The sequence below is a fragment of the Lontra canadensis genome, unplaced genomic scaffold (genome assembly GCF_010015895.1).
Source record: "Lontra canadensis isolate GAN:19392208 unplaced genomic scaffold, GSC_riverotter_1.0 scaffold74, whole genome shotgun sequence".
In the NCBI taxonomy this organism is placed as follows: domain Eukaryota; kingdom Metazoa; phylum Chordata; class Mammalia; order Carnivora; family Mustelidae; genus Lontra; species Lontra canadensis.
Genome location: NW_022631068.1, coordinates 3,301,855 through 3,446,033, shown reverse-complemented (window position 1 = coordinate 3,446,033; position 144,179 = coordinate 3,301,855). Strand labels below are relative to the sequence as shown.

The following is a 144,179-nucleotide window of genomic DNA, read 5'->3' as shown; positions in this document are numbered from 1 at the left end:
GTTCTCTCTCCCTGCCAACTTGATGATAGCCGCACATTTCAACAGTGTACAATCCGGGCATTCGTTCATTCAATATACATTCACTGAGCACCCACTATTGCCTAGACACTGTAGCAGGAGCTGGGAGACACAAGGGGTCTATCTGACAAAGGGTGGCAGGCACCAGGGTAGTAATTGCAGTGCTGTGGCTGCTGGGGGCTCAGAGAGTGGGGCATTCCCAGTGCTACCAGTAGCAGTAGGAAGGTTTCCCAGTTTAGAAGATGTGGCAGTGGTCAGTGGCCATTCTTTTTTTTTTTTTTAAGATTTTACTTATTTATTTGAGAGAGAGCATGAGCAAAGGGGGCGAGATAGAGGGAAAGGGAGAAGCCGACTCCCTGCCGAGCAAGGAGCCCGATGAAAGACTCGATCGCAGTACCCTGGGATCACGACTTGAGCCCAAGGCAGACACCCAGCTGATGGAGCCACCCAGGCACCCTTTCTTCTTCTTTCTGAGCACACCCCTGGACTCTGCTTTCCAGCCCTGATAATTCTTGGTGCTCCCACAGGAATGACCAGATCTTTCTTCCTGGGCAGGTGAGGACAGGCAGTCCACTGTGATGAGTCCCTCATGATTTCCTCTACCTTCCCAGCAAAGAAACTGCAGGTAGCAATGGTCTCCTCTTCGCTTTCTAACCTCCCCACCCCATCCCCCGGCCAGTGCACACGCTCATTCTGCAAATATTGGCAGATTGCCCACTTTGGACCAGAACCGTGCTGGGTTCCATGGCGTTCTCTTAAATCCTCTCTGAGTTCAGAATCTCCACGATGGGGAGCAGAGTGACCCTTCTTCACAGGGAGAGCCTTTTCCGTAGCCCTTTCATCCCAGCTAAGAAGAAGATCTGAGTCTCTGCATCGCTAGCCCCCTGGCTTAGCGCTCCCAGGCAGTGTGTAAAGGTGCCAAGGGAGGGAGGTGTGAGGTGACACTGCACACCTTATCGTCTTGGTCCCTTCCTTAGCAGAGTGCTGTGATGAGAAAAACCTGAACTCTGAGTAAAGAGACACAGACTTGTGTCCCACACCTGCCACCAATCAATGCTGTGACTTTAGGTACAGCCCATAGAGCCAGCTTCGTAGACCAGACCTTTGGGTCCCCATTCATCTCAAGTATTTTGATGCTTTCTATGCTAATCCCTAATTCCTGGGTGGATCTTCCACTCTCTTCTTGTCTAGTTTATAGAGGAATAAAAAAGTCTTACAAAAAAGAGGCAGAAGGAAGGGAAAGGAGGTTAGCCAGCCTTCCTTACAATGAAACACGTGCTGCCAATAAAGCAGCCTAGGGGTGAAAAACAATCGCGAAAGGCTATAACCTCAGAATATCCCCAGAATCTTCCTTGCCAGAAACTTGATTTCTTTTAGGCCTGGCCTCATCTTGACCAGACTCATGTTCCATGCTAATTGTCAAGACAGGTTCAAATTATTCATGGAATTTCTCCACTGGAATGGTTTGGGGGGCTCTCCTTTGCAGATGCATTCCTCCTTCCTTGCCTTCAAGCCTTCCTAGGACTGAGCTAGCTGGACAAGAGTCCCTTCACTTTCTCGGGTCTTGTTTCCTCAACTGTAAGCCAGGAAGGTGGTTCCTCCCAGCTCTCGAAGGTCTTGGTGCTGTCATGACAGGTGCCTCAGCCGGCGAGTTCACATGCAGCTCCCCACCAGCAGCAAACCGTGGAGACACACACATACGTATGCAGAAGGGATGCCATCCGCCGATTAAATGCAAAAGGAATTATGCGATTAGCAAAGGACGTGGATCACACAGGTGAGTCTAACTGCAGCACCTGTGAACGTTCTCTAAATTAGATAAATATGGGCTTCCAGTCACTCTGGTACACAGACTGAACGGTAAAGTTGAGCAAAGTATAGAAGTTGATTATGAGATAGGGGTGATAAACACAGGAGATGTGCATGAGGCCAATCAAGATTATTAGCCAAGTCATCATCTCACGCCTAAGGTGGTGTGTTCTAGGAGCCCCGGGCCCCATAGCTGACGACCATGTAATGAAGTTACCATGTGTCCCAAAACACGAAACACATTCCTTCATTTTTACATCGCACCTGTCACCTGGGGAACTCCAGCACCTGGGGCTAGTGATATTGGCTCGTCAACTGGCCCGGTGCACGTTGCTGAAGTGGGCAAGACTTCGCATACTGACCTAGAAAAGGAAGCCTGGGTCCTACCATTCTCAGACTCTCCTGAACCTGACACCCATGATAAATCTTTAAGTCTGTGAGGTAGCTCCTGCATCAGGACCGTCCATGGAGAGTGACATGGTGAGAATCTAGGTTCTGGAGACAAACTCTGTGAATCTGAATCCTGTTCTATCATTAATTCTTTGACAAATCAGTTGAACTCATTGGGCCCTGGTTTCCTCATCTCTGTCACGGGGACGATAGTATCACCTATCTTTTGGGGTACATGCAAGGAATAAAGGAATTACTATCTGTAAAAGTACTAAGAACACTGTCTGGTACATAGTACACACCCCAAAAGTGGCTTATTTCTTCCCATTTAGTTTCCCCTCCTCATTAATTCATTTATTCAGCCAAGTAAGGGCCCACTATGTACAAGGCACCATGCTAATGACAATGTCCATGGTGGGGAATGCACGCACGCACACACACGCACGCACGCACACGTCCCACCATCACACTGGGATTAGAGAGGAAGTGTTACGTGTGATGTGTTCTACTTACGTGTTTACAAAATGCTCCAGGGTGCGTTACTCCTTCAAGGCAACCGGAGAAGTCTTCATTGAAGACAGGCCAGGATGAGATTTTAACAGAGGGGAAACAGAGTAGAAAGATGTGTAACAGGGATGCCTGGGCGGCTCAGTGGGTTAAGCCTCTGCCTTCGGCTCAGGTCATGATCTCAGGGTCCTGGGATCGAGCCCCACATGGGGCTCTCTGCTCAGCAGGGAGCTTGCTTCCCTCTCTCTCTCTCTGCCTGCCTCTCTGCCTACTTGTGATCTCTCTTTCTCTCTGTGTCAAATAAATAAATAAAATCTTAAAAAAAAAATATGTGTAACATTCTAGGCAGAAGGTGCAAAGATGCTTCGTCAGAGGATCCAAGGCACCTGGGTGGCACAGTCAATAGGGCCTCCGACTCTCGGTTTCAGCTCAGGTCATGATCTCAGGGTGGTGGGATGGAGCCTTGCCTCAGCTCCACACTCAGTGTGGAGTCTGCTTGGGATTTCCCTCTGCCTCTACCCTTCCTGCTCTTGCTGCCTGGGTGGGAGGGATGGGGTGGCTGAGTGATAGACATTGGGGAGGATGTGTGTTGTGGTGAACGCTGTATATTGTGTAAGACTGATGACTCACAGACCTCTATCCCAGAAACAAATAATACATGATATGTTAATTAAAAAAAAAAAAAGGAAAGCATGTTTATGGAGAGGATAAATGACAAGTAGGTATTAGATTATAAAAACCAAAATTTGAAAAAAAAACTGTGAATATGAATAGAAAAAACATTGGAAGAAAACATGTCATGACAGTCATAGGTGATATTTTATATCTGTATCAATATATCTATATTTGTGTTTTTATACAAAATACATAAATAAATCTTTTAAAAAAGATAACACTAAAAAAAAAAAAGATCCAAGGCAACATCAAGTTATTGCCGGAAGTGATGGGTGAAGTTGGAAATCAGCTTTGCAGTCATTTGTGGCTGGGGGTGAGAAGTAGAGGGGTGGGTCTCAATTTCAAGCCCTGAGTATTAATTTTATCCTGTAAGCCACAGAAATCCCTGGAACATTTCAAATGACACATTTTAGGACAAAGAGGGGTTAAAGGAAGATGACTGTGGCAGGTGAGCAAAAAGGATGGACAAGGAAAAGACTAGTAACAATGTGAGCTAGGATGCTACTGCAAGAGTCCAAGCATGCTGTAACTGGGGTGAGAATGAAAAGAAAGGCAAGGGACATTGGTAAAGACAAATGACAGGACTCAGTGACCTATGAGCTCACTCAGCGAGGATGTACAGAGCAAGGATAAAGAGGAGGAGGAGATGACATTATGGTTTTGAATGTGAGTAGCATGGACAGAATAGGAGGCTTGCTGGTCAGCAAAAGATTCTGATTCCCAGTTGCACAGAGCGGAAGTTCAGAACATGGGCTTAAGAGCAGAATAGTTAAGGATACCTGCTATGCTATTTGCTAGCTGCGTTATTCTCAGCCTGTTTTAACCTCCCAGAGCTTTTCTCATTTGCAAAATAGGGATAAAAACAACATACTTCTCATGGATGTGAAGATTAAGAAAGAGAATAATGTGATGAAAACGTCAAGCACCTGCAAAGTACCCGCCCGAAGAGAGCACAAAGTCAATGCCAAACAGAAGAATGCCAGGGTCCCCAGAGGATACAAAAGTATTTAATGATACTCTGCACTCGAATTCTCCTGAACAAATATTCACATTTTGATGATTTGGAAGCTCTTTCCAGATCTGGCAGAACCACCACCATCACAACGTACTGTCACTGGGTTAAAGCCCCGAAAGCACCAGTTGGCACATGCTTGGGTCGGGTTATAAACAAACCAGCTCAGTGTACGGCTTTGGAGCCGCAGGGAGAAAGAGGAAGGAGCAGAGAGGAAGAATCCTTGCTAATGGAACTGGACCATGAATTTGGGTAAATTCCTCCCATATTCTCATCAAGGACCCCATCGTTTTCCTTCTCACGCCTCTCAGGCAACACCAGCTTCCACAAACCTTTCCTGATTTCCTGTGACAGACGTGGTGGCAAAGATCCCAGGGGCTGCTGACCAGTCAGCTGTGGTGTGTGAACTTCAAAGGCCCTATTGACACAGCTGCAGGCCCCTGGGCCAGGGGCCGGCGGGGGAGGGGGCAGGCCTGTCTGAAATGCTTGGGCCATACCTCGAGAGCAGCAAAACGGCAAAAGGACCCATAAACCATCCCCAGTTCTCAGAGGGAGCGCTGTTATTTAGGCAACAAAAAGTCATCGTGCCAAAGCAACCTGGTTCTGTCCAACGGCCCCCTGGAGTTTGGAAATTACAGGCCTAAATCTAGGTCTAATCCATTTTCTCTCACTGCAGAGCTTTGCTCACAGCTAATGTCTTACTACAAGCAAAACTGCCCTTTAGCCAAAGCTGTGAAGTTTTCAAAAGTACCAGGACCCTCTGTTTAAAAAAATAACAAAACAAGGGGTACCTGGGTGGCTCAGTGGGTTAAAGCCTCTGCCTTCAGCTCAGGTCATGATCCCAGGGTCCTGGGATCAAGGCCCGCATCAGGCTCTCTGCTCGGTGGGGAGCCTGCTTCCCTTCCTCTCTCTCTCTGCCTGCCTCTCTGCCTACTTGTGATCTCTGTCTGTCAAATGAATAAATAAAATCTTTAAAAAAAAAACTTTAAAAAAATAACAAAACAAAAATAGAGCAAGCCGTGAAGCAGTCTGTTGGTCTACCTGTTGGATCTCAAAGCCTGTGCCTCTTCCAGTTTCCAAGGGGGACTCAGCATCAGCATCGAATCATACCATGTTGGAAGATTCAAGGAAGCAAGTCTGCCACCACCACCCCCCCACACCCCCAAATCACAGGGGAGATGCCTACAGCCCAGGAATTCTGTGGCATGTCTACGATCACACAGCACATGACAGTTCCTATGGTGGAAATCCATAAGCTAGCAAGATATTGGATCCTATTAAAAAGACGATTTCCTTATAATCAAATAAAAATTAATGTTTTCAAACATTTTTTTGTTTTACATTTGTTGACTCCATTGGTCCCACACCAGTCAATGAAGTCTTTATGTCACTGGCATTTCCAGCCCCTTTCACAGAAAAGGAGTCTGAGGTTCAGAGAGGTACATGGCTTGCCCTAGGTCACAGAGCTGGTAGGTACCACAGCCAGGGCTAGAACCAGAGTCCCCAGGTTCTAAGCCAGTCAGCCAGAATTAACCAAATCCAGTTCTATGCCCCAGGCCATGCTTAGAGAAATTAGGATGTATATGTGCTGGGAGAAGAGATACAGACAGCAGAAAACAGGAGAGGACATATGTACTAATAGAGCCAAAAAACTAGACAAGAAACCTTAAATTATGACACACTTACTAACTCTACTAAGATATAAGAGTATGTTATCTTAGAGGATTTTTTCTCGTTCAATATAATTTTCTCAAGCATTCTATAAATTAAGTCCAAAAAAGAGCTAAGGCAGACTGCAGGTTGCAGGTTTCCAAAGACCTGCCTCCACAGCTAAGCACTGAGCACAGCTGTCCTGTAGCAGGGGGTGGAGGGAGGCAGCAGAAGGGGACAGAGGATACAGACCCAGGCAGTCAGGAGGTATGATTTCCTGCCCCAGTGGTCTGCCTCCTGGGAATCTCTTTCCCCAGAGTGATTACAACCAGAAAAAATAAAAACAAAAATGAATATTGATTTGTCTGGGTTATAACAATGTATAGTAAATAGTACTTAGTACTTACCCTAATGTGCGAATGTCATGCTCAGTCCTTTACGTCCATTATCCCATCTCACCCCCACGGCAACCCTTCAAGCTGGGTATTTTGATCCTTATTTCAGTGAGGAGGAGAATGTAGGGCTCAGAGAGGTTAAGTAATTTACCTAAGGTCACACAGATATCATGATGAGGTGACTTTGAACCAAGGCCTATTTCCCTCCAAAGGCCTGACTTGTATCCACATCCTATCCTTGTTCCAAGAAGATAACGGACTAGAAGATGACTCTTCTTCTCCCTTCTCCAAACCCTGAGTTCCTGAGTTTCCCTCAGAGGCGACCATCTAGGATATGACACAGATAGGACATTCTCACAATGACATCAAGATAACGAATACCTAAAAATTTTGGTTAACCAGTATCTTTCCCTTCTTTAATTAAAAAAAAAAAAGGATCATTTTGCATTATTCAAACCAATTTAAAAACAATTCTCATTTCAGAGATTGAGTTAGGAATGAAGCTTAGTGCTGTTTAAAAAGCACATGTAAAACTATCCGTTTTGTGGGCAGATTCTAATGCAATTACTGCAACCGATTTCCACACTGAAAAACACTGTGAGTTTTTATTGAGCATTTGCAGTTAAAGCTGAGAAGGGAGCTATCTCTTTCTTTTCAGAAGATCCTAAGTATTTTGCCAGCAAAATGAATTACGTATGTCTTAAATAATCTCTGTACTGTGTGATAAAGCTGCACAGTGGGTAGCGGAATTCTACCACAGTATCATGGGCTACATTAGGTCAGACCAGATCCTGGAAACCAGGAGCTTACGGGGAACTCACAAGTGACAAGGAAGCAGAAGACACCTGCTAGGGGAAGAAGAGGGAAGAAGGAGGGCTCGGTGACTGCTTGTAACCCTGTTGGGGGTGCCCCCCACCCTGGCCTGCCTTGGCTGATCAGGAACCTTCTGTCTTCCGGGCTCCCTGCTCCTGGACACAACAGCGAGCCAGCCAAGGTTTAACTGACTTACTGAAGCGGACCTCAGTGATCATTCCGGGAGAAAGCAGGCCTCCTCCTGGGATTCTGCAGCAGCAGTTAGGACCAGAAAAGCAAGCCACTTCTCCAAATGAAGGCTATGTCCCTGGAAAAGAGAAAGGGAGAAAGAAGAGCGGTAAGTGAACCGCGGGCCTTGCTGCTGTGGTCTGAGGACAGCTACTGTACCCTGTGGCTGGTGCCCAGTGCTCCCTGGGCTCGGAGCAAGTGACCCATACATGTGGCTGAAAAGGAGGAAAGAAAAGAATGTGCGTTCTTAGGGAAGAAAGATACCTACAGAAAACTAACTAAATAAGTACAATAGAAGAACAAGAAAAAAGTAATGTTTGCTAAATTGAGGAGTAGCAGAGAGGTCTCATATATAGGAGAAAAATAAAATAGTAACAACAACAACAACAATGTAGTAGTAGTAGTCGCTAACACTTCGTGCCAGACACTGTCCTACTGCTTGACTGTAAATTCCAAAAGGGCAAGGACCTTGCCTCTTTCACTCACCTGTACACACAAAGCACCTCATTCAGGGCTTCAGAATATAGTAGACATTCAGGATACTGTTCTTTAGTAAATGAATAGAGCAGAGTCATGAGTATGGGAGGGGGGTGGAAATACTATTTAGCTAAAGTAAAAAAAAAAAAATTTATTTTATTTTATTTATTTATTTGACAGACATCACAAGTAGGCAGAGAGGCAGGCAGGGCTGGGTGAGGGGGAAGCAGGCTCCCCACTGAGCAGAGAGCCCGATGCAGGGCTCCATCCCAGGACCCTGAGATCATGACCTGAGCCGAAGGCAGAGGCTTTAACCCACTGAGCCACCCAGGTGCCCCTAAAGTAAAAAAAATGTTAAAGTGTGATAATTATGAGTTCATTTTTTCCAACACTAAGAACCAACTAGGTGTCAGGCATTGTACTTGGCCCTGATGATAAAGAGGTTATTAAAGGCAAGGTATCCTCTGGGCTTGGTGAGATGGCACTCAAAACTAGGGCCTTATTCAATGAACCAACATATATCAAGCCCCTGCTCTGTGCCAGGCACCCAGCTGGGCACCTGGGGGAGAGGGAGATAAGGAAGTCCCCTTCCCTGCCCTCCAGCAACTCACAGAGGTAGAGGAGGAGTGTCTGTAACAGGGATAGATGTACAGGGCTGCGATCAAGACAGGACTTGAGAAATCTGCCCTCTGAAGGGGAGCAGAACAGTTACCCTTGATTACCAGACTTCAAACAAAGGGTAATAATTGCTGATCAGGGAGGTTATGGGATTCCTCCACTGATTGGGACTTTTTCATGTAATAAATTCCTGCCCCCAACTCCCAGGAATCTGTAATATATACTTTGTTTTGGGGTGTGTGTGTGTGTGTGTGTGTGTGTGTGTGTATTTTTTTTAATGTTCTAGAACCTGGAGGAAGAGGGGTACTTCCAATCTACAAATAAGCACGGAGACTACATGATCCTTAGCTCTATGTCAACTTTAAGATCAGATGATACAGTAATAGAATGAGGACAGAACAATTCAGACTTGAATTCTATAAAAGGGTATTTGGTGTTCAGTTATCCCCAAAGCATTTAAAAAATTTAGATGCCGTAACTGCTCGATACATGGCACCAACTGTTGTTGCTGCAGCTGAGTCCAGGGCTGCAAATATCCATCCAGGGCTCGTTGAGTGAGGTTTCCCAAAGGAAGTCAAGGAGAGCTGAAGGGGACTTCTTACCCAGCCGTCTACCACTGCCAGCAGGCTCCGACCAAATCTAGCTCCACAGTGGGCACAAGCCAGCTCCAGGCTGTCCCACCTCCTGCATCCCTTCCACCCACCCGCCTTAAACCCTGCCCAGATTGGACCCAGCACAATTCATCTGGGGGCAGAGTAAATAACTAGTTAAAAGAACCTGGGAGGACTGAGATCTGGTAGTGAGCAGCTGTGACCTAAGTCAGCACATGGGGATTTGTGCCTTTTTAAGCTCTAGACAGCTGTTTTGCGGTGGCTATGCCAACTCACGTTGCCAAAAAAGCCCAACGCTTCATTGCCCCACCTGGTGGAACTTGGGAGGTGGGGCAGCAAAACAAAAAAAAAGGTCTAAGAGCCCGAGAGATAGAGCACCTCCCTTTCTAGCCCTGGGCCCGCCTGGTTGGGGGCGGAGAGCTGCTCTTTTCACACCCCTCCCCCCAACACCCCGTGGGAGGCTCTGGTGATGATGAAAAAACAGGATTCCCAAATCCTGAATGTGTCCTTTGAATCTAGACACCTTAGATGACACTCATCTCTCCCCCTTACTTCTTTTCTCCTTTTTTAGTGCTTGACATATTACACAACACTGCACCCTCCAAGTTGTGCAAACCATAAGCGTAGAGTTGAAAAACTGGTCTAACTTCAGTGAGACACAGATTATACTACATGGTGAACCTGAAAAAAAATTAATGAATGAACATAACTAGTAAATGGAAAACATGTTGGATGGGAAAGTAACAAAAAAGATTTCAAATCTGTCCCCTCCTCCTTCCTTCTGAGCTATGCAGTAAACATTAAAGTTTTCAGTAGTCTTATAGCTTCCCTTTATATTTGTGCCGAATTTCACATCAACATGAGACAGTGCCGAGTGGAAATGCCTTAGCTTGCTTTTTCATTACGTTTACATAAACGATCTGTTACAACTTTAAAAGTAGTTCATTTCACTCTTAGTAGAGCTACTTTTTTTTTTTTAGTAGAGCTACTTTTCATCAGTGACTTGGATTTTAATTTTACATGCTTCAATAAGATATGACAATTGTCATTCAAACAAGAATTACTATATCCCACTTTTCCTACTATTTGCTTATGCTGGGGTACCAGGAGGGGTGGAAGCTTACAGACCTGAAGAACATAGCTTTCAGTGGAAAGCCCTTAAGAGTAAACAGATTGGCTTCCAATCTGAGCCCTGCCACTTAGGGACCATTCTGTTAAAATGCTCTTCTTCACTTTCCTGATCCCTGGTGAACACCTTTGCTGAGTATTAATGAGATGCCCTCTGTGCAGGGTCACCAGAGGTGGCTGCTCCTTGCACTGTTTGCCTTACAGATCCTTGGCACTCAGACACCTGGGGCATCAGTGGCCATATAGAGATGTGAACTCCTGAGTCACCGCCTTTGAACACAGGAGAGCGGGAGCACTCCTATAAGCGCTGGGGATGGGGAGTGGTGAGAGGGGGCAATAATCTGAAACAGATAGTGGCAAAAGCAGAAACAACATCGGCCCCCTTCGGCTGATGCTTCTGTAAGCACACCTTTATCCAGAAAAGGTGTACCCGGGCTCAAGAAGAACCAGCTGCTTAGTGCTGTCGGTGGTGACTGCTGCCCAATGACCTTCGCTTTAGTTTAAATCTGAGACTTTCTGCACAGAACCCCAAAAGGCGGGCTTTCAGGTGCAAGTGCCCTCCTGAGCAACACCTGCCTGAAGTAGATGCGGCCCGTGCCCCCCCCCCCGGCTGGCGGCAAGGGGAGGACAGGGGCACCACAGCCCCTGCGCACCCCAGGATCGCAATCCACTGTTCACAACGCGGGCCCCCGGCCCTACGGTCGGTCGCTGCAGCACTGCGACCCCAGCCTCTGGATCACAACATCCCCGCCTTTAAACAACGTTCTCGGGACTATGGGAATGTCCCGCGCTGCAAGTCAGCCCTGGTGATTCACTGACACATGAGTGAGCCTGGGAGATCGTGGACAAGGGCCTTGCCGGAACTTAGAGACGCGAGAATACAAAAGAGGGGGGAAGAACTCACACCAAACCGTCCGGAGATGGGCGCCCTGATCTAGGCGCGGTTGGGCAATACACGCTGTACCGCAACTCCAGCGCAGGTCCCCAGAAAAGGGGAAACGCTTTAAGGCTGAGAACCGCGGTGCGAGCCAACACCCGCGCACACAATCCAGGCACAGGCAAGGCAGCTCTGCCGCCCTGGGCCTCGGTTTCCCTGTCTACAAAACGAGGGCTTTGGACTAGAGCGTCTCCCAATCCTGCTATTAATCTAGAACTCTACAATATTCCATGCTGAAGCTGTCCGAGGCTCGGAAACCGGAAAAAGAGGGGAAAGAGAGGGAACACGACAAGGGAGAGGAAAGGGAGGAGCGGGTGCGAGATCACGAGAAGGAAGACGACAGTCGCCCGGAGCACGCTTGGCGGGTTTTCAACCTTCCTACACCTCCTCCCACACCTGAGTTCTCACGTCTCGGCCGAGGCCCCACGCCCGTCGAGTTGGGCACCAGTTAGCCAAGCTTCTCCCTCTGCACACCAGTTTCTAGAAGCCACGGGGCAGGTGGTGGGCAGCACAATGACGCATGCCAGAAATGCAAGGGGGAATGGTCCCCGCTAGGGTCCGGAGGGCAGGTGAGCGGATCCAGAGCTGGGCAGGGAGTGGGACGGCCAGCCTGGGAATCGCAGAGCGCCCGCGTCTCAGCCCCCATGCTCCGGGAGGGCCAAACTTCATTCCCCAACTTTAGCAAGGGGAGTGGGTGTTCGGGGGAAAAAAAAAAAAAAAAGGAAAAAAAAAAGTTGCTGAACTTTTCCCCCAACTCTGTCGTGGAGGCGGGACCGGAGGGCGGTACCTACACCCTGATTCGCCGCCGCCTCCTGTCTGGAGGCTCCGATTGGCGCGCGGGGTCCGGGGCCGGGAAGAGCGGGCGTGGGGGAGGGGAGCGGCCCTCCCAGCCCGCGGGATCGGCTCGCGCCGGGAGCGGGTTAATTTCAAATCGGGGGCTTGGCTGCTCCTGGACGGTCACGCTCCCTCTGCCCGCCCGCCGGCCTGCCAGTCCCGGTCCCGGCGTTTCCCTCCGCGGCACCCACCTCGGCGCGGCGTGAGGACCGACTGACGGCCCGACACGCGGGCTCCCGGACCTGAGCGGGGAAGGGGCGCCGAAGAGTCCCCGCTCAGCCCCCGCCGGCTCCAACCGTGAGGTGAACTGACAGGTCAGCGGGACGCAGAGGGATGCGGCGCCCAGCCCGCCCGGCACCGGGAGAGGGCTCGGGAGGGCAGCGGCGGAGACGGCCGTTTCCCGCCTCTCGCTCCGCCGGGGGCCGTGGAGGGAGGAGCTGAGCTCCCGCGCAGAGGGGAGGGGGCGAGCGAGGGGGAGGGGCGGGGATACCGTGGTTCCGGGCGCGGGTTTGCCCGCGCTCAAGCCCCGCGCAGCTAAGGGGCGGTGCCGGCCACGGTCCGACTTTCCGCGCCAAATTTTTAAATCGAAGGCGGAAGGTCCGGACCCGCCCCTGGCGCCGCCAACCAATCGCAGGCCCGCACCCAGCTCTCTGATTGGTTAGGAATCGTTGCCCTGGGAACCGCGGAGATGCTCTCCGGGAACTGCAGGGCTGGTGGCGCGCGGACTGGGCCCTGGGGGAGGGGTAGTTAGCCGGGCGGAGGGGGAAGTGCGCGGGGCGCGGAGCGGGTGGCGGCAGGGGGACTCTACCTGGTTGCTTTACTGAACAAATGCAGACTCTTCGGTAAGATCCAACATCGTGGCGTGAACTGGCCACCCGAACTGAGAGTGCACAGGGCTCTGCATCTATAAGAATGTCTTAAAAGAAGAAAAAGTCTTAATCATAAGGCGCTCTTTAAATACTCAGAGTACTTTTGGAGCTTAAGGACTGAAATTGGGAGTTTTCTATCAAGCTATTTCCCGAGACTTTACTGCTGACCCCGTGCACGTGTGTGTCAGGGGGAAAATACAGGCATCTAGATGCAGACTTTTGTCGAGATGCTTGGGGTCGTGTCTGCTCTGCCGGAACCAGGGTTGGGGCGCTGAGTCCCGAGCCCTGACCTGTGAACAGGTGGGTGCTTGTGCTTACGACGGTCCATTTGGTGGGGTCCGGAGAATGGCGCGCCTTCTCTAAAGGTGGGAGAGGACTGTCACTGGAAGTTCTGTGGTTTGCTCTAAGTCTCCTGACAGCAGATCGGTTTGCTAAAGGAATTTATTGGTATTTGATGAAGTTCTCTGCCCAGTAGGGCTATCTCTGGTCGGGAATAAAATGTAAATGTAATTTGTCATTTTTCGTTAGTCTTTGTTTAAGTGGCCTGTGGTGTCCATGAGGGAATATTCAACGGATCTCCTGGTTTTATTTTTTTTTAACTTTTTCTATTTCCTTTTCTTTTTAAGGAAAATAAACTTTTAACTAGAATTGATTGGACTACTTAAACCATCAGGGTGTTGGGAGAAACTCCAGATTTTTCATTTTTAAAGAAACTCTAAATGTATGAAAAATTTACAGAATGGAGAATGAAAAGGTACCTTTTTAACTTTAGTATTCATCCTCGCAGTTTTAAATGCAATATCCTGATGTAACCCCATGATTTTCCATATCCAATATCTTATTAATGCCACCTCCCTTTTTAGTTAGCTTCTGTAAAAACCTAGAAGGAAGGCAAATTTAATTTTTAAAGAGGTGAAGAGTTTGGCCAGAGGTAAAGTAATCTAAAGTTTTTGATGGTTTGATTTCAAATGAAGTCTCAAAGAGATAAGCAGAGAGAAAGGCATTTTTGAGAATAATAAAATTTGTTAGCTCCCTTATGATATTTCTAAGAATTCTTGAAGGATTAGAATTCAGAGAAGGTATTTGACATGATTTGAGATCGGATTTCTTTTTAAGATAATTTCCTACCAAATCAGCAGCTTCTTAAACTTGGGGGCCACAACACTGGATTTGTGAGCTAGACATTTTGTAAAATAACCAAAGAATTGTCAGTAGGGGTGTCTTGACTGATGTCCAACAGTAATTGGTTAAAAAATGAAAAATGCAAAGTTCCTCAAAGACTTAGATATCAGTCAAGTAAGAGAACTGCTATCTTTTCTGATAATCTGAGGCAAAGGACAGCAGCCTTTAGAGAGATGGCATTCTTGGGTAGCCACCTCTCAGGGCATATACTTAAGAGGGTCCCCCTTGTATCCATCATACTGATTTCCATGTAAGAACACCATAGTTGGACTGAGGATATTTGGGGTCAAGTCCTATGCAACCTCTCTCAGCTGGGGTCTCCTCTTCTGCAGAGGAGGACTACAAGATTTGGTAAAAATTACAAATAATAAATCCCAAAGAGTCATAGACATGTTAAACAGTCCCATTAATCTTTGTTTAAAGCCACTGAGGAATTAGTAAGTCTCTGTGTTCTTTCACTTTATGGCCATTCCAAGCATCTTCTCTAAAATAGCCATAGGTGGTAAGAATGTGTGAAGTCCCCGGTGGCCAAAAGTAGAACAAACATAGTATCCATTCATCTTATTTGTGCTATTAACTTACCCTCATGTCTCAGTGGCAGTCCTGCCTCTGCCAGGAATTAGCTTTATGACTTTGAATAACTAATTTTCTTTTTCTGGGCCCCATTTTTCCTTCTATAAAGTGAAAGGGGTAGGGGCACCTGGGTGGCTCAGTCAGTTAGACATCTGCCTCCAGCTCAGGTCATCATCTAGGGGTCCTGGGATAGAGCCCTGTGTTGGGCTCCCTGCTCAGCAGGAAGCCTGCCTCTCCCTCTCCCTCAGCTCTTCCCCCTGCTTGTGCTTTCTCCCTCTCTCTCTCAAATGCATAAAATCTTAGAAAAAATAATAAAGCAGCAGAGGTAAATATTGAAAGAGCAGACTTTCCTTTGCTCTTAGGCACTCTGGATTTTGCTTCCTACTATGTTTTGCCTATAAGTATGACTGTAGGCTAGCTCTCACCCTTGTCTCCTTGGCTTTCTGACTTCTACGTCAATGGTGTTTTACTGAGCACTCAGTGCATGCTGCCATCGGGCCGGGTGGACACACACAGAGGAATGGGACGTGGTTTCTGACATTTAGGCTTTTACTTACTGCAGTGTCATGTGTAAAAGTCATTTCTAGGAGTTTTGGATCACTTAAATCATCAGTCCCATTAGGAGAAGATGAGTGAAAGGTATATGAAAACTCTCTGTACTGCCTCCAATACTTCTCTACATCAAAAATTATGTCAAGGGGCACCTGGGTGGCTCAGTGGGTTAAAGCCTCTGCCTTCGACTTGGGTCATGATCCCAGGGTCCTGGGATCGAGCCCCGCAGCGGGCTCTCTGCTCAGCAGGGAGCCTGCTTCCTCCTCTCTCTCTCCCTGCCTCTCTGCCTACTTGTAGATCTCTGTCTGTCAGATAAATAAATAAAATCTTAAAAAAAAAATTATGTCAAAAAGGTTTTAAAATTAGGTCTTCAAGGTCTTTGTTTTTTTTTTTAATTCTTGGAACATAAAAATAAAAATGTAAGTATGCTTTATTGCAAGATGTAAAATGGAAATTTAGCTAGTAAAAAGACAGTAAGTGTCATGCGATCATTAGAAGACAGTTACTAATTTAATCGACTCTCCAACCTCATTAGGCATGTTTTCCTTAGCAATATTCTATTTATTGTACAATTTCTGAAGTCTAAAGCTGTCTGATAAGTCCTGTTTTATAGTGGGTTTCATTGTTTACTTGTTTTAAACCAGGAAAATCTCTTTTTTGAGCCACATAAAAGAGGACTCATGAAAACACCTCTGAAGGAATCCACGGCAGCAAATACAGTGTTGACAGAGATCCAGCCTGACTTTGGCCCTTTGACCACACCCACCAAGCCCAAGGAAATCTCCCAGGGAGAACCGTGGACACCAACAGCAAACCTGAAAATGCTCATCAGTGCCGTGAGCCCCGAGATCCGAAACAGAGATCAGAAGAGGGGGTTGTTTGACAGCATGAATGGATTACCTGAGACCAAAGATTGTTTACATGTAGGTTTGCAGAAGACTGGGTGGACACTGGTGGGCGTGTGTGTGTGTGTGTGTGTGTGTGTGTGTGTGTGTGAAAGCACTGCCACCTACAGATTGTTATTCGCCTGCTTCCGAGCACGGGAAAGGTTGGACTCCATCAAATATAGCACTAGGAATTCTGAAGCCTTTGACTTATTTTCAGTTTAATCTTCCTTTTTAGATCTGCCAAGCAGTTTCATACTGGTTCCCACCTGTTCCCCCAAGTTCTGCCGCTTCGAAGCTAAGCGCGTTAGCCCTCGAGTGCAGAGGACCCTAATAAACCTGTCAACTTGATTTCTGGTTCAGACATTATTTACCTCTTCTTTTGCAGGAACACTTATCTGGAGACGAATATGAGAAATCCCAGCCGAGTCGAAAAGAGAAAAGTTTAGGATTGCTGTGTCATAAGTTCTTAGCACGATATCCTAACTATCCCAACCCCGCTGTGAATAACGACATCTGTCTTGATGAAGTTGCCGAGGAACTGAGTAAGTACACAGAGGGTTCAGGGAGACAGTAATTAAAGTGACTCCGTGGACTTGCTCCCTCGGACCCACGCTCATCTAGCCAGTGTGTGTAATGACACAGTCATGCCATGTGGAGATGATAAATCCCCGAAGCCCTATTAATTTAAGAAGGAACGCAGAGAGTTTCCAATTTCAGCTAGTCTTCAAACAGAAGGACAAAATGACAATGGAGATTTGCTTCTGATTGCATTTCAAAAGCTCAGAAGCTATAAAGGAAGGCAACATTGTTTTAGGAGTTGTTTCATAAACGGCTACAACTTTGAACTTCTGTGTCAGTTCTCTCCTCAAAGAGCTGGGCTGAGAAATGGGATCTTCATGGTTTCAGATGGGCACGCACTTCTGTGAGCAGAAGCCAGGCTTTAGCGCGCCCTGCCACTTAGCTACGTGTTCGTGTCTGGCAAAAGTTACTGTGCTTCTCCTGCCCCTGACTCCTTTCTTCAGATACTTGAATCTAGTGACAGCTACAAAGGTGTCTGGCCAATTGGGGATATCTCTGGAGTCATGAAAATATCATAATCTGAACCTGAAGAGAGGATGCAGGATATTTTAACATAGCACCATCACTTCCTCAAGGGAATTTTACTCTTCAGATACATGTTTATAAATATCAACTTGATTTCCCATTTTAAGAATATGCTTTCAGATTCATCTATTCACGTATCCTTAATTAGAGCTACGTAGGCTGTACCTTTAATCTAGTGGGTAGCTGTTGACCCCCTACTGTGTGCCAGGCAATGCTGTTAAATGTTGTTGGTGGATGCCATCCATGAATGACAAGAATAAACTCTTCCCTCCTGTGGAACCTACTTTCCAGTGGGGCCTAATAGATAAGTATGCAAGGGACAGACAATAAGGAGAGATGATGACAGGTATTATACAAGGCACATAGTAAGCAAGTAATAATGATGCCTGTTGGAAGGTAATACATGCTGTGGGAAAAATAAAAGGTAGAACAGGGCAAAGGGGAACCAGGAGTGCTGGGAGTGTGCTTTGCAACATTAAGTGAGGTGGTCAGGTCAGACCTCCTTGAGAAGATAACATCTAAGCAAGAATTTGAAAGAACGGGGAGGGGGCTGGGGTGGGGAGTAGGGAGGGCTTCAGGAATGGCAATACCAGGCAGAAGGAATAGCTCACTCCAAAGGCCTTCAGACAAGGGCATATCTGGCTGTTTCCAGGAGCAGCAAGAAATCTCAGTGCTTTGTGCCTATCATATGACCGCTGTGTGTGTGTGTGTGTGTGTGTGTGTGTGTGTGTGTGCTTGCGCGCGCATGCGCGCATTCACATGCTTTGAAGAGTAATATAAAAAAACAGGTAATGTGTGGAATTTCGATCTTAAAGACTTATTTTTGCCACTTACTGGCTCTATATCTTGGGGTGAGCTACTTAGCCAGCCTGAGCTACTGTTTCCTCCTCCGGAAACTGAATAATAATACCGGCCTCACCAGTATACCATAGACATTTCCTCTGGCTGCATGGCCCATAGTGGGCCCTCAATGAATGCTTCCTCTCTAATTCATATTCTTGGTACCCTGTGAGATCAGAAACATGTTTTCCTCGTCCTCACAGTCTTTGTCGAGTGTAATTAAATTCCCTCATCCAAACCCACTGATCAACAGACCGTGGGAGAAAAAGTTATTCTGTTCTATACACATTACAAAGTCTGATCCTAGTATGTACAATTGCTCATTCTTTGCAGATGTCGAGCGGCGACGCATTTACGATATTGTGAATGTCCTAGAGAGTTTACACATGGTGAGCCGCCTGGCCAAAAACAGGTACACTTGGCACGGGCGACATAATCTCAACAAAACCCTTGGGACTCTGAAAAGTGTCGGGGAGGAGAACAAGTATGCCGAGCAGATCATGATGATCAAAAAGAAAGAATATGAACAAGAGTTTGACTTTAGTAAGACTTACAGTATAGAGGATCATATCATCAAATCAAACACGGGCCAGAACGGACACCCAGACATGTGTTTTGTCGAACTCCCTGGAGTGGAGTTTCGGGCAGGTAAGCGATGGTTGGAGGTGCCGGGCTGCACGGCACTTCTCCGAGGCCTAGAGGCAAACGTTCCTTCTAGAGTACTGTTCTAACGCTGCGCTGCTGTGGCGGCTGCGGCTGCATTTTTTTTTTTTTTTTAATTTTTTCAGTGTTCCAAGATCCATTGTTTATGCACCACACCCAGTGCTCCATGCAATTTGTGCCCTCCTTCATACCCACCGCCAGGCTCACCCATCCCCCCACCCCCCTCCAAAACCCTCAGTTTGTTTCTCAGAGTCCACAGTCTCTCGTGGTTCGTCTCCCCTGACTCCGATGTCCCCCAATCCATAACATGTTAAAATGCAGCAGTTGTCAACTGTCTGATCAGGTTGTGGTATTTTTAGCCTTGTTACTTGAGAAGTGACTTGTCCCTTCATGAATTTTAATTCTCTAATCCTCCTCCTCCTTCTCCAAAGCTTCTGTAAACAGCCGCAAAGACAAGTCTTTAAGAGTGATGAGCCAGAAGTTTGTGATGCTGTTTTTGGTGTCAACACCCCAGATAGTCAGCCTAGGAATCGCTGCCAAGATTTTAATTGGGGAAGACCGCGTGGAGGACCTGGATAGAAGCAAGTTTAAGAGTAAGTATCGTGAGGGGCACCTGGGTGGCTCAGTCATTAAGCGTCTGCCCTCGCCTCGGGTCATGATCCCAGGGTCCTGGGATCGAGCCCCACATCAGGCTCTCTGCTCAGCAGGAAGCCTGCTTCTCCCTCTCCCACTCCCCCTGCTTGTGTTCCCTCTCTCACTGTGTCTCTCTCTGTCAAATAAATAAAATCTTTAAAAAAAATTTAAAAAAAAAGTAAGTGTCGTGAGCACCGTGGACTTTTGGGCCACTTCGTAAACACCTACGAACCGACTGCCAAATACATTTGCTATCCTGACATATCTCTAATTACGCTTTTGTGCCTTCACTTCGTCCCAGAAACCATGATCATCCTGTCTTTCGCTAACTTGTAGGGTTCAAAGATATGGATCTAAGTGCTCTTTATATGTCTGGCACTCTAGCTTATAAACAGTTCCTTAAAAGCTAACTCCTTGGGTGCTGTAACTCCGTCCCCACCTTTGTGCACGCGGACTCTGTATTGCCCAAAGTCTAAACGAGCTAGTAAAATGTAAAGTGGGTCCAGACCCAGGTCTCTGCTCTCGGTTGTAAGCGTGTAAATAACTCTCCTAAAATCGTTCCCTAGAAGTGACCTACCTGCAGCACCCTTGGTTTGCCATTTTGAAAGAACGGTTTTAGCTAGATCCGCTCAGAGCAGGAAAGGGGCTTGGACAGGTTTCTGACGCTGAGCTCTGCCCACCCAGCAGGGACAGGCTTTGCAGGAGCCTCTAGGAAGAGAAGCATGTGGAAAGAGGGGCTCAGCACAGGGTGCCTGGGTGGCTCAGTGGCATAAGGCCTCTGCCTTTGGCTCAGGTCATGATCCCAGGGTCCTGGGATCGAGCCCCACCTCCCTGCTGAGCAGAGAGCCTGCTTCCCTTCCCCTTTCTCTGCCTGCCTCTCTGCCTATTTGTGAACTGTCTGTCAAATAAATAAAATCTTAAAAGAAAAAAAAAGAAAGAGAGAAGACCTTTCTTTTAAAAAAGTCTCAGCAGATGGGAAGAGCCTGTTGCGTGCCAACCTTTCCTGGGGCCACATCCAGGCAGGACATGAGGCTAGTCTAATCGGGGCGCATAGTGGGGAGTGCCCAAGAGCTCAGACTCCTTTCCCATCCCTGTAAAGCTACACTAGTCCCACGAGAGTATAGTCAGACATCTCCAGCTTCATAGCGTCTCTATAAAGACAAAATTAAATCGAGAGTAAAGGCAATAATACCAGCAATTGGCTTGGGAGATGTGCAATTTCAGAAAACAGTCCCCGTATTACTGAAGGGCCGCCTGCTTTTTCTGACTCACCAGGCTGCTTTCAGCTCTCCATTTCACTGGTTAGTCATGGCATCAGAAACCATTCTGGGAACTGCAAATGTGTCATTTGCCAAATCGCCAGGGAATTCAGAACCTTCTGGCCTGGCTTTGAAGAAGGAGCCCAATTTGTGATTTTGTACTATCAAGCTAGAAGTAGAGACAGAATTCTCATAACAAAACCTTTTAAGATACATTATGTAAGATTTGTAGATTTCACAAATCTCTGCTTTGCATATAATGTAAAGACAGTATAAAAATTTACAAATTTTATGGGTATAGAATCTCCCATGCTTATGATGCTAAATAAATCTCATTGTTATAAACTGTCACAGCAGGGAAATAGTACATTTATCATCGGTGCTTTATCTGTTCATAAAACTCTTCTGAATCCTCATTAGAAGACACCCAGCAATGGAAACTTTTTATTAAAAAATTTGTCACGTAGCTCCCAATAGAAGGATCTCATGAAGGTTTTTTTCAACTGTTGTCATTTCAAAATTCAGTACCCGCAGCAGCTGAAGTCTTTTCCATATTTAAAACTATTTTTTGTTTGAATTAAAGCAGTAGCACCAGAATAACTTAAAAGAGTCACATTTTCCTCTGTCTGACGTTGATGGCTAGGATAGCTCTCTGAATATACATGAAGTCCTTACGAAGCAAAGTCCTTTGATCTTTCATTATTCCATTAAGTGGTATATATACCTTTTATTTTCCAGCAAAAATTAGGAGGTTGTATGATATAGCTAATGTTCTGAGTAGCCTGAATCTTATCAAGAAAGTTCATGTTACAGAAGAAAGAGGCCGAAAACCAGCTTTTAAATGGACAGGCCCAGAAATCAGTCCAAGTCCCAGTGGTATGTATTTGCTTCCCTTCGCTCCTTGCTTCGTTGTTCTGAATTAATGCACATTGGGAGCTAGTCTCTCTTCCCCTCCCTGCCCACCCTCCTACATGGAAAGAACGTATATAAGTTGTTGGAAAGACAAAGACGGTGCCGATAGGGAAAGTTTGGCTATGGGTTCCATCAGCAACCTGCGGTCTAAAACACCTCCTACCCTGTACCCAAGAGGCAGAATCTGTGTGTCTAAAAGAGCCTGCACACACTGAGAATACGAAATGAACTCATTCCAGTATTAATATTCTAGTCTCCATCTTGACTCCAGGGCTCTGACATTTTACATTCCACCAAAGATCCCACGCCGAAATGTTTAAAGTGGCAAGAACACAGGCCATGGAGGCAGAAGGGAGCTTAGCCACTTATTAGTTCTGTGGCCTTGAGCAAGTTGTATCTCCAAGGCTGTTCCCTCACCTGCGAAATGGAAAGAGCAGTGGTACCTTTGCAATGTTACCACAATGCTGAATATGCATTGACTCTTAAATAGCACAGCGTTTAGGAGCGTGGTCAAAATATGCATATGACTTTGACTCCCCCAAAACGTAACTACTAATAGCCTATCACTGACCAGAAGACTTAGCAGTAACATAAAGTCGCTTAGCAAATACTTTGTATGTAATATGTATCGGGTACCATATTCTTACAATGAAGTAAGGTAGAAAACAGAAAATGTTACTAAGAAAATCATAAGGAAAAGAAAACACATTTACAATACCTCACTGTAAAAAATCTGTGTACTCATTGCCGTTCAAGAGTCCACTGTAATCTCAGAGAGAGGTCCCTTGCTGCAGGGATTCAGAGTGTAGGTTCAGGGGCCAGACTGAAGGGTTCATATCCCAGGTCCATGTTCACCTGAGAGACCAAGGTCACAGTGTGTTAATATCTCTGAGATGGGGATGCATTTCCTAAGAAGTTGTTGAGAATGTCTTACTCCATTTAGGCTGCTATAATTAAATGCCATAGACTAAGGGGCTTATAAACAACAGAAGTTTATTTCTCAAATTCTGGAGGTTGGTAAGTCCGAGATCATGGGCACTAACAAATTCATTGTCTTGCCAGAGCCTGCTTTCTAGACTGCTTTTTGTCATAACCTCACAAAGGTAGAACGGACTAGAGAGCACTGTGGGGCCTCTTTCATAAGAGCCCTAATCCTATTCAAGAGGGCTCCACCCTCCTGACCTAAGCACCTCCCAAAGGCCCCACCTCCTAACAGCATCCCATGGAGGGTTGGGATTTCAGCCTGTGAACTTGAAGGGCCCAAAAGTCAGTCCATCGCTGTGAGGGTTGCCATATTTCATCGGGTTAGGACTCCACGGATTAGAAGATGCCCAATTTGGAGTGTGTATCTGTAAGAAAGAGAAACCAATAGTGATTATACTCTAGCACATCACTGGTTGGTTGTAAGATGCAAGGGATTTCAGCGATGTTATTGTGTGAAATCTTACCTCAGATTAACAGGGTTTTGTGCCCAAAGACTCAGATAGCGTCTGCCCCAGGCTCAGTGCTCTGTTACTGTTGACACTTATATTCCTAAAATCGATCTTGACTACACTTGGGCTTCAGCACCCACAAGGAACTCAAGCCGGCTGGGTTTTGACCCCCTGCCTTCTCTCTTTCAGGCCGTGGCCCCGTCCTCCCTCTCCCCTGCTCCGATCTGGAAGCAAAGCGTCCTTCGAAAGACAACTGTGCCAAAAACCTCTTCTCCACGCGTGGGAAACCGAACTTCACTCGACACCCATCTCTTATCAAACTGGTAAAGAGCATAGAAAGTGACCGGAGGAAGATAAATTCTGCCCCCAGCAGCCCCATCAAGACCAACAAAGGTATGTTTTCAGGGGCTGCTCAGAAGAATTCCTTTTTATCGACTTCTTCAGCTGACTTGATCCCTACGGTACTTGTTAGAGAACCGTTTCAATACCCTTAGACCCGGACCCACTTGAAGCCTAACCCATGTCTGAATGAAAGGGTAAAAAGTAATTGGTGGGTTTTATTGTTTCATTGCTATGTGATTTGGGGGGGAGGTGCGTGTGCTCTCTTCCTTTGGCTTCAGTCATGTTTCATCTGTGTGAGCATTCGTTGTTTTTCCTTGACCAGTGTCCCCCCCACCCACCCCCTTTCTGTTTCACCAGCTGAGAGTTCTCGGGACCTGGCGCCCTTCCCAAATAAAATGGCTCAGCTTGCGGCTATTTGCAAAATGCAGTTAGAAGAGCAGTCAAGGTAGGTTAGTAATACTTTTTAGTGGCAGGATGAATTATTTCTACATTGCATCATTAGGATTACTTTTTTTTTTTTTAAAGATTTTATTTATTTATTTGACAGACAGAGATCACAAGCAGGCAGGGAGGCAGGCAGAGAGAAGAGGAAGCAGGCTCTCTGCAGAGCAGAGAGCCCTATGCGGGGCTCGATCCCAGGATGCTGGGATCATGACCTGAGCCGAAGGCAGAGGCTTTAACCCACTGAGCCACCCAGGCGCCCCAGGATTACTTATTTTATGTAAGAATACGTGCCAGCATTGGAAACTGGGAAGATAATCTTTTCCATGACTTTTAGGCAGTCATTACAGACACTATCTGCTGGTTTCATAAACGCATGGTTTCAATGTGGGCCAGTCTAAAGCGATAGAACATTTTAGAGAAAATGTGTTTCCATTGTCTCATGCCTTGAAATCTTGTCTCTTAGTGAACCCAGAAAGAAAGTGAAGGTACAGCTGGCAAGATCTGGGGAGTGCAAACCCGTGGCCCCCCCGGACACCCCAGCAAGTGCTGAGCTGGACCTGACGGCACCGTCCCTCATCCAGCCCCTGGGGGTGGTCCCCCTCCTCCCCAGCCCACTGTCACCGGCAGTGCCAGTGATCCTACCTCAGGCCCCTTCGGGCCCATCCTATGCCATCTACCTGCAGCCTGCCCAAGCCCAGACCATGACACCACCCCAAGGCCTGAGCCCCACCCCCTCTTGTAAAGCTACAAAATCAAAAGACGCCACAGATGCCACCACTGAGAAGGCAGCCAGTGATGCCACCAAGTCCGGGGCCTCCACCAGGCCTGGAAGCTTGCTGCCAGTGCCCGAGAGACCAGGTGCCAAGAACAGAGACAAGGAGCCTACTGGAGAAAGAGGCTCCAAGAGGGCAAGCCTGCTCGAGGACAGTGGTTCCAAAAAGAAATTTAAAGAGGACCTTAAAGGACTTGAAAATGTCTCCGCAGTAAGTACAGCCTTGACCTGTATGAAGCTTTGGGAAGTCCACAGTTGATCAGAGGATAATGCAATAGCTCGTGAAATTTACCAGAGCAAAGGGCAGTTTCTCAGAAGACAAGAAACTGTTCCTTAGCATCCCATAATCCAAACAAAGCCCCAGACAGCTAATCCCCTGACTGGGATGACGGCAGGGACATTTTTAACCTTTGGAGGAAGGGATTATTTGCTCTCTTTTTAAAGCACCACGGGTGGTTGTCCTTAAGTCCATTTCTCTGTCACATAAGGGAATGCAAACACCTGTCGTGAAAGTCTTAAATAATTTACAAGCAGACGTAACCCCAAATGAATGGATGGATGCATAGGGTTCTTGTAACTCTTGCTCTCTGAGTCACTACCTAATGTTTGCTTGATGTCGTGTACCTGGCATCTGTTGCCTGGATGAGAAATTGTTCCCTCGGTTTTTACCTTCCCCCTAAAATTTAACCCTAGATTTCTGTTTTGTGTAATAGAAAAGTCAGGCTTATCCTGGCAGATTGTTGGTATGTTGGCTGCATTGGCTTGTAGGGATTGTGATGTTCCAGATCATTTTTCTTCCTAGGTGGAGTTAAGTTCAGGAAGGAATTAACATTTATTAGATGCCTACCAGAAGTATTAGGCACTTTTATATACATTATCTCATTTTTCTCCCTCAGGACAATTATATATGGAGGACATTATCACCAAACAAACACCACTAACCCCACGGTTAGAGGGCAGAAGTTAGTCTCCCATTTTGTCCCTGCTATTAGCAAGCTATTTTACTTCTCTGCATCTTCTTTTTCCACATCTATCAAGAATTTATTCCCCTAGTTCTTCCTGATCATCTCCTGGGTATAAAGCTCTGTGCTCTGGATCCGCTCAAACCCCACCTGCCCTTGATGACTGTTGCTTTTGAATTCTTGCCCCAGGGCCCCATTACAGTTTTTGTGAGGTTAAGTGCATTTATTACATGATAATATACATAAAGGGGCTTGTGATCCTTTTAAGGCACTGTATAAGCTGAAGTGTATTATCTGTAACTGTTGTTATTAAAGAGGCTTTAGAGTTTGTCAAATCTTCCTGGAGGATGGCCTCATGTTAACGGTTCAAAACATCTATTATCTTAGCATAGTATCATTTTGCATTTAATATACATGCTAAGGGGGAAATCATCAAGCTTTGGCTTGATTCTACTTTCTGGGAGGTCCATAATCTCTTTGGGCCAATGGATATGATTTAATAATGGTCTCCTGTTGCTTACATCGTGATTTAGGATTAGGATTTTCAGTAGATAGATTTTTCCATGTCCCTCTGCTTCTTTTCTCATCTCTATGACTTCGTTTTGACCACTTCTCTTTAGTATGGACTGAGCTGAACAGAGAAAAAGAGAGATTCATGTGCCAATTCATTCATCAAACATTACTGAGAATCTACACTTCCCACGGGTAATAGACAAATGAGAGAAGGCAGTACACAACGTGTACACTTCCCACGGGTAGTACACAAATGAGAGGAGGCAGTATACAATGTGTACACAAACGAACACAGATACATCAGGTAGTGAAGAAGCAGTAAAAATGAAACAGGCTGATGGAACAGGAAGGACGGGATAAGAGGGCTAATGTAGGACTAGATGAGAAACATGCAAGCGGAAACATACCAAATTCATTCATCCTGCTAATTAGTACTTATGATTAAAAAAAAAAAAAACAGAAAGGAATCGGCATTTTAGGTTAAAAGATTTCGTGAAGAATGTAGTTTGTAGGAAATGGAAAAATAATTATTATTAGAGTACTATAGGTTTTGCTGAAGATTTGAAACAATTAAACCAGCAACCAGAGTAACTTGTACCATGAGAGAGTATGATTAATGGTCAGCCAAGAGTAGCTCTTTGTAAAATGCCTAAATCCACCCATTAAGTTTCTGTTCCTGTAGCTTTCAAGGAACCCAACCAGCAAAGCTAGGGAAGCAGCACCAAACCTTTAAGAAACGAAATGAAGAAAGAAATAACCGTGTCGTGGCACAGTGTGAGCATTGAGGATTCTGAATTCACTGGTTCCCAAGGAAAAGATGGGACCTACTAACAGCTAAATCAAAGCATAGACTGTTGTTTGGACAATGGTGAGAAGAAAGATCTGGAGGAAGATAAAAGGAGGGCCCCCAGGTTACAAGAGCTGCTTTTAGCTTTTGCCAGGCCTGCTCTTGGTAAGGCGGAAATGGACTTTTCAGGCAGCTTAGCCACCCGTGCAGGCTTTCTGGTGAAATGCAGAGACCAAGCAGGCTTGGTGAGGGATTCACCCAACCCAGCGCTGGCCATTTCTGTTGCAAATAGAACTTTACTGCTTAAAGCTTTTGCTCCATGACATTGGGTCCGCGATATGAAATCAATCAGTTCTCTTTCTGATCTCCAGTTTTGAACTCTGGTGCCCCGACCTTTAGTTTGTATGTTAAGAGCATTTTCTTGGTATCACTGGAAGCTAAAGCACTAGGGGGAAAAAATGCATAGTTGTATAATTACTTAGTTCTCAATGAGGGGTCAGCAAACTTTTTCTGGAAAGGGCCAGATAATAAGTATTTTTGGCTTCGCGGGCCGTATGGTCTCTGTGCTGACTATCAACTCTGCCATTGTCAGAATAGAAGCAGGCAGCTATAGACAGAACATAAATGAATGGGCATGGCTGGGATCCAATGCAATTTCATTCACACAGCTAGCCTGGAGGCCGCATTTTGGCGTGGGATTTTGGCAACCCCTTTCTCTAAATCACCATTTCTTAAAATGTTTCACTTGAACACCAATACTACCCCAAATTTAGCTGCCAAATCGCCCAGGAAATGCTACACGTGTCCCATCATCAAAGCCCCTGAGAAATTCTGTAATAACGACAGCATTTCCTTTGTTTGATTCAGCATTCCCAAGACCTGTTCCACCATGACTCAAGTAGGGCCAACTTGCATCCCATGGAACCAGAGTTCCTCGGAACACTCTTTGGGAAATGACAATCCTGACATGATTTAAGAACAATCCTATAATAATATGACAGGGCCTTTAGGGTGTCCAACTGCATTAAATGTGGTTCTGACAGCACCACATCATACCAAAAATTCTGCTGGGGGGACTTGGGATGTCCGTGTGAGGGGGGTGTGTCGGGCAAATTCTACCCTTAAGCAGGCTCACTTCTGGCTTTAGGACACTTCCTAAGACCACCACATCTAGGAAACCAATGGCTTATGATATTCAGGACAAGTGTTGGACGAGGAGAGAGGGATATTGTCTTCCGCTAGCCCTATGGCTGGCCCACCCATAGCCCATACTGTTGGATGCTCTGATAAACCACCACAGAGGGATACGGCACAGGCACATGGCCATTGTCCTTCCATACTTGTGTGTAAAATAAATCTTTCCTTGTTTTCTAGACCCTGTTCCCATCAGGATACCTAATCCCTCTCACCCAGTGCTCATCCCTGGGGGCAGAGTCCATTCTGTCCAGTAAAGAAAACTCAAGTACACTGTCCCCAAACCACAGGATCTACGGCTCCCCAATCACAGGTGAGTGTACCTAAAACACTATTCAAGTGTGGGTCAGGCTCAAGTTCACGTAAGCCTTGTAAGCTTCCAGGACAAATGCCTGTGCTTTTAAGATATCTTCCCCCCCTTTTCTTTCCAGGTGTTATTCCAGTGACATCATCCGAACTCACTGCTGTTAATTTTCCCTCTTTCCATGTAACCCCTCTGAAGCTAATGGTCTCACCAACTTCTGTGGCAGCCGTCCCTGTCGGGAACAGCCCGGCTCTCACTTCGAGCCACCCCGTTCCTGTCCAGAACCCAAGCTCAGCCATTGTAAACTTCACCCTGCAGCATCTGGGACTCCTCTCCCCCAGTGTGCAGGTGTCTGCCAGCCCAGGAGCTGTTCCCGTGTCTCCAAGAATAGAGGCTGTTAGTGTCATATCAGACAATGCAGGCACTCAGCAAGGAAGGGCCACCAGGTACAACTCTCCTGTCCCAGGCCAGAACCAACCAAATGGACAATCAGTTGCTGTGATGGGGACACAAAAGGTGAGAGCATTTCCATTTAATGGGCTTTTTTCCCCCCTTGGGTTATTAAGGCCCAAATATCAGTATCATGGAAGACTCACTTTTTCTTCTCTTCCCTGGAGAGGGAAAGGATGGGAGGAGGAGGAGAAGGAGGAAACTGAAGGCCTAACTGCCTTCCAAACCCTGGAGAACTACCCAAGGAGTCCATAGTCCTCCCGGCCAATTGCAGAAGATGCCAGCTTCCTGCTCCGTGCCCTGCCCTTCCAGTTCCGCCCTCCGAGGCTAGTAGGCCGTACCTATCTGTGCGGATTTGACATCTTTTTCCTATTCCTCTCTTTCTGATCAGCCTGTTCCTGTCACACCCAATGGGTCACAGTCAGTGGCCGAAAGTTTCTTCCGGACCCCAGGTGGACCAGGGAAGCCAACCGGCCCATCCTGTGTGGATTTCGATGGTGCTAATAAAACCTCCGTAGGAACTCTCTTTGTCCCACAGCGAAAACTGGAAGTCTCCACGGAGGATGTCCATTAATTTACAGATTGGACTCCATTTTAATTTTCTAAAGAGTCGTTCAATAGAGAAGATGTGATGAGACTTATTTGGAGAATATACTCTCTGAAAATACTGTAAATATGTTGGGGGTTTACTTAATTTCAAAGCAGACACTTGTTTACCTACTTATATACATACACACACACACACACACACACCACACACACACACACATATTTGTACCAAGTTAATTTCAGCCGTCAGTCCTACCGGGTAAAAACAAAATGTTGAACTAAGGTGTATTAACTTCCAGAGGAAAGGATTCATTGCCTCAGCTGTGCCTATACTATTATGCAATGTAACCTTATTCAAGTTTACTTGCCTTTGAGTGACTACGTGACCTGCGCGATGCACCATTCTCGTCACCTTTGCACAATGAAAATGCTGTGATGTATAATGTTGTATTTTTAAATGGGAGGTCTATAGCTATATTTTTTGTAATTCCTTTAAACTGTTTCTTGTTGCCGTGTGTCCTTTTGTAAAGTTTACAAGAATCCTCAATCAAGTCTATGGAAAAATTATTTATAAACATATTTTTAATCATAAGTTGTTCAAATTAAAACTTTTCTAAAATGTATTTCACATTTTCATGTGGCCGGTTCGGGCACTGTTGGGAGGAAATGAAAGCCTCACTAGCCGGGGAGGCGGGTCCTTGGTAAAGGGCAGTACCTCCTAGGTTCCCGTAGATGCCCCACATTTATAAAAGGGCCCTACATTCCTTCCCCCTTTTGATCCTCCCTACGGCTCTACTTCTCAGCAGTGAAAATGGCTTTGGAGAGACTGTTGCTTGGCCACGGACACCCAGGTGAGTCTCCTGTACTTTCCACCATGCCTGGGGAAATCAGAAATGAAAGAAACAGGGGCGCTCTCTCTGTGGGCCTGACCCGACCGGCATCCAGCCCCGTCTCTGGGTCTCCAGCCACATACAGAGGACAGACTGCAGTTCCAGTCCTCCCACCACACTTTCCAAACAGCTGGGCTTCGGGGATGGAAAAGCAGCAGTGGAGATTCTCATTTACTCAAGGAACTACCACACTAAAGCCTCAGGAGCTCCAAGAGAAGGAACAAGCTGGGAGGGGTTAAGAGTGCATCTCCTTGGCCCCCTTGTTGTGGGATAAACTGCACCTTCACAGTTGACATGGGCCTTCACTGATCAGGGTCTTAGAGGATCCTCATGCTATTTACTATAGGCTAGCCACTGTGCTATGCATTTTAAAGGCATTATCTCCATACGCTAAAACTATGAGGTCACCCAGGCTCACAGGGATTAAAGCACTAAATCCAGAATCACACTGCTAGAATATGGAATGACTCAAGGGTCCTGGTCTTTCCACTGTCACCCATCGGCTAATACACACCTGCCTAGCTGCCTAAGAACAAAGCACACTCGGGGTAATCTAAGATCATCCCCTTCAAATACACATGTTTTGTTTGCACAGCCAAGTACAGCCAAGAGCAGATTTTCACATTGACTTAGAGCCTCCCTTTTCTTCACCCTAGAGAACCAATAGGAGCTACTTCTTCCAAAGTACCTCTGCCTTTCCTTTCTCATACTTGGATGAGTTCCTGATGTATGATTGAATGTATGGATGAATGGTTCCTGAAGTAAGAAATGCCTTTAAGGTGCTTGTAATAGAGTTGAGGAAGACAGTACGTACGCGTGCATAATTAAAGCAGTAAAGAGATAGTAACTTGCTAAATGGTAAATATCAGCAAAAGGTACCGTTCAGTGGAGGCCACCAGCTTCCACTACACACATATGACACAGAAAAACCAGCCCAGTCATAGTAGCTCTGAGGCAATGACGCTCCTTACATCCCCTCCCCATCCCTAAAGCTGAGCTAGAGGGACTGGAAGCCAAGATTTGGTTTTGCGCCCCCCTCTATCGGTTCACGTGAAGAAGCACCTTCCCACCACTGAGGTTTGGGGAAATCAGGTGCATAGAAAGAACGAGCTATGTTCGACTTCAAGACAGCTCTGGAGATCATCCCACTCAGTTCTTCCACTCGGACAGGTTCATGAGGTTGCCGCCAAAATCCCCACTTTCTGATGTTCACGTCTTGTGCGATCCCCTTCCCTTCAGTGTGGGTGGGACCTATGTCCTCCTTCTACCTAACAGACTGCAGTAAAGGGGATGGTGTATGTGTGGTTATGTGTCCACGATTATGTGCTTACACCACACACGACTGTAGTGTAATCCAGTTAGGGGAACCCCTACACAGCCAGGGTCCGTGGGCAGTATTCTTGGAGCTGAGGAGAGCCCGCAGCTGAAACTAACAAGAAACCGAAATCCTCAGTCCTACTTAGGGCTGCAAGGAAATGAATTCTACCAACAACCTGAGTGAGCTTGCACACGGATCTTTCCCCAGGCAGACCTCAGATGAGACTGCAACTCTAAATGACACCATGAACACAGCCCTAGGACACTTCTAGCAGAAAACCCAACTAAGCAGCTCCCGAGCTCCTGACCCATAGGAACTGTGAGATGGGAAATCTGTAATGTTTTAAGATGCTATTTGTGGGTCACCTGGGTGGCTCAGTCGGTTAAGTGTCTGCCTTCGGCTCAGGTCATGATCCCAGGGTCCTGGGATCAAGCTCACATCAGGCTCTCTGCTCAGCAAGGAGCCTGCTTCTCCCACTCCCTCTGCCCCTCTGCCTGCTGCTCACTCTCTCGTTCTTGCTCTGTCTCTCTCAAATAAATAAATACAATCTTAAAAAAATAATAATAAGATGCTATTTGTGGTAACATGTTACACAGCAATAGCTAACAGATACAACCACTATTACACAGTGAAGTCATCACCACTACTAACCTACTTATTCTCCTCTCTTCTTCCTGTTTGTCTTATTATTGTTCATTGGTTTTACAGACATTCATAGAAGCAAACAGCACAGGGACACGATAATCTGAAAGGCTTTCATAGGAGAAGGACCCTCCGTTCCTTTTAAATCAGGAATCAACTTACCTGTCCAGCCTGAAACTTCTTTTCCTCAGCAGCCTCCTGATTTCCTCTTAAGGAATTACTAGGTGGAGCCCATTGGCTGTACCTGGGGGCCCCGCCCATATCTAGCAGGAGTGGGCGTGTCACCCAGCCTCAGCCAACCTCCCTGGGATTTGATGTTCCATTTCACCCTAGCGGGGATCTCTCTCCTCATGCCTTTCTGACTGCAATACTATATTGCTGGGGCTTCTGTGTCCCAGCTTCTGGAAAGGCCATGGCACCTGCTCTTGTTCCGGCCTAATTTTTAGCCATCCACTGATTCTGCAGGCCTTTGGTGTCCTTCCAATAAGTTTTCTTGGCCTAAAGTTGCCAAGCATTTCCACGCCTGGTAACTAAAGGGCTCTTGCCAAATCACAGATGGAACCCCAGAGCCAAGGCCTCCCAATTCCCAGAGCAGGCAGCTCCCTGTTCTCTGGGCCCGGCCGAATCCGGCTGAGTAGTGAATAGGTAAGGTGCTTTTCTTACCAGCAAGGCAAGCAACTCACATGTTCAAGTGAAAGCAAAGTACCACTTAAAATACGTGAAAGGGAACTAGTTGAAAGAAGAGATGCAAGGAACCCAGGAAACTGATAGAATTTGATACAAAAAAAAAAAAAATTCTGTTAAACTTGGCTTTGAAACAACTTCCCTCAGCCCTGTCCTTTTCAGGAGATTAGTGTTTCTGCGGATAAAGGATAAAGAGATTTTCAGAACTTAAGCAGATAAGCTGTCTGAGCAATCCTATTAATTATATCGAGGAGTGTGGGTGGACTGCAGATTCCCTACAGTGTGTATCATCGACTGGTAGTTCTCAAATCTTGTGGGCCTAAAATAAGAGATAAATTGGAAGGAAAGGGATCATCATTTTAGATTAAAAAAAAAAAAACTATCCACTTTTTTTTAAAGATTTTATTTATTTACTTGACAGAGCGAGAGCACAAGCAGGGGGAGTGGCAGGCAGGGAGAAGGAGAAGCAAGCTCCCCCTGAGCAGGAAGCCAGACATGGGGCTCTGATCCCAGGGTCTTGAAACATGACCTGAGCCAAAGGCAGCCGCTTTAAAACTGAGCCACCCAGGTGCCCTCAAAAAACTATCCATTTTTAAATAAACTTTTAAGTAAGTGATTTTACATCTCAATGGCCTATGAGTACATTCAGGTCAATTATTTGCTCAAACAGATCAGTAACTAAGTGAAGACCTGTCAAAACGGCCAACATTTTGTAGGAAAATACAGGTAGGGAGAATGTTATCAGTGTCCTCTGACAGTCAAGTAATTAACTGCATTTTTGAAAGGCTACAGGAGAATCTTCCATATTCCATGAGTTGGGCTCAGAGTCTGATTTGCCCTGTATAAACCGAATTCTATTTAAAAAGTATTTTTCCCAGTTTTTATCATTCGCCTAGCACTGTTACGCAAAACAGTGCCTATTATCCTACTTTGGATAAGAAAAGATCCTCTGTGTGTGAATCTACTAGAAGTTTATCCTGAATGAAAACTTCTAGTTACTGTGGACTAAAATCTTTCTAAAATGATAACATCGCCCCCTAGATTCCTAAATAGAGGACTTGTAAATCAAATTTTCTTCATGTTTCAGAAATTCTTGAGCACTATTGTTTTGTTAAATTCAAAGTCAACCTGGGGCGCTTGGGTGGCTCACTGGGTTAAGCCTCTGCCTTCAGCTCAGGTCATGATCTCGAGGTCCTGGGGTCCTGGGATAGAGCCCCTAGTGGGGCTCTCTGCTCAGCGGGGACCCTCCTTCCCCCCTCTCTCTGCCTGCCTCTCTGCCTACTTGTGATCTCTGTCTGTCAAATAAATAAAATCTTTTTAAAAAATTTTTAAAAATTCAAAGTTAACCAACAATATAGACCAGCTATGATACAATAATCCCCTTGGGGCTATTTGACATGTAGGTCTATATGCTCCTAAAATAAACGGCTCCAGAGTATTATGCCTTTCAAGCTCTATTTTTATGGTCCTCTCTCTCCAACTTTGATATCAGCTTTCACTTGCCTCTTCCCTCTACCCTCATGATAAATCTCTTTTCTAACCCAAAGAAAACTGGAGGATTCCAGAGGAACTGAAGTCACCACACTTGCTTTTATAAACCATTCCACGTTGATGGATTTCTAACTACTTAAGGAAAGCTCTTCCTTTCTCCTGGGGCGGGGGAAGGCCATGAGCTTCATCTTGGGTGTCCCCCTTGCCAATCCACTGTCTTTCTTACTGTCCACATGAATCCAAACTTGTTGATACTGAGAATCTGGGACCATGATGGAATGCCAGGAATGTTGAATATAAATTATATATTTTTATTCATTATCAAAATCCGGCCCTTAGACAATGAGGGCATTTCTGCATGAAGATATTCTTAAGAAATGGACATGTCCTAGATGTACTAAGGGAAAGAGTAGGACTCAAGAGTTAAAAGGAATCATTTTTATTGAGTATCTACCATTATACCTACTTCAGAATATTATCAGGTGCTTACTACTGGCCCCATTTTGCAAATGAGGAAGCTAACTGCAGAAAGCAGGAAGAACGTGCCCCCAGTCACAGCCTAAGGGTGCAGAGCCAGCAAGGACCTGCAGGTCCATCTGGCAACCGTGCTGCACCGATTCCAGAACACCGCACTCCTGAGTGTCACTGTACTAAAGCCACCACACTCTTCCAGACTGTGGAAGATGGGCTGTTTCCAGACTATTCACCAGCAAACGAGGACTGAACTTCAAGAGCATTACTCCTGAGGCGTCTCTATTTTTCAGCATCCACCTGTAATGCTTTACACTGTACTGAGTTACGTAAGCCAGAAGAATATTTCACAAAACCCCTTCATATTATTACGGTTGTGCTTTTTGAGTTGGCCAACAGCGGGATGCTTGGTTCCTCGGACTGAGGGGTTGGTGACAGCTCTGATTCTCCAGCTCACCCTCTCAAACCTTTACTTCCCCAGCTCCTCCTCCAACTGACCATGGTCCAGCTCCTACAAGACTTCCCTTACGTCATAACTCACCATGGTTCTGCTTCCCTGATTAAACCCTGACTCCACAGGGGCATTTTGGGGAAGAAATGGGATAGGTGATGTTCCAGAGGTGGCCAGGGGCTGTCAGCTTCCCAGTGCCCAGAGAATAGGAACCGGCCAGCAAGTTGGTACTTTACAAGCTGTGGCCATTTTGGTTGCCAATATTTTCATGGCCGCAAACCTAGGAGCTAAACCATTTTTAGGTCATAGTGCCCTTTACAAATGCACTGCGTGGAACTCTGCCACTGCCCAGTACAGCTGACTAACTCAGCTCGGAGATGAGGCCAGGACATTCGCATTCCAAGGACTCACCTGACTTAGCTCAGTCAGACAGAAAACTCATGGCAGAGGAGCCAAAGGCTCTGACACACCGCGCCCCCCTCCTCCCCACCGCCAAACAAGACTTTTCACTTCTCAGGTCTGGTTTCTTCTTTCACAGGTTTAGCTCAAGGAAATAATTTCTGAGTTCTCTTAGAAATACATTTTTACGAAAAGCAAATTTAAACTCACCAGTGATTCCTGCCACATAAGAAGAAACTGCACTGGACTGAAAGAATTTTGTCAAATATATGGGAAGGAATTAATCCTAGGGAGGAAAGGAGGTGCCTAATGAAACCACTAATCCTCAGACTAGCGTATATCCTGGATTCTCCCTGGCTAACGACAAATAAAGCAGACTTCGAATTCATTGCTGCTTTTATTCCAAGAAATTGTAATTGCCACAAAACTAGTCTTACAGGTTGGGAGTCCATTTGGTCTTGGTTTTACTATCTTGACTTTGCCTTTTAGTTCTATTTATGTTTTTGTCTACACTGTGACATTATTTGAGATGTCCTGTATCATATAAGCTTCAGTTAAAAACTTGAGGGAAGCAAGCAGACTGGCAACTCACTTAAAAGCATCTTCATGAATGGACTATTCTGAATATAGAACTTGGGCATCTCAGGGTTGGAAAGAAACCTGGAGATCATCTCATCCAGGGGTTCCCAAACTTCTAGCATGGACCCCCTAATCTGGTCCCAAGTGGCTATGTCAGAAACCCAGAAGCATTTTCTATAGTCTTGCGTTCCTATCGTCAGAGATGAGTCTGGGGTAGGGCTCTGGAATCGTTGTTTTTTTTAAAGTTTCCCAGTTAATTCAAATAAATTGCTAGGTTTGAGAATAACAATCTAGAAGAATCTTCAACCAGATTTAGATTGTCATTACAGGACTTCTGGTAGGAATCAATATAGAGTAAACCCATTACAACCTATCTCTCCCATTGCTTATAAACAAAACCTCTGGACAGAATACAAAAGCAATTAGCTGAGGACTCCGAAAAGTAAAGAGTAGCAAATAAATTGAGAGGGGAAGTCAAAACTTGAAGAACAACTTGTATGGTAGTTGACTGAACTTGGTTTTTCTTTCCTTCTTTATTTCTTGGCTTTAGTCAGAGGGTAGGCTGAGCCCTGGAACTGAGCCACAGTATGACAGCAAAAAAATCTGAAAGATAGCCCCTTTTCTAGCCAGAGGATCAGGAAAAGGGATCCCTTAATCTGAAGATGGGGAGAAACCTTTTAATTTTTGGATTTTTATTCTTCTTTTTCCCCTCCCAGTCCAGTCCTAAAGTGGCACTGTCATGGTGATGGCAGCTGGGACATGGAGACCTAAAACCTTAAGACAACCATCCCTCAGTGCACAGGGATTGGAAAAAGGAGTCTCAAGGGTCCAGAGATTATGGGACTCCTATTACTTTCTTCTTTTTTCTCTTCATGGTGCCCTGGGGCACTCTAGGTGCTCAGAATTGTGTCCAAGGGCATGAGCTAAAATTATGAGAGAAACACTGGCTTTCTAGCCAGAGGGCTAGGAAAAAGGACCCCTGGGAACCAAAGAGTGTCAGGGAAATTCCAAGGATGAAAAACTTGGAGAAGGAAATCCCTTAGGGGTGACACTCTGACATAATAAGGTAGAAACTTTAGATCTTTTTTTTTTTAAAGATTTTATTTATCCATTTGACACAGCGAGATAGAAAGTGCACACAAGCAGGGGGAGCAGCAGAGGGAGAGGAAGAAGTAGACTCCCCGCTAAGCAGGGACCTTGACTTGATGCTTAATCCCAGAACCCCGGGATCAAAACCTGAGCCAAAGGCAGACACTTAACTAACTGAGCCACCCAAGCACCCCGGAAACTTTAGATCTCAAAAATATAGTTTCTGAAATAAAAAGAAATTCATTGAATGGACTCAATAGCACAAACAAAAATGAACATTCTCCAGAGATTTTACTGAGATCAAGAATCGATAGAGAGTCCAGAAATAGACCCATGCAAATACAGTCATTGGGTTTTGTTTTGTTTTGTTTTGTTCATTTTGTAAAGGGACTTCAATGGAAAAGGAGCAGTCATTTCAGCAAATAGTGCTAACACAGTTGGACATCAATACCCACACAAAAGTAAACACCAACATACACCTCCACCTTACACAAAAATAAACTCAAGATGCATAGTATGCCTGAATGTAAAAAGTAAACCTATCAAACATTTTAAAGAAAGGAGGAGAAAAATCTTTGTTACTTTGAGCTAGGCAAAAAGTTCTTGGATACAACACTGAAAGCATGATTCATGAAAAACAAAATTTTTTTTTACTTTTATTTATTTAGATTTTTAAGTAATCTCTATGCCCAACATGGGGCTCAAACTCACAAACTCAAGATCAAGAGTCTCATGTTCCTCCAACTGAGTTAGCTAGGCACCGCAAAAGACAAAATTATTAAATAGTACTCTATCAAACTGAACAATGTATACCCTTAAACAGGTTTTTAAAATATTTTTAAAATGAAAAGGCCAGCTGCAGGCTGGCAAAAGTATTTGCAAATTACACATCTAACAAAGCACTGGTATTCTAGATACATAAAGAATGCTCAAAAATCAACAATAAAAAACAATCCGGTTCTTTTTTTAGCTTTATTTCTTTTTAATTTTTATTTATGTTTTTTACGTAATTTCTAACCCAACATGGGAGTTGAATTCATGACCCTGAGATCAAGAGTCACATGTTCCACTGACTGAGCCAGCAGGTACCCCAAAAAGATCTGATTTTTTTTAAGTGAGCCAAAGATCGGAAAAGTTGGTTTATGATAGAAAATACATAAATGGCACACAAAAAGATTCTCAACATCACTGTTCATTGAAGAAATGCAAATTTAAACCACACTAAAATATCACTATAGGCTCAAATTTCAAAAACAAAAAATTGATCATGCTAAATGCTGGTGAGGGTGCAGAGCAACTGGAACTCTCATTCATTGCCGATGGGAATGCAAAATGATCCACATGCTTTGGAAAACAAATTGATAGTTCCTTATAAAGTTAAATACAGACTTATCTTATGATTCACGCATTCCACTCTGAAGTATTTACTTCAAAAAATGAAGAGTTACGTTCACACAAAAACCTTTATATTAATATTTGTGGCATATTTATTCCTATTCACTCAAAACTAGAAACAGCCCAATTATTCTTGGCATTTATCTTTCATGGTGTTCTCTGAGCTTCCTAGATCTGTGGTTCGGTGTCTGACATTAATTTGGGAATTCTGCCATAATTCTTTCAAATATTTCTTCTGTTCCTTTCTCTCTTCTCTAGGTATTCTCATTATGTATATGTTACAGCTTTTATAGTTGTTCCACAGTTCTTGGGTATACTGTTACACTTTTTTCAGTGATTATTCTCTTTGCTTTTCGGTTTTGGAAATTTCTACTGACATAGCCTCATGCTCACTGATTATTTCCTCAGTGTGTCCAGTCCACTAATGAACCCACCAAAGGTATTCTTTATTTCTCTACAGTATATTTGATTTCCAGCATTTCTTCTTCTTTCTTAGAATTTCCATCTCAGAGAGAACCCTCTTACACTATTGGTGGGAATGCAAACTAGTGCAGCCACTCGAAAAACAGTATGGAGGTTCCTCAAAAAGCTGAACATAGGGCACCTGGGTGTCTCAGTTGGTTAAGTGACTGCCTTCAGCTCAGTAATGATCCCAGAGTCCCGGTATCAAGTCCCACATCCCCACACTGGGTTCCCTGCTCAGTGGGGAGTCTGCTTCGCCCTCTGACCCTCTCCCATCTCACACTCTCTCTCATTCACTCTCTTTCTCTCAAATAAATAAATAAAAACTTTTTAAAAAGTTGAACATAGGGGTGCCTGAGTGGCTCAGTGGGTTAAAGCCTCTGCCTTCGGCTCAGGTCATGATTCCAGGATCCTGGGATCGAGCCCCATATGGGGCTCTCTGCTCAGCAGGGAGCCTGTTTCCCCCTCTCTCTGTCTCTGCCTGCCTCTCTGCCTACTTGTGATCTCTGTCTGTCAAATAAATAAATAAAATATTTTTTAAAAATTTTTAAAAAAAAGTTGAACATAGAGCTACCCTACCACCCTACCACTCAGCAATTACACTACTGTAATACCTAAAGTTAGGTATTTACCTCAAAGATACAAATGTAGTGATCCGAAGGGGCACCTGCACCCCAGTGTTTATAGCAGCGATGTCCACAATAGCCAAACTCTGGAAAGAGCCCAGATGTCCATTGACAGATGAATGCATAAAAAAGATGTGGCATCAGCAAAGGAAACAGTCAACAAAACAAGAAGACAACCGACAAATTGGGAGAGGATATTTGCAAATGACATATCAGATAAAGGGCTAGTATCCAAAATTTATAAAGAACTTATCAAACTCAACACCCAAAGAACAAATAATCCAATCAAGAAATGAGCAGAAGACATGAACAGACATTTCTGCAAAGAAGAAAAGACATCCAGATGGCCAACAGACACAAGAAAAAATGCTCAACATCACTCGGCATCAGAGAAATACAAATCAAAACCACAATGTGATACCACCTCACACCAGTCTGAATGGCTCAAATTAACAACTCAGGAAATGACAGATGTTGGAGAGGATGCAGAGAAAGGGGAACCCTCCTACACTGTTGGTGGGAATGCAAGCTGGTGCAGCTACTCCAGAAAACAGCATGGAGGTTCCACAAGAAGTTAAAAATGGAGCTACCCTATGACTCAGCAATCACACTACTGGGTATTTACCCTAAAGATACAAATGTAGTGATCCGAAGGGGCACATGAACCCAAATGTTTATAGCAGCAATGTCCAAAATAGCCAAACTATGGAAAGAACCTAGATGTCCATCAACAGATGAATGGATAAAGAAGAGGTGGTATATATACACAATGGAATACTATGCAGCCATCAAAAGAAATGAAATCTTGCCATTTGCAATGACATGGATGGAACTAGAGGGTATTATGCTGAGCGAAATAAGTCAATCAGAGAAAGACAATTATCATATGATCTCCCTGATATGAGGAATTTGAGAGGCAGAGGGAGGGTTTGGGGGGTAGGGAAGGAAAAAATGAAACAAGATGGGATCAGGAGGGAGACAAACCATAAGAGACTCTTAATCTCACGAAACAAACTGAGAGTTGCTGGGGAGAGGGTGGTTGGGTTATGGACATTGGGGAGGGTATGTGAAATGGTGAGTGCTGTGAAATGTGTAAGTCTGACCATTCACAGACCTGTACTCCTGGGGCAAATAATACATTATATATTAATAAAAATAATAAATAATTTTAAAAAGATGTGGCATATATATGATGGAAAACTACTCAGCCATCAAAAAAACAGAATGTTGTCATTTGTAATGATGTGGATGGAACTAGAAGGTATTATGTGAAGCAAAATAAGTCAATCAAAGAAAGACAATTATATGATTTCACTCAGACATGGAACTTAAAAAACAAACAGAGGAGTGTAGGGGAAGGGAGGAAAAAATAAAACAAGATGAAATCAGAGAAACAAACCATAAGAGACTCTTTTTTTTTTTTTTTAAAGATCTTATTTATTTGACAGACAGATCACAAGTAGGCAGAGAGAGAGAGGGGAGGAAGCAGGCTTCCTGCTGAGCAGAGAGCCTGATGCAGGGCTCGATCCCAGGACCCTGAGATCATGACCTGAGCCGAAGGCAGAGGCTTTAACCCACTGAGCCACCCAGGTGCCTCCCATAAAAGACTCTTAATCACAGGAAACAAACTGAGGGCTACTGGAGGGGAGGGGGATGGGGTAACTGGGTGATGGATATTAAAGAGGGCACATGACATAATGAGGATTGAATGTTACATAAGACTGACAAATCGGGGTGCCTGGGTGGCTCAGTGGGTTAAGCCTCTGCCTTTGGCTCAGGTCATGATCTCAGGGTCCTGGGTCCGAGTCCCTGCATCGGGCTCTCTGCTCAGCAGTGAGCCTGCTTCCCCCACTCTCTCTGCCTGCCTCTCTGCCTGCTCATGATATCTCTCTCTCTGTCAAATAAATAAATAAAATATTTTTTTAAAAAAGACTGATGAATCACTGAACTCTACTCTGAAACTAATAACACTCAATATGTTAATTAATTGAATTTAAATTTTAAAATGAGAATAAAAAGAATTCCATCTCTCTGCTTACATTACCATGCATATTTTTTTTTCTTGCCTATACTTTACTTTTTCCATGAAAGCTCTTAGTATATTTACCATAGTTATTTTAAATTCCTGGACAGAGAACTCCAACTCCCTTGCCATATTTGACTCTTCAAACTCTCCTTTTTGCCTACTGATATGTCTTCTGATTTTTTTTTGAAAGCTGGACATGATATACTGGGTAAAGGAAACCCAGTACTGGTTTACATGGATGTTTCTATTCTAGTAAATTGTGATTCTCCGTATCCAACTGACTGCCTCTCCAATTTGGGGGATAGCAGTTTGTTCTGTGACCTTGAGTCTCTAGTGGATCTAAGAAAAGTTGCTGATTTTAGTTTGTTAAGCTTTTTACTTGCTGTTAGAATGAAGTGATGACTTCCAAATTCCTTACGTGCTGTACTAGAAACCAGAGGTCCCTCAAATATTCTTCAACTAGTGAATGGATGGACACTATGGTAGATCTATACAATGGAATATTATTCAGCCGTAAAAAAGAAAAACCATGGATGAGTCAGCAACACGGATGAATCTCAAGTACACGCTGCAAACAAAGATACTTGACTCAAAAAGCTGGATACTGTGTAATTCTGTTTACACTACATACTCAAATAGGGCAAAACTATAGAGATAGAGAACAGATAGGTGGTTGCCAGTGGTTAAGGATGGAGGTGGATTTGCCTAAAGGGGAAGTACAAAAGAATTGGGTGGGGGGATGGTGGAGTTCTTCTGTATCTTCACTGTGGTAGTGGTTATGGGAGTCTATGTATTTCTCAAAATCCACAAGCTATTCAATAAAAAGCATATACATTTTAAAGAACTTTTTAAAATTGCCATCACAACACTCCATCTGAGTTGTTTCCTAAATCTACTTGAAGATTTCCTGTGATGGGAAATTTACTCTTTTCAGAGACCACTGATGCTATTATCACAGAGCCTCCCAATCACTGTGCTGTGAAAGGCTAAGATATTAAATATCTCAGTCCTCAGGCATGCCAGAGTCATTGGACTACTCTTATCCACAGTGGGCTGTAGAATTCTTCCATTTTCTATTATTGCCATGAAGTGAAAAAGGAAGCACTATGTTTTTTAGACAACTCAGATTTTCTTATATGTTGAAACAGTATCAGTCTATCTGCAAGATGTACCCTCATTAGTCCCAGTTTTTCCCTTTCTTGGAACAAATTTATTCCTTCCTTATATATAGGACAGGTTTTCAGGTATTTGAAGACTTGTCACATTCCCACCATCATCAACTCTTCTCTGAGTTAAATGTGTCTGGTTCTTTGAGCTGTTCCTCACATGGCATGTTTTTAAGATTCTCTATTGTCCCTGAAACATGATCTTTATGTTCAGTATTTCTTCTCAGTCTCCAGAATGGAAAATGATATTTAATTTTCAACTATCATAGGATCTACAAAGAAAACATTTTTATTGAAAACGGTCCCAAGATTTCTGCCTTCACACATCCAACAGAGAATGTACAATGCAATCTTTCTTTGAAGACTGAAAATATCACAGGGTCTCATGCTCATCAAGTTCTATGGTCCCACTGAATGGCCTCTATACCCTCTGAGAGTTCTTGGAGCACTTTCAAATTCTAGTGTTTGGGGACAACCCGGTAGAAGGAATTTGTAGACTTAAAATATCACCAAACGAGTCAACAATAACTACAACACAACCACGAGTACCATATCTCAGCATCTATAAAAGGATCCACATCTATAAAAAGATCCACAGTTGTCACCCTCTTGGCCCCCTCCAGCAATATGTCATTCTGTGACTAGAGATCCTTATTGCCCTGACCACATTCTTTCAAATACTCATGATGCCAAGTCCACCCATCCTCCAGGAAATAGGAGGCGTTTCTTAGGTTCCAGCAAATCTGAGGAAATTGTTCCTCACTTACAAGGCATTTCACCCTCTCCTTTCAGGTGACAGACATTGCTACAACAGTATGTATAGTCAGTGAGAAATACATTCTATCTCCTGTGGGTTTATCACACATTAGTTGAAATCTTTTGGTCGATGACCTCAGATGTGACAAAAACTGGTTTAGGAAATTGGGTTGAAGTCAGCCAATCCCAAGACTTCCCCTCAATGGATATTTGAAACACATATGGCAAGTTATATCTCAAATTTGACCACAGATGATTTTTCTAAATTCTGTTTCTATTCATTCCTAAGTCAAGGAAATAGAAGTAAAACAAAGCCTACTTCTATAGGCTAGAAAGAAATTTCTGGTTGAGTGGTATTTCTGCTAAAACAGTTTAAAAGTAGAATTTTGTTTAAGTGTGCCTGTGAAGAATGAGAATAACAGCTCTGTGAAAGATACGGATGAGAGAATGAGAAGACAAACCAGAGACAGGGAGAAAATATTTGAAAAAGACATCTGATAAAGGACTGTTTATTATCCAAAATATACAAAGAAATCATCAAATAATAGGAAAATGAGTCTTTCAATTAATATTGTTAGATGCTCAAAAGAAATGAGCTATCAAGCTATGAAAAGAAATGGAGGAAACCTGACTGCATCTTACTAAGTGAAAGAAGCTAATCATGAAAGGCTACAAACTGTAAGATTCTAATGATATGACTTTCCAGAAAAAGCAAAGCTATGAAGACAATAAGGTGGTGCCTGTGTGGTTCAGTCAGTTAAGCATCCAACTTTGACTCAGTGCATCTTGGGGTTCTGGGATCAAGGCAAGCGTTGGGCTCACCCCGCTCCATGGGAAGTCTGCTTGTCCCTCTGTTCCTACCCCTACTCATGTTCTCTCTCTCTCTCTCTCAAATAAATGAATAAAATCTTTAAAAAAAATAACACAACTATGAAGACAGTAAAAAGATCAGTGGTTTCCAGAGGTTAGGGGACAAGGGAGGATGAACAGACAGAGCACAAAGAATTTTTAGTACATTGACCCTATTTTGTATGACCCTTCGATGGTGGATACAGGTCATTATACATTTGTCAAAGTTCAGAGAATGTAAAACACCAACAGTGAACCCTAATGTAAACTATGGAATCTGGATGATAACGATGTGTCAGTGTAGGTTTGATTGCAACAAAGGTACCCCTCTGGTGCAAGATACTGATACTTGGGGGGGGGGGGGTTGTGCACCTGTAGGGGCAGGGAGCTCTCTCCACCTTCTGCTCATTTCGCTGTAAACATAAAATTGATTTTGAAAAAATAAAACTTATTTTAAAAAATGGATAGAACAGCATTTCAGAAAATAGGGGGCCTTTCGGGTGATGCCAAAGGAAATTGTCACATCCTCTAGCAGAGTCAGTGACATAGCCAGATTGACCATCCTGAAGACTTCCACTCCTCTCTGTACCTGTGACATATTAAGAAATGCCTTCCCTAAAAATCTGAGTTTAAAACTCAACATCCAAGTACCTTCTCCTCCCTTTGCAAACCATCTTCATGTATGACTTGACCACTTTATTCCCTCCCTCATCTTATGAACCCAAGAATAGATCAACTCATCTTTCTGAGGTCTTTTAGCCTGATGTATGGTCTTTCAAATTTAAAGAGGCAGAACACTGATGCTTTAGCAGTAAGGAGTTTTTTATTTGTTGTTTTTGCTTTGATTTTTAAAAAACTTTTTTAAACATTTATTTATTTATTTGAGAGAGAGTGTGTCAGTGGGGGGAGGGACAGAGGGAGAGGATCTTTAAGCCAGCACCCTGATGAGTGTGGAGACTGAGATCATGACCTGACTTGAAATCAAGAGTTGGATGCTTGACCGAATGAGGCACCCAGGTGCCCCAAGTTTGAATTATTTCTAATATCCAATTTTCATGTAATGGGGCCATAGTCAAGTAAGAGTGTTTTTATGACAATATAGAATACCTCCTCTTATTGCTAAGGGACCATCACACTCAAAGGGAAATAAAGACTTGGTTTTCCTAACTAGAAAATAAGCATCATCAAATTTTAGAATTAGAAGACATCTTGAAAGTCATCTTGTTCAGCATGAACATTTTACAGATAAAGAAATCATAAAGTGGTACTGACCTGTCAAAGGGCACACAGCAGTTAATAGCAGAGCTGAGACTAGAAAGACACTCGTATCTATCCTTTCCACCCCGTTGCTATTTCCACTTTAGGCATGGCATGAATGTTTTGGGGCAGTCAATAAAAAGCTTCCAACTAGTCTGAAAATGCCTCCAATCCTTATTTTTAATTTTTAGATGGAGTGGACATAAGGGGAAATAAGTAATTTCTTCTTGCTGAATTTGTGCTTTCTCTTTTGCTGCTTGTTCAGATCTGATAGAAATTTAGCCCTTGTGAGATCTCTCAAAACCGCTCAGTTATATAAATAAATTCAACCCCAAATTTTCAAATGCGTACTGGGTGCCAAGACCAAGGACACAAAAATAAATAAGACACTCTCTGTCACCTTAAGGAGTACACCAGCTAATGAGCCAAAAGGACACGTGAACAACCAGCCAAAGTTTCTTGTAATGAGAAGCATGAAGTGTTTGGGGGCCCAGCACAGAAAGGGGCACATCCCTCCTGGAAAAAGGTGGGTGTGGAGGCCTGCACTCAAGAGACAGCATCTGACCTGCTTACAAAAGGATAAGGAAGATCCCCCCAGAGGGGGCAGGTTAAGGAGGCGGAGGACATTCCAGGCAGAGGACGGAACATGAGCAAAGCAGAGAGGCATGAAAGTGCTGGCTATTTTTAAAGAACAGTGATTAGATTGGAGAGGCTGGAAGATAGGATAAAAGAAAGTAGGGTGGTGGGAGAAAAAGGTGGAAAGTTAATTGGGGCAAGATGAAGAAACTTGAATGCCATGTCAAAATTGTTCAACCTGATCTCATAGTGACGGGATGCTAAGGGCAGTCTTCAGGCTCAAGGTGCCATCATCAGATGCAGTAGCAGTGTGAGAGATGGAAAAGAGGAGGAGAAGTCTACGTGGTTGGAGGCTCCTGAAAAAGTCTAGGCAGGACCTCTGAACCTGGGCAATAAGAGGGGCAGGGATAAAAAGAAGGGCTGGATTCAAAGGCATCGTTTCAATATCTGTTGACACAGGTGAACAGTCATCGACTCTGCTCAACCTGTGGAAGTCATCTCCTGACAAGACCATCCCACCACTTCTGAGCCTCTGTGAGATGATTCTCAAATTTGTCAATTTGCAGGAGCTTGTACTGCTTCCGGCTTTGTACTGGCAGAATAACAAATGTAGGAACAGCAGCTACCGACCCCAAGGGACCACTGAGACAAAGCCCGACTGATCTCTCAGAGCAGGGGGAAGCGGAGGAGCTGGGACTTGGGCTCTGGAAGTCCTCAGACCTGTGGCAGTTCTCAGACCTACAGGGTCGTCTCTTCCAACAACACACAGCCAACCAGATTAGTTAAAATTTCCCTCAGAGCACGGGCTCTAGATTAGAGAACATGGTTTAGGTCCTGACTTTGCCATATACCATCCATGTGACCTAACCCCTCAAGCTGCGTTCTTCATCTGGAAAGTGGGATGATAATACCTATGTTCTCCCACTGCTCACGAGAGAGACAGAAACAGAGAGAGAGAGAGAGAGAGAGAGGAAAGAGATCACTCCCAAGAGAATCAAACATATGGTAGTGCTTTTAAGCTGAAAAGCATTATGTGGGGAACAGTTACTACTATAATCAGCAAGTGATAAATGGCTATAAAAACAAGAAGACCAATAAAAAAAATCTGGGTGATACAAGTAAATCAAATATTTGTTTCACTACATCTCACTTCATTTCAGTGACAATGATAATATTTTTTTTTTCCTCTCTTGGGAAAAAAAAGACACCATTTTGACACGCTCAAGTGTTGCTTTGTGCATTTCTTTGCCTTTCATGGATGGGACACATGGCCAGGAGCAGCTTTTGAATGGTAGTTTAAAATTAATTCTCTTTGAAATAAGAACCAATGACAAATGTCAGACCACTGGTGCATAGAAATAGTGAAAAGCCCTAGTTACTCCAAGAATGTGGATGACATTGAATACATTATGGTCCAATTATGTTTCTTTTCAGAGTAGTTTGGATGAAGCAGATGAAAGCGGAGACTCCCAGGCCTATAATTTCTTCCACAGTATATTCTCTCTTTGTGTGGCATGGTTCAGAGCAGGGGCTCCCGAAGTGGAAGGCAGGCCTGGGAACATGCAAAATAATACTGGAATATGAGAAAAAGAATCAGGGCCTTTATTACATTAATTATTATCTTTTTTTAGTGTGTATTCTGAGATATGTTTCATAAGTACACATTATTACAGTAATGTAGTTAATAATTTATAAATACACACATGTGCACACATACGCGTATTTATTTATGAGTGTGTGTATATGCATGTGTGTGTTGCTCAAACTTGTTTACTGAGGGGCCGAGAGCAAACAGATTTGGGAATCACTATTGTAGAAGGGTTTTGGAGTTAGATCTGGGTTTAAATTTCCCTGTTACCTTAGTGATCTGTATTTCCCCATGACTTACCAGCTTTTAGTTATTCTAGAGCAAAGAAGAGCAGGAAGCAGTGGATTCTAGTCCTGACATTGCCATTGACTCGTTGTTGACCCAACTGTGCAGCTTTGGAGGAGTCACTGAGCTTTCATGAGCTGCATTTACTTCATTCCTCACTCAGACAATGGGTATAATAATACCTTCTTTACAAAGCTTTTTTAAATTTTATTTTATTTATTTATTTGACAGAGAAAGAGATCACAAGGAGGCAGAGAGGCAGGCAGAGAGAGAGAGGAAGGGAAGCAGCCTCCCTGCTGAGCAGAGAGCCCGATGCGGGGACTCGATTCCAGGACCCTGAGATCATGACCGGAGCTAAAGGCAGAGGTTTTAACCCACTGAGCCACCCAGGCGCCCCTCTTTACAAAGTTGTTGAGAGGATTAAATAGAATAATGTTTATTCTGATTTGGGGTATAAAGGTAGTGGTTTAAGGCATGTGTTTAATATTGTCCCCATTGTCCCACCTCACTTTTGCCCGGTTGTCTTCATGTCCTAGGTTTCACAGAGGGTTACTCATCTATGGCTATTCTGGGGGAACAAAGGGGTGGGGACAGCAGGTCTTAGTCCTAATATTACTACTGAGTTAACATTCAGGTAGTATTGACCGAGCGCCCTGGTACCTGTCCAACACATGCTTCATATTATCTATTCTTTGCAGAATGCAAGAGAAATGTGCTTCATTTTTCAGATGAAGAAACTGCAGAGCACTGCTATCCAGTTGAACTTCTACAATGATGGAAACATGTTATATCTATGCCACATATGGGTATTGAGCATTTGAAACATGGATACTGTGACTGAGGAGCTCAACTGCTAATTTCATCTTAATTAATTTCCATTTAGGGGTACCTGCATGGCTCAGTCAGTTAAGTATCTACCTTTGGCTTAGGTCATGATCCCGGGGTCCTGGGATCGAGCCTCATGTCCAGCTCCCTGCTCGGCAGGAGTCTGCTTCTCCCTCTTACTTTCCCCTCCCCACCCACCCCCACTCAAGCTCTCTTTCTCTCAAATGAATACATTTTTAAAAATCTTTTTAAAAAATAAAAATAATTTCAATTTAAATAGCCCCATGTGACTATGGGCTACTATATTGTACAGTACAACTCTAGAGGTTGCTGAATTAGCACTGAAGCATAAGGATGAATTATGTCTCCAAATTCCTATGTTGAAGTCCTAACCTCCAGTACTTCAGACTATGACTATATTTGAAGGTAGAGCATTTAAAAATAAAATGAGATTGTATGAGTGTGCCCTTGTCAAATATGATTGGTGTCCTTATACGAAGAGGAGATTGGGACACAGACACACACGGGGGGAGACCATGGGTACATGTTGAGAAGATGACCATCTACAACCCAAAAGGAGAGATCTCAGAAGAAAGCAACCCTGCTGACACCTTGATCTTGGACTTCAAGCCTCCAGAACTGTGAAAAAATAAATTAACTGTTGTTGAAGCCACCCAGTGTAGAGTATTTCTTAAAGCAGTTCTAGCAATCTAATACAAAGGGCTTTTAAATTAGGTGAGAATTTACTTAATTTACAACAGATTTCCTCAATGAATTAATCAAGAATGCATTCTATCACACATATACTCATAGAATTAAAAATGGAAGATACAAAAAAATATGCAAGAAATAGTAGTTGAATGAAGAAAGCAGCAATATTTATAACTAGGTTTAAACAACTACTGATGCATAATGAACAAAACTAATTACAACCTGGAAGTAAAATCCCAAATGATTTACACACGGGATGTGGTAGGCAGATATGTAAACACAAGACCCATGTGAAGGGAGAGGGTAAGGTGGTGATAGTGAAAGTGTGATGAGGTTCTTATAAGTTTCTCATCTCATTGGAAAAAAGCACAATAGAGCCAGAAATAAAAGTAACATTATAGAAATAAAACATAAAAGAAGATTAAGGGGATAAATATATATATGTATATATATATATATATATATATTCTCCAAAAATCACAATAAATGTGAATGGGCTAAAATCTCCTTTTAAAAGATGACTCAAATTAGGTAAAATGAAAAATACTGTCAGTCATTAACTCTGGGGGATAAAAAGGAGGATTGTGGGAAGATACTTTTACATTTTACCTTAAATACATCCTTCTTGTTTAGTCTTTCACAATAAACATGCATTCCTGTGTTATTTATGTAACTAAAAATATTTTATTTAAGGGTCAGAAGCATTAACCTCGATCCCAGATTTTCTGGCTCTGGAAATAATTTGACTATATATACTATATTTCACTTTGAACAGACAGATCCCTCCTTTGGTCCTTAATATCTGTATCTATAAAATGAAAGTGGTGGGCCACACTTGTGACTTTTAAATTTTGCCCAAACAAGTATTTTATGTATATGTATGTATGTATGTATGTATGTATTACGTATTTTAGATTTTATTTTTAAATAATCTCTGCATCCAACATGGGGTTCAATCTCACAACCCCAATATCAAGAGTCTCATGCTCTACTGACTGAGCCAACCAGGCATCCACAAAGAAGTATTTTATTTATTTTTTTAAAGACTTATTTATTCACTTGAGAGAGAAAGACAGAGTGAGCAGGGGAAGGAGCAGAAGGAGAAGGAAACAAGCAAACTCTCCACAAAACAGGGAGCCCATCATGGGGCTCAATCCCAGGACCCCAACATTATGACCTGAGCTGAAATCAAGAGTCAGTTGCCCAATCAACTGAACCACCCAGGCGCCCCACCAAAGAAGTATTTTAGAAGCCACCTTAGGGGATTCAGGGAAAAGTTATGTGAGTGAGACTTTAAGACCACCTACTTATTTCAAGCAAAGAAGTTCTTTTATCTGCTTTATATATTGATGTTCCATTTAAGATTATCTATAGAAAAAGTATTATTATTCTTAAAAACCTACAAATGTTTGTAAGCTGCTATCTTAGAAGACTTCTAAAATTCCTTCTAACTTTAACATTTTGGAGTACTTGCCCTTTTCCCATTTCTATGATGAATACTTCTACACATAAATGTAGATCAAGGACATCTCATATGGGGTTGTGCTACGTCCATATTTACAAAATTACCCTAACCTTCCTTACGGGGAAATATTCAATCACACAACCAACTGCTTTGTGAGGATGTAACCGAAGGGCTAATATGGCTGATTTGGAGGGCTGGATTTCACACATCTCTTGGTTGGATACCACCTACACCTAACCTCAACGTCCAGGTCAATTCTAGAGTATCAAGTGTCTTTGCCTGAGAGGTGGATGGCCTGGATTTCAATCTGGACCCCGCCAACCTGCCTAGAACCTGGCCTGGGCAAGTTAGGTGCCTCAGTTTCCTCAGGGACAACATGAAGAATAAGTTTCTTAAATCCCGAACTTCTTGTCACCTATCAAATTCTATAATTCATATGTGTCCTTGATGCTTGATCAAAACCAAAAATATGAAAAAAACAAAATTATGTACACATCAGACAAAGAGAAACTGGGCCTCCAAAGAAAACCTGGTTTCATAGAGGCTTATTTATGACAAGGTTTGTCATAAATATGACACACTGCCCCTTAAATTCTTAAGTAGAAAAAGATGATGAATGCAGCAATTCAAAACCTTTGAGAGAAGACTTTTCTTCATAGGATGGCAGGCCATGGAGGGCCAGGACCCTGATGATTAGCTGACCTTTTTTCCTCCAAGCTTCTTTGGAGAGATTATCTAAGTATCATTTCAGACACCCATCACTCTTATTTTTAGCCCTGAGTTCTCTTCGCGAGTGTCGTGACCTGTGTCTCGGAGTTCCAGAGGCCTCCCAGATATGGTTCATGATTCATTTGCAGGTACCCTGCATTGGTTTCCAGGAAGGGAGTAGGAGCCCGGAAAAATGATTTTCAATAGAAACTCCTCTTCCGACCACTTGATCAAAAATTTACATTCCACAAATTGATCCCTTAGTGCATGGGCAGCTGGCAATTAAAACAGAACCCAAGCAATATTGTTCTCTAAGGGCTCACAGCTGGCGTGAGGGGGACAAAACTCAGGGCTTTGGTCACAGGCTATTTTCAGCCTCTGATAGCAGTTGTGTTACTCATGTCTCATTCACCCTCTCCCCTCGGCCTCCCTCCCACCCTTCCCTCCACAGGCCAATGCTGGGGACGGCCTCCATGTATTTAAAGAGGACGAGAGCCCCCATACTCAGTTGAGCCGACAGAGACCGCACAGGCAGGTACGTGGAGCAACATAGACACTTGGGCTGGGGGTAGACTGGCTGGGTGGCTGGGTGGGATTCGGAAGAGTCCTGTAGAGTTAAGGGTGTGTTTTGCATCCCAGGCGCCAGTGTCCACTCTGTTTCTGTGTAAGGAGGGCTCAAGCTGTTCTGCTGTGGACCCACAGTTGTTTAACAGAACTTCTAAAAGGGGGATGAGTATTGGGGGGTTCAAGAGAACCTCACAGAGAAATGAGTAAGGGATAATGTTTGGCCTAAGACTATTTCCATGTTGGAATGTTTCCCAGTGTCTTAATCAAAACACCATACCAGTCCTAGAACTACCACATAACGACTGGACGTGGATCTCTGGAAAACTTCCTGCCTTCAGGTCTCCTCTGTGAGGGTGATAATGTCCTAAACAGTTACAAAGTATACAGTACCGCTGAAGCCAGCTTTCCAATGTTCAGACTATAAGAGATCGTGCTATTCAGAAGGTGTGGGCGAAGGACAGGTTTCTATCATTCACCATACCTGCCTTGCGCATGGGCAATGCTCAGTGAAATTTGCTGGTTTAAAATAGATTTTATATCCCAAGAATGTACAGCAACAGGCTTGCTTCTAATAACTTAAAATTAAATCAACCTCCCCGAAAAAAATCCATTAAAACTCTATTTCATGGGATGAGAATTCCCTGTGGAGGGGGAGGGGTGATTCCCAGCATTTCCTCCCGGTTTCAGTCAAGCATTTGAATGACAGGCATGAGTGTGACGGAGAATGAATGAGAAGTGGTTTTAAGCAATGGTCTGAGTGGAGATGCTGACCAAAGATCAGAGCCGCCACCTCTAATTTCTGTTCCCATCCCTGAGCTGGGCCAGTGACAACCCCAAGAAGGAGTTGGGTGACAGGTCTGAGGAACTCTGCCTTTCTGCAGTAATTCAACCCAACTGAATGAGCTTGTGGTGACCATCTTGTGTGCTGGGGCTGAGGTTGGGGGGCGGGCAGGCAGCACCAAGGCAGGGGAGGGTGGGGAAACAGGGAAAGCCTTTGTCCTTGGTTCACTTTTGGGACCAAATCTCAGTGCTGGGTACCTCCAAGTCATCACAAAGTATAGAAAACTGCTGTATGACCCAGAAAATGTAAGGAATTCTTCTGACCTGGTTTTGGTTCCATTCTGATCAAGCTGGTCATTAAAATGAGCCCTACTATTGTCAGAGAGGGCAGTTTACCCCCAGGGCCTGGTGCTCCCTCTGCTCGGGCAGATAGGTGCTCGGCAGCCCAAGCACACAAGCCATCCATTAGAGACAGAGGAAAGAACCCAGGGGCCAGGGGAAGGAGACAGACAGAGATACAGAGACAGAGACAGGGAGAGAGAGAGGAAAGTGAACGTGATCACTCAGCAGGCAAATCACCATAATCCTCCTGAAAGAGGTAGAGACAGAATCTTGGAAGAACAGACTCAGGAATCTTGGGAATCTGAAGAAGGAAATAGAAGAAAATAGCATCTGTTACTGAAATGGTTCAGAACCCAGTTCTGGACATCATTTAACTTCTCTTGAGTTTCTATGTTCTGCCCAGTCAGATTAAGCTAAGGCCATCTATCTGCGAGGGATTTGTTAGCATCCAAGGAGACGGACTACAGGAAGTACTTTGTAAAGTCACGTAAGACCGTGCAAAAACGCGGGCCTTTTGAGAAAAGGCCCCGGGCCAAGGCCGGTGGGCTGTAGGAGGATTTCCTACTAAGTGCAAGTGTAATGAAGAAAGCCCAGAGGTCAGGGTGGATAACAAAGTGCCCGGGAGTTAGGAAATGATTAATTTGCTTTATAAGAGGGAGGACACAGACAGGGAATATACTACACAGGAAACACAACTCCCGTGGCAGGCAGACTTCCCGGTAGAAGCAAGCTGCTCAGATGTCTGGGTGTACCGTAGCCAGGGCCGGGCTTCGCGGCCAGAGAGAAGTGTGACAGCCTCGAACGTGAAAAGCTACAGTTATTTGCCGCAGTGGAGAAAAGCAGGAGGGGAGGCAGGGAGGGTCACAAGGGCTACGCGCAGGAGCCTTTTCTGAACCTCAGCGTGGACCTCGTGGTGGGAAAGGATTCTGATATGATTTGTGGGCTGTTTACTGCCCTGTGCAGGCATGGAACGCTATTTCACTGTCGCAGAAAGTCCCATGAGAAGTCATTTTTCAGAGGAAGAAACGAAAGCTCAAGGTAGCAAAGTAATTAACTCGGGGTCATGTGGCCAGGAAGCTGCAGAGCCAGGATCTAAACCAGGGCACACTGTGCTCTTTAAAAACACGTGTAAGGGCCAACATAGAGCAAAGTGAGTTTCTGAAAGTCAAATTCGGCCACACGTCAGAGGTGATTTCAGAAAAGGTGCAATGTAACCCGCGTGTCGCAGCTATGGTTTGTCGCGGGCAGGTGTGTCTTCCCAGAGTTCTAAGGGACAAGAGCCAACACTCGGGCTTACTTCTGTGCTGGGAATAAGCAAGATCGGCTTCCCAGGCTTGGCGAAAGGGCCGCTAGAGAGGGGACTTCATTCATCTGCTCAAACCATAGGACGAAGCCAGTGACCTTGAGTATCCCACACGGGGAAGCTGAAGGGCATGGTCTCCCGGGGCCATGAGGACTCTGCCCGGGCTGGCTGCATCCCTTCCATGTCCCCATTGCCAGTGAGGTCAGCTGGTGTTAGGCACCAGGGCTGCCAAAGTGAGGAAGCAGCTGTCCTGGGGCACAGGCTTAGGACTTTGCCTGGCATGCCATGTCTGGCACCGGGTACCCGGATCCCCACCCCTGAGGGAGCTCTCCCCCCGGCCAGGCTAAAGTCCACGGTGAAAGGGAACTCTCCAGCTTCAAAGGAGTTCTTTCTGTGTCTGAATGGCAATGACTCTTAGAGAGGCTTTTATTTTACTGAATTAAATTCAGGTTCCCTGATACTCCCACCCAGGAGTACTCTCTGGCCCATGCAGTGACAATGGGGTCAATCAGATCCCAGTTCCCATCAGCTGGGAGGTTTGGTTCATGGAGGTGCTGACCCTATGCCCACTCCAGTGTGCTGGAAGCAGAGACATGGGATATAGAACGAGCTTCGTTCGAGTCTGAATGGCAGCCCTGCCGCTTGCTGGCTGTGTGATCTCAGATAAATCACTCAAGTTCTCTGAGTCTCAGTTTTCTCCTCTGCAAAATGGAGATGACAAAATTTGCTCTGTGGGGCTGTTGTATTAAAGATAGTACATACAAAGCAACCAACAAGGAGGAAACAATAAAGAGTAGCTAATTTTTGTTTGTTTCCTTTTTTTAAGATTTTATTTATTCACTTGAGTGAGAGAGACAGAGGTAGAGAGAGCACAAGCAGGGGGAGAGGTAGAAGTAGGGGAGAAGCAGGCTCCCCACTGACCTGGGAGCCCAATGTGGGGCTCGATCCCAGGACCTGAAGATCATGACCCGAGCTGAAAGCAGACACTTAACCATCTGAGACACCAAGATGCCCCACTAATGTTAATATAAGAACACAGCTTTGGAGTCAGAGACCTAAATTCCTATCTCGCCATGTGACCATGGGCAACATAATCTCCTTAAGACTCCATCTCCCCAAAAGTTATAAAAGGCAACTTTTGTAATAGTGTCTACCTTGAAGACAGGTTGAGCTAGTCCACAGTGCCTGGCCAAAGGGACACCACACGCTTCAGCTTCAATAGTAATATTATTAGATTGGTAATTATTGCTTACATTCCAGATATACGCTCCCACGATACAAAATCTTGGCTTGAGCCAGTGTAGACAATTTAACTCCCTATGCAGAATCAAGCTTCTAAAGGGTGACCACATGAACCCACGCTGAGCCGGAAATGGCATTGTCACTAATAGTTTCTGCTCCAAGTCATGGCCTAAGGTTCCCTTCCCCCCAACATTCTTTAGCAGACCCCTACAAAGAAGAAACCGAGTCACTCGGTGCCCATTTTATCTCCCCCACCCACTTCTACTCTAAGGATCACTTTTCAGATCCACAGCTGATAACAGACGAACGGTGAGCGCTGGAGTAGGAAGACGGTGCCAAGACGCATAGCGCAGTTACTCGTTTAAAAGTTCAAATTGAGATGTGACGGTTCAGAGTTACTGCAAATCTAATTAGCTCACACATTTTATTTTTGATGATTTTATTTATTTATTTATTTATTTATTTACTTACTTACTTATTTGAGAGAGAGAGCACGCATGAAAGGGGAGAGGGTCAGAGGGAGAAGCAGACTCCCTGCTGAGCAGGAAGCCCAATGCCAGCCTTGATCCCTGGACTCTGGGATCATGACCTGAGCTGAAGGCAGTCGCTTAACCAACTGAACCACCCAGGTGCCCTAGCTCACACATTTTAGAATACTAGGTGGTTTACAGAGGGATTTGAGGTACTTGAACTCTTTCAATCCTCCCAGCAATAGCGGAAGAGATGAGACTCTCATGCCCATTTTAAAGAAAGGTTCCTGAAGTTCAGAGAGCTTTGCTGGTTTCCCCAGATCACACATCTTTGAGGAGGTGGGATGGAGCTAGAACTCCAGCCTCTTGCATCTGATCCAGTGCCTTTCCCAGGGCACACTGTGGCATATCCCTGGTATAATAGTTCCCCCAGTATTATTCGTGAAGAAACTGACACAGGTCTCACCGGGATCTGGGTAGCTAAAAGTCTGGAGCTCACCCTCTTCCTACCCAATGTAGCAAAACTTGCAATCTATCTTATCTTCAGGAACCCCAGACTGTTTCCCATTTCAATCCTGACCCTCGACTTCTTCTGTGACAGCACAGCCATCTCCGGGACTGGCCCTGGGGAGTAATGCCAGGTGATATGATGGAGATTGTGACCCAGGTGGCAGATGGGGCTGAGTGACAGGCAAGCCTATACTTAGCATCCTACCTTCAATGACCCTCGCCTGTGCCAGGCAACGCTGATAAACAAATGACCCATCCCTTGGTATCTTGCCAGTATCAACTCACATTCTGGGCCTGGTTAGCAGAGTGTTGAGACACAGGAATTCCAAAGCAATGTGGGAGGCTGAAAAGGTTATGTTTATGAGCCAGGACTAAAATGTGCTTTCAAATCACAGTGATTTAATTAGCAGATTGGTGCTATTTGAATAACCTGAAGTAAAGGGGGTAACGATGCCTTGCCTGTGACTAGCTCAATACTGCTTTCAGTTCCATCATATTTCACCCAAGTTCAGGGTCACAAGGTCAAGACTAGGACGCATGTCTTCCGAGGTGCTTTACAAACACCCTCTGCCTTTTGGCCTTTGAGCACTGGAAGAAGAAATCAGAGATGTCTTCTGTGTTTAATCTCCGTAGCTACATTTCCAACTTTAAAAATGGAAGTCAGCACCTGTTTAGTAAAATGCTTACAGATCTCTATTCTGGGTTTCAAGTCCTAATACATGTATGTCAGATATTTTATGATCACTTAAAAAAATAACCTGTGCTAGGATCCATTACCTTCTTAAGAAGGTATTATCTGTAATCTTATCCTCACTTTGAAAAGTATTATGTGTGGGCAATTACTGAATGCGCCAGCCCACATCCTCCCAAGGGCTGTCTCTGGCTACCATGAACTTGCAGGACATGCCAATGAGATTTCCACCAAAGATTTGAGATAAGAAATGTGACCTAGGCTTGTTTTCATTGAAATTTTCCATCTCATTAATTTCACAAGTGTCACTGTCTCATTCCCGGCTATGTATTACATTTCTCTTCTATTTTATATTATGTTACAATCCAGGATCAAACTGAACATGAACAAAAAACTATGTGATTCTACTCTTTTCCAAAGAATGTATCATCTTTAATCAGAGAAGGGTGAATCTTAGTAAAAGAAATTAGCTAAGAAAGTACTCCCAAATGTTTATTTCTTTTGCCTTACCTGGTTTGTAAATAAGGGGGTTGGTCAACCCTTGAAGATCTATACCAACCGTAGAGATCTAAATTTTTTTTAAGATTTTATTTATTTATTTGACAGATCAGAAGTAGGCAGAGAGGCAGGCCAAGAGAGAGAGTGGGGGAAGCAGGCTCCCAGCTAAGCAGAGAGCCTGATGCGGGGCTCGATCCCAGGACCCTGAGATCATGACCTGAGCTGAAGGCAGAAGCTTTAACCCACTGAGCCACCCAAGCGCCTGAGACCTAAAATTTTTAATGGAGTCAAAAATAAGCAATTTGGGCTCTTTTAGAAGATATTAAGATATGCCCTTCTGTGTGCTCTTTTCTCTACCTGAAATGTCCTTCCTCCTTTTCTCTATCTGGTAAACTTGTTCACCATACAAAAGGTCACATGGACTCCTCCAACAAATCATGTCCTTCATCCCCAGTCTAAACGGGTAGCCATATTCTCCTTTGAGTTTGCATGGTGCTCTAATAAGGTTCTTCTTTGGTATGGGGTATTCTGGTTCCTGCTTCTTCCTCTAGAATGTGGTCTTCTCATTCTAGGTGACACAAATTATTTATTTTTATACGTTTTCTTCCCCTTGATCCATCGCCAAGTTCCTAGTATAGTGCCTGACACATGATAGGTAGGTAGTAAATATGTGGTAAACGAAGGCATGTAGACTTGATCTCAAGCCTTTCATTTCAAAATCCATTGTTCTTTTCTCCAAAAACCTGAACTACAGAAATAGATGCATTAAATGTTTCCTTAAAAAAAAAAAGGTATAAAGTATATTTTCTAAAATTTTACTGAATAAAAAGAAGGGCCTGCTCCTATGAGAGGAAGGGTAGGATGTTCCTGGCTAACCTCATGCTGTTCTTTGTAGATGGGAAAGCTCTTTACAGGGACATTTAGGTAGAGATGTTCCCTTTGGTTCTGATATCAGGTTTAGTGGCCTGTTTGCTATTTACCTTCTGTTTCTTAGCAAAATCTGTCTTTGTTGTGAGGCTGGAAGGCACAATCTGGACCGTTGACCCAGGAGGGCTTAGCGTTAATCGCCAACTATTATAAGAAGGTGACTGGCTTCCCAGAAGGGAAAGAGAAGGTCAGAAGCAGCCACTTGGAAGGGCCTGATAGTGCTTGGTGTCAATGACAAGATGACATACCAGGCTTCTTAGAAACCAAAGGATCTCAGAGAAAATTCAGCCCCCCGGAGCTAGCAGGATTTCAGAAATTTCATTGACTATGGATGGCTGATTTTAGTTCTGCTCTGGGAAAACTAACAACTGGATGCATACTTATGCATAGATGCAGAAAGAAAGGGAAAGTTGTTTTTTGATGCCCTTGTCTGGTATCTTTCACTCAAATGCTATGGGGAGGAGACAATGAGGACCTGGGACTGTGACTACCAGCCGCTCCTTGCAGCAGAATGTCCTGGAAGGGTGTGGGAGGACACGTGGCATTATCACTCAGCTCCTGGGATCACACCTGGCACCATGAGCTCTGCCAAGTCCCTTCATTTGATGCTATATACACACAAGGGAAAGAATGACTCTCTTCATAACACAGGTGGGGAGACAGACAGAAGAGAAGCCATGCAGTTCATCTCACTGCCCACGGCCACCAGCGGGAGCTCTGAGAGCGGAAGGCAGGTGTTCCGACTACTCAGCTAGTGTAGTGCTTACTGCTTGGGTCTAAGGGATAGGAGGAATAAATCTGAATGGGAGAGCTTATCTGTCATAGATTTTTATCAGCAAGATTAGCTAAGGCTTTGCTGCCCAAACGGTGGTCCCCTATGAGTAGCATTAGCTCTGCCTGGAGACGGTTAGGAATGCAGAATTCCCTGCCTCACCCACATCTACCAAACCAGCATCTGCAGAGTAGCAAGATCTGATGCGATCTGAGAAGCACTGAGCTAGGTAAGAAGATATGCCACTTTCATAGATTATCCCCACTTCGCTGGAATGTTTAAAATTTCAGATACAAAAATTATATTCAGTATTTGTTTATAATTTTATATATGCAAAATTAGCTCATCTATTCCTTCCAAGAACCTTGAGAGGTATCTAGGGACAGGTGCTACTGAAATTTAACAGAAGAGGAAACTGAGTCCTAAAGTAGTAAAGCAACTGGCTCAGAAGCATCTGAGTGTCCAAGCTCATTCAGAGATGCACACACAGTAAGTATTTGCTCAACGCATGAATGCATGCGTGCACAAACCACCAAACACACTGGGGCTGGATCTGGTCTTTAGGCCACAGTACTACCAGGCACTGGTGCACTCCTGAGGTTACCAACATTCAGGGTCTATTTCCTTTATATCCTGTTAGACTTGACCTTGGTCAGAAGGTCTTCAAGATGCCAAACTGGGGCGGAGGAGCAAAATGCGGCGCCTGCGAAAAGACAGTCTACCACGCAGAAGAAATCCAGTGCAATGGAAGGAGTTTCCACAAGACCTGCTTCCACTGCAGTGAGTTGGGTGAACAGCATGAGGGCCCCATAGCATCCAGAGGGCATTTCAAATTTCCCATTTAGCCACGGATACTGTGTATCAGTGGTCCTCAGGCTCTGGTCCGAGGACCAACAGCAGCAGCATCACCTGGGAACTTAATAGAAATATCACTTTGGGAGCATCTGGGTGGCTCAGTCAGTTAAGTGTCTCACTCTTGATCTCAGGGTCATGAGTTCGAGCCCCACATCGGGCATGGGTTTGGAATTTACTTTTAAAAAATAGAAATATCACTTTGGGACCCCACCTAAATGGATGGTATTCTCCTGAGCACCCTCTTGCCAACTGTTTGCCCAGCTCGGAGGCCATTTCCCTGCTGTGCAAAGTCAGAACAAGCTAGCGTGCTGATGCCACTGCACTGAGAACCCTGACCCAGGAGCAACATTTACAAAGTGTGACTTGGCAGAGAGAGGAAGCTGTTGCTTATCTGGAGCCAGGATGGATCTGGCTCTCAGTTGTTCCCACTGGCCAGTGTTCTGAAGCCGGCTGTGACTGGTCTTTCCAAAAGAGAGGACCTGTGTCAGGCGAGGGGCAATGCAGCCGATTCTATAACAGTCCAGAAGGGAAGAGTTTGGGGCCTGGGCACCAGTAGGCTGACAAAGGGAATCTTTACCATCATCTGAGAAGGGAATCTTTACCATCATCAGCTGGACACAGATGCACAAATGCCAAAACTGGGGGGGAATACAAATCCCAGGGTCCATCTGGAAGTCTGGCCCAGACTGACCCATGACTTTGGACAAATCACTTCTCATCTCTAAACACCCGCAGCAGAGCCTGGAGTAGAACCTGTACCTTCAGACCCTCAGTCCATTCAACATGACTTCATTCTAGAGTTTTCAATGGCTAGTCCAGTTCTAGGAGAACAGTCTTTTTTGGCCACCTGCCTTCCTTGCTTTGCTCCTGTAGGTCTGGCTTAAGGGTTAGCTTTGCTGGACATTTGGCAGACCCCCCCACACACACACACGTGGCTCCCCACACGACCTCCACGATCTAGCCCAGTGGCCATAAAGCATCGCATTGTCCCAAACTGTTTCACACAGAACTTTAAGGATTGGAGGCACTTTATCCTTAAGCTGCCAGAAATAATAATGTTTAACCTGCTGCGGGAGTTCCCATGATCTGTTATCTTCCGTGGCAAACCGAGTTCTCACTGAAGAACGGGGGATACACAGCTCTGAGTGTCTGGGTTGGTGGATTCACTAAGTAAGGCCTTGGGTTCTAGCAATGGGTAATTTTTTTGAGGTGGGGGGGGGCAGAGGGAGAGGGAAAGCATAAATATTAAGCAGGCTCCATGCCCAGCATGGCGGACCCTGACACAGGGCTCAATCCCACAACCCCGAGATCATGACCTGAGCGGAAATCAAGAGTCCAATGCTTAACTGACTGAACCACCCCGCCCAGGGCCCCAATGAGTAATTATTTTTAAGTCATCATACACACCCATCAGATTCAACATTATTATTCCAGTTACCCAGAAGTCATTGCTCAAGAGTGCCTTCTATGACCTTCTGGCTTTTGTCCAAAAACACCTAGTGCTCTTTAAGAAGAAGCGGCTTGAGGAGTAACGGAAAGACCCCTGGAATTAGAGTACAAATGACTAGGGCTTGAGTCTGGGCTGTGCCATGTAAGAAGTGCGTGACCTTGAGCAAGTGATCTCACCATTGTGAGCCTCACTTTCCCCGTCTATAAAACGGAGACGACAGCACCCACCATACATATGTTGTCACAAAATGAAAACTGGTTCCCGATCAGGCCTCTGTTCTCCTCTGATCCACTTTACTAAATGAGAACAGGACATGGTAGGGAAGCTTTCCATGGTCAGGGGTGTCTTGTCTTCCTCAAGTGGCAGGAAGATGCCCTGTTCAACAGAGCGGTGATGGAAGGGATGTGAGCATTTGCTGGTACAGCCCTTCTAACGCTTTGATATTGTCCTTAGAACTCACGGATGGGATGAGGATCCAAGCAGCACACATTTCTGTGGGAGTGGACAGAAGGATCCTGGGGAGGAGCATGCTTTTCTCTTTTACCATCCCACGACGTGCCTGTCTACAGGCCAACCTGTAGTTGTCATGAGTAGGATTCTGAAAAGCAGAGCCTACCTTAGCTTGTCCTCTGGCCGGTGTTCTCCAAACTTCTAGACAACCTTAATCCTTCTTACCAGTGTTGTCTGAAAGAAATATGCAAACTACACATATACATTTAACGTTTCTAGTAGGTATATTTTTAGAAAGGTATAAAGAAGTGACATTAATTTTAAAACATTTTATTTAACCCAGTATATCCAAAAATTATAATTTCTACATGTAATCAACAGATACATCATTCATGGGGTATTTTATATTCTTCTTTGTTTGTAATTAGTGATAGAAATAGGTGTGTATCTTGCACTGACCGCCCGTCACGTACACAGCAGCGAGCAGCTGCGGCGGCACCTGGGTGCAGAAGCTAGTCAGGCCCCAGGGGGCGTGGCTATAGGAAGGACGCAGGCATGATGGGATATACACAGTCCTGGAGGGATGGACTGGAGCAGGAGTCAGAGGCCCTGAGGCCAGTCATGGCTTTGCTACTTACATGCTGAGAATCGTGGACGAGTCACTGACCATGATTCCCATGGGCCTGCGTGCATTCATCCACTCACTCACTCATTCATTCAACAAACGTTCACAGCAGACTAACTCTGGGCCGGCCCCATGCTATGTTCTGAGGATATTAAAGTAAAAGTGCTTTCCTCAAGGAACTCAGTCTAGAACATCAATGAATACTGGAGATGCTTTTCTGGAGACTTGCAGCTGACAGTAACAAGAAGGGTAGAGATAGGCAATATATATGTTTAAATGTAAGGCATTTTTCTCCAAAAATTATTCCTCATAAGAAGGGTTTGCCGTGTCTTCAAAGCCTTATGAAGTATCTCATGCTGTAGGATAGTCTCTCGATTTTTTGTTTTACAGGGAATTTTTAACACATACAACGTTGACATAATTGTTCAATGAATTTCCATAGACTCATTTCTCCATCCATACAGCCACCAGCCCCTCACCCACAACTTTGTGCTTCCCCACTCTCATATTCAGTTACTATGTTTTTAAATAAAATACAGTTTGGGGAAGACATAGTACCCTGCAACAACTTCATTCAAAGCTGGACAGCCTTTGAAGGTCACTTGAATGGCTTAAAAACAAAAAAGGAAGTAAGTAAATGAATGCACATGTTAATTCATTCTTGGGGCTACGTCCTCACTATTACAAGCAGTGAGTATGACCATAAACAACCTTTAAGGATCACTGTTATAAAGCAATGCAGCGACTTATTAAGTTACAAAAATCCTACATTCTTTAGAAGATTTTATTTATTTATTGAGAGGGAGAGAGTGCGCCAGTGGGGCTAGCGGCAGAGGGAGAGAGGGAATCACAAGCAAACTCCACGGCAAGCACCAAGCCTGATGGCAGGGCTCGATCCCACAACCCTGAGATCATGACCTGAGCCAAAATCAAGGGTCAGATGCTTAACTGACTGAGCCACCCAGGTGCCCTCTACATGTTCTTTAAAGCTGTTCAAATGTGATGCTGATAGGGCTGATAGGAAGTTCTGGTTGAGATACAAATTCCAGGTGACAGCCTCCCACTCAAGTACAAACAGGGTTGGCCCTGAAAGACACAGACAGAAGCAGGGAGCTGGAGAGCTGAGTCTGCTGCCTCAAGAAGATACCAGTGATAGGGAGACCCTGATGGTGAAGGTACAGAGAAAGAATTTGGATACACTCATTTCCTGAATTTGTGGGAGGTTTGAAAAAGGAAACTCTCCAAATCAACCTATTATTGATCAATATTATTAAATATTAGGAGGTTTTAACACTTTCATTGATATCCTTGAAAGTTTATTTTATTTTTAAAGATTTTATTTATTTATTTGACAGACAGAGATCATAAGTAGGCAGAGAGGCAGGCGGGGGTGGGGGAGGGAAGCAGGCTCCCTGCTGAGCAGAGAGCCCGACTCAGGGCTCCATCCCAGGACCCTGAGATCATGACCTGAGCCGAAGGCAGAGGCTTAACCCACTGAGCCACCCAGGTGCCCCCCTTTTTTATTTTAATTCAGTTAGCCAACATATAGTATATCATTAGTTTTAGATGGAAAGAGTTTATTTTTTCAAATTGGCAAAAGAAAAAAGCAAACCAAAAAACTTCTCTATATATTTTCTTTTTGGAAAATGGAGGCTTGTCTTATATCCTTTCTATTATGGGGGATACTTTATATTGGGTAATATATAGTGACCCAGGGCTAAGCCAATATAAGCTGAAGGTCTACGCCTTCACCACCTCCTGCTTCCAGAACTGGATGAAAAGTAACCTCAGTGGTAGCTGTCTCCTTGCATAACAAAGGCCATGGTAAGTAGAGAAACTGCTCCACCCTGATTCTGTTATAATTAAGGGAGAATAAACTCATTCCCAGCCTCAGCGCCTTATCCCCTACCCACCCCCACACACGTGCAGGCACACACTTTCCTGGGGTCATCTGGGCTAAGACACTCAGGGATTCAGCTTGTTCAGATTCAGGGACAATATTCTCAGCTGGTCCAAGACCACACAGCCCGTTCCAATCCCGGCCTCCCCCTCTGTCTAGCTGGTCTCCTCTGAGCACATTCTGTCCCCTTCTCTGCTTCCCAGTTTCCTCACCTGTGAAATCAGGGGTGCCGTGGGGTCCACGGCTCAGAATGCTCTGGGTCAGGAATCAGAGCTGTGCTCTTGGCCAGAGGGCCCCTCTCGCTGGGCCTCTTGGCCCTGAGCATGGCATCAGGGCTTCGGGAAAGGCAGGGAGGAACCGTGGCCCCAGCCCCCTGACTCTCCCTTTCCCGGCAGTGGCCTGCAGGAAGGCTCTCGACAGCACCACGGTTGCAGCTCACGAGTCCGAGATCTACTGTAAGGTCTGCTATGGGCGCAGGTACGGCCCCAAGGGGATCGGGTACGGACAAGGCGCGGGCTGCCTCAGCACGGACACAGGCGAACATCTGGGCCTCCAGTTCCAACAGTGAGTTATTGCCCTGCTTCTCCCAGCCCAGTAGAGCCCCAGCCACCGGGACAGTTCATTCTGTCCCCATAGCAACATTTTCTGGAAGTGGGAGAATGGACTCGATTGTTGACTTGCCAACAATAGGAATACTCAGTCTGACCAAGTTTTAACAATGTGTCATCTCTCCTAAGACTCTCTTCAAATTATCTGCCTTTCTAAAGAGCAATTACTTTTACACCATGGCTCTTGGTTTGCATGTCAAGAGAAACCCAGAAAGTACAGCTTTTCCATTGTTTGACCTTTGCCAAAACTGCATGGAGTCTCGCTTCTTCCTCTTTGAGTGTTTCGGTGTAAATCACATACATATGACCGGGAAGCAGTGGCCATTCGCTGTGTGCTTGTCACTGAAAGATTTCTTCCCTCGGGCTGTAAGATGATTAACGTCCACATCACAGGGAGGGTGGGTCTGCAGGGAGGGCAGTGGGCCTCCCTAGCTGCCCACTGACCACACAGTGCTGACGTTCCCCCGGCGTGATCAAGGGAAGCCGGGCTATCACCCTGTACAAGCTCCATCTACCAGGCTGGCCTACGATCTTGATGATGACGCTGCCTTCCAGCCCGGAACCGAGTACAGACCGACAGACACTCGCCCACAGTGCTGTCTGGCCAGCTGGTGTCCAGGCTCAGCTCCACAGTGGGACTAGACAGAAAGGGCCACCCGAGACAGTGGCCCATGGAGGGCCTCCCCCAGAGAGCAGAGTTAGATCATCTAAACTGTCATCTGGCCCCTTCCAAAGAGGTTAGGCCATGGTAGAGCCTGGGAAAATAGTGCAGCGATGTATGACCAGTCATTTGAATTTTTCTCATCACTCAGTCCCAACTGAACACTGTTTAGTGAAGACAGGTACCGACCGCGTTCTTGGCCACACGTTGCTTGAAGCCCACTCTTCTCTGTTAGGGCTTCCTTGTGATGCTATACCAAGAGGGACAAGAGTCCACAGACCTGGGTTTCATCCCAGCACCACCAGTCATGAGCTGCCTGACCTTGGGCTGGTACCCCTGGAACCCTTGCTCTCCCCCAACCAGCCCTGCCTGTCTTAGAGGTTATAATGAGAAGCAAGTGGTAAATATACAAGGAAACACCAATAGAGATGGAAATGAGGTGGGGGTTTTCTGTGCTTCTTAGATGTTGCTCACACTGGGAAAGGTCACCTTTTGAGGCAGGATGACAACCTGAACCGTGACAAGGACGCATCAGTGTACTGGGCTGTGGTTTGCTTACGATCAACTGTCAAGATCCCATCTTGCTCTGTAATATCTTCACAGCTCACTCCATAAAGCAGACCAGCAGGCTTTGAGATGGTATAGAAAAATCTAAACACTGGCAGCAATGCTAACATGACAACAACAACACAAGCTAATGCACATGGAACCCTTGCTAAAGGCTTTAGGAGAGAAAGGAAAGATTTAAGCCAATGAGATCGAGGTTTGTTAGCCCTTACTACCTCCCAGGAGACACTCAGACTTCTAGGTGCTCTTGTCATGTCCCCTCATTAACCCCTCCCAACAACCCTATGAGGAAGGCACCATGATTAGTCCCCTTTTCCAGAGAAGGAGTCTGAAGCACAGAGAAGTTAAGTAACTCGCACAAGGTCACACAGCTAAGTCCCCTTTGCCAACAAGGTCTATAGGTTTCATTCATTTTTCTGTTCCCACCAGGTCCCCAAAGCCTGCACGCTCGGCCACCACCAGCAACCCTTCCAAGTTCACTGCAAAGTTTGGAGAGTCGGAGAAGTGTCCCCGATGCGGAAAGTCAGTCTATGCTGCTGAGAAGGTGATGGGAGGTGGCAAGGTAAGGACTGCCATGTGAGCCAAATGGGACTTGCTCATCTGCACAGGAGGAATGAGAGAGGAGAGTAGGAACCGTGCACAGGTGGGAGCCAGGCCCTTTATCCTCCTTTGCTCCCGGGAGCCATGTTAGGAGCCACCCATCCTCACTTACTTTCCTGGGCTGTGGCCGCCACTCGCGGCAGAACCCTTGGAAACTAGAACTGGTGCAATTCGATGCAACAAGTTTCAGTCCACTAGGCAGAAGGCACCCAGCTAGAAGGTTGGAGATACAAAGGTGCATGAGCCCCTTATCCTTCTGTGTCCAAAATCCTTCCAGAAAGGTGTCAGCCCCGTGAGCCCGTCATCACTGTGTAACTCAGTCACCATGGATGGATAGAACAGACCCCTCATGGCAGTGAGAAGCATCTTTGTTCACAAGGGTCTTGGCAATTAGGGGAGTCCCCCCGTGTCTGAGACATTACCGCACACTTGCCCTACAAGCTCTGGTGTCAAGGTATTCGCCGAAGGGTTTGGGCCTGTTGGAGGAAAACAAAAACCCATTTATACTGAAGTGGAGAGGGGTGGGTGGAAACAAGGGCCCTGGAGAGTGTCTGGTCTCAAATATGAGGGCAGTCTCTACCTGGCTCCTTGAAGATGTATGAGAACCCAAGGCTGTGCCTGGGGGACAGGCAGGCGTGCGGAAGGAAGCCATCTTGTGAAGATCCAAACCCTGCAACTCTCTTCCATGAGAAACACACAGAGTTCAAGCAAAGCTGAATTCCTGGTTAATTGCCTTCTTTCTTCACTTCTTTTCTTCTTTAACTTTATATTCAGTGTAAATGAACGTATTCAGTGCCCCCAAGTTCCTTTCTCTGTACTTTATACCTTGATCTTCTAGGAGGAGGAAGCCCTTTTCTATTTAGCGTGTTCTGAAGGCATACACACAGTGATCACTTTGATAAATTTATTTGTAGGGGTTCTGAGAATTGCTGGCCGAATCCATTTCCTCTGAACCCCTGGAAAAATTATTCTGGGGTCAATGAGATGTGTGAGAGGTTAAGATAGTGGCACTCCTTTATATGCTGCTGGTGAGCTCTCACATGGAAACAGAATGTGCGGCCCCCCACACTAACGTAGCTCTCCCACTCTTCTGCGCCCCTCAGCCTTGGCACAAGACCTGTTTTCGCTGCGCCATCTGTGGGAAGAGTTTAGAGTCCACGAACGTCACTGACAAAGATGGGGAACTTTACTGCAAAGGTGAGTGGTTCCAGGGACTCTCATGAGATGTTTTCCCAAGGAGGATTCCCAGAGGATAAGTTATGTCCAGCCAAGAGGCCTGTGTTTGCCAGGAGGCACAGTTGTTCAGCCTGGGCAGTTTGGACTCTCAGGATGGGGAGCAAAATCACCAGAGGGAAAGAATTCCACACCCCCCCGACCCAGCTCTGGCCCTCTCCATTGGAGCATGTGGTGGGGAGAACAGATGCTTACAGATGCTCAGTGGTTCAAAACAGCCTGGGGGGAGAGGGGACATGGAGAAACAAGGTCCTGACTCTGGTCCTGGAAGAGGCCCAGGCCTCAATAAACAGCATCACATTCCCTTCTGAAAACCCAAACGCCCTCTACCTACCTGAGCGGTGGTTACAGGTGACTAGGGGAGAATGAACTCTAGTTCATTAGACTAAATAACAGTTCATTAGTTTAGAGAGTCTGACCTCTCTTTAGTTCATCCAGACATACTATATCCTTCCCTCCCTCCCACTCTTGCTCTCTATCTCCTTCCTTCCTGGCGTTTCTCTTTCTAATGTTGCGTATCACTTAGTGATAGCAGGGACAGAACTGAGGAACAGGTTTTTCTTCCTGTCCTCCTGCTCTACCCCCAGATGCCACCAAAGGTCCCTTTGTCTTGTGGAGAGGAGGAGAGGTTAGCTCTCTTCTGATGCTAAGAAAAGGGAGGGACGCATTAGGGGCAAGGTGCTGTCCCCTCAGCCCCAGAGCCACAGTTTCTCAGTGGGGCTCCCCCACCCTTGCACGGAATGATGATGTCCCTCGGTCTCCAAGTGCGTGTGGTGGAATGGAGTGAGAGGAGCGATGGGGAGGGGCAGAGGAGGCCATTCCTAATCAAGACGGCAGGATGCCAAAGTTTTGCTCGCGGGGAGATGGAATGTGAAGGAACGCGCTATCCCACGGGACGTGACTTCTCCCGACAGTGGAGAGCACAGAGGGTCCTTAGCATTCGCAGGCCAAAACCCCTAAAGTGGTGCTGCAGTCAGCTGACCGAGTGACACATAGACAACCGTGATGCCAGGGGAACAAAGCCCCAGTGCCACACGGTGCGGCAGCACACGGAGGCGAATGAGCAGCTTGGGCGTTAGGGGAAGCTTCTTGGAAGACAAGCCTCCTCTGGTCTTGGAGGGTGAATGTGAGCTTTGGTGGGGGGCATTCCAGGAACGGGGAGCAGTGCGTGCTCCGGCACCCAAGCCAGGGCACTGCGGTTCATTCCAGGGACCCTGGGTCGTTCTGTGTGCCTGGGGTGTAGGGAAGGAGGCAGAGGCAGGAGGGGACCAGGCTGGCACGCAAGCAGGGGCCATTTTACGTTCACTCAAATGAGAAAATGCCTGTGAACGCCGAGTCCTAAGTGCCCAGAAGTATCAACGATCTTTATCAGCAGATTGAAAGTCCATGTAGTTCAACGTACTCCCAAGTTAACTTGGGAATCGTTGTGTCACAAGGATGCCTCTCAGAGCTGGAAGGGCTGTGTCAGACCCCAGGAAGCACGATGATGGTCTAACCAACCCTCTCTCTCTCCCTTTTACCCCCCCCCCCAACTTCTCGTTCACAGTTTGCTATGCCAAAAATTTTGGCCCTACAGGTATTGGGTTTGGAGGCCTCACACAACAAGTGGAGAAGAAAGAGTGAAAAGTGTGTGTTTTTCCATCAGTCTTTCGCACTTGCCGAGTCCTCCTGCCAGACGGGAAGCCTTGGCCCCATCATCCCCTTGTTGGGGGCCAGGCAGTATTTCTCTTCAGAAGTGATCATAGTCTTGACCCAAAGTTAGAAAACACTTTTGGAAGAAGAGTATTAACAGTTTAACCCGTAACCAATGCGTTACTATTTCTGACACCTGGGGTGGGAGAGGCAATAAATGCTTTGGCGGTACCTTGTGTCTCTCTCGATCTTTTCTCTAGAATAGAGGGAGATTTTCAGGAACAGAGAGGGGTTTCCAAAAACTCACTGCAAGGATGTCATGAATCTTGGTGTCACCTGGGGACCGTGTGAGCAGAAGGAACAAGAGGCGAAGGAGAGCGGGCTTTCCAGAATCTGCCTGCAGAGCTGCTTCCTCGCTGCTGGCAGAGAAAGAAACGGAGTTCCAGAGGAAGCAGACAACATGAGACCAAATTCTGGAAGGAACATCAAAACCAAAAAACTGCTGAAGCGTCAGTCCTTTTGTCCTACGATGGGCTTCGCAATCTTCACACATTTCATGAAAACCCGGAAATGGCAACAAAATGTGGAGTTTGCTTCTGTGTTATAAACAACGGGAGGATGATTTTCTTTTATTCTGGGACAATTCCCTAGGGTTTAGCAATTTTCTGAAAACCTCTCCTACGTCAAATTGCCGGCCTCACCCATGAAATGCAGCCAATTAATGTCTCTGCATCCTCAGCAAGTTCTCAGCAGCCCAGGCGTGCATATTTTCTTGGGGCTCTGCTTTTAACGACGACTGCATCTCAACCGCCCCTGGGAGAATTCTGATTTCTGGGAGGAAATGAAAGCAAGTGAGTGTCTAGACGAAACCATGGGTTCATCTCTGCTCCAAGGCTCAAGAAGGCTTTCTTTTAAAAGGAGCACTTACTTCGGGGCTGATGACACACGTTATCATATAGACAAAGCCCCTCACTGACTTTGTTACCTACTAGTTTTTTGATGCTTAAAATGCAATTACATTTTATCATGTTCTCTATTGGATTGGTATGGATAGAATGGCAGGGGTTGTGTCCCATTCTACCTTCAAAGAGATAAGGTAGAAGTACCCTTTATTTGTCCAGAGACCCCATGCTGGGGTAATTCGGCCATGGAGTTCTAGTAAAATGAGCAGAGGGTGGAAATACCGTACATTTTACATTCTCTGGAGAAGGCAGGGTACGGCGATTATTTTTAACTTGTAAGCTTTTGGCCAGAGTTGTTTGGGATCCCATCAATGTCAATCGAACAATTAATAACATCAGTGATAAATAAGTCAATCAAGTCCCCTTTAACCTGCACGGATTTTAAATGCAATATAGTCCCTTGGCCTTCACTAGGAAGTTCCCTACCCTAGAGACTTCCAGGCTTGCAGAGGGGTAGGATACACACACGAAATGATCACCGGATTGTGCAGTGTTCTCTGCCACCACATCTCACATTTCCCAGCCCCACCATCCATCCACCTGCGAGACTGAGCCCAAAACTCAAGTCATCCTTAGCTTTGCCCTCTCCCTCACCCTCCCTTGCCTCACTCCCCAAGCCTCCTTGATTCTGAGTCCAAATGTCTCTAGAATGCATCGCTTCCATTCCTACCCTTTGGAATACATAGCAGTCAGCTAGGGCTTCCATTACGAAGGACCATGGACTGGGCGGCTCAAACAGAAATTACATTTGTGCACTTGTAGCAGCTACACGTCGGAGATTAAGGAGTCAGCAGAGTTGGTTTCTTCTGAGGACCTCTCCCCTCATCTATGGCCACTCTTCCTGTGTCGTCACATGGCCTTCCCTCCGTGCATGTCTGTGTCCTAATTTCCTCTTCTTATAAAGACACCAGTCTTACTGCATCAGGGACCTTGAAAGGCCTCATCTTAACTTAATTACCTCTGTTGAGACCCTATCTACAAATACAATCACATTCTGAGGTTCTGGGAGTTTGGACTCCAACATATAGATGTGGGGCCAAGCAGAGGGACAGAATTAGGCCCATATGCCATACGTCATATAAGGACTTTTACAAAGTCCATAAAGGAGTTTGGACTTACCCTTCAACTTTAGGTTTAGACCTTCCAGACGAGCTCCAGCTCCAGCCAAAGACTTGACGCTTTCCAAATAGGCCAAGTATCTTCACGCCATCATGTGCTTCTGCTAATGCTGCTCTTTTTGCCTGAAACGTCTAGAAGATGGAGCCCCCTCCATCTTTACCACCTCACCCAACTTCTCAGCCTGGCGAGCTCCTATAATCAAGTCAAGGGCCAAATGCTATCTCCTCTGCAAAAGCTTTCCTGAACTTCCCGAGCAGAATTAATCTACCTCTGTGTTTCCACAGCCAGCATGTAAGTGACACAGCACTGCTCTCTGCACATTACAATTTTGAACTCCCATCTGTTCCTTTGTTAGAATGTGATGTGTATGTATTCATAGTGCTCTAGAACAGTAGGCACTTTGTAAACATTTGTTGAGGAAGGGGAGCAGGAGAGCCTGTAGGCTGGACTGCAAGCAAATTCTGCTAGAATGTGAAAGAAGAGATTATTATATGTGGAGTGAAGGAGTTTGGAAACGGAAAAACAACAACAACAACAAAAAAAGCAAAACAAAGAAAGCAGCTTATTGTGTGTTAGCCATCTTTGTGTTTCTGCTCAACTTCCTGGGCAATGTCCTACTTTTTCCAGGCTTGCCTGTCATTGGCTGGGATGTGGGACTGAGACTGGCCAATGGAGGCCGGGCCCCCAAGACCTCTAGGACAGTCTCTGTTCTCTTTCCACATCTGTGGATGCAGAAGGGCCATGGGGCACTGAGGCTCTAGGAAATGGTGGAAGCACTAGCCGGGTGGGAGCGTGGGTTCCCACAGATAAGAGTGTCTGCAAACAGCTAACCAGGCCGTAACAAGAGGGGGAAATTAGCCTCACATTGTGTTAAGCCAGTGAGATGTGAGGGGCGGTTACGACAGCGTGAACTCCCCACAGCTGCACTACCGAATGGGCCACGTCCAAGATGTCCCACTTCTCACTGCCCAGTGTCCAGCCCATCTGCTAAGTCACAGGAAGCATTCTCAGGAGTGTGCCTAACAGTTGTGCAAGGGATTAAATGCAGTCTTTGATGTGACTACACAGACATTTAGGGAAAGGAATGAGGTTCTGGCCTCACACTGTTAAGAGTCTCACTCCCCTGGCCCCGACAAACCAAACAAACCCAAACCTGGCCACTTCACCCCCAAGCTACTGCCTTCTCCCGGCTCGGCTCATCTCAAGGCCATCACCGTTAAGACTCCATTCCATCTTACTGCCTGAGCATCAGGCATCCAAGTGCCCTCCCTGCTGCCCACCCCACTCCCAGCCACCACTGCTCTCCTGAGCCGGCCGATAACCTCCTAGCCACAGATCCCGTATCTCTTCAGCTGTCCTCTCCTCAGCTCCTGACAAGTGACTCTTTCCTCTTTGAACTCGTCTTGAATTCTACACTGTCCTCCCCTCCAACCCCCTCTCTGGTCCCTCCTCCTCATCTCCAGCTCCCTAAATCCACATTCTATAAGACTGTGTTCCTGCTCCCTCCTCCCTCACATTTTCTTTGTTTGCGTGGGTTGTCGTCTTTGGCCTCTTTCTAGGATTGATTTTCCCATTTCCGGTGGACAACTCCCCGTTTCATTTGCATCTCGTTTTTCTATTTTTTTCCTGTGACAACCTCATCTGTCTATGTTCATGACTCCCATGCATGCCGTGATCTCTTTACAGCTGCCTTCCAGACTTTTCTACTGCACATACTGTGATACCTCAAACTTAGTAACCCCCAGCCACCAAACTCATCACCTGGTCTCTCCAGTTTTCTTTACTCCTCAGAAGAGCACTGCCACCCTCTCATTCACTGGGTCCAAAGTCATCACTGACTCTCCCTTCTCTCCCTCCACATTCAATCAACAATTCGGGCCTTCATTACTTCTTGCCTAGGACATTGTTAAAAGCTTATCTCTAGGGGTGCCTGGGTGGCTCGGTGGGATAAAGCCTCTGCCTTCAGCTCAGGTCATGATCTCAGGGTCCTGGGATCGAGCCCTACATCGGGCTCTCTGCTTGGCAGGGAGCCTGCTTCCTCCTCTCTCTCTGCCTGCCTCTCTGCCTACTTGTGATCTCTCTGTCAAATAAATATAATCTTAAAAAAAAAAAAGCTTATCTCTAACATTCTCTGTCAGGTTCCAGTCAGAAAAACAGAAACTACACTAGCCTTTCTGGTTTTGCTTTGTTACTGTTTTTTAACAGAGAGAAAATAACAGAGGGAATTGTCTAAGTAGATGTTAATACTTTTCAAAAAGTAAAGAGCAGCACACTGATTTAGCACAGAGATGGGACCTGCAGGAAGCAGCCACAATGCCTGGGGCTGGGAAGAGATGGGAGCACCCTAATTCAGATGCCTCGGGGTTGGGGTGGGGGGGGGAGTCAGACCTCCCAGCAGAGAGCCCTGTCTGTTCTTGCTGGGGCTTCTAAGGGAGAAAGAGGGAGGTGGCTTGAATGTGGGAGAAAAGCTAGACCCTGATTCCAACTGTCACCATCAGGGTGAAAGGCCACTTCACAACCACAACACTGAGAGGACGCACTGGCAAGAAGAATGGAGTTAAGTCCCTTCTCCCCTCCTCCTCCTCTACTGGCAGAACTTAATGGAAACTCAGCTGACAAGGAAAACTATAGTTTTGAGAATCCTAGTCCCCAGACACAGGGTATGGAAGAGTGAATATGGCACATTTCCTTACCTCTAGTCAATTTTCCAAAGATTTCTGAATGAATAGCATTTCTTGAGCATTTTTATGGGCCAAAGCACTTTCTATGTTATTACATATTTAATCCTCATCACAATGTTTGGAGGTATCTACTATACCACATCATACAAATGAGGAAACTGGAGCATTATAGAGGTAAGTCATTTGTTTAGAGGTAAAATGCACATATAACTGGCAATTCCAGGACTCAAACCCAGGGTATCTAGTTATTAAACATCAACTCTCAAACTTTTTTTTTTTTTTTTCAAACTTTCCCACCAACATGAACCTGAGGAAAACACCACAATGGAATGGTGGGGACAAGAGTCCCTACATAAATGATTCTCAAACTGTATCATATATAAGAATCACTTGGGGAGATAAACCGTAAGAGACTCTTGATCTCAGGAAACAAACTGAGGGCTGCTGGAGGGGATGGGGGTGGGAGGGATGGGGTGGCTGGGGGATGGACATTGAGGAGGGTATGTGCTATGGTGAGTGCTGTGAATTGCTGTGAATAAAAATATAAATGAATCACGGGCCTATACCCCTGAAACAAATAATACATTGTATGTTCAAAAAAAATCACTTGGGGAACCTGATAAAAACTGAGATTCCAAGACTTATTCGAGGAATCTGAATTTTATTTTATATTTTTAAGGATTTTATTTATTTGCCAGAGAGAGCGAGCGAGAGCGAGAGCAAGCGCACAAGCAGGGAGAATGGCAGGCAAAGGGATGGCTGAGCAAGGAGCTGGTTGTGGGACTCTATCCCAGGGTCCTGGAATCATGACCTGAGCCGAAGGCAGACGCTTAACCCACTGAGCCACACAGGCGGTCCAGGAATTTGAATTTTAAACAAGTGATCCCCAGACACCACCCCCATCACTATCGCAGGCCTGTTATTCTGATGTAAATCGCCTATGGACCCCAATTTGAGAGTAATTACTTGGCAGGGGTTGGTGAGACCAGACAAGACGATATAAAAAGACTTTTTATTGACAAGTGAGTAAAGAAATAGCTCCTTATTGCTCACTTAAATACAGCTCATTAGCTTAACATTCAGGGCCCCTGGAGATCTAGTCCAAATCAACGAGTCCAATTTACTGACCAAGCTCCCCACTTTATACATCCTGGAGACCCAGCCTGTCATGGTTCTAACCATACTTTAAACTCTCCCATTGTCTTCACTATGTGAGAAGGCCTTTCACTTCCAACTCTGTATTTCCCAACTAAAGATCAATGAAAGACCCTTTCTAATGCCATATCGTCCATAAACACTTGACCACATCTACTGAGACTCTCTCCAACCTCTAAACTCTAACAATATTTTATTTGTACCCCTCTTATGGCTTTTCATATTTTCTACATTATAATATAGGCTCATTTATCTTAGCTTTCCCTTGAGACTGCAAGCTCTGTGATTAGTATGCCCAATTACATGTTTTATTGTCAGAAAGACCTATCATGGTACGCAATATATATATCTATGGAATAATTTAAATTAATGAAAAGTGTTTTCCTTATTATGTATCAATTATAAAGGCTGGAATATAGTAGTTTGGAAGGTGTGAGGCAGGGTATTTGAATTTTAAACAAGTGAGCCCCTGCCCCATCCCTATAATTCTGATTAAATGGTGTATGGACCACAATTTGAGAATACTTTTGTTTCTCAAAATGTTTTGAGAGTTTGAAGAGAGAGAGAAAGGGAAAGGGTATAGCTTGAGAAAGTCCTTCTGTCCCCCCAGCTAAGAATCAGCCTTCAAACAATTATGATCACACCATATCCTGCTTAAAAACCATTCATTCATTCGATGAATTTAAATGTTTATTGAACACATACAATGTGTCAGACAGTATTTGAGGTGGCTGGTACTCTAGAGTGGTGACCCCATTTAGTATCTAAGTGACCCTGGAGAACACATGAACTTCTTTAGGCTTTAGTTTCCTTATTTGCAAAGGCTCTATAGAGGAAAGAACAGATCCTTGAAAAACTGAAAGGTCAATGTGGTTAGAGTATAAAGCGTGGTCCAGAGTTAAGACTGGTAAACCAAGTAAGGCTGTATTATTCAAGGCCTTGGAGGTCATGATAAGAGCCTTTATCCCAAGAGCAACAGAACCTTAAGGAATGGTTTTCAGCAGGAAGGGGCCATGCCCAAGGGCATTTATATACAAACCAAGAGTTAAAGTTGAATTCATTTCTCCTCCAGAATAAGGGAAATCAGCAATTACAATCACATCAGTCCAATATTCTGAGGATACTAAGTAAAAGCAGTAATTAATCTTTAAGACTTCCTCTGTTCAATTTTCTAAGTTTTTTAAGATGGAAAACTAAATTAGATCTTGCTTACTGGTGTTAACAGTGAGTTCAACTCATTCCTGGAACTGTGAATCAGTTTCTTTATGTCCTATACACACCTTTTCTCATTTTAAGATTCTAAAAGTGTTAAGTGTCAGAAATGAAATCTCAACTACAAAAAAAAAAAAAAGTTTATTAAGTGTGAAAGCATAACAGGTACATCTATTTAAATATTTTTTACATATTTATAGATAAAACAAACAAATAATTTATCAAAAATTACAAGTTTAAAGAATAGTACTATTTTGAAACAACCAATAAAGTATTTGAAAATACCACATTTTATCCATAATTACTGAATATTATCTCCAAAAAAATGTAACTTGTATTTTCTTGTGAAAAATATAAGTTTTTTTAGATGTCTGCCAAGATTGCTCAGGAACAGTCCATCTTGCTAAATCTAAAAGTGTAATGCCTTTATTGAGAACTTCTGTTTTTACCAAATAGCTTTAAAAAAACACCTGCATTTTCCTTTGGACGTAGGTGAACTCTGAATCTCTACTTCACTTGCAGACCACAGGGCATCAACATAAACACAAGTAGGTCAGAGTGAGAGTCTGGGGTGGCTTTTCTTAAACGGAGCGAAGGACCTTCTCCTTCGCTGGGTGGAAGACCATGGTGTATTGTGACGTCCAGTCCACGGCACAGGGCTTCACCAAGCCAAAGCAGCCACACTGAAAGAAATCTGCGAGGTTCTGCGTGAACCCAAGGCTGCCAAGGAAGGAAGAGAACACATCTTACTACATTTCCTGTTCGGACATTCATTCAGACCAGAAACATTCACTGAGAATTTATAACAGATAAGGTGCTTTGAAGATCCTGAAGCAGGAATCCAGAGGTGAATCAGACAGTTTCCTGGCTTAGAGGACGTTAAAACTAAAGCCCACGTCCATTTCCGGACCTCAGTCCCGATTCTGAGATTCCCTGGCTTCTGCCCAGCAACTTGATTTCCTTCTGAGTCCCCCACTCACTGGAATGGTGGGGCCATCAATAAGTGTCCTGCTCTCCATTCCCATTGCCCTGATTCGCATTTTGATGATCTCAAAGGCCAGATAGGCCAAAAGAATACAGTCAACAAACTGGTTTTTTTCTTAAACTTTTTAAGTAAAATAGGGCCCTGTCTCGATTCCTCGCAATTATTCTTTTTTTTTTTTTTTTTTAATAGTCCAGAGGTCTTTCGTCTTTTTTTAGACCTACCATACCAACAATTCAGAGGGAACGGGTTCCGGCAGCTCAGGCTCCTTTCCATCGGCTCTTAGAAAGTGCGGCCCTGGCTGGAGCAGGCTAGCCCTTCAGCTGAACCCAAGTACCTTTCTCCTTGGCTTCCTTCTGATCAGTTTCCTCCACATGCTTCAGGAAGCCTTCTCAGCTCTCTGAGTGCCTCATGAGCTCAGTACATACATTAGTCCTCTTGCCAAGAACCTGGCCCTTGTGTGTGTACACTAGCAGCTGGGGGACGCCGTAGACTCCTGCAGTTCCGCCGCGGCCGCATTCGTTGGGCATAGCTTTCTGAACGTGCTCACTGCCTGGATGTCAACAGTAACGCTTTTTGTGTAGATTTGCAGGTGTGTGGCCAAAGGAACACCTCTCTTTTCTCTAAAAGGTCTAGAGAACATCCAGTGGGTGTTTCTCCTCTTTCCCTTGGCGCTGGTCATTTCGGCAAACTGCTAGAAGGTGGTGGTTCCAGCCAAAGGGAAGGAGCTCCTTCCCAATTAATCTTACCTATTGGACACTGTCTGGTCCTCCAAAAACCTTATCAAAACCCAACCCCCGGGCGCCTGGGTGGCTCAGTTGGTTGAGCAACTGCCTTCGGCTCAGGTCATGATCCCGGAGTCCTGGGATCAAGTCCCGCATCGGGAAGCCTGTTCCACGGGGAGTCTGCTTCTCCCTCTGACCTTCCCCCCCTTCTCAGGCTCTCTCTCAAGTGGATAAATAAAATGTTAAGAAAAAAAAAAACCCAACCCCCGATACACATTAGAACTTATTTGTGCATGAGGATGACTGGGCCATTGCTGCTGCTGGGAGAGCTGTCAGGAACGTATCATCACCACTCCTCAAGAGAGCGGCTCCAAAGCTAGTTAGTGAGTAAAAGTAACTTGGGCAGGTTTTTGGAAGCAAGACGCAAAGTAGCTCTAAGGCTTTCCCATTAGTTCCTCCAGCGTATGTTGCCATTACTCAGTAATTCCCACACATGCCCCAGTTCTCTCAACTCAGGCCCTTCATTTGGGCTCTTTAGGGCTTGAAATCCCTGTCTGTCCTCCTCCATCAGGCCCCACCCCACGTCTTTTAAGGCTCAGCTGAAAATTTTACCTCAGTCACAAAAGGCTTTCATCCTCTAGTGGAGTCAATATTTATTCCTCAGGTCAACTACTGGGAAAGGGACTTTACTATCATTGCCAGTCTGAACCAATCACCACAAGCTTGGCACCACCGGCCACCCTCCAACACAGCCATCTCTTCCCAATTAAGTCAATTCCTCTCCCTCTAAACACAGATCATAGTCCCTCCCAGACTCTGATCTCCTTGTCTAACAGCCTAACAGTTTCATCTTGTACCACGAGTGTGCTTTAAAATAGACTGCTCATGAGATATGCAAGTGAGCGTTAAATCCCCCGAGGGCTCAGGGTGACCTCCGCAGCACTCCCAGCCTCCAAGACCCCGATATATATGACAGGAAGATAAGCTTCAAAGCCTGATCGTTCATATCGTAGGATGACAGCCTTCCTACAAACACTCTCATTTTCAACTGAGGACAGGTTTTATACAACCGATGCTCTGGAGAAAACACGCCCCAAACCTGAAGCAGCAGCTTCCGCCTGACACAGATGGGCTCATTAAACACAAGGCTAAAAGAATTACGGGTGAGAGAAAGGCAGGTGGAAAATCTTGGCAAACCTCACAACCTAATGCTTTCTGCAGAGAGCCCTGTGGCTGGAATTCTCAGCCACATGTTTGGTTATCTCACATTGACTTCAGGCCAGCAAAACGCAATCTTATGACCATGTGGCTTGACTGGAGAGATTTCCCACCTTGGCAAAACTTCAAAGTCACTTAACTATTTGGGCTGAGTCCAACAGACCAAGTCCCAAATTCTTAGCACCTGGGTGCTCATGACCTTACCACAAACCTCTTATCACTAAGACTTCCAAGAAAGAAGAGGGTCAACTCCACCAGACAGCAAGTTAGGGGAGAGCAGCTTGCCTAAGTGGTGGCAGGAGGCTGGCAAACCAATGACTAGACTAGCATCTTCCACAGGATGCAGTGGCCAAAATAGATCTGACTTACTTGTATGGGGTCCTCCTGAGGGATAATGTCTGTTTCATATGCCTGCTTTGCTTCAGCAGGCTGGTTCTCTCGTGGGAGGTCAGGCCCAGGAAAGCAATCTGCAAAAGAAGGTTGGAAGGTACATGAAAAATACCATTATGTTGAGGTTCTGTTGTTCTTAATGCATCTCAGGACAGCAGTAAACATTCAGTATGCCCCTGAATACAGTATAACCTAGCCTTCTAACCAAGGATCACGGTGACGACAACAACTCAACACCTCTAAATGAGACTAAGTAAATCCAGTAGCCGAGTTTGTTTTTTATTTTAAGTTTGTTTATTTTTCAGTAATCTCTACACCCAACGTGGGGCTTGGACTCACCACCCCAAGGTTAAGAGACCCTCACTCTTCCGACTGAGCCAGCCAGGCGCCCCTGAGCATTCATTTTTTTGAGTGTCTGTTTTTATTAACATTCAACAAAGCACAGTCATGAAGTAATTGCTTTGGTAATTCAAGCCATGGCCTACAAGCCTGTTTAGATTCTCAGCACATGCAGCATGTAGGTTTTAGTTGAATAAAACTAAATAAGGTAAAGATTACTGCAATGATCTCACCTTGTGTATGCTTCTTAGCATCTCTTTGGAAAGGGCCAACTGAAAAAGTCAATCTGAAGTAAAGGACATTCAAATCCATAATTTGGGGAAGGTTAAGAGTTAACTTAAAAACCCCCCAAAATCATTAAAACCCTACTATTCACTGAGGTACTCCATTTAATCCTCAAAATAACACAAATATCAAAGTTCTTATCTGTGAAACAGAGATTATCACACCATCCTCCCTCATCAGGTTGTTGAAGGATTTGACATAATATATTTAAAATACCCTGTTCAAGAAGCTGCCAGAGGTAGAGTAACTGGTCCAAGGTCACACTGCTTCGAAAGTAGCAGAACTGAGACAGACACCTCGGTCAGTGTAAGAATAAAGTTCACGGTCCTTACCAGAGTCTGTGCTCTGTCTTACTACAGTCAAACCCGTGACTCACTAGAGCAGTCAGCAAATGAAAGGCTTCTAACAACTAAATGGTTTTATTAAGAAAAGAACTTTACCATGAATTCCTCTATTTGAAAACTATCCAAAACTTTGAGTCCATTTTCTTGCCTTAGAAACTGTAAGAAACATTAACCTTTAAAAAGAAAAAAAAAAAAAAAAACCAAAAAACTGGGGGCACCTGGGTGGCTCAGTGGGTTAAGCCTCTGCCTTTGGCTCAGGTCATGATCTCAGGGTCCTGGGATTGAGCCTCGCATCAGGCTCTCTGCTCAGTGGAGAACTTGCTTCCCCCTTTCTCTCTCTCTGCCTGCCTCTCTGCCTACTTGGGATCTCTCTCTCTCTGTAAATAAATAAATAAAATCTTTTAAAAAAACAACTAATATTATAGTCTCACATATATCTGTATTTGTCCTCAGAGTCCAGAAAAGAAGAAAGAGAATTAGAATTGAGGCCTCAAATCTTCGGTTCTACTTCTCGTTCCCCTCTCACCAGCCACGTGGCCAAAACAAGGCACTTAACCTCTCAGGGGCTTAGTTTTCTCATCTATAAAATGGAGACACTGCTATGGCACAGTCTAGGACTCAACTCTTTTTTTTTGGAGATTTTATTTGTCAGAGAGAGAGAGCACAAGCAGGAGGAACAACGGGCAGAGGGAGAAGCAGGCTCCCTGCTGAGCAAGGAACCCGATGCAGGACTCGATCCCAGGCCCTGGAATCATGACCTGAGCTGAAGGGAGACACTTAACCGACTGAGCCACCCAGGCATCCCTAGGACTCAACTCTTTGTCAGGAAAGAGACAGGAAGTGCTTTGGAATATGGAAAGCATATATAAATATTAGGTATTATAAGGTATTAACAATCAGTGATGCTAACATTCATTCCTCCTGCCTGAGTGTGTAGATACCAGAGAGGCAGGAGATGAAGGTGAACATTCAGAAGCCTCAGTTCAGTATTACCAGCTTCATTCCCTTCCTTAGCATTTCTCCCCTTTGTCTGCCTTTCTTTCTTTCTCCTTATTACTGTAGAATTGGTTCTTTCCCTGTAAAAGTGGAATGCATTGTGCTTTTGATGAGTAATGCTCGAATTATCTAAGGTCTGACGGTAATTGGCTCAGACTGATCACGGCTGTCTGTTCCACGAGGGCAGGCCATAGCAACAACAAGAATTAGGTTATGCTCAGAGGGAAGGCAGGCAGCAAGAAAAGGACAGTAGCTTCACAGGAAGCTGAATGTGGCTACTGCCCTGGAGCATGAACTTTCTAATGGCTGTGACCTTCCCTGGAAGTGTAATTACCGCGTCCACTGGTTGGTGATGGATCTTGCATTTCTCCCCCCTTCTATCCACTTAAGCACTGAGTAATGAACAGGATAACAAACAGGTTTGGAAAAAATGAGGGCAGAGAATCATCTCGCAAATGTTTCAAAGTATCTCACAATGCTGTTTATATTTTATGTTTTCACACACCTTACGATTTAACTATATGATGAAAAAAGACTTTGAAGAGGCTGTCAGAAGACCTAGGTCTCCAGTTCTGATTTCGCTACTCACTGAGTGACCCTGAGCAAGTCAATTCACCTCTCTGTAACTCTATCCATAAAATAAAAAGGTCAGATTAGATCATTCCTAGGGACAAGCTAACAACTTACTATTCTAACCTTTACGCGATCCTATGAGAGTAGCACTATCAACTCCATTTTACACACAAGGAAATTGAAATTCAAGAGTTAAATGACATGGAAAATTGACATTCCAGAGTCAAATGACATGCCTACAACCAGGGAGTAAGCAACAGGGGTGGAACTAAGACCCAAAAACCTTCTGATTTAAAATTTAAGTCTTTCGACCTTATTACAGGCTACTGGAAATTTTACTCAAATGCATTATAAAAAGAGAAATAAATACCTGAAAGAGTTGATTTAATAATAAAAATGTAGACCATGAGAAATGGAAAGCTGCTAGCATGAAGATATATAAAACCCAAGGGGAACAGGCCACAATCTGATTGAGGTAGGTCCATAGTCCATCTTCTCTGAATGTTGTGGCACAATGATTTGACCAATCTGTGAATTCACAAGAAATGGAACTCATTATTTAGAAAGGCAACAAACTAGTGATCGTTCTTCAAGAAGATAAAATCACTGCACTTTTATTCAGGGAGAAGAGAAAGTAAGACATGGTAACACAGACTAGAACCCAACTTTAAAAATTTATCTTCCAAATGCCAGCTTAACTAACAAAGATGATAAAATAGTACGTCACTGCTCATGAAGACTACGACAGCATTGCATTGGTGGTTGGCAGGAAAGGAATAAAAGTAAAAAGGTCTGTAACACCACCACTAAAACCATCATATATTCAGCATAAAATAAACTGGCTTGAAGTTAACTGTTCAAGGACTTGATAATGGAGAACAGCTGTGTTTAATAAATATCTGCTTAGAAAACACATTGTTTAGGATACACAGCAAGAGATGAGTCTATAAGGGTTCAGATCCACAGGCCATTGCTGTGGCACAAGAAATCCCGTAAGCACCCAGGTACCACTGGAACACGACCTAACAGCTTGCGGTTATTGAGGGTACAGAAGTACCATGGTGCACTGGCACCATGATTCATCCTGCAGGGGGAGAAAGTTCAGGTAAGGGAATCGTGAGAGACGCCCTAGGAAAAGGCAGAACTTCACCATGGCCCTCATGACTCCATAAGCCATGCAGCTAAGGGCAGCAGTAAGGAGAATGTGGGTAGGCAGCGGCAGGAACAAGGGAACAAGTCTGCAAGATTTTGTAAAGCCAATGACTTGTGTAGGCACCAGGACTGTGTATAAAGGGCAAATCATTTTTGAAATAAGAACTCTGCAAATTTGGGGTGCCTGGGTGGCTCAGTTGGTTAAGCAACTGCCTTCGGCTCAGGTCATGATCCTGGAGTCTCAGGATCAAGTCCTGCATCAGGCTCCTAGTTCCATGGGGAGTCTGCTTCTCCTTCTGACCTTCTCCCCTTTCATGCTCTCTCTCATTGGCTCTCTCTCAAATTAAAAAAAAAAAAAAAAAAAAAAACCTTAAAAAAATAAATAAATAAAAGAACTCTGCAAATTTGCACCTTGAGGTTTCATAAATGCTTCCAACAATTTGATAAGTAGTTTCAGACATTTTCCCAAAGCAGCACTTAAGAGCTCCTAGGACGGAAAGAAAATGAATCCCTAACTTTACTATTACCCGTCTTAAAAATTTTAATAATTTTTTATACACACACACACACACACACACACACACATATATATATAAATATAAATATATAAAAATATTTTAATCTTAAAATCTATTTTTTCCCCCTTTTGAGTCTCATTTGGTTCCTAACCATCTTTCATGACTATATGTCAGAAGCATTCTAAGGGCAATCATCACAGAGTAACGATCAAGGCAACAAGTTAAGGCAAATTATGCTCTCTTTTCGAGCTGCTCAAAGATGCGATCCATGCACCTGATATGACAAAAAAAAAAAGAATGTAATTCCCAACAGCAGGTAGAGGGAACAGCTGCTGCATGGAAAAGAATACCTACTTTCTTTGAGTTTATGGATTTCTACTGCTCTCTTCTGGGAATTTTTTGAATAATACAGCATGACCTCAAACTGAAATTTTCATAGGACTTTAGAATTAATGTCAAAGATATGGCTACAAATGGGACATACATTATCTTATGCACTATAAAACTTTCATATGTAATACTAATACATTCTTATCAGGTGGTCATTGGCTAATGATAGGGGACTCCTACTGTTCTAGGCTAATCATTTTCATCTTTAGATAGCTCTGACAGTTATGTTCTTTCTAACAATGATCTAAAATCTTTCAGGGTGCCTGGTGGCTCAGTTGATTGGGCATCTGCCTTTGGCTCAGGTCATGATCCCAGGTGCTGGAAATGAGCCCCGAGTCGGGTTCCCTGCTTAGTGGGGAGTCTGCTTCTCCCTTCGCCTCCTTCTCTCTCTCTCTCTCTCTGTCTCTCATGATTAAATAAATAAAATCTTTAACATAAAATAAAATAAATTTAAAAAAAAATCTTTCTCCCTGTAACATGTAGGAGGCTGACACTTCTGAGTATCTACCCTGCGAGCAGACCTCACGGAAGATGAAATAGATGCAGCTACTTCTGCAGGGACCCCAAAGCAGCTGCCGCTGGCTCACACGAGGAGGGCGCACGTCAAGGCCCTAGCAACAGGAATTTTCATGGAAAACCACGAGGGTGGGATGATAGTGAGACCTTGCTAGAAAAGTGAAGCACAAGTTCATTTTTTCCATCTGTGAAATAATGATAAATACTACAATGTCCTCATTCGGTGTAAAGAAATACTGTCTGAATACCAATGGGGTAAAAGTAACCAAATACGTTCAGCTAGCCTACATGGTTGCAAGCGAATATAAAATGTGACCATTCCTAAGAAAATATAGAAATTGGATCAGAGCCAGGGAATAAAGACAAAGTAGAGGAAAGAACCAATGCATGTAATAAGAAAGCAACTTGGAAAGAACGAAAGTGATGGAAAATTACTTCTGTCCTTATCAATACAGTCTTATGCTTGACACAGACACCAAACAAAGGTGACTATTTTTAGTGAAGAGAGAAGCAGGAGAGACAAGAGTGGTGTAAAATCTGGCTCGTGTCCCTTAGGATCAAGTCCAAGGGACAAGTTGGTCCATGGGCCAGCTTAAAAAGGTTTTCCAGGAATAGGTTTTATTGTTAGGCCTTAAAAGGGCAGTTCTTTCAATAGAACTGTCAAGACATCTTTCATTTCTTATACCACAGGACATAATTTAAGAGGTTTTTGGATTCCAATCTCAGGATTACTGATGGCCTTTGACAAGAAATGAGACCAGAGATCACAACCTTCTATTTGCTCCATTTGAGATGGTGATGGTCACATTGAGCTACAAAAGCATTTCCTACTGATCAAAGACATCCAAGGTGTCTGAGGGGAAAGGAGCCAACAAGGTAACTTGAAGCCCTCTCCATGCCTATGCTGTTGCAAAAAAGACACCATTTCACGTAGATATTAAGAATCTCGAAAAATGAAACCCCAAACAAACCAAAACTTGTAATACTGGATGTTTCGGGGGAAGGGGACTGGGAGGCTTAGGGACAGAGTAGGAAGATTTCTTTTTTAAGAACTAAACAAAATTTAAAGAAAACTGGAGTAGGGGAAAGGGGAAGGTAGGGAGGAGTGGTACTTGGGATGTTAAGGAAAAAAGAAAATAAAGTAGAAAAAACATTCCTAACATCTTCCTGCATCATTCCACATTTTAGCTCAGGAAATAAACTTGTGTTCTATTGGCAAAATCTAAGACCTGAGCATGAATATAACAGGAGGGTGGGTGGAAACAGATTCGTAGTGAGGCCAGATTCTACCAAAGCCTTCAAAATACAATACAATTGGTGAGAGTTAACCCAAATCCTTGCTTTAACTTAAACCCTGTTCTTCTTGGTTAATCACCTTTGAATAGCCGGATGTCACTCCCTACATGAGCTCCCTCCATGCGTGTTCACACTGCTACTGAGAAGTTATTTTCCCTTCTCAGGGATGCAGAATAAACGGTCTAAGGTTTTCTTCCAAGTCATGATTTCCAAACTTGCAACGACTATTAGCTGTCCCATTAGCTCTGTGACTTGACATTTACCAAATGGCACGGGCAGTCAGACTTTTGTTCCTTCTCTAGTGTGGTCACTTCCGCCCACCCTTAACCTCTCCGCTGCCAACCTCTTCTTTCTCCTCTTGTATTTACTTCTCACTTCCCTAGCTTTGTTCCTGAGCAGCTAATTTTTCTTCACTTCACTAGGTCATCAATCTACACTTTGCCTTAAATGAATTTGTATAGTTGACCACTTCTCAAATTCATCAAGGTCACTTTAGGAGAGGTCCAATCTCTTGCCAAGTGCTAACAACTAATCGCTCTGAGCATTTCTTGCAGCTTCCCAATGCTGAGTCTTGGAGGCAGCCGTTTCATTTTTATTAGGGGTATGGTTTATCGTCACCCAGTCAGATGGGATATACAAGAATTTACCAAGAAAAATGCATGTGGGTATGAGTTCATGAGCTTGTTTTAAGAAAAACATACTTACAGATGAAAGATTCATATATAATCCAATCACAAACAATGGAAAGAAAAAGTAAGAAGAATATGTAATAGCGATGGTTGCCAAAACCTACATCAAAAAGAAAAAACATAGTTAATACTTTCTTACAATGATTTTCCATATCAAAACCTTATTAGCCACTTTCTTGTCAAAAGCCTTCACCAAAGTAAAAAATAAATAAGCTTATGCTTTGCTTTTAAATACCATTAAACCAAAACCAAACAGCTCTGATATGTCATGGGCAACTGTCCGTGTTAACTGAACTAATATTTATTTGTTGCTTACCTAAAAGACATCGTTTTCTGGACAGAACAAGATCTACTAAACACATGTAGCACTAGGAGGGCCTAAGACTGTGCCGGAGGAAGGGGAGACAGCAGGACTTTGGGCAGACATACCCTATTCCTTCCTTCCTTCCACGTGATGAGTTTAAGAAGTGCAATATCAGAACATCAGAGATCCACTTGATCGGAGGAATAGAGAAAATGAATCTGAAGAGCAGTAGATAGATATGTTGCAGGAGACTAAACACAGGAGAAGAGGGGCAACCTGCAGCCTGAGAAAGGTCTACAGAAGTGAAGTAGGGGCAAGGGGGCCAAGCAACCAAGGTCCACTCTCATGTATGTTGCTCTCTTGATGCTGCAGTTGGGAGCACGTTGATGCTAATGACAATAAATTACTACCACGTCCCCATTTCTCCGAAGGAAGTACAGTCCAGGAGGAGGAATGCCCACTGCAATGGGGAGACCTAGGTTCACAGATCAGCAGCGGTGTGAATGTAGGCAAGTCATTTAACTTCTCTGATCTAGTGTCCTTGCTTTTAATATGGGGATAAGATCTCTTCTGTCTGCTTCATAGGCCTATGGCAACCAAACAAGAGGATGCCCGTGAGATCACTATGTCAAATGCGTGTAATCAAAATATATGGGCTCATGACTGTGTTTTACCACTTCCATTCAAAGCTGCTGGCTATAATGCTAGCCATCCCATCTTTACAGTGGGATGGCGTCTATGAAGCTTGGGGCCCTAAGAATTACCTCTTCACCTATTCTCTAAGAATACAAGAGAACATCAAAATGCACCAAAGAAACCTGGCTGTGAAGCAGCCTTTTGTTCAGGATTTTAAAAGGATTTCCTCTGCTGGAGACAAATGACCATAGTTCCTCTGCAGTTCCTCATAATAAACCCCTGGTTTTTACAGGGGCCAGGACAAGGAACAGTCCCCATCCTCTCTGGGTCTGGGTCCTACCTGAGCTTTGAAAGAGGCAAGTGGAGGAGTAAAGGAGAGACTCAAGTCACAAAACATGCTAAGAACCTGGTAATTTGGTATAGAAGACTGGTATTCCTAAAACATTCTCAAGCAAATAATTTACCTTTAGTATTTTTTCACCTCTAAAATGGATATAGTAATACCAACCTTGGGATATGCCCTGATGATCGAATAGGATACTGTATTCAAAAGTGCTTTATAAACTCTAAAATACTATACAAACCACATTAATTATTATCAACACTGACAGTTTTCCAAGAGTGTTACACCATGAAAGGATTCTCCATAAGAGCCCCAAAATGGACCCTTTAGATGCCCTTCCACCTTTTTCTATGAATCACACACACATAGCTAAATATATGCTTAACTTCATAGTGTTAACTAAAAAAATTCCATCTCTCACCTATGCACCGTCCAGTCCACAGACAATGTTGATCATATCGAGCGACACAGGAGTTACACACGTGGCAATGAAGTGACCTTAAAGGCTTCCTTACCTAAGTGGGCAATTAAAACAGGTCTAAGCAAAAATATCAGTGTCTTAAAGTGGTAACAAATCACAAGCAAAATCTTACTCCTAAATCCTAAAGACACAGGCACAGATAATCCTAAGTAGACCATCAGTTCATGTTGAGGCTCTGGAATGCCTTATTAATATTTACTTCCAGATATCTATTTTTTTTTAAAGATTTTATTTATTGATTTGACAGAGAGAGATCACAAGTAGACAGAGAGGCAGGCAGAGAGAGAGATAGAGAGAGAGAGGGAAGCAGGCTCCCTGCTGAGCAGAGAGCCCGATGCGGGACTCGATCCCAAGACCCTGAGATCATGACCTGAGCCGAAGGCAGCGGCTTAACCCACTGAGCCACCCAGGCGCCCCCAGATATCTATTTTGATTAGGCCATCACTAAAAGGGATTTGACTTCCAGAGCCTTTTCACACTGATGAAAGGGAAGTGAGGCAGCACCAGGAAGCAGAATGAGCACTGGATTAAGAAAAAGGGAAAAGGAAATGCAAGTTACATTTCTAGCTCTGCCAATAATTTGGGGGAAGTTACTTCCTCCCTCTAGGCCTTGATTCCTCAACTGCAAAATGAGAGGTTTCACTAAGTGGTTTCTAGGGTCATCGTGAGCCTGTGAATTGAAGTTAGTTCTACTATATGCTTCGTGGTAGAAAAAAGCAATCCAAATATACCACAGATCATTCAGAGAGATTTAACCACAGGCAACTTGAAGAAACTGTAAACATTCCCTCATACACTCAAGGCAGAAAACTATTCTAATAGTAATACAAAATTGGAAGCTGGTAAAAATGCAGATGTACAAATATACCATGAAGATTTAATGAAGGCTTACACGAGAAATGTTACCAAGAATCTGCTTTCTTACTACAGGGGGGAAAGAAAAAAAGACTCACAAGACATGATGTACAAAACGTTCTGAAGTCCAGACAGCCAGTCTCTGCAAGTGTGATGATATTCTGAAAGGCATGAAATTTGACCTTATGATTACGTGTTACTAGGGAATGTATAATGCATGTTATAGACCATTCTCCCAGCTCTCTCTCCAAACTGAGGCAGCCAGAAAAGCAATCTGGAATACCTGCCACCAAATCATCGTATACCTGAAAATAATGTGACTTTTCAAGGCTGCATTTTCAAGCACAGCCAATAAATTAGAAAGCACAAAATTACACCTCCCCGTCTCTCCATGAATGGCAAGCATCCCCTACTTATAATCTGTTAGAGAAAAAGACGTACACATATATACACTTATAAAAAAGAAACAAAACTCATCAGTAGACATCAGAACTGACGGTTATAAGCACCATGGCTTATCTTTCAGGAACACTGGATAGAGGTAACACAAACAACGATACTCTCCCCGACTCCTAAACATTCACAAGCAAAGGAAGCCATGCAGGTCAACTGACAGCTTCACATCTGAGGAAGAGAAGGGCATCTCTTGTCAGTGAGGACACCCCCCTTGCCCCTGCCTACTTACTCTCCATGTATTAAATTGGGAGAACTTAAGCTAAATGATCATTATCTATATGTTACTGTGAAGAAACTGAGATCAGGTTTGCGGACAGAAATTACATTTGAAAAAGTCTTGGTGGGTATGGCTTTAAGAGAAAATAAAAATATTTTTTAAGATTTTTACATAAATAAACAAAAGCACGACCTGGAGAAATCTCAACTTTGTTGATTTATGTCGCAGCTATTACTTGCCCGGCACTAGAGATGCAGCCATGACGAACACCAACATTGCTATGAACTTCTTATTTAAAAAAAAAAATTTAAAAGGTAACATTGTAAAGAAAGCTCACCATTTTCCTTTCTTCTTCAGAAGCTTTAGTGAAGCCTGGATCAGTTGCCCAAGTCTTGTAGAAAAAGTAGAGGAAGCCTATTATGCTGAGAAGGAAAGCAAAATAGAAAGGGGTGCCTGCTCGATGTGAAAGGCGCGTTAAGGAATATATCAACTTCCACTAAGAACGGTGTGATTATGACATAAGCAAATTCCATCACTGGTGCCTGAAAATCTCTCTGCGTTCTATCCTCACTTTCTGTTACATATACATATCCCTGCCCCCAGACCTGGCCCCATCCTCTGTTCTAATACTACAGGAATTTGCTCATAGTTGCTAATAATTAATCCCTCCCGATTAGTTGAAACTCATGAAATATTGATAGGAATAACTGTAATGTATGAGGAACATCCTGAGGACTGAAAAACATTTCAGATCCAAATAAGTTAATCTCTCATGGTGTAACTATAGCTCTCTTTTAAGTATCAAAAAGAATATTTATTGATCATTTAAACAAAATCAAAGAAACAAACCCCTTGATTCAGAGATTCCAACTAAAAATATTTCTTTATATATTAGATAAATGCTTGCAAAAATTTCCCAATTGAAAGTTTAATAATGAATCCCTGTGATGTATTAGGTTGTATTAATTTAGAAATACACAAAAAAATTTGCTCTCTGTGCAAGGTAATTACAAATCAAATGTTATTTTGGGAAAGGAACATATTACAGACACATTAAGACAAAAAGTATTTCAAGGATAAACATTACCCATTTTGAAATGATACAAATTCCTTGAATAAAAAGCAAAATTTTGCTCTAGGGAAAGATGAATGAAGGTGCACCAAGTAATTAGCCAATACACCAGTAGTAAACCATTTCTCCTTGCCCAATTTAAATCATCATCGACACGGTAACTGTATCTGCCTTCGAAGGTATTATCAAACTTTTTTAAAAGATTTTATTTATTTATTTCAAGGGAGAGAGAGAGAGAGAGAGTGAGTAAGCACTAGTTGGGGGTGGAGGGAGGAGGGCAGGAGTGGGAGAAGCATACTCCTGGGTGAGCAAGAAACCTGACACAGGGCTCGATCCCAGAACCCTGAGATCATGACCTGAGCTGAAGGCAGACACTTAGCCAAATGAGCCACCCACGCACCCCTCAGGCTGTCCTGTGCCAAACTTTGGAGTGGAAAAGATGGCCATAAAATAGACTCTAACCCTTGCTATTTAAAGTGTGGTCCATAGACCCACAGCAATGGCTTTCCCTGGGAGCTTGTTAGAAAGGCACTCGAGCTTCAGACCTCAGCCCAGATTTGCAGGATCAGACTCTGGATTTTAACTAGATCCTTAAGGGGTCCACATGCACAGAACAGTTCGAGAAGCCCTGCTCCAACCCACAAAAACCAGCAGCAACCACATCTGGTTGAGGTAGGCAGGAACAAACCTTGGTGGTTGAATGTATCCGTTTGTCTACAGAAGTGCCTGGCTTTAAGAAAGAGATAGGATCTGGAAGAGTTGTGCGAAATGGAATTCCGACAAATAAAGTTTGCTTAGAACGAATTAAAATCATTGTTTCAGAGTACGTAAGTCAAGACCTTTAGTTACAGAAACACATCCTGCTTTCTTCCCACTGAACTTTGATCAGCTCACATGACACATCCTCAAAAACACGTTCAGCTGAAGCGCATGATTCCGCATATGGACCTGACTGAACTCTGGGCTCCTGTTCTGAATAACTTCCAGAACAAATCGCAGGACAATCACCGGAGCCTCTCTCTCCAAGTGAAATGAATGCGTTCTATCCCCTCACATAAAAGCCAAATGTTCCTTGCGTCCATGCCCTTGCTTTGTGTGGTTCATTAACCTCAAATGCTCCCCACTGTCCCCAGCTACTTCCAGAAGCACACTTTGAGGATGTCCAAGCCCTAACTGCCTTCGAGACCTAACACACTCTCCTTCCCCTGGAAGGTCTTTCTTGATCGCCTACAGAGAAGAATTCTTGCCCTTCCCTGAATCTAAAGATGCCTGTTCTGTGATACTCAGACCCTATACACACCTCAGCCTCGTCAGTTAGCCGGTGACTCTTTGCAGTTAAAAAGTCTCTCAATATGGAAATGAAATTTGCCTTTCTGTAACTTGGACTGTTTTTCATTCCTTAGATCCTTTAGCTCTACACTACAGATCTACACTATAGCTGTCCTTCGATCTATACCCTACAGAAGCTTACTCCTCCTTTGTTCAATACAGTTTCATTCAATGTCCATTCCGTACAATGCATTGGCTTCCGAGTGACAGACTTCTGAACACGTGACACCGGATGGCAGCACTCACACCTCCAGGATAAGCAGCAACCTTGTTCCTTGTACAGCAACAGTCTCCTGGTCATGTTCTGCTTTACGCTCCTGTTTGTCCATGTCTCTCTCAAAAGAATACAGAGCAAACACACTTCAGGGTTGTCCTGACCAGTGCTAGAGACAGTGCAACTGCTGTTGTCCTTTGCGGGGACACTCACGTCCTTGTACTATTTATTACTGGAGAACACAGTGGCTTCCTTGGCAGCTAGATCACTCCCTACATGGGGCTTTTAGTAAAAGCTCTTACTCTTCCACCTGATCTGAAGCTGCATCACTCCTTCCGCAACAAGCCAGAGGTATAGACATAACATTCTGTACGTCACCATTTCTGGTTCTTAATCTCACCTCCAAATGCATCAGTAAGGTCCTATTTTTTCCATTTGATCCTGCTTCATAAAAGTCATATACATTAATGCTGAACGTATAAAAGGCACCAAAAGGAAGTGATCTTCTGAGGAACCAACCTAGAGCTTCCCTTAAAATTAATTTCAACATGCAGCCTTCCACACATATTTTATTCATAAGAGTAATTAATAGTGAAGTAAGTATTATTTAGAAAATGCCGATTATGCAATGGGGTCAGCATTTTACAGACATCACAGCACAGTAATCCTTGCAGCCATCCCATGAACTTGGTACTCTTATCCTTCAGGAATTTTTTAAATGGCAAAACTGAGACTCAGAGAAATTAAATAATGTGCCCAATGGTACATGACGAGTCAGAAAAAGAACCAAACTCAAACTCATTCTGTCTGATTCCAAAGACAGTACTCCTTCCACAGCGCCCCAGACACTTTCCCATAATGGACTGTGAGAGGGGACACTCTCTCACAATCCAGACTTGGCAATCTGAGACAAGATCAGTCTAACTAGTCAGGATGGGTCTTTACAGGGTAGCACAGTCAAGTCATACCCAGAGCAGTTTCAAACAGCATTTAACATTCAGCTCTCAAAACACTGATCTGACAGCAAAGTCTGCCACCTACTGACTGACACTCACCAGTAGCAGGTTCACACGGGTGTGTGGATCAAAGGGCTTTCGACGGCACAGGCAAGGAAAATATCCCATTCTGTCCGCTCTGACATCCTAAGAATCTGTCTAGCTTTGGAAATCAATTCTTCTGATTAATGGCATCGTCACAGATGGTGAGCTGCTTGTAATGAAACTCACCTGAATACTAAGTTCTGTAGTTGAGACTCTCAAACTACAGTGAAGCCACATTCTTATTGATAGTACTACGGCAAAGTTGAAATAATTCAATATAAACAGTATCTCACTTTTTGTGCCAAAAGCAAAATACTGTGAATTGCTCAAATTTTAAAAATTCATCAAGAAACACAATTTTAAAACTGTGTTTACTCCACCGTTACTTGGGCTGGTAAGCAAAAATGCCAGCCACCCCTTAGAATGATGTCAATTATCCTAGAATTTACCAGCCTTGGGATTTCTCCAAAGTGATTCTGGGTGTATATTGTGCTATTGTTTAATACGCTCACTACTTAAAATGTATTTTTATATTACATAATATCATCCAAGCCTCCATTAAGCAGTGGTCATGAGGCTAGTACTTACAAAGCTGCCCCCACATTAGTAATCATGAGACAAAGGCTATATGTAATAACCTCTTTGATAAAAGCCAAATGAACTCCATAGTATGCTGTACCACTCATTTACATTAAAGGAATCTGAAGAATATTAGAGATAAGGCTCAGAAACAAAAAGCATCATTGAAGTATAAACATACTATGATGAAAGGAAACATATGCACACTGAGAACTCATCTGCCTCTCTCGTTTCACATTGATTCCTGTGGAAAAAATATTCCTAAATTGAGTATATGCATCTCTCTCACGAACACCATTCTTTTTTTTCAAAGATGCCATTACCAGAAAGAGACAACACAGAAGCTGAAGGAGTATGTTTATAGGTACATTTCTATCTACCACATTCCTTCTTCCCCTACCCTATAAAGAAAGCAAGGTTATAATGGCTTCCTAGTCTTTGCAGGGGAAATAGGAACCTGGAAAGAGGTGGGAAGATAAAAATCAGACAAAAATACCTCCCTCCTACTGGGAGCTATAAATAGCTGTAACCAGGAAGTATGCCCTATCCCCACTTCTACGTGACTAGGCTCAGTCAACCCCAAGAGCACAACACACACCCAAGCTGGCCTTGGCCTGAGCCCAGCTCCTCAACAGATAAACCTATTCCTTAGAGGAGTTCTTTTGGTTTGAAAACAGCTGCCATCCGTTAGCAGGCCATGAAAGAATTAAGAGCGCTGTGACCAGCATTTTTTAAAAAGGAAATAGAACATCATAAAGTAACAAAATTTCAGAGTAAAGCACACATCAGGAGTATCAATTTTCTGTTTCACGTGCATTTTGGGTGGCAATGTAAATGTATTTTTAGTGTGGATTGAGAATCACAGCTATAGACAGCAACACTGTGCTGACCACAGCTGAGAAGGACACGTTTCCCCAAATACCCCTCCCATACAGGCCATCTTGGTACCCAGAAGATTTATTAATCAACTGTCACTGCCAACCAAGTTAAAAGAACCATCTGGCCTTGAAGAGAGTATCTCAAGGGCAATACAACAAATGTTTACGGGTCCAAGTAAAATAATAATTCATTCTACTGTTTCTTTCCTGTAAGTAATGAATTCTAGACCCCTACCGGTTCCATGGTGTGCTCTAAGATTATTTCCAGAACTGAGATTTTCAACACTAAACCTCGTCAACCAGAATAATTAAAATGACTACAAATAGGAGTTGCATTCCCTGGATCTCTCCTATTATCTAAATTTCTAACACTGGCATTACTACTGTTGAAAGGCAAAATGAGATAAATATTTAAATTTCAGCTTTAAGGATATGAGGAAAGAATAAAATGAACCAAGTCACAAATATCCAAAAAATGGAACTTAGCAGGAAGACCGTTGGTAAGTATACGAAGCTCTTATACCCGACCAAGAACCTGAAAGAGAAAGGGATATACACAGGATATTAGTGAAAACAAGTATGGTCCATATTAATTTTAGTTCTACGTCCCCTTAAATAACAGTAATAATAACAATCCCCTCAAGTAACGGCAGCAGCAACGGCTTTCAGCACCCAGCGCTTCCAGTGTGAAACTTCCCACCCAGTAACTGAGCGTTTGCCGCCACCTCACCCCATTTTCCATGAGAAAAGTAAAGCAGAGATGCACGTTCCAGTTCTTATAACTAACTTCTACAGGATTTCATTCCCCATAACTTTATATTTGCAATGATTCTTCCATTCTATTGTGACGTATCACACGTGTATTTCTTTTTGGCATCAAATGTTCCAAAATGCAAAAATTGTAAATACTTGGGCAATTCACCTTCATTTTTAACATGCTTCCTTCTGGAAGACAGGAGCATATTTTTAAAAACAAAACAGATGCACACAACCCTAAGCGGTTTCATCCCACAATCAGCCTGAGAGGCAGACAGGCCACGTAAAAAGATCTATGAAGGCTAAAAGTGGCACCAGTGGTCAGAACGCAAACCGTCCTGCTTGGGTAACAGGCAACATGGAAGGCTACATATCACTTACTCAACTGTTGCTATTGGAGTTTCAAAAGAAAAAAAAAAAATCTGTCTTTTGTGTTAAATACTCAATATACTAAATCCATGCATGAACAGAGTTTACCTGGATCTGTTTTACAATGTTATACCAGGAAAAAACAATGGTTGATGACAGGTAGGAAAAGGACTTTTTAAAAAGTGATCAAGATCATGAGCACCATCATGATAAAATATTTCAGAAAAACTGAAGAACCCAAACTTCAGGCACATAAAATGCTGCCAGAGTAGACCAAACGGAGCCCACGGAACCTCCGCAGCCTGACCTGAGGTTCCACAGCGCAAATGTGTTTGATGTTTGACTGAATTAAGCAGTGCAGTGAACTACCTGATTTGTAAGTCTGCGACCATAACCTGCCTACTTCCAACAGGCACCACAGAGCAGCCTGGATTGATGAGCAACTGGCCCTGGAGCCGAAATCGTAGTAGAAGTTTGCAGCTGCCTAAGCTCCATGAAACTGGGTCTCTACAGAAGGGTAAGTCGGAAATAAAAGCAGGATGGATAAAGGTGCCATATGCATTTGTCTCCCATTTGAACTGTGTCCATATGCCAAGCCTAGCTTATGAAGCCCTCGACACACTGTCAGCAGAAACAAAAGTTTCATATGATTTTTGCATACTGTTAGTTTCTACCAGAACAGACGAAATCTCAAATGCTCCTATCCTAGGTGAGTAGATACTGCCAGGTCTGGCTTTCTCTCTGAAAAAGCCAAAGCGAAAACAAAAACCCCAAAGCGATGACTGAGATGCCTGGTGATTTGGCTTAAAATGTCTTTGGCAATGGAGTCAATCTAATTAGTGGAAAATGAATAAATATCTCTAAGTTACAAGTTTTCTGAATAGCAGGCAATTTTAGGCATTCTGTTATTTTTCAGAAACGTGGTAAGTTTTTATTTTGCATTTATATTCTAATTAATTCCCCACCAACTGTCCTGCTCTTGCATGACCAAGAGTGAGCTTCCTCTCATACTCTGTTTTTTTTATGACTCAAGCAGCTCATGTTTATTCCGGAAAACGCTGGCAAGCAAAAAAAGGGCATAGGAATACTGAACACCATACTCTGAAGAGAGCAACACTGTATTTCCTTTTAGATCCTTTTCTATGGATCATCATCGTTACATTTTTCTTTCATTCACTAAGTGAAAATATTGAGCAGGAGAAACAAGTTTCCTGCTTATAGGGGCCTTAACACGCCAGGAAACGGTGATGAAGTGCTCTGAAGGAAATCAAACAGTGATGCAGAGAGTTAGTCAGGGACAGCCTAAGGAAGAGACCCTGCTCTACAACAATATGGTACTGGAACACTTCAGACAAAGACAGAAGCAAGAGCCAAGGCCCAGGGCTGGGGGGGAGGCTGGGCATGAGCTCAACAATGTGTTCTAGAAACAGAAAGAAGGTAGAAGAGCAAAGAAGGGAAGAGAGGAAAGAGATGAAATCAGAGGGGAGATTGAATCACATAATACCTCACAGACAAGGAGTCTGGATTTTATTTTGAAGACACAGAAAAGGAACCAGAGGGCTTTACGCAAGGAGAAAAGGCAGAAAATGATTTATTTGCCTTTTTAAAAGACCGCACTGATTGCTAAATGGGGATGAACTATAAAGGGATAAGAGCTGAAGTAAGTAAGACCAGTTAGGGACGTCGGTCTGGGGTGCCGGTCGTGGAGATGGAGAGAACAAACTGGACAAAGGGCAGGAAGGACTTGGTGATGAGCTGGTGGGAAGGGAAGAATCGAAGATGGAAGTAATCCAAGGATGACACTCATTATTCACACAGGGAACCGGATGCCATTTTACTGAAAAATGGAAGTGCGAAAAGACTGGGGTGTGGTATGGTTATTGAGTGATGTGTGTCAGCCATGGTTCTAACCACTGTACATACATTAACCGTGAAGCAGGGATTGTCACAATTATTATCCACATTTTGTAGATGAACAAAGTGAGGCGCGGAGAGGTAAAGCAACTTAATCAATGTCAGAATGTTGTGTGGTAAAGCCTGACTTGAACCCAGGCAACCTGACTCTTAATCATGACTATGTATAATCATGCATAATATTTTCCTAAAAACAGAACCATACCATAGCTACTATTTTAACTACAATTTAGCTACTAATTTCCTACTATTTAACTAGGTTGTTTCAACTATAAAGCATTAAGAGCAAAAACAATGAGCTTAAAATGAGTTTAGATTAAGGAAAAAACATTTCTGGGAAAATGGGCAGAAATGTTTCAGGATATAAAAACAGTTACAAAAATCTTCTCATTATTTACCCAAATCAACAATTCAAAAAGTGAGCTAGGACCTTTATTTTCCACCAACTGCCAATTCAATCAGATTATTGGGTTGACCAATTTGCTTTTAGCTAAATAATATACTATCGAAGCCCTTTCCTCCCACCACCCCTGAAGAATTTTCTGTGTGGTAAGTAACATTCATAGCTCAATAAAAACCTATGATTCTAGCTGATCAACAAGAGAAATAAGCAATCAAATGGAAATGCAATAACCAGCCTTGCAAAGACTAATATACACACCTTGGAAGCAAAGATGTCAGAAAAAACAATGTTAATAGAAGACATCCTTTTAAAAGCCAAGAATCTGAATTGAAGTCCAGTATGTATCCAACAGCCCACATGGTAATCACAGAAAGCATCAGCAGCAGGAAGAGCTATTAAGAGATTGAGAATTTTAGAACCTTATGGATTTTACATCCTAAGTTTCTAACAATGATTAGAAAAACAAAAGAACTACTTCCTAAATGTATAACAATTAATACAATAGCAGAATACAGAGTTTTTTCTTTGAAATTACTGATTGATAAATATGAAGTCTGAGAAATCACAAATCTTGGAACCAATCTTTTAAAAGACTTAAATGTTATAAAATATTGCTTAAACATGTTTTCTTTCGCTTTCTTCCCCTCTAAGAAATGGTGGTCTTTTAGAAAAGTGTTAATGAGAGCTGACATTTTTAAAAATAATTTCTTTCTAACAGTAACTACAGGTCAGAAAGCATAAAGCAAAACAAAGGAACCACACAAAAATCAATACACCCAAGACTCAATGAGGAGAGTACAGGAGTTCCAGCCTGGACACCAGATGGTGCCATCCTCTAATAAAGAAGGTCAGAGGGAACAAGCCTGCAGAAAAGATGATAGTTTAGGGCATGCGGAATTTCAGATGCCTGTGGGCATCTAGGAGATACCCAAGAGGCAGACAGGAAAAGCAGGTCTATCACCCAGGAGAACATTTTGTATTCATCAGTATATAGGCTGGAAAGCCAGGCATGAACAACATCCCAAGGATGTACAGGTAGAAAGGGGCAGAATCTTGACCAACACAAACATTTAAGGGGGAAAAAGCTAAGTTTACAGAGGTAACCAAGAAAGAGTAACTGGTGTGACCAGAAAGTCAGGATGAAAACCAAGAGAAAGGTCCCATGAAGCCAGAGAAGAGAGTTTTAAGAAAGGAGTAGTTCTCAGTTGTCAAGTGACATACGGAAGCCAAAGACTGAAATAAATCCTCAGGATGCTAATCCTTCAGGCCTATTGGTTCATTCTATGAACCAACAGTGCAGGTGACTGTCTGTGGCCCCGAAGCCGGGCATCACACTGTTGCAATGCGGTTCCCTAATTGCAATACATGTGACCTTTGTAACAGCAAAGGGAGAAACTATACTCTGCCCTATTTTCTTCAATTTTTACTTCTCTAAGTATTCTGGGGATGAACAGTTTCCAATGCTATCAAACCTTTAAAATCCTAAATCTAGGAGTTCCTGGGTGCCTCAGTCATTAAGCGTCTGCCTTCAGCTCACGTCATGATCCCAGGGTCCTGGGATTGAGCCCTGCGTCAGGCTCCCTGCTCAGCAGGAAGCCTGCTTCTCCCTCTCCCACTTCCCCTGCTTATGTTCCCTCTCTCACTGTCTGTCTCTCTCTGTCAAATAAATAAATAAAATCTTTCTTAATAAATTAATAAATAAATGAAAATAAAATCTTAAATCTAATTTGCATGGCAACATAAAATTAGCAAGTTTAGATTTTTTAAAACATAGTAAACTTAGAATCTACAGGCAACATAATCTCAGAATAAAAATATGAATTAAATACAGATCTCAAATTTTAACCCCAGACATTAACACTCATAGATGAGCCACAGTATTTATTCACTCAATAACTATTCCAATGCATACTGTATGCTGGGCACTGTTCTAGGTACTTGGGACATATCACAACTTAAGGCCTTTCTCCCATGGAGCTTAAATTCTAGCAGAAGATGACAAGAAAAATGTACTAAGTGATTTAATAGTACATAAAAGCTGGATCACATAGAGCCTTATAAGTCACGGTAAGGACTTTGGCTTTTATTCTGGGACACAGAGGGAGGTATCACAGGATTCCGAGCAGAGGAATGACAGGACCTGCCCTACATTTCAAAAGATTCATCTGCCTGCTCCGTTGACAATGGACTACAAGTGAGTGGGGCAAGGAGATGTGAGACAACTGCAATAATCCGCATAGAAGATAATGGTGGCTGGACAAAAATGCCACCAGTGGAACAGTGAGAAGGGTCAGACTCTAGAAATACACTGAGGACAGAATTAGCCAATATGTTTTGCTACTGGACTAGATACATGGTGTGACAGAGAAAAGGCAAAAATGGCTGGGAGGCCAGAGTTGCCACCTACTAAGAAGGGAAAGTCTATGGATGGAATACTTAGGGAGGAGTAGGGCAAAGATCAGGAGTTCAGTTTTGGATATGTTATGCTGGAGCTGCCTATCAGACACTGAACTGGGTAATTCAAGTAGGTAATTTGATAGAGGAGTCTGGAAAGATCTGAACTAGAGATAACTTTGGAAGCGGTCAACATATACATGGCATTTAAAGCCATGGAAGTGCACTGGGGGTGCCTGGGTGGCTCAGTTGGGGAGTCTGTTTCTCCTTCTTTTTCTGCCCTTTTTCTCATTCATGCTCTTTTTCTCCCTCTCTCAAATAAATAAATAAAACCTTAAAAAAAAAAAAAGAATAAAGCCATGGAAGTGTACGACATCACCAAGGGAATGAATGTATTAAAAAAGAGGTCCAAGAACAAAATCCTGGGGCACCCTACCAATACGGGGTAGGAGAGAAGCAGAGGGGCTGGAAAAGGATACTGAGGAGTGACAGTTACTCTCTCCCTCCATACATCTGAATGCAAAATTGGTGCAGTATTTGTGATGACCCTCTGCATAGAAATCTGGTGCCCGTGAATTTAGAATCGACATGAGGGTATAATTACTAATCATTATTAGATAAGATGATGCCATCTGTCTTATTTGAAAATATTAAAAAAGTAGAATCAACTCAATATCTCATTTTAACAATTTGAATTATATTCACTAATATGACTTAGATTTTGGGGGCTATTCACAAGAACAAGCTGAACTTCCTAACTTTCTCTATCAATTAAGTTTAGAAGAACATCACTCAGAACTGCCAACTTACACGAAGAGTAAACTCGGGGTACATCTGTAGAAATTCCAGATGTTTTCATTTTGTGAGGAGCCATCACATGCTTGAAGTCTGCAACACTTATTTTTAAAGTCTAACTCCTCTGTGTTGAATGTTACTACTTCCTCTTGAAAAAAACTTCAATAAAAACAAGTTCTATAAGAAAATCTTCTACAGGAGCGCCTGGGTGGCTCAGTGGGTTAAAGCCTCTGCTTTCAGCTCAGGTCATGATCTCAGGGTCCTGGGATCAAGCCCTGCATTGGGCTCTCTGCTCAGCAGGGAGCCTGCTTCCCCCTCTGTCTCTGCCTGCCTCTCTGCCTACTTGTGACCTCTATCAAATAAATAAATAAAATCTTTAAAAAAAAAAAAAAAAACTTCTATAAATTTTCTCTCAACAAGGTATTTCTCCTTTTGTTTCTTTAAAAATCAGTCTGTTTTCAATTCATTCATTAAATGTGCAAGTATGCTATGACATTCACAAGATAACACACAGCTTTAGAGCCATCTAGCTGAGGATCACCAGTAAACTGCTAACAAAATGCCAAATTTCCAACTCTGGGCCATGTGATGTGTGGGAAAGATGCGATTAGCAGATGTAATGTAGCACTAAGCGAATTTCCTGGTTTCACCCTGGTTTCCTCCCTGATTTACCTTCAAAAACAAACACAAATGAACAAAACAGTCCTTTTTATGGCCCATAAAACAGAACCCATATGAAAATACCTCACATTTCTGCAGCCACCTCCAAAGTCTGAACTTCTTGTTGGCTCTCATTTTTGCCTCTGTTTTTAGCATGTGAATAATGAGGCGATTTTTATTCTGTAAAGCCATGTCAAGAGGTGTTTCACCCTTAATAAGAGAGAGAGAGAATACTCAGTTATATTTTCTACAGAGTATGGTTGCTAAACATTTGATAAGAAATCAGCAGAATCATAGACTCAAATGTATTCATTCTGAAAGTAGCCAACTAGAGTTCGTGGTTATTTATCCTGTGGTTAATTGAAAATATATGCATAGCTTATGTTTATGTTGATGTACTAATTTTCTAACTGAAGACATAATAAACTAAGGGAGATAAATACCTGGTCATACCTTAACATTTCGGATATCCAGGCTAGAACCAGCTTCCAAAAGTTTATCGACCGCATTAACATTTCCTGCTGCAACTGCCCAGTGGAGGGGAGTGTTCTGGTGTATTTTATCAGCCACAGTGAGAGAAGGATTAAACTTTAAAAGAAATCCAGTTGGTTCTGGTCTGTCTCAAAACAATAAAATACCCAGGAGTTTTAGAGAGATGAATGATTTCAAGGGTAAATGCAAAATTATGAATCTTTTAAGCTAACATATAAATTGACCAATCAGTTAAGTATTCTGAAAACCAAGAAACTTCTTTTTGCAGAGTTCTATTCCAGGGGCTAATAGGAGAGATGCACCTTTCAAAAAGACATCCAGAAAGTGACAGTCTGCTACACAGAAAATATAATTTCAACATCAATACAATGAAATAACTTGTTTTTAACCTTTTATTTTCATGTTGTTGTTCTCTTGGTTAACATTTTTTCTTAAATTGTGAATTTAACTTCAGCCAATGTTATGTTATTTACCTAATTAAAACTAAATGTACAACATTATATCTGAGGCAATAAACCAAAAGCTAATTTTCCATGTTCCCTTAAACCTCTTATTAAATAAAACAGGTATAAATAATGTCCTAAAATATTTATTTATCTTAGAAACCTATGGATTAGCAGGCAGCATTCAATATTTTTACTTTACCATCAATATCTTCCCTTCTTTAATGACTACTCAAGAGATTCTTTTAATAAAGCAGTATTCTACTTACTTATTCTATCAATATCTTTAAACACTATTATCTGACTTTAGTGTTATCACCAGAAAAGAAGAAATGCTTTTTAATAAAACTCAGCCCCCAGCACTCCATGAATAAAATGTAATGGCATCACAACTAACTCAGTTCCTAGGAGAGAGGTCCTAAGTAAAAGCAGAATCAGAAATTAAGTACAACACCGGAAACAAATTCATAAAGGTAAAACTGTAGCAAGTATTTGGACAGAAAGAATACCAGACGTTGACTATCTGGTGGTCATTAATCACATGTGTTTATATAATAGATAGAAAAACTTAAGTATGTAAATACTTGATATAAACACATCAATAGACTATATTTGTAGATCAGTTACAATTAATATTTTCAGAGCAGTCAACAATGTCAGAGAGCCTCAAAATGTATTGTTTTCTGAAAAGATTTTATCATCCAGATTTCAAATTATGAGAACATTTAAACTTGAAGCCATTTTTTAAAAAATGCAAACTCAGAAATATAAATCATATTAGTAAGTTATGCTATGGAATCTCTACCTGTTCTATAAGGAAATTTTTTTTCTTATTAGTAGCTTTCAAACTATCGGGAAAAAGCTATCAGGAAAAAGAAAATTTATTTCAGTGGTGCCTAACCACAACTACATTAAAAGTTCCTAGCAGTCACAGGGTGGAAAATCTTTCTTTCCTCTTCAGAAAGTATTATCATCTCAACATAGATTAAGATATTTAAAATTACATACAGAGAAATTAGAACCAAGAATCAAAATGAGGCAATTCAATTAAATGTACTTACCCAAGTACTTTGTGAGCTGATAACATCAGAGGTGTCTGCCCATTTAAATCTGTCATATTCACACTCTGTCCAAAAGGAAGAGTCAATCAGACTTACTGTAAACACAGTCAAAATTCTCTCTTCTCTTAATGGAAGTAGCTCTCTAATACATTCAACATTACAAGAAGGGTTTACAAGAAGGGTTGTGTTTACAAGAAGGGTCCAAATATCATTTGAACAAAAGAATGTTCTGCTTCAAATCCACAGGATAAAAATTCACCGTTTTCTACAAAATATTCTTAAGGGGAAAATGTGAATATATAGTTTAAAGTATATGATGTGAATGGAAGAGAGCTAAGGGGAGGGGGAGAACGCTAATAATCACCATCAAATATAAGAGACTCAGAGACCTTAGGAATCATCTAGGTTACAACTTAACTGACACAGTATTTCAAACCATCGTGACTTATGTAACAGCACGCAGTCTTTATGTAAACGTACTTCAAGGGATGGTGAAATGTCCATCTTTTCTGAGGCAACTCACCATATTTTTGGACTTACGTTTCAAAGAGTAAAGCATGAAAAATTATTTTCTGTTTTCCAGGATATAGGGGGGAAAAAAGGAAACCCTATCTCCACGAGGATATGTTCCTTTTAATAAAATGGCCCAGGTTTGAGGCACACAATAATGATTCCATCCAAGTCAAAGAAAGAGTTTCAGTTACCAAAGAGTCTCTTGGGCCTTGGAGGAATACAACTCAGGAAAGAGCCAAAAGAGAGGCAGACAGGGCTCCTCCTCATACGTCTTCCCAAAATGAGACCCAAGAGGTTATAATTATTCTACTTCAGTTGGCTAAGTCTGCGAGAAAGTGCTTATTTAAAAAGAACACAATCATTCCAAGAGCATTTGTGCAAACATGTTTCCACGCCTGTTATAGGCAAGTCTGCTGATACATAAACTACTTTGCTACCAGAAAGCACATCCCAGACAAGAACAGTGAAACTCCCACCACCAATACCCTATAATTTAACCTGTGCCATAAATGGATACCTCTTAAGGCAAGTCATTTTTCATGGAATTACTTTAGAGAACAATAAGAAGCACACATTCAAATTGGTCTCCCATTTGGACTCAAATAATGAAAGCAAATGACAGGTTAATTTAGTGATCTGACTACCATTCCTACATTCAACCAGAAGAAAAATACAGGCTTTTGAAGTCATGTTTTTGAAAAACTCTGCAAATTACTGGGATCATAAGGAAAACTATTATAGGCTTACACGTTTCAAAAATATCTATTATATGTTACTGTGCTAAATGATCTGTCCTTTTTGCTCCAATGAAGCTAGAAAACCAGCACAGCTACACTTACTGAGGCTAATATTTGACTATCTGGATATCTTTAACTTCTACTTTAAAAATGAGGACAGAGTATTACTAATCACCCTTCCAATCGCTTCAGCTTCACAACAGCTGGAGTATAAGATAGGTTTCAAAACATACCTGTCCTTTGGAGATGAGATATGCTATAATGGGCATGTGTTGAAATAATACTGCCAGGTGGATGCTGCTGAAGCCCTCCCCATCAATGAGAGTGGGGTCTGCTCCATACTGTAGTAGTAATATGACCATAGGCAAATGCCCTTGTCTGTAAAGAGGATAAAAATTATACCGTTTTCTGTAGCATGCAGAAAAACTTCAGGGAAAAACTGGTATCACTAAGACATGAGAGATTTTGGTTCAGTATAAACAGTATTTCCTAATAGACTTTTAAAACACTGGAAATTCTCTAGACATATTTCACTTTAAGGCTCCAAACTTAGAGCTATCTATAAAGTCCTTCTTGAGTGCTGGTAATACACTTAATAACCTCCCAATCTACTATAAATCTTATGTTGCTACCACATATAAGTAATAACTTTACACGACTAATGCCCAAAATGAAAACTTTAAAACCACTTAAACTGCATTGTTGCTATTTTAAAAAACAAGAAATAATCATGAGTCAGATACAATGAAGTACAACATTCACAGACTACAGGAATACTTTGATAATATTATTTATTCTTAGAAACTACATACTTTTACACTTGATTGTGGCTCATTTTCCATGTAAAGCACTGTATCTTGCTAGCTTAAAAGGGATGAGTTAACCTAGGTTCTTCAAAATTCTTGGATATGGAAAAAAGATTTCACTCCTTTTCTTAAATGTACAATTAATCATTTCAGTTTTGGGTTCATGCCAACCCCACCAACCAGAGACTGGGATTAAAGTGACAGATGAAGAAATTATTAAGTATCAAGACATAGCGTCTGGGTGGTTCAGTCGTTAAGCATCTGACTTTGACTCAGGTCATGATCCATGGGTCCTGGGATCGAGCCCTGCATCGGGCTCCCTCCTCAGCAGGAAGCCTGCTTCTTCCTCTCCCACTCCCTCTGCTTGTGTTCTCTCTCTCACTGTCTCTCCATCTCTCTCAAATAAATAAATAAAATCTTAAAAAAAAAAAAAAAAGAAAGAAAGAAAGAAAGAAACCTCCCTTAAAAAAAAAAAAGGTATCAAGATAGGCACATATCAACTACAGCTTCAAAAGGCCAATATATAGCAGAGAAAAGAACTGACTGAAATGGGTATTAAGGAGGGTACTTGTTACGATGAGCCCGGGGTGTTGTATGTAAGTGATGAATCACTGAATTCTACTCCTGAAACCAATATTACACTGCATGTTAACTAACTAGAATTTAAATAAAAATTTGGGCGGTGGGGAGAACTGACTTTACAGTTCTCTGAACTATAGCTTTATCCACGTGATCAGATATAAAGATACTTATTTTGATTATAAGGAAATATAACACACATACTTGAGTTTAAGCATCACAGTAGAAACCTAAATTAAACACAAAAACACACTATCTCTGGAAACTCTTTGAAACTATATATATATATTTTTTTAAGTGAAGAAAGGGAAAAAAGGGAAAGAAAGCCTTTCAAATGGTCTATAACAGCAGTTTCCAATATGGTAGTTTCTAGCCATATGTGGCTATTTAAATTAGTTAAAATTAAATAAAATTAAAAATTCATTTCCCTACTTGCATTAGCCACACTGGCCAACACAAAACAAAACACTTCCATTATCACAGAAAAGTCACTTTGATTCTGAATAGCACTTTCAGTATTCAAAAAAATCTTTACCTGATGGCCCAGTGAAGAGGAGTCGAATTTAAATCTCCACCCAACTGATCTACTACAGCACCTTTTGAAATATAAAACCTATTAAGAGCAGACATAAATGAAAATAAGACTTAAAACTAAAAATTCATGATGAGAAAGAAAACATTAGTTTTTCCTTGTAATAAATGCACGAAAACAGAAATTAAATAACCCTCTCTAGAAGCACTCAGACCTACATGAGATTCAAGGGATTCACATACAGCATCAAACAGATCCCTGGTGAAATATTCTCACCATTTCAATAATGATTCCTGCTGTCAGGAACATTCCATTAGAACTGACACACCAAATGCACGATAACTACTCACTACATACTCTAATTACCCAGAACTCTTAAAATGGTTTATATTCAAAACATTTAGGATCACACATTCTACTTAACTTGCAAGAAGAAAGGTGAAATTATGTCACTTTTAACAGTTTAGAATTAGAATTACTAGGTGGGATTGAATTCTAAAAATAAGTAGTAAAAAATTAATTCAAAATCCTTTCAGAAAAGTTAGACATTTTGAGTACTTGGCTTTCTATTTTGGGGTCACAGGTGTGATACAGTGTATCAAGTAAACCTAGAAGGTAAAGAGACTTATTTTCTTTTGTGGTTTACAGGAATTATAATATTTATAATTATTATCATTATATTTTATAATATTTATATTTTATTTTATATCCATATTGTATATAAAATATATTATATAATATATAATTTTATATATTTTTCTATATATAATATTCTATAAATATTCTATAAATATATTTTTCTATATATAATTTTATATATATTTTCTATATATTTAATTTTATATATTTTATATTTATTATATTTTATAATATAATATAGCAGCAGATAAAAATATACAGTAGATAAAATAATTTTATTATATTTTATATAAAATATATATCTTATTTATATATATTTTATATATTATATAATATATAATATATATTTATTGATATTTTATGATATAATTATAATATTTTAAAGTTGTGCTTCATATATCATATTATCCAAATAGCATTCTAGTTTATTTCCACAGAAAAGGTATTTGCCTGTGAGTATAAAGTATGTTTACTTTAGTATATTTTAAATGTTAGTCCATTTTTATTTTCTTAAACGCCAGGGTTTTTAAATATTATATAATACAAAAATACACACAATTCACATGCACACATATATTTTACATGCTAAAGTATAAAATAAAGAAACAAACCAAAAAACCCTGGGTAGGCAGCACCACTCTATGAAGGGGAAATACTTTATACAACTTAATACATGTCTACTTAAAAATGTATTCCGTATGTAGTTTAAAAAACGGTTAAATCATTCCCCTACCAATCGACTCCTACTGGGATTATGACAAAGTGCAATATGTTAATGTTTCTTCTAAACTAGATGAAACTTTCTGTTCTAGTCTGAGACAGTTTGTTATACTTTTCCTTTTCAAAAAATGATGGGGGTGGGGCACCTGGATGGCTTGGTCAATTGAACACCCAACTCTTGGTTTGGGCGAAGGTTGTGATCTCAGGATCATGAGACTGAGACCCGCATCAGGCTCTGAGCTCAGTGTGGGGTCCGCTTGAGACTCTCTCTCCCTCTGCCCCTCCCCCTCCCTTTAAAATAAATAAATCCTAACCAAAAAAAAGAAAAAAAAAATTTTGGGGGGGGCTGCCTGGCTGGCTCTGTCAAGGGCACACAATCCCTGATCTTGGGGTTGTGAGTTCAAGTCCCAGGCTGGGTCTAGAGCTGACTTAGAAAAGAAAAACAAACACAAAAAAATGTTAAATTTCACTGCCTGAACTTTATCTTTACAATGGGCTCCCATGGCTTTATCTTCAATTTTTCTTTTAGGGTCCAGTGAGAGTCCTGGAATGGATGATCACTAAGGTTCTTTTCAACACTATGATAACCGATGTGTGGGGCACAAAGTTTCAGGTGTTCATTCACAATAAAAGATGACAGATGGCACAACATTCATACTTGTACTTGAAGAAAAAGACAAATGAGGAGAGATCTAGAATAACAAATACACAATTAACACACATATATCCCATCTTACCTTACAAGATCCAGCCTGTTGTTAATAGCAGCCCAATGAAGAAGTGACACATTTTCTTTGTCCGGTTGCCTGACATCATATCCTGCTTCTACCAATTCTTTACAACGTTCAAAAATCCCGTATCTCAAATTTTTTAAAAAAGCATAATTAATACCATTAAAATAATTTCAAATACCAAAACTTCTTCCTTTTACCATGTCTTTAACCTTTCAGTTGACACAGAAATACAGTAATTAACAAAGACATACACAGAGGGCATACTGTTAAGCCAAACAACAAAAGTAAACCTTATTTACTAACTGACCAGATCAACCTACTTGGGAGTTGAACTTGATTTTCCTAATTAAACTTCAACATTCACATTTCCCCTCCCTTCAGTAAATTTTCTATTATCCTCTACTATATGCTAGAAATGTATAGTGCTGATCCCTGACTACAATTCTCTCCCTTAATAAGGGAGAGAGACTAACAGCAAACTTGGAATGGGATAAATTTAATAATACAATGTAGATATGGTATAGTTACAGCAAAGAAAGGAAAGACCAGCCCTTCCTGGAGATGAAGCATGATATATGTGAACTGTTTCACAGGTTGAAGGAAGGCATCTGAGGCCAAGGAAACAGACTGGACAAAAATCAGAGATGAGAAATTCCATGATGTTCAGAGAAATATAAGCGAGTTAGCACAGCAGAAACATAAAGCATTAAAAAAAGGGAATGGCAAGAGGCAAGGCTAGAAGAGGTGTGCAGAGACTGCGTGGGCTTTCTAGGCCATGCTATGCAGTTTAGACTGCTTAGCTTAAAGGGAAGCCACTGAAGATTTTAAAGAGGAAAGCACACACACTTTGAGTTTTAAGAAGATCGCATTAGTGGTAGAATGGAAGTTAATTAGAAGAGAGTGACTCAGGGCGCCTGGGTGGCTCAGTCGTTAAGCATATGCCTTTGGGTCAGGTCATGATCCCAGGGCCCTGGGATTGAGCCCTGCACTGGGCTCCCTGCTCAGCGGAAAGCCTGCTTCTCCCTCTCCCACTTCCGTGCTTGTGTTCCCTCTCTCACTGCCTCTCTCTCTCTGTCAAATAAATAAATAAATAATCTTTAAAAAAAGAAGAGGGTGACTCTTGTACAGAAATACAGGTGAGAGCCAAAGAGAACCTAAACTAAGAGATGGAAAAGGAGGGATGGACTTGAGGAATATTTAAGACTGTTACGAAATTATCAGAATGAGAAATGTCTCTTCTTAATGTTATAGTAATTTTTAAAATCATTCATTAGCTTTATTTCTTTCTAACAGTAACTATTAAGTCTCCAACAAACCATTTAGCCTTTCTTTCAGACTTCTTTCCATTTAGAAGGACCCGAATGTTTCAATAGGCCCTCGAGGGTCAAAATCACATTTTAGATTAAATAATTTCTGCCTTACCAAAATGTGTAGGCTTATCAGTCTGTCTTTATGGCACTTTCTAAAAGACAGAGATACCTGTTTGACAATGCTAAGTGAAAAGAGGAGTTAAGAGAGTGAACTGTTGACAATGATACATATATTCATATTCTCCAAGTTTTAAGTGTCAACTTTAACATTTTACTGAAAAAGAAATACTTCCCTTATGTGAGAAATATAAGAGTACACACTAATGAGGATTTTAGTGATTTAGACAATGAGCATATCCTAGTTCTCTCCTTTCCAAATACTACCTAATTATATTCCCACAACCATTTAAGAAGGTCCAAGACCGGGGCGCCTGGGTGGCTCAGTGGGTTAAGCCACTGCCTTTGGCTCAGGTCATGATCTCAGGGTCCTGGGATCGAGTCCCGTATCGGGCTCTCTGCTCAGCAGGGAGCCTGCTTCCCTTCCTCTCTCTCTGCCTGCCTCTCTGCCTACTTGTGATCTCTGTCTGTCAAATAAACAAATAAAATCTTTAAAAAAAAAAAAAAAAAAGAAGGTCCAAGACCTGGAGGAAATTTCAGGAAAGATATAAAATGCAAGTTTTTACTGAGATTACCTGTGAATGTTGCCTAATTTCTTACATTCATCATAACAGAGCTTTACTGACAGCAGATAAACATTTAAATGCTTCTATGCTAATTAAAGCAAATATTTACCTTAAGAACATTCTTACCTTCATATAAAAATAAGAATAGCAAATAATATTCACCTAAAGGAGCAGTTCCAAGGGCCTCTAGAGTTCATATAAATTAGTAATCAGAATACTAAAATAATCATCGATTATTTTTAAACATAAATAACACATTAGTCTTTGTTAAGGCTTAACGGGCTAATTAATCACCAAACATCTTTGCTTTTAATAGAAATTATATCAAGTTAATGTGATAACATTAGTTCCTTAATGTTGACTGAAAGCTCTGATGGACAGATTTGTATTTGATTACAGTAGTCAATTAATGAAGTCTGACAGACAAAATATTTCAAAATATGTTCAATGGCAAGAGGCGGGTTGGCTGTTAATGAACAGTGAGATCCATGAGGGTACAAATGTTAGAAATGAAAAAAAATATTAGCAATGATTTAATGCAAATACCCACATATGGAAATCTTAAGGGGAAACTTTCAAAACATACTTTCCATTTTCAGTGCAAGCAAATAACCCACTATATGTTTCAGGTGGTCAGAAAACCTATTTTACTTTACTGACGTTCTTCCAGTACCTCTAATACAATAGGTGCATAGAAAGTACTCAATAAATAACTGTTTAAAATATCCATAAATGTGTGAGCTGATATTTTTCCCATCCCACTGACCTATTTAGGTTGTAGTACATTTTTAAACACTCAGATTTGTGTTTTAAACTTATACATTTAATATCATTTATAATCATTCATTCACTCAACAAAGATTTATCCAGCACCTGATACAAGACAAGAACTATGCAAAAGCACTGGGACAACAAGGATGAAAACGACATGCTTTTGCTAAGAAGCTGCTCTTGACTTAATGGGAGAGACGGGTAATCAAGAGTGAATCAGGTGCACTGCATCAAATGCTCTGACGCTGGCAGGACAAACATGTTAATGTTGAAGTATGAAGTGAGGAAGGTATATACTGGGCTGCCATGAAATGCACAAACATTATTATCATTCAACAGAACACAGGACAAAAGGAAACACTGGGGAGACTTACTGGGTAGCTTTTACAATGTCACAGTTACTAGAGTCCTCTATAAGAGGAAGAGCTTCTCTCGCTTTAGCAAGTTCTTTGCTTTCAGATGCGCAGATTCCATGTCGACCAAATCCTGGACGGTGGGGGCCATGGCTGTGATTCCTGCACTGAAGAATAAGAGTAATTTGACATAGCATAGTAGGAGAATTAATGTCACATTCAATTACATAATGAAGCATCTGCTACTGTCAATAGTATCTATTTATGTTCTTAAATGAGAATTTCTTCCAGTCTTACAGGTATATCCTAGGAAAGATTTTCATCCTAATTCTATTCACTAAGATGAGATGCTCACTATGAGAAAATTCCAAATTATATATTTTGTCATAAAACAAAAGTCATTTGCAAAGTCACAAATATACAAAGATAAGAATGAATTCAGACTTCTCACCCGTAAGTGCAGGCCAGAACACAAAACACAGTTTTAAAGAGCTGAGAGAACCGCAAACCTGAAACACCAGCAAAACTATTCTTCAAAAATGGGGGTGAAATACATACTTTTTGAGACAAACAAAAGGTGAGAAAGTTGCCAGCAAACTTATACAAAAAGAAATGATAAAAGAAGTTCTTCAGGCTTAAATGAAAATAATATCATATGGCAATCTAAAACAATACAAAGGAAGAGAGTACCAGACCACACGAGTAACTATGTATAATTATGTGGGTAAACATAACGGACATTTTCTCATTTTTTAATTTCTTGATAATTGTAGAAAAGTGGAAGTATACTTGCCAGTATACTTGTAAAAGATGTTGAAACAGTTACAAGAGATACTATAATAGTATTTACAGGTATGCAGTGATAAGGAGTATAATGGTAACCCAAGGGTAACCTCTAAATAAAAAGGTATAATAAGGGGCACCTGGGTGGCTCAATGGGTTAAAGCCTCTGCCTTCGGCTCAGGTCATGATCATAGGGTCCTCGGATCAAGCCCTGCATCGGGCTCTCTGCTCAGGGGGAGCCTGCTTCCCCCTCTCTCTCGGCCTGCCTCTCTGCCTACCTGTGATCTCTGTCAAGTGAATAAATGAAATCTTAAAAAAAAAAAAAAAAAGGTATAATAAGCCAAGAGCAGAGACAAAATAAAATATATTAAAGACACCCAATTAATATTTTTTTAAAAAGCAAGAAAAGGGGTTCCTGGGGGGCTCAGTCAGTTAAGCATCTAACTTCCACTCAGGTCATGATCCCAGGGTCCTGGGATAGAGCCCGACATTGGGCTCCCTGCTCAGCGGAGAGTCTGCTTCTCTTCCCTCCTACCCCATTTGTGCTCTCTCAAATAAATAAATAAAATCTTAAAAATAAATAAATAAAAAGTCAAGAAAAGTAGGAAAAAATGAACAAAGAACAGAGAAGAAAAAAGAAAAACATACAAGATGATATATTTTCACCCAACCACCATATTGAAACTCCACTAGGATACTGCTTTGTGGTCACACCCTCCCCCTACCCCAACGTCTGCCAATCACCGATACATTCTTCATCACTAGTTTCATCTTTCCCAGAATGTCATGTAATGGAACTCTAAAGCATATAATCTTCTAAGATTGGCTTCTTTCACTCAACATAATGCTTTCTGAGACTCAATCCAGTGGTTCTGTCTTATTAATAGTTCTTTCCCTGCTGTATAATATTCCATTATATGACTGTATCACAGATTATCCATTCAAACAATCCAAGCAAGTTGTTTCCAGCTTTTGGCAATTTTAAGTAGAGCTCCCATAAACATTCACGTACAAAGCTTTTGTATGAACATATGTTTTTGCTTCTGTAAGAGTGAGATTGCTTGGCCATCTGGTGATCTATGTTGAATTTACAAGAAATCGCCAAACTATTCTCCAGAGTGGCCGTACCACTTTGCATTGCCACTAGCAATGTATGAGAGTTCCAACTGCTCTACATGCTCACTGGCACCTGGTATGGTCAGTGTAACAGATAGGTAGCAGTATAGCATCATGGTCTTAATTTGCATATCCCTAATGGCTGAAGTTGAGTATCTTCTCATGTGCTTATTTGCCATCTGTTTATCTTCTTTGGAGAATTGTCTTTTACCCATTTTTTAATTGGGCTGTTTGTTTTCTCACTGTTAAGTTTTGAGAGCTCTTAACATTATACATTCCAGACACAAGTCCTTTGTGTCTCGATTTGCAAATATTTTCTCCCAGCCTGTAGCTTATTTTCCCATTCCTTAGAAGTATCTTTCATATGACAAACATTTTAATTTTGATGAAGTCCAATTTATCAATTATTTTCTTTTATGTATCATGCTTTGGGTGTCATTTCTAAGAACAGCTATCTTGGCACCACAACTCCTCTGTTCAAAGAGAAAGTTCTCCCCCCGAGTTCCAGGCACCTGTGCTGCCAGGAGACCTCCTTCTTGTTCCTTCAACTTGAACTAGAGGGTTTCTCCTGGAGCGCTCTGTCTCACTAATCCTTACTTCGATGGTTCAAGTTTAGGCATGGCAGGGAACAGGGAAGGAGACCCAGTGCGGGGGAAATGTAAATTAGCCCCTGGTTCAGTGGTTTTTTGAATTCTGGTCTTTCCTCCCCATCTACCTGTTACGATTTACTTCTCAGAATCCTTAAATAGCTGCTACTTATATTCTGCCCAGTGCCTTCAGTGGGACAGGCAAATGCTTACTCCATCTTACTGAGAACCAGAAGCACAAATGCTCTTTTGAATAGTGAGTTCTGCTTTATCTGGTGAATTCAACCTCCCTACTTCACACTCCTTATAAGCAAGCATACTTGCACACAGCTAAAAATAAACATATAGGTAGTTAGATTAAAACAGAAATAAGAACATTACTTTAGGATTCTTTTCATCATGTCACAGCAATTATAATTATATCCGATTGGAAGAAGACAAGCTGTTAAGGAAGAGTTGAACTACAGTCAGAATTACTACAGTTTAGTCATTCCCCCCACCTCTTGTGACAATTCAACTTTTCTTTTTATTAAATTCTTAAATTTCTACCTTGAGGATGAAGGACAACCTATTTTTTAATAAAGGTCTGGGTAGTCCTGAACTTAAATCAGGACACTGACATTAACGTGTCAGTAAATAGATTAATTAAAATTGACAGAGTGGTCTGGTCAGTCTACCTTTCACATCAACACTATTTTTTTTTTAATTATAAACTGAATCACATTCATTTTAAAGATATGGCAATATAAAACTGAACAAAGGATAAGCAAACCTGGACTATTTTCTTTCCAATCTTGTAGCAACGGAGATACTATTATTAGGAGTTTGGTGTATCCCTACCTCACTGTGTATACATTTGACCCTTGAACAACAAGGTTTGAATTACACGGGCCCGTGTACATACAGATGTTTGTTGATAAATCCAGTATAGTACTGAAATGTATTTCCTCTTCCTTATGATTTTCTTAACATTTTCTTTTCTCTAGCTTACTTTTTGGTAAGAATACAGAACATCACACATATAACATACAAAATATGTGTTAATCGACTGTTCTCATTATCAGTAAGGCTTCCAGTCAAAAGCAGGTTATTAGTAGTTGAGTTTTTAGGGAGCAAAAGTAACATATGAATTTTTTAAGTGTGTGGGGGGGGGGTCAGCGCCCCTAAACCTGGTGGTGTTGCAGAGATGTAGGCTGATTTCAGCCTTCACTTCTATAAAGAATGTTACAATGAAGAGCATTTGTTTTTCCAGCAATAAATTATTGTGTATATATGGCATACAAAGTGTTATGCTAGAGGCATGAAAACCATCAGTGTCTATCTTCCAGGAGTTTAAGTCTAATAGAATCTAATAGAGACAAACAGAGTAAAATGATAATGGAAGGCAACATGAGATTAAGTGGCAAAATTGGGTGGTAAAGACTAAGGGACAGGAGGTACCTCCTGTTCACATCATCACTTTTTGCCGAAATCCAAAGCAGAGTAAAACCTAAGAAATGATTATATAAACTCAAAGCCTGTTTTTGAAGTCAGTGGTCTCCAAAGCCAGGCAAGGCCACTCAAGGCCATATATGCAGTGATCCACTGGGCAATGGGAGAACATGGTAAAGCTTCTATTATAATGACTTTTATCTTTTTTTAAAAAAGAGCACATCACAAGTATTTACAAATCCAGTTCTTTAAGCTTTACTAATTTTAGCACTGCCAGCCTCTTTTGATTTGTACATCAAGCAAGTCATCCTTACGGTCTGTTTACAAGGTGACTTGGAAGTGGAGTAAAAGTTCCACCACCCAGAGGGCTTGACAGGGTGAAGTGATGCGGGAAGAAATGGCACTGGACAGAAAGTGCACGGCTTCTAACACTGTCCCAGATGACTGCAGCCTGTTCGGGGGGTTGCGAAAGCAAGAGAAAGTTCCATGTAGTGCAGAGAGTACCCTGGTCAGCTGTGTGGGGGAGTCTAAGGTACATACCATCTACCTGTCCCAAACGACAACACAGTGGAGAAACTGTCCTTCACGCCCACCTGTGCTCCCCGTTCCTTAGAAGGGCAAAGGCGCAGAGGGTGTGGCAGGGGTGGCGGGGGCAGACCTTCAGCATACTGCAGTATACATCAGGTCAAGTTAATTTTCAAGTAAAATCATCTAATTTTAACTAAGTTACCCCTCCCAAAATAAGCATGTGGCTTACACTGATTCCCTCAAAGAGGCCAGAAAGTTGGACAACAATAATAGTGTAAGTCCAAGCAAACAAGAAAAGGCAAAGCTGACACTTCTATGCATATCTTCAGTATCGCCTGAAGTAACAACAAAGACAATCTAACGTGATTTAACAAAAAGCCAGCCTCCCTCCAAAAAAAAAAAAAAATCAAAATTATCAAAAAGGCTAATTTGAAACAGGTTTCATTTTTTTTTAATTTTTTTTTAAAGATTTTATTTATTTATTTGACAGAAAGAGAGAGAGAGAGAGATCACAAGTAGGCAGAGAGCTCGGCAGAGAGAGAGGGGGAAACAGGCTCCCTGCTGAGAAGACAGCCCGATGTGGGGCTCGATCCCAGGACCTCGAGATCACAACCTCAGCAGAAGGCAGAGTCTTAACCCACTAAGCCACCCAGGTACCCCGAAACAGGTTTCTATTTATTATCTTTAATTCAAAACCTTACCACGAGTATATACTGAGCTATCAATCAATGAATAGAATTCAGAAACATACTGTCAAATCTTACAATAACATGCCCCGGGACGATACAAATTCAGCAAGGAGCTCCTGCCCCAGCCCCCATGTACCTCGAAGAGACGGAAGCAGGACTTGTAAAGTCCCAGCCGACCACACAACACAAAGTCAGCCGATCAGTGGAGCAATCAGAGTGATCAACTACCAACACGTGAGGACAAACTGCAGTCAGTACCTGGGTGATTTGGACTGTGCGTCCGGAGACAAGCTCTCGGCCAGCTTGGAGCACGGCTTCATTTATCATTCCACTAATCTCACCATACATGATGCTTTACAAAAATGACTATTTGGGATCCCACTTTTCACATTATGATAGGGTTTTACTTTAAGGGTGTAAGCTCAAAACTGTCACTGATTGAAACGCATGATCAAAACAGCTTAGAGACCACAGCTCCTTTGCTCTAGACATCACACTTCCCAAAATTTTACAAGAGCTACAGGTGAGGAAAGGAATGTCCTGCTTTCAGGGAGGTCAACTTTGGAGATAGTCACATAAAGTTGTTTAAGGAAAACAACCATATATTCCTATTGCCAAGACTGAAGCAACATTTATGTCAAGATACTAAATCCTTTTTAGAAATTAAGTGTCCAGTTACCAAAAAAAAAATTTTATTTTTTTTTCTTAGTATTCTCTAGTTGTTTCATTTTTACCACATTGAAATGAGAACCCCTTGAGAATAAGGCCAAAGTCTCAGATTTCATGCGGGCTGAATGATGGTGGGTGATCATCTACCCTATTTTTGGCTTTGGTTTTTACATTTGTAAAATGGAAGGAGCAGGTCAATATGGCTACGAAGTTCCTTCCACGTTAATGCTGTATGGGTCGAAGAGGAGCTGTTACAACAGTCATTATTAAAATGTGCACTGACAGAGCCTTCACATAAACAAACACCCTTTATGGTGGTGGAAGCTCAACTGCCACATGGCTGCCTGCAATGCTAAGGTAACAGAAGAGCGGGGGCGCCTGGGTGGCTCAGTGGGTTAAGCCTCTGACTTCAGCGCAGGTCATGATCTCAAGGTCCTGCGATGGAGCTCCATGTCAGGCTCCCCACTCAGCAGGTAGGGGAAGCAAAGTCTGCTTCCTGTCTCCCTCTTTTTCTGCCACTCTCCCCACACATCTTCTCTGTCTCTCAAGCGAATGGATTTAAAAAAAAGGTAACAGAAGAGACTAAAGCAAATTCTCAAATTCTCATGATACTAGCAAACTGATAAGAGTTTTCATTACACATTCATTCAGGGAAATGTAAAGAACACCTGCTGTATACCAATCACAATACAATCCCCAACTTACAATAATTCAACTTGGGATTTTTCAATTTTATGATGGTGTGGAAAAAATATGCATTCAATAAAAACCATACTTTGAATTTTGGTCTTTTCCAGGTCAAGTGATATGTTGTAGGACACTTGTGGTGCTAGGCAGCTGAACTGAGCTCCCACTCAGCCATGCACTCACAAGGGGTGAATAAGCAATAGGCTTTCAAGCATTGTACACACAATACAACCATTCTATCGCTTTCAGTACTATATTCAATAAATTACATGAGATGCTCAACACTTTAGTAACAGGCTTTGTGTTAGATGGATTTGCCTAACTGTAGGCTCATGTAAGTGTTCTGAACACATTTAAATAGCTAGGCCAAGCTATGATGTTCAGTAGGTTGGGTGTATTAAATGTATTCTCAAATTATGATGGGTTTATTGGATGTAACCCCTTTGTAACTCGATGAAGATCTGTACGAGGTAATTAGGGAATAAGACACAATTCCTGCTGCAATCCATCCATCCATCCATCCATACATCTGGTATTTACTGAATGCCCTCTATGTGCCAGGCACTGCTCTTGACACAGAGATATGACAGTGAACAGAACAGGCAAGATTCAAAAAAAAGTAAAAAGGATACCAAGAAAGAAACATGTAGCTAGCTTAATACCCTCCTTCAAAGGGAAGGTAAATGAAAATTATGTAAGAGATATGTGGATACATACATCTGCGGTGATTTTTACAACAAGATTTGAGTCCCTAAATTCTTTGATACTTCTCCTTTAAGAGGAGAGGTTCTGTGTCCCTTCCTCTCAAATCTGAGCTCTGTGACTGCCTCACTAATAAAATCCCACCAACGTGACGTTCCACCAGTTTGCGGGCCCAAGCCTGAGAAACTGGCAGCTTCCTCTTTCTGTCTCTTGAGATGCTCACCCTTGGAACCCAGCCACCATGCTGTGCAGAGGCCCAGGCCACATGTAGGTGTCCCTGCTAAAAGTCAACATCAACTACCAGATATGTGAGTGAAGATATCACTAGATGATACCAAACCCAGATGTTAAGTATCCCAGTTTATGAGTCTTTCTAGCAAAGCCTCCAAACACAGTGGAACAGAAACAAACCATCCCTGCTATGCCCTGTCCAAATTCCTGACACAGTCCATGAACAGGACAATGGCTGTTTTACACCTCTACGTTTTGGGGTGGTTTTTACACAGCAATAGAAAACCAGAACAATTTAAGAAAAAAGAAAAGAGAAAGAAAGAAAAGAGAAGAAAACAAAACAAAACTATAACAATTTTAAGATATAAGGGGTCATACAATACTTTTCACATGGAGATATCACGAATCATATGATTTTTCTAAATAGTAAATAAGTACCACTAAAGTTACAGTGGGCATTAACTAAAGAGAAACTCCAGATCTAGAAATCATATTCAAACTCTGATAAGGGTCACTATCATGCCAGATTATCAAATAAAACAAAGAGACAATGGATAACCATTAAAATTTCTCATGACATTAACAGAAGTACCAGAGTTCAGTTTCCGAGTTCATTCACTGGACAATTGTTTGCAGAGTACCCACCAATGCTAGGCACTGTTCTAGTTGCCAGGCACACAGCAGTCAACAAAACTGATAATCGCTGCCCTCATAGAACTTACGTTCAGTGGAAGGAAGGAGACAACAAACAAAACAAAGTATGTTAAATGGTATTAAATGCTGAGGAGAAATTTAAAAGAAAGGAGACTAGGGAATGTTGCTAGTAGGGGTAACGATGAGGAGGGGTTGCGCACTGAGCTGACATTTACATCAAAACCTTCAAGTGGTGGGGAATTAAGCCACGTGGGTATTTGAGGAAAGAGCACTCTAGACAGAGTGAAGAGTAAGTACAAAGGTCCTGAGACCAATGTGGTTTGGCAAGCAAGAAAGTAGCTAAAAAATGAGGTGAGAGAGGAAACTAGTGGCCAGATGGCATAAGCAAATGCCCACAAAACCCAACAACACTGAAACTGGAATCAGGAGAACCAAATTCAACCACAGCAGGAATGTTTTTGTCTGTTTTATTCACTGATTTATCTCCAGCACCTGTAACAGGGCCTAAGACCTAGTAGAAGGAATGAAGTCTTAGCTCGATCACTGAGCAGCTATTTGACTTTTAGCAAATGATGCCAACTTTTTGAGCCTCAGTTCTAATCTTTAAAACTAGAATAACAATCCCTCCCCACCTCACAGGGTCACAGTGATCAAGAATGGGGAAATATTTTGTAAACTGCAGAGCACCATATACAGATGAAGTCTTTATTACGGAAAAACAATTATTATCATTATGCTATTATTATTAAATAACAATTATTATGAACAATGACTACCTTGCCCCATTAATTTCAACCTCTGAATCATTCTCTTCCTCCATATGTCATGAAATTGGGGCAGGGCTATCTTCCCTTCAGCACGAGGGAGTGGACTTCAAGTACTTGAAGTCTTTTGTAAATAAGTGGCAGTAATTAAGATATGAGTTTCTCCTACCAACTTTTCCTTGACAGTCTCTGAGGAAAAAAAAAAAATGAGACATAGTTTTCACGAGAAGATTCTACACCCTTTTGTAAAATCCAGTCAGCTTGAAAAATTTTTTTTTACTGTCAAAGTGCAAGGATACCTAATATGAAAAGAACAACTTAAATTCTCCACATGTTTTATTCTTTCTCTTAAACCTACACCAGACTGTTGAGGACAGGAAGGCGGAGCATGAAAAACATTCTAAGGATTGGAAAGAGTTTTGTTTTTTTTTAAGAACCCAACTCCTCTAGTCATCTCAAACGGCTTGGATCCCATTAGGGACAGAAAATCTACTACCGAACTCACTCCAACTGAAGACAGCTTCAGTTTGCCCATCAGTAAAAAGGAGATCATATCATCTTCTTAAGGATGCTTCAATTCCAAAATAAAATAATGCATATAAAAGCATCTGGCGTAAGCTAAGCACTCACTACATGTTGGCAGAATCTGGATATTCTTCATTTATTCAACAAATATTAACTGAACAGCTACAACAGGCCTGTCAGCAGTCTAGGAACTGGAAAGGGGGCAAAAGGAAAAAGGACAAAAATCTTTTTCTCTTGGAACATCCTCCTGTTATCTGCTGTAACGTCCCCCACTGGCCCGTTCCGTCCTCTGGAACTGCAGCTGGCTTCTGGTAGTATCCCCTCCACAGAACAGCGTCCTTTGAGGTTCTGCGGAGAGCTGTCACGCACCTCTTTTCACCCACCTTTCCCCAGCCTACACTAACAGCCTCAGTTCTTTGAAGGAGTACGCAAGGATGTGGGAACAAGAACCAGAATAGGGCTGGGTGGGGCCAAGGCAGGTGTCCAGGCAACTCCACCGAAGAAAGAAATCAAGAGAACCGCACGGATTCCAGGCCAAGGTCAAGACAGGCTGGCCCAACTCAGGGGTGTCACCTGACACCTCTCCCAGGAACGGCCACACTCCCTTCCCAGGCCCCTCAGCGGTCCCCGCCAGGCACCGGGGTACCGGCCCCAGGGGGCGCCCTGGACCACCGTGGAGGATGGCGGGCCCGTAGGGCACCCACCCGTACGTCCTCGCCTTTTCTTTCCGGTCGTCTCGGAGAGAATTCCCAGCATCATTCTCGGTGTCTCCATGTTTCCTCCTCCCCAATCCAGGCCCCTCCATCCCCGGAGGCCCCTCCTGGGAGCCGCCTCACACCTACGCCCTCCCTCTCCCTACGGCAGCCGCCGCCGCTCTCCCCGCCCCAAGACTGCCAGCGCCCGGCCGCACTCACCTGCGAACCCAGCCCCGGCCCCTCCATCTCGCCACTGGCGGCCGCGACACGGCGAAGTGGCCGCAGCAACCCGCGAGCCAGCTCGCCTCAAGCCGCCTTTACACCCACTTCCTGCTTGAGGCTCCGCCTCCGCCGCGGCCCTGGTCGAACCCCGTGCTGCCAATCACCCTCGGGAGAGCCAATCCCTGAGCTCTCTTAGGCTGAGGGCGGGACTTTTCGGCTGAAGCTAATGGGAAACCGCGAGTCGCAGGCCCCGCCCCTAGCCCGTCCCCGCCGTGTGCTTCCAGCCCCAGGCCGAGAACGTGCTGGGCTCGCAGGGGTTGGCGACACGGGGCTAGGATCAGGCTGTTTTTCCAAAGTCACCCCACCACCTACTGAGAGCAAATGCAGACTTGGCTACTAAATAGCTAGATAACCTTGTGAAAGTTTCTTATTTTACTTCATTTCCTCATCTGTGAATGGGGGAAAATAAGGGTACTTAACATGATTGTGAGGAGGATTAAATGAGAGAAAACGTGCAAAGCTTCTCACTGAATGTTTGACATACAGTAAGGCGTCAATAAATGTTAACTATTAAGGCATTTGCCACTCTCCACTTCTGTGATCTTGAGTGAGCCACTGCCACCTTCTGGGCCTATTTTCTTCATACAAAAGAGAAAATACTTGAGTTTCACTGCTCAGACTAGGGAAAGATTAAGCAAGAACCCCCACTTGCATTCTCCACATCCTTTTGTGGACTGAAGGCGCTGGCATCTAAATTGTTCAGCTTCCAGCCCTTGGGTAGTTCCAGTGGGACAATGGGGCTCTCCTACCTCAGACCCCGGAAAACACTGGAGTTTTCTAGCCCAGCACTTACTACAATCCTTGTAATTATTCCTTAATGTGTCTGTTGCCAAACCAAAGCGGATTAAGACCTCTAAAAGCTAGACTGTAAAGGAACGGAAAACATGATTCCCTTATTCTCTAAAAATAGTGTTAATCGTAACTGTCTAGAAATCCAACAAAGTGCTGGGTTTTCCCAGAATAAATACCATGATACAATATAATTGTAAAAATGTTTTAAACTCTGTCATTATCATTATTATTATTATGTCCTTCCTATTGGGCACAGCAGTCCTGAGTCACCCCAAAAGCCCAACCTCTCTGAGGCCATAAACAAAACAGACAAAAACCTTATTCTCTTGGAACATCCTCCTGTTATCTTCACTAATGTGCCCCACTGGCCTGTTCCATCCTCTGGAACTACATCCCTCTTTTGGTAGTATGTCCTCCACAGAGTAGTGTCCTTTGGGATTTTGCAGAGAGCTATCACGTATCTCTCTTTCACCCACCTTTCCCCACCCTAAACTAGAGCCTCAGTTCTTTGAAGGAGTGAGAAGGATGAGGTAACAAGAGCCAAAACAGGGTTGGTTAGGGCAAAAGTGGGTGCCCAGGCATCCATCTCTGAACTCTCAATGCCCAGCACAGCACTGGGACATGGACAGTGGTTAGTATAATTTTACTGAGTGAATGGACAGATGGATAGGTGCGTCATCAACTTCTATGATACAAGGAAGAACAAAAAGAAGTGTAAGCAACTTCCCGTGACAGTCAGAGCAGTGAGCAATTAATTTGGACAGGCCAGGATGAGACATTGGGCAAGGCTTACACAGGAAAAAGCCTTTGGGTATGGTCAACTTTGTTTAACTAATAAGAGCTGTGTTTATTGATCACTTACTATGTATTGGCACCCTGTGACAGTGTTTTTGCATTTATTATGTCTAATCCATGAAAGGAGTGTTAGTTTCCTCATCTCCCAGAAGAAAAAACTGAGCTTCCAACTGAGTATATAAACCGCAAGTCACACAGCCGGTAAGTGTTCGAGAGGGGACTCAAAACCAGGTCTCTTACTGAAAAGTACTTTCACTGAAGCAGTTTGGTCGTTTCACTTTCAAAGACTGAATTAGGAGATATTTTTTAAACTTGTGGGATAGTTGAAGTCTGCTATTTCAGTGCTTCTGCATCAATAGCCTAGTACAGGAAGATTCTGGACAAATAAATGCTAACACTGTACTCTTTAGTAAGGTTCCTGCTCCACTCTGCTCATTTGTTTGATGCCTGCACTGAACCACTTCAGACTGGGATCAGGATAGCCACCACTGATGGCTCTATGAGAGCCAACCCAACAAGGCCCACAGGGCCACCATCACCTCCCATCTTTGAAAACATCTTTGGTGTGGAGACATACCACAGTAGAACATCATGATGGGTATGAGCAGGCTATGGAGCAGCCTGCCTGAGTACATATCTGCTCTTGGGCCAGGTGCTCAAACTTTTCATGCTTCAGTTTCCTCGTCTGTACAAGTGGGACAATAATCATACTTACTTGCCAGCAGTGTTGAGTGAATTAAATGAGCCAATGAATGTGAAGTACACAGAAGAGTGCCTGGTACATGTCTTCACAAGTCCTCCCCTCTCTATATATCTGTGTTCTAACCTTCTCTTCCCACAAGGACACTAGTCGTATAGATTAAGTCCAACCCACATGACTGCATTTTAATTTACTTGCCTCTTTAAAGACCTTACTTGCAAATGCTGTCACATTCTGAGGTACTGGGTGTTAAGACTTCAACATATGAATGGGAAGGAAGACAACTATATGACCCTGGGCAAATCATTTTCTCTCTCCATGACACTTTGTTTATTTGTAAAATGGGGCTGGGATGCTGCAGGAACACTAACCTCAATGGTCCCTCTCCGCTTCGGTCAGGTAATTTCCCCTGCTGAGACTAAGCTCTACCTCTCCAATCCCTATAGCACTTTTGGGATCTCTTTTAGAGGATGCTATTTCCCTCATTCTGCAACTATATACTGAGTTCCTACTAGGTACCAAGCACCATTAACTATTGAGCAAGACCACCCGCCCAAAAATTAGTCTCTGATTTCCTGGGGTTTAGTAGTTTAGTAGCAAGAGACAGACTTTAATCAAATGGGCTAACACATACTGACCTCTTAGATCAGCCTTGCAGTTATTGGGTGGATGTTCTTCCCTCTACTTGGCCATGGACTTCTGGCACATATCCATCTTTATGCCCCTTACCAGGTTCTGCTCAAGGTCTGGCACACAGAGCCTAAAAAGAAGTGCTATCCAAACAAATGAACAAATGAATGAATACAGCAAAGATCATGGTTTACACAAGGAAATCAAAGGTGGTTCAGCTCCATAAATCACTGTAAGGAGTGCTGATTTCACAATGTTTAACAACTCTTGGCTTTGAAGAAAAATTCCACATTAGAGTTTGCTGTTCTCCACTGTCACACGATGGGTGGCAACTGACTTCATTCTGACTGAACTTTTGACTCTGGTCTCATTTCTGTCGTGGCCTTAGAAAGGACAGGAGCGTTTTTTGGATCAGGGGCTTGGGTTTGTAATTATTTCAAAGGCACTGTCATGATCCTTTGGAATGTCACAAAGCTCCACACATCTGTCAGCACACAGGTTTTCCCGGATACCAGTTAGAAAACCCGAGTGCTCACTGGTGTCGAGTCAGCAGGGTTGGGGTGGGGATTAGTGCTTCCTGTGAACATTCAGGCAACAAATGTTTATTGAGCTCCTACTGTGTGCCAGGTACAGGCTAAAACATATAGAATGCAGTGGCAACAGCAGAGTCTCTGCTCTCCTGAAGGTCAAGTCTTTGGGCAAACACTGATAGAGATAGATAAATATATATATTTTTTTAAGAGGAAAAAGTAGAGACAAGAATAAGTGCTAACAAGGAAATATAACATAGGGACCTACATTAGCCTGGGGAGATAAAGAGTCCTTTTCATAAATTCATAAAACTAGGTTCAAAAGGACTTTCCCAACTTCCTCTATTTATAGATGGGGAAACTGAGGCTTGGGGAGGGAAGTGACTTGCTCAGGACCATTCTACAAGTTAGTGGAGAAGATAGGGTTAGGGCAGCTCTTCTGGTCCTGCTCCCAAGGCTATCTCACCAACTCTCAAAGAACCTCAGTTTCTAACTGTAACCAGCCTCACAGATTCTCAGGGCTGGGAGTTGCAGGAAGGACCAGGGATTACTTAGAAGCCTGGCTCGGTCTCTTGCCTTCTATGCATTAAAAGCTTCACGGTTAAAAAGTGAAAGCAACTTTTTCCCTTTATTTTGTATATAATTCGTCAAGATCTGGTAATGAGATCTTCTAAGTAACTAGGGTCTGGGTTAGGAGACCGTGGTGTACATCCTATATTTTACTTGCCAGATTAACCAGATGTGTGTGTGTGTGTGTGTGTGTGAGAGAGAGAGAGAGAGAGAGAGAGAGAGAGAGAGAGAGAGAAAGAGAGAGAGAGAGAGGGGAGGTAAAGCAGGAAGTATTCCTACTATTTTTTGGTTGGTTGCTATTTTGAGTCTTAGTCACCTACTTACAGTCACATATTTAAGTATCTATTCCTATGGAAATTTTTCTGGATGTTTCCAAACTGTGACAGCAACACTCAGAATTGGGTAATAAATCCACCTTGACTTTAATACAGGTAAGACTCGCTGCTCTACCTTCTCTAGCCATCTATCATAGCTCTGTATTTATAGATTTATATACCCACGCACCCCCCCGCTTAGTCTCTGTGCTCCTACAGAACACTTATATATGACTTCCTCGGGGAGGGTGGAGTCCTAGATCAGGTTCGGACTCCCCCTTGAATGCTCCCATAGCACCTATAGTTCTCCTAACAGAGCTCAAGGAACATTAATTTTTTTTTAAGATTTTATTTATTTATTTGACAGAAAGAAATCACACATAGGCAGAGAGCCAGGCAGAGAGAGGAGGAAGCTGGCTCCCTGCCAAGCAGAGAGCCCGATGCGGGACTCTATCCCAGGACCCTGAGATCATGATCTGAGCCTAAGGCAGAGGTTTAACCCACTGAGCCACCCAGACGCCCCCCATAGGAACATTATTAAATTCATGTTTTGAACAGCTATCTTTTCTGCACACCATGAGTGGTTCTTTGAACATATAACCTGGCCTTGATTCAGACACAGATGTGTTCCCAACGCATAGCACGGTACCTAGCCCATGGGAACTCAGCTTAATAATCAGTTGTTGAGTAACAAATAATCCTGTATTAATTCATTTTTATTTATATCCCTGGCATCTAGCACATTTCCCAACCCAGGCTATACGTTCAGAAAATGATGCCTTGAGTTGAAGAATCCCATCTATGGCTTTATACAGTTTGCAGAAACACTTTTGCTTTTACTTATATTACAACTCATAACATCCCTGTGAAGTGAGCAGAGCAGGGATTAGCACTCCTCTTGATAGCCTGTGATCCAGGAAGCTTCCGAGGTTTCCCCAGGGTGTCAGCCTGGAGACTGTGGAAGAGCCCAGACTCAGGGCTTCGGGTGATGAGGGTAGGGCTGTCTCCTGTGTGACAAGGCTGTGACCTTGGCAATACAATCACTGACAAAAAATAAGTTGGGGGGGGCGCCTGGGTGGCTCAGTGGGTTAAAGCCTCTGCCTTCAGCTCGGGTCATGATCCCAGGGTCCCAGGATCGAGCCTTGAGTCGGGCTCTCTGCTCAGCAGGGAGCCTGCTTCCTCCTCTCTCTCTCTCTCTCTGCCTGATTCTCTGCCTACTTGTGATCTCTCTCTGTCAAATAAATAAATAAAAATCTTTAAAAATAAAAAGAAATAAGTTCAGGGCCTAGGGACTATCTACTGGTTCAGAAACTTTCAAAACTTCATACAGGATTTTTTTCAAAAGTATTTCCAAACTTCCCACCTACCTGGAGGGATCAAGGTGGGACATGAGTTTAAGAGGTTCACTTTTTGTGTGCTCTTAGCAAGAGACCTTACCTCTTTGAGCCTACATGCTCTCGTCTATGAAATGGCAATGGTAAAAGAACCTACTTCATAGAGTAGTTGTCTGGATTAAATGAAAGAATGTATGTCATGTACATACAATAAGTGGTTTGTAAATGTGGGTCATTACTAGATACTCAAGACTACTGAGAAAAGCGGGAATCTTCGGGAAACTCAGCCTTAACACCGATTACAATGCAACTCTGAAATATTCATGACTTCATAGCAAACACAATGACCACAGTTCCACTGGTCAAAATCCATTCCTTGTTTCGACAAGGACATTAGTTTGTGACATTTTAAAGGAGTAATCATTCTTCTTTTTCCACCATCACTCTGCCCTACACACTAAACTATTTGCGGTAATGAGAGGAGCTGCATTCCCACCAGCTCTGCCTTCACTAGAAGACAAGAAACTGGTTAAATCTGCTATTCACTGCTGCCCAGCGGGTTCCAATTAGAAGGACAGTGGTGTCCATGGTAACCGGCCAAGCTGGCTTGCTGTGGTCTAAGTTGTTCAAGAATATAGAAGGGACGAGAGGAGGCCTAATTGGTTAACTATCATCTCAGTTTATAAATGAAAGAATTCCACACTGTGCTTTGGAGAAAGCTGAATCCAGACAAAAATCTGAATTTCCCAAGCGGAAGGCACTGAGGTCATTCCCAACGCCACTCACTTGAGTTCCCGATGAATCTGACCACTGGAAGTATGGTTTATCAGCAAGGGCAGTAGGTGAGATGGCAGGAGAGGCAGAACATGAGATAAAATGATTACATGAAATTCTGCCATTCCCTTGAACCTTCTGTGGCTCCCTTTTTCCTGTGGCCAAGTCCCTTGTAGAACTGGAGTTGAACAGTGAGGCACCCTCAAGCACCAAGGTCGCCATGGTCATTAGTTTCTCTCTCATCTCTGTGCCTCTGGACATCTGTCCTGCTCTTACTGTAGATAGGGGCCCTCTGTGTACTCTGTACTCACAACTCCTGCTTTCCCACAATTTCTGCTTATGTGGGACATTGACTCTAGCCCTGACTCTACAAGATCTTATAGGCCCGGCAAAAGCTACCTGCTCGTCACTGACCAGGAAGTGTTCTCAAGGCTGGAATATACCCAGGGTGGGAAGGGGGTACAGATCAGAAAGGAGAATCAAGATGGGTGACTTGAGTACAGGGCGCCAGAAGCCAGGGCTCCAGCTGTGATCAGAACTGGGTCACAGACCCACAGAAATCCTGAAGCAAGAGCCAGGCCTTTCTCTGGCTTAGCTTTGCCCTCCATCAGCCATGCGCTTGAACAGCCCATGAAGGAGATGTTGGGGCAGGGGGAGGAGCCAGGCCAGCAGTGAAGAGGGCTAGCTTTCAAGTGGCCAATTATTGGCTGCAAGTTCTCTGGTGAGACATCGAACCATGGGTTTCCTCCCCTGCAAATGGAACTTTGGCCACAGCATGACTGAACAGCACTTGCAAGTATGTGTTGTGGAAACATCTGCAGAACTTGTCCTATGCCATAGACAGGAAGGAAGGGAGTCCTGAGCTCCAAGACCAGGTTAGTTTGATTCCAGTCCCTTGGGACTGTGGACACTTACAGGTGATTCTCCTTGCAGTGAAGGACAAGCCAGACACCTGTCTCGGGAAGGGAGAAACAGTACCACATCATTATTTTAGTGCAGAGCTGGGTTAATGGACCCAGGAGCAGAGGGACACAGAAGGAAGTGTGTTGAGATGCCTCTCAGACAAGACACAGACCAGACACCTCTCACTCTTGTCAGCCCCCTGTCTCAACGTCTCAGCCCCACTGGGTCCTGTTCTCAGGCAATTCACGTAGAGTCTGAGATAGAGTATTAAAATCAGTAAAATTTTTGCAAACAAGCCGTCTAGCCTTAACTGGATAAGCCCAGACTACTTTTTAAATGATAAAATGAAACTAAAAAGTCTGGAGACATCTCAGGCAGACTAAAATGCTTAAAGTTGCATGAAAACTTGCAAAAATCCCTATGGTGTATCTATATTATCAATACATGGTTTCGTGGTTTTGTTTTGTTTTGTTTTGTTTTTTAAACGAGTTCGTCCTTTTTCCTTTTGAGTTACTTGTTTTTTTTGTTTTGTTTTGTTTTGTTTCATCAATTTACCATCTGGAGTCAACCCAGAATCTTGAGGGTAGCCTTGCAAGAATTGTGACTTCAGGAAATGGAATGATCAGAAAGCAAGGAGTGGTTTCATGGTTGTAGGACTTTTAAAAACACTCCACCCAATCTGCTCCCTGAGTCAGGATTTTCTCACTCTTCCACATCTCTCAAAAGCTGCCCCATCACTGTCTCCTTGGATACCCACACTGCCTTCTACTATTTGGGTTATGTGGAGCAGAGCTTTATCTCACTCTAACTTACCTCGTGGGCACTGTTTCTGGCTCTTGGAACACAAAAATTCCAATAAACTCTCTCTTCTACCTCGTAGCCCATTGGATATTTGGATGAATAATGCCACCCCAGTGTGTGTTGTCCTGCTGGTTAAATATCCCCAGCTCTTTCGCCATTCCTCCATGGGCATGAAGACAACATAGGGGAAATGTTGTTTTTGGAGGAGCCAGACTGAAATAGCTTCCTATCCTATGACAAGGTAACCACATACCTGGGCAAAGTCACACAATCTTTCCAGGACACCAATGCTATATTTTAAGGTCGTAAAGTAGAGTAAATGAGAGAATGTGTGTAAAACATCTGGTATGGTGTCTGCCTCGCGGTGGACGCTTTGTGCGTGCACGGTTGTTATGAGACTTGCTTGTAATCACTCCAACTTCAGGAGGATTTTGCATCAAAAAGGAATGGAGCTGAGATATTTAGAAGTAGAAAGAAATCAGGGGCTGTGGCCAAGGGAGCTGGGCAGATGAGGCTTTGAGCTGAAAAGGAAAGAACAGACCAGCCACAGGAGGCCAAAGAAGATTCCATAACATGAAGATGAAAATACCTATTTCGTAGTGGTTGGCATCATCAGGAACAAATTATAGAGCGTTTGTGAATGTGTTTTGTAGAATAAATCCTCCCCTGTGCTCCTAGAACACGGGTGCTTCACCTCATCATATGATAATCACTTGTCAATATGTCTATTTCCCCCTGAAGATTGTAAAGTTATCATGGTGGGAATATGTTGGTGTTCGTTTTCTGCCCAGCTCCCTCTTTCACTGGAGAAGCACATCTCCCTTACTCCAAGTGGTTCAGATGGGACAGCCCATGTCAGTACCCTGCCTGCTGTGAGCTACAGGGCTGAGTCTGTGAGCCAGGCCAGACCCATTAGGGTCTGGAGAGATTGGTCCAAGGCATGGAGGCCCATGCAGCCCAACCAGAGCCCACCAGAGTCCTTCCGTGTAATTTGATCTTTGGGTGCTGGAAAAGATGTTTTTTTCTTTAGAATTATGAGCTCTAAGAACATTAGCTTGGCAATAGAATTTATTCATTCAACAAGTATTTATTCAGGACCAAAATATCAGTCCAAGTTGAGAGGATCCAGTCATGAGACATATGCCTCTCTGGATTTTTTTTTTTAAGATTTTATATATTTATTTGAGAGAGAGAGCAAGAGCAGTGGGACCAGAGGGGAGGGGCAAAGGGAGAGGGAGAAGCCAGCTCCTCACTAAGCAGGGAGCCCAACGCGGGGCTTAATCCCAGGATCCTGGGATCATGACCTGAGCTGAAGGCAGACGCCTAACAACTGAGCCACACAGGGGCCCCCTCTGGATATTTTAAACAGAGGGAATTTAATATAGGAAAGTGACTACATAGTGTTGGAAGGGCTGAGGATGAAAAAAAAAAAAAAAGAGGGATTTTCTCTTTTTTTAAAGACTTTACTTATTTATTTGTCTCAGAGAGAGAGAGAGAGAGAGCACAAGCAGGGGGAACAGCAGGCAGAGGGAGAAGCAGGCTCCCTGCTGAGCAAGGATCCTGATGCAGGACTCTATCCCAGGACCCTGAAATCAAGACCTGAGCTGAAGGCAGATGCTTAATAGACTGAACCACCCAGGAGTCCCAAAAAGAGGGATTTTGAGTTAACCCAGATCTTAGTGATGCAGGAAGAAGCCGCCATCCCTAATAGTGGGAGAACTGCAGGGTAGAGGCAGCACCACCAGAGTCCAGCACCTGGGAAGAGGGGAGGCTGGGCTGGTGCTTTGAGCCATAGAGGTTTCCCGAAGGTGGCCAGAGCTGAGACCATGATGGGGTACACAGCAGGTGGTGCCAGGCCATGTTGGAGAGCTACTCGGGCTCTGAGGAAGAAACTTCACAGGCAGGAACTGGAAGTGCCAGAAACTCCCTGTTGCTATCCATGCCTGCCGGGGAGACGCTAACCCAAGTCCAAAGCAGGAAAAGAGCCTCCCCTGTCTCCTCCTTTCTGCTAACTCCTCACCATTGCCTAATTGATAGAGCCTATCTGAAAGCCTCTTGGTGAGAAGTCTGGAAAACGCAGCTATGGAGTCCAAGCCTCCCTGGGATACACAGCAGAACAAAGCAGAGTAGAAATAGAGGCTGAGAACAACCAGGCAAAACACTGACCAAGGTGCTCTGTGCTAGGTCTTGTTCTAGGGACTGGGGTTAGAGCTGTAAGCAAGACAGAAAATACCCTGCTCTCCAGGAACTTAATTCTGGAGGGGGAGGGTAGACAATACAATGGCAAACCCTAGACAAACAAGGGAGTGCAGTAGGACACAAAGCTTCAGTTGGTCTTAGTGCAGGTTCCTTAGAAGCTGAGTATGAGATGAGGATTAATATAAAAGTGATGTATTAAGCGTGTGTTCTCAGGAACACCTCTAAGGGGAGGGGACGTAATGCTTAATTTCATATGTCCCCTTGGCTACACTATGGTGAACAGTTGTTTGGTCAAGCACTAGTCTAGATGTCTCTATAAAGGTCTATGTTTAGCTGTGATTAACATTTATGATCTGTTGGCTTTTAAGTAAAGCAGATGATCCTATATAGTGTGGGTGGGCCTCATCTAATCAGTGGAAGGCCTTAAGAGCAAAGACTGAGTTTTCCTGAAGAAGAAGGAAATCTGCCTCCAGATTGAAAAAGAGAAATTCTGACTCTTGGACACAAGACTGCAACCTCAACTCTTACCTGAATCTCCAACCTGCTGGCTTACCCCACAGATGTCAGAGTGCTAACCCTAACAATCATAAGCCAATCCCTTAAAATCTCTCTCTCTCTCTCTCATTCTCTCTCAGATTTGTTTCTCTGAAGAACTCTGATCATTATGGCAGGGGAGATGAGGAGAAGCAGAGCAAGGATGTGGTCTCAGTCCGATGCCATGGGGAGCTCTGGAGTGTAAACCACAGAGTTTGCCCTGCCTCAAGGCAAAGGAGTTGGGTTTTGTGCACCTGCATCAGTCAATTCCCAGGCAACCCTTCAGAGAAGGTTGCAGGTGTAAGTTATACACATACTTCAGCTCTTGGGAGTTTCTTTTCTCTGTTTGTTAAGGTCATAGTATTTTAATTCCAGAGGGTAACAAAGACTCCTGGGAGGAATACTATACTATTTCTCTATTGTCAAACTAAAAGGGATTTCTTTAATTAGGAAACTACCTTTGGGTTTTGTGGGACGTAGGGCTTAGCTTAAGGACCTAGAAAGTCTGGTTTCAGGTTCCAGCTTGGCGAACTCACTGTATGATCTTAAAAAGAAAAAAAAAAAAAAGTGGTGGGGCACCTGGGTGGCTCAGTCAGTTAAGCATCTGCCTTTGACTTCGGTTGTGATCTCAGGATCCTAGGAAGGGTCTTAGAATTGAGTCTTGCATCAGGCTTCCGGCTCAGCAGGGAATCTGCTTCTCCCTTTCCCTTTGCCCTTCCACCTCATGCGCTCTCTCGCTCTTCTTTGAACTTTACCAGAGAGCTAGCTAAGACAACAAAAATCTCTACTCACACCCTCCATATCTCTACCCTCTGCCACTACCAGATAAACAGCACTTCTAGAAGCTTCCCTGATCTCTCCAGGAGGGCAGCTCAAGCAGGGTTCCTTTAGGGTTTCTGTGTATAAAGACAGCACTGATTTGAGGTTGCATAAGGCAGGAGAAGATTTGGTTCAGCAAAAGGGCTACTGAAGTCCTGCTCATTCCCAGTTGGCCAGATGTCCCCACACTATTTGAACCTTGTTTCCCAAGGGTAACGGGGGCAGACCCCCAATAGACCAGATCAGCACACTCGAAATGGTATTCTTTTCTTTTCGGATCAAATATAAAGTGACCAGTTTCTTCATCGTGCCCAACCAATGATTGTTACAGATTAACCCAATTCCATAGGTGTATGAGGAAGGCAGGAGCTGGGGTCCACCTTGGCTTTAACAAGGCAAGCAGAGTGTGTGTCCGGGGAGGCGATGTGGTCAGCAGGGAGGGGCGTAGGCCTAGGAGGATGGTTTCTATCACACCCTGTAACTCACTGTAGACCACTGAACTTGGGTTCTCTAAGCCTCAGGCTCCTCATCTGTGAAATGGCGTCGGGGGAGGGCTGGGTCAAATATGTTCAGCCCAGGAGAGCACCCAGAACTACGGCCCAGCCCCCAGGATGTCCAGCCTGGTGAAAAGCTTCACTGAGGCCCTTTTGATAACAATTTTCCTGATGGCTCTTCTGTGTTTTCTAGCAGCAGGTGTTTTCTCCTAAGTGTGGTGTGTGTAGAATATTAAAAAAAAAAAAAAAGTGGCACGGGGGGTGACTCACATTTTAATATTTGCATTGCGATTATTTGTGACAGCCATCTTCTGAATCCTCAGATATTACCATTCTGAACCTCTACAGAGTCAGATTTCATAACCTCCCCAACACAGATCCATCCGTGAATAAGATTTCATTATTAAGAATTTCATTCCTCAGAATGGATTTTTTTTTTTTTTTCTTATTTGGGCACCGTGGGCAAGGCACCGAGATGACATGATTTATTGCTTCTGGTTTGTTGGCCTTGGTTACTGACTCTGCCTGTGTAGTAATTTTATGGCAGGCTGAACTTCTGCTTCTTTGTCAGCTTCATCCCAAAGGAGGAAAAACCGCAGCCCCTAATACCTTCTAAACAAACAAACCAAAATCACCCCCAGAAGGTAACGGTGCACCTTTCCCTTGGAACAAAGGCTTCCGTTTGCTCAAAAGGCGATTCTCCCACCCATGGACCCTCGAAGATGGACTGAAAAAACAGCAGACAAGTAACTGTTCTGGTAGGAAATGGAACGGACTGATTACTTCTTAATGAGTATCCATGCAGAGTAAACATGCTTGTGCAGGAAACATCTAAACACGGTCCTCATCGTCATTAGATTCTGCCTTGAACAAGTTTACTCATAATGGAGGTCTTTCTTCCCGCCAATGAAATATATATGGAAATACACGTTACTTATTAGATCATACATGTGCATGTGTGTTTTCCAGAGCTCAGAAAGACTTCGAAGAGAAGAAAAATCCATACTTACTGAGTATATTAGTTTCCCGGGGATGCTGTAACAAATCAACGCAAACTTCGCGGCTTAAGATGACAGAAATGTATTCTCCCAACAGTTCTAGAGGCCAGACATTCGAAATCAGTGTCATCAGCCCAAACTGAGGTGTTGGCAGGGCTGCACACCCTCCAGAGCCTCTAGGTTCCTGGTTGCCTCCAGCTGCTGGTGGCTGTCTGTGTTCCTTGGTTTGTGGACTCATTCAAATTTCCCTAAGCTCTATCTTCACATCACCCTCTCCTCGGTGTGTGAACTATCTCTTTCTCTCTGCCTCCCTCTTATAAGTACATACATGATTGCATTTACGACCCACTTGGATAACACAGAATAATCCCCTCACCTCAAAATACTTAACTTAATCACATCAGCAGAAACTACACCTTCCCGCGTTTTTGTTGTTGTTGTTTGTTTTGGGGTTTTGTTTTGTTTTTGTTTTTGTTTTTGTTCTTGCCACATAAGGTAACACTCACAGGTTCTAGGGATTAGGGCATGGAATCTTTCGGAAGGCCTTTCCAGCCTACCAGCTGAGCATTTACTCTGTACCATTTCCTACCTGTGTCTGGATACTTGCATCTGCTTCCACAAGCCCTCTGTAGGAACGTGCCACAGGGAAAGAACCTGGGGCTGGGAACCAGCAAACCTGAGTTTGTTTGTTTTTTTTAGTTTCTTTTGGGGGTTCTGCTTTTGTTTTGCTTTTGTTGTTTAGAGAGGGAAAGGGAGAGGGCTCAAGTACATGCTTGCACGTGCAAGCAGAGGCAGAGGCAGAGAACAGAGCAGAAAAGGGGCAGAGGGAGAGGGAGGGAGAGAATCTTAAGCAGATTCTATGCCCAGCATTGGGCCTGTCATGGGGCTCGATCTCACCACCCTGAGATCATGTCTTGAGCTGAAATCAAGAGTCAGACACTTAACCAACTAAGCCACCCAGGCGCCCAGGAAATCTCAGTTCTTTCACTCGCCAGCACAGGTGCCATCAACTTCCTTTTCAGTGGCCAGGGCAGATATTACTAGTTGATCACAACACTAGTTTTTGCCAAACCCTTGGACTTTTTCTTTTTTTTTAAGATTTTATTTATTCAACAGGGAGAGACACAGTGGGAGAGGGAACACAAGCAGGGTGAGTGGGAGAGGTAGAAAAGTAGGCTTCCCGCCGAGCAGGGAGCCCGATGCAGGGCTCGAACCCAGGACCCTGGGACCATCACCTGAGCCTAAAGCAGACATTCAGGGACTGAGCCATCTAGGCACCCAGCTTTTTTTTTTTTTTAAGATTTTGTTTATTTGTCAGAGAGAGAGAGAGAAACAGAGCACAAGCAGAGGAAGCTACAGGCAGAGGGAGAGGAAGAAGCAGGCTCCTCGCTGAGCAAGAAGCTGGATGCAGAACTCAATCCCAGGACCCGGGGACCATGACCTGAGCCAAAGGCAGACATTTAACCAACTGAGCCACCCAGGCATCTCCAAACCTGTGGATTAACTTCAGAATCTGTAATACAATGTTGCAGAAAGTCAAAGTGAATTGAAACCTCTTTGCCATCCCTATCTTGAACCCTCAGTTTCCTCATGTGTGAAATGAGAATATTCTCTGCACATCTACTTTCTAAGGACAGTGTACAGATCAAATGACATAATAGATGAGAAAGCACTTATAAATGTTTAGAGTAGGTGACTAAAGAAGATATGTCCCCAAGAGGAACTCATGGGGAGACTGTCGAGGACAGCCTTGCCTAGAAAGATAGAGAGCTCTCAGTGCAAGGAGATTATGAAGGTCAGGTTCAGGGGTAGTGAGGATAGATGATCATTCTTTTTCAGCTAATAAAATAACATAAGCAAAGAGAGCCCATGCATTCAGTAAGGATAGCTTTAAAATAACATCAAGCATATAAATCTTACACTAATGTTTGCTTGGCTCACCATAACCGTCTGGTATGTGTCAGCCTGAACCCAGGACTATACACTTGCTAGGCATCCAGCACCACAAACTCTGTTCAAATCATATGAACCCTTCAGAGACTATTAAGAATGCTCTCCTCCAGGGAGTCTTCCCTGATAGGGCAAAAGGGGCTCTCTCCCAACTCCATATGCATTTTTGTCGCTTTGTGTATGCATTTCAAGGTTCCCTTGGTTGGAGAAAGAGACAACTCACTCTTGTCTGCCTAGATGTTTCATGGGCTCTTGTCAAAAAGCTTTTAAGTGAATATCCTAAATCCCCAGCCAAGATATCAAAGTGCTTCTCCTTCCTTTCCATTTTTGGAGTCAGAAAACTACCTCTAAACATTTTCGTGACCCCTTTGGATGCTGGTTCCAGCTTGACTGTTTTCCCTGGGATCTGGTTCTAGGCTTCATTCTGCTACAGACCAGCTGTGTGATCTTGATAAGTTCTGAGCCTCAGCTAGCTCTTCTGTAAAATGAGAAGGGTGTTGGACACTGCCCTCCCTGCCTCTCAGGATTGTCAGCAATGACTAAGAACCTAAGCTTTGTTGCAGACAGACTAGTTCAAATCCCAGCTCATTTACATTCTAGTTGTGTGACCTTGGGAAAGTTGCTAAACCTCCAGGAGCCAGTTTTTCACCTATAAAATGGGAATGCCTACTTTCTAGGATCATTAGTGAGGATAATATCTGTTCAATGCTTAGTATAGCACTTGACATCTATTAAGTGCTCAATGCATGTTAGCAAGCCTTGTTAATTTAAAGAAACTGCTTTAGTTGGAAGAAGTGGTATTGTCAAACTAGAGATACAGTTAGGCAGAACAGAGGTATCTGGGACTAGACAGGGAGCTCAGGATCAGGCAGGTCTAGGAAGGGGGATCTTGAGTCTGAGGTTCAAGATCAGGCATATTGTGTTGAAGTCATCATAATGGTAACAATCGACACACATGATGGAATTGTCCTAGGCTCTGGCAACTCTCTTCCCGGTCCACTTACCCCTCCACTCAAGACTCCAGCTGTTTCTGGACCCAGCCTGATAGGAACTGAGAATATGCGTAGCATGTTTTCAAGTACAAGGTGAAGACCCTAACTGTAATAGTCAGCAAGGACTTGTTCTTAGGAGCTAAACAGAACCCTGGTTATACTCCTGGAAGTCCAAGTTCAGCCCCTTCCTTGCATTAAGGCAGCAATCCCCTGGTGAAAACATAAACCATGTTATAACACGTCTACCTGGATGTGTCCTAGAGATAACTGTTCTAACAGAAGATGAATCTATTTTACAGATGAAGAAATTGAGACTAAAAAATTGAGGTTAAGTGATTTCCTGAAGGTCACACAACCTTTAAGTGGCAGATGGCCAGGTCTTTTGGGAGTCTCACCCATGGCTCTCTCTGCTACGTGATGCTATTCTGAGATTCCAGGAAAGAAAGGGGTAGACCCACTCCACTTTCTCCCCTCCCCTAGCATTTTCTGTCTCTATTGGATTGACTGCATTGGTATCACTGGTCACTAGTATCTCTGTGGGGGAGCCTCACCTCCCCATGAGAGTCCTCTCGGCTCACCTGGAAGCTGAGTGAGGAGGGGAGCAGTTTGGGGGCCAGTAGGAAAATTGAGGGTTACATTACTAGAGGTGTATAAATTGGTACATGTTTTCTGGAGAGTTGGTAGCAATATGCATCAAAAGTCTTAGTATGGGTATGCTTTGATGCAGCAATTCCACTCTTCAAATTTATCCCAAGGAAATAATCCAAAAAAATATATAAAAATTGTATAAAAATGCAAGCAAAGTGCAAAAAAAAGAAAAACAAAACAAAGTCTAAAAGGTCTTAGTTAGGGATTAGGCAAAGGTAATATATCCATACAGTGAAATACTATGCAATCATTCAAAGGGATGATGTTGGACTGTATTTATTTTTATGTAAATAAACATTATAAACCAAAAAATAGGTCGTATGTGTAGTGTGATCTCATCTTCTGTAAATAAATTATATTCATACCTATATACTGTGTGATCTTTCCTAACTGGCATCCAACAACTTAGCTGACTCCCAGTTGAGTCAACCCTCCCTTTCCACCTAAAAACCGAGAGAAATGACTCTCATATCCACAGAAGGCTCTAGATGGAAGGCTGTGCCTTTTTAATACCCCACTTCTTTTTTTTTTTTAAGATTTTATTTATTTATTTGACAGAGAGAGAGAGAGATCACAAGCAGGCATGGAGGCAGGCAGAGGGAAAAAGGATCCCTGCCGAGCAGAGAGCCCAACGCGGGGCTCGATCCCAAGACACCAAGATCACGATCTGAACTGAAGGCAGAGTCTCAACCCGCTGAGCCACCGAGATGCCCCTAATGCCCCACTTCTGCTCCCACCAGACAGCTCACGTGGTCAGCAGGCATCCGTCTAAAACTTCTCCACCCTCTTTATCCCAATGTCCTTGTTAGTATAATTTCATAGTTAAATATTATATGAACTGAAAAAAATGAGTGAAAACAGTAAAAAAGCTCCTTTAAAAAAACTAAATTGAATATTTTGAAGAATTCAACTGCTATTATAGTAACGTAGTTACAACGGATTGGCAAGGGGGAGTGTGGTTCGGAAAAATTCAAGATTCTGCTCTCAGAATGCTTTCTTCTTCAAAGAATAAAAACAGGAATTTGGAGACAAACTATCATGGTATCTATAAAAAAAACAAAGATGGACTCCTTTCAGCAGAGTGATAGTAACATAAAAGGTTATATTAAAATATTGATACATTTTAAGTTAAAAATAAAAAGTTTAAAGTGTGTATAGATTTTATGGGTGTTATCATTTATTATTTTAACTAACTTTTTTGCTTAACCCACTAAGCACCGTCTCAATAATATTCGATAAAAAGGCTGCTGCTCCACGGGTCTAGAAAAAGGAAGGATATAGTGATATATCTGGAAGATTATAGTGAGATTATAGTTATTTTTACTCTCTGTGCCTTTCTACACTTTAAAAAAGGAAAAGCATCTCTTGTTTTAAAATCAGAAAAGACCATAAAGCCATCACTATTCGGAGAAAGGAAAACAGAAAGAGAAACTTCAGGATGTGGGAAAAACGTGCTGATGCTTGCAAGGTGCCTTGGAGAGACCCCGTCTGTCTTCTTCGGAAGACTGGAACTGGTAGGATTATTTTGTTGTAAATCATAATAGTGATCATGAGTTTAACTCCTTGGTTTCACCCTATCCTGAGGGTCAGGTTGACATCAGCACTCAGACATCTCAATATACTTAATTGCCACGGGAAAGGGGCACTGGAACTCAGGCAGAACAGGTCTGGGGAGGAGAGATGGACATCCCCAGGTGACACAAGCGGGGGGGGGGGGGGGGGGCAAGGGTGGCAGGAGGCGGGACATGAATAAGACAGATCAGAATCAGGCTGCAAAATGGAGGGCAACAGTTCTGAGCATGCTGGGGTTATTGTCATTCACAGAGGTTACACCAAGTTGCTTAAGGTCACCCACCAGCAGATATAGCCTTGCACAAGGATGGGTGCAATTTCCATATATATATATATATATATATATATATTTAAAAGCACAATCTTCATTTTTTTACAAATATAAAGTTCTTTCCACAGAACTTTTTAAATAATTCTTCATTCTTATTGAATTATTTGTTGGAAATCAACTACTTTTTTAAAAAGATTTTATTTATTTATTTGAGAGAGAAAGCACAAAAGGGAGAGGAAGAAAAACTTCTGGCTATCATACTATTAAAAAGGAAATCATAGGCCCCAAAATGGCATTACTTGGGCCAAGTCACCAAACTGAGGCTTAAGACCTAGACTAATTGTACTTTTAAGCTTCCACAGAAATGTAGTCTTAACCGGTCCATCAGGAACTTTCTGGCAAGCACCAACACCGTAATCTGTCACATGGGCCCTCTCTGTCCCCAAAAGGAAGATGAGATAATCCCACCTATGAAGACCCTTTGGTCCCCAGATGAAGGTGACATCACCTGAAATACTCCACTTTCTGTTTATGACGTCCTTGTCCTGCTCTAGGAAACCTTCTCCTTTCTGTAGCTCTTTGGAGCTCCCCCTATGTGCCGGAAGGGATGTCTCCCAGTTCATCAACTGTTTCATAAAGCCAACAGATCTTCAAGTTTACTCCGTTGAACTTTGTTTTTAGCAATGACTGATTTTAAATTATAATAAAGTTGTTCAAAGTCTTGCATTTTGAAAAAAATGCCAACAACCAAATGGAAATAAAAATTTGTTCTCAGGGTGCCTGGGTGGCTCAGTGGTTAGGCCTCTGCCTTCGGCTCACGTCATGATCTCAGGGTTCTGAGATGGAGCCCCACATCGGGCTCTCTACTCGGCGGGAAGCGAGGTTCCC

General features: G+C 43.2%; 3 protein-coding genes across 7 annotated transcripts; 2 read left to right on the top strand and 1 right to left on the bottom strand.

The window, feature by feature from the left end:
• Window positions 1-12,183: 12,183 nt before the first annotated feature.
• E2F8 (E2F transcription factor 8) lies at window positions 12,184-29,919 on the top strand. Of its 4 annotated transcripts, none has more exons than XM_032881200.1 (13): window positions 12,184-12,404; window positions 13,598-13,725; window positions 15,923-16,201; window positions 16,551-16,707; window positions 18,443-18,757; window positions 19,204-19,365; window positions 21,403-21,540; window positions 23,199-23,402; window positions 23,709-23,796; window positions 24,259-24,778; window positions 28,204-28,336; window positions 28,455-28,843; window positions 29,169-29,919. In XM_032881200.1, the coding sequence occupies exons 2-13, from the start codon at window positions 13,711-13,713 to the stop codon at window positions 29,349-29,351; spliced, it is 2,583 nt and encodes an 860-aa protein (XP_032737091.1). In that variant the 5' UTR covers window positions 12,184-12,404; window positions 13,598-13,710; the 3' UTR covers window positions 29,352-29,919. The 4 variants fall into 4 exon arrangements, with proteins under 4 accessions (XP_032737091.1, XP_032737088.1, XP_032737089.1 ...); XM_032881197.1 differs by having other exon boundaries at window positions 12,184-12,416; XM_032881198.1 differs by lacking the exon at window positions 12,184-12,404 and adding an exon at window positions 12,852-13,271.
• A 22,523-nt stretch (window positions 29,920-52,442) lies between these two features.
• CSRP3 (cysteine and glycine rich protein 3) lies at window positions 52,443-70,954 on the top strand. Its single transcript, XM_032881196.1, has 6 exons — window positions 52,443-52,570; window positions 60,778-60,917; window positions 65,813-65,981; window positions 67,683-67,815; window positions 68,957-69,050; window positions 70,633-70,954. Exons 2-6 carry the CDS (start codon window positions 60,806-60,808, stop codon window positions 70,707-70,709), a joined length of 585 nt encoding a protein of 194 aa, XP_032737087.1. The 5' UTR covers window positions 52,443-52,570; window positions 60,778-60,805; the 3' UTR covers window positions 70,710-70,954.
• Window positions 70,955-77,312: 6,358 nt separating this feature from the next.
• ZDHHC13 (zinc finger DHHC-type palmitoyltransferase 13) lies at window positions 77,313-124,706 on the bottom strand. 2 transcript variants are annotated; one of them, XM_032881195.1, is made up of 17 exons: window positions 124,609-124,706; window positions 114,350-114,490; window positions 111,215-111,337; window positions 109,122-109,199; window positions 107,435-107,579; window positions 105,952-106,016; window positions 104,409-104,571; window positions 104,040-104,165; window positions 100,365-100,498; window positions 97,099-97,199; window positions 91,890-92,014; window positions 90,978-91,040; window positions 89,965-90,058; window positions 88,277-88,360; window positions 84,070-84,227; window positions 81,142-81,239; window positions 77,313-78,567 (listed from the first exon to the last, which is right to left on the bottom strand). In XM_032881195.1, the coding sequence occupies exons 5-17, from the start codon at window positions 107,561-107,563 to the stop codon at window positions 78,429-78,431; spliced, it is 1,479 nt and encodes a 492-aa protein (XP_032737086.1). In that variant the 5' UTR covers window positions 107,564-107,579; window positions 109,122-109,199; window positions 111,215-111,337; window positions 114,350-114,490; window positions 124,609-124,706; the 3' UTR covers window positions 77,313-78,428. The 2 variants fall into 2 exon arrangements, with proteins under 2 accessions (XP_032737086.1, XP_032737085.1); XM_032881194.1 differs by having other exon boundaries at window positions 114,350-114,495; window positions 124,609-124,705.
• Between the last annotated feature and the right edge of the window lie 19,473 nt (window positions 124,707-144,179).

Bases quoted from the DNA above. Each gene is read 5' to 3' on its own strand.
- ZDHHC13 (XM_032881194.1), bottom strand. From the start codon at position 124,635: ATGGAGGGGCCGGGGCTGGGTTCGCAG. The intron at 114,496-124,608 runs GTGAGTGCGGCC...CTTATTCTTCAG, and splicing joins GGCCGGGGCTGGGTTCGCAG to TGCAGGAATCACAGCCATGG. The intron at 109,200-111,214 runs GTAAGATGGGAT...TGCTCTTAATAG, and splicing joins AACAGGCTGGATCTTGTAAG to GTTTTATATTTCAAAAGGTG.
- E2F8 (XM_032881200.1), top strand. The intron at 18,758-19,203 runs GTAAGCGATGGT...CCTTCTCCAAAG, and splicing joins TGGAGTGGAGTTTCGGGCAG to CTTCTGTAAACAGCCGCAAA. The intron at 21,541-23,198 runs GTATGTATTTGC...TCTCTCTTTCAG, and splicing joins AATCAGTCCAAGTCCCAGTG to GCCGTGGCCCCGTCCTCCCT.
- CSRP3 (XM_032881196.1), top strand. From the start codon at position 60,806: ATGCCAAACTGGGGCGGAGGAGCAAAATGCGGCGCCTGCGAAAAGACA. The intron at 60,918-65,812 runs GTGAGTTGGGTG...CTTTCCCGGCAG, and splicing joins CAAGACCTGCTTCCACTGCA to TGGCCTGCAGGAAGGCTCTC. The intron at 67,816-68,956 runs GTAAGGACTGCC...TGCGCCCCTCAG, and splicing joins AGGTGATGGGAGGTGGCAAG to CCTTGGCACAAGACCTGTTT.